Source organism: Gossypium hirsutum, chromosome A01, assembly GCF_007990345.1.
Source record: "Gossypium hirsutum isolate 1008001.06 chromosome A01, Gossypium_hirsutum_v2.1, whole genome shotgun sequence".
NCBI classification, from domain to species: Eukaryota; Viridiplantae; Streptophyta; class Magnoliopsida; order Malvales; family Malvaceae; genus Gossypium; species Gossypium hirsutum.
In genome coordinates this window covers 25972512-26116690 of record NC_053424.1, presented here as the reverse complement: position 1 = coordinate 26116690, position 144179 = coordinate 25972512, and the positions used below count along the sequence as shown (strand labels likewise).

Below are 144179 nucleotides of genomic sequence, written 5' to 3'. Positions count from 1 at the left end.
CTATTTTGGAATTGTGTCACATGGGCGAGGGACACGACCGTGTGCTAGGCCATGTGAGACACTGAGATGAGCGACACAGGTGTGTGTTAGGCCGTGTGGGTTACACGGGCCAACCATGTAGGCTGTGTCAATCCATATAGGTGTGTGGCCAAACATTTGAATTTCTTCTCTAAGGTCATAAATGTCGTTTGAAACGAGCGTAGGCCTTCTGTAGGGTCTGTATGGTCTGAATTAGGCTATAAAATTCATTAGCTATACATATGGTTGATATGGTATAACTTAAGTAAGTATGATCTGTTAGTGTATGATGTGCTTTTATTTGAGATGTGTTTAAGGTATGTGATTTATCCAGGTATAATCTGTGTTCTGTTAATTTTGATAGTACGTCTCTATGTACTTTGTTGAATGAGAACATGTGATATCTGAATATGTTGATTTGTTGATACTAATTTTGATATATAACCATGCATGTGGTTTCATGGAAAATCTGATATGGGTCATTGATATATAAGAAATCTATTATGCAAAGCATGGTTTACCATGCCTTTTATTTTTGTTATTGTACAACATGTCCTACATGCTCATCACTCTGGTTCTATATATGCATGTCATGATACATTGCATGTTTGTTTAGGATAATGTGAAATGAGGAAGTTTTTGGCAATTTAATGACCCGCATTATCTGGTGGTTTATCCACAATTCTGTTCTGGTAGCTTGGCTGCAACATAGTGGCTTGATCACATATATTTGATTTGACAGTTTAAATGCAAATTCTGGTGGCACTATCCACAATTATCTGTTGGTGTGATTTGGTTGGATGAGCTCTGGGGAACTCTATTTTGGTGTGTAGCAGAGTTGGGTAGGATGTTTTCTGAAAAATCTATATTATGATTTTCTGAAAATGCCGCATTGGTATAGTTATGTATTCACCGTTCTATTTATATGATCGTTATGAAATTCTTGGCGTTACTTTGATTAGTATAATGTGTTTTGTATGATTTATATTTGAAATTAGTTATACACTGAGCTTTATAGCTCACTTTGTAACACCCCCTACCTGTATCCTTCATCGGAATAAGGTACGAGGCATTACCGGAGCTTATCGAATCATTATTAATTAGGGGAAAAAGTAAAACAAAGTAAACATTTAATATTTAATAAATTCGTATAACATGGTAATTAACTTATCGCTTCTCTATATTAAACATAATTATACAAAGCATAATTATTCGAATTGATCATGAGCCCTAATACCTATTCTTATTACATTGTTAGTCATATAATTCATATAAATATCAAGAAACATGTATGGGCTCAACTTTCATTAAATTTCTCATATGCATATACTTTTACACATCATTTATTCACATAACTTATAACAATCATATCTATGTATTTTAAATACACTTTGATAACAATTTGTCTTGATTTCAGACTATCTTACATTGGAGCTTTACTCATCAAATCATTTGAAATACTATCTTTATACAAATAATACACTTGAGTTGCACAATTCTAAAATTATGAAAGAACACATTTATAAAATATATTCCATGTTCATATATCATAGTCTCATGTCTCCATATATCAAATATATAACCATCATTTTCTTGCGTTTCAGATAAATACATAAAACCATACATAAGCATGCCATGCACTATTTCTTCCTGTCTATCACAATTACAAATGATAGATTCATGTGAATGAGCTCAATAATAACCATGAAAATACTTACCACATTCTTTCACACATATTCCACTTATAACATTTTTTTTTATATTTGGCTTGACGTTTACTAAGCAATATCGGTATTCATTTATTAGGTAATATCAAATATTCAAATTATTCTTTAACATATATAACATTTAATTCAAACATGAATTTATAACATTTTGCATTTTAACAAAGTTTAACATTTACCAATTATAATCGAGCATGTGATCAGTTTATGCATAAGTCACTCACATATTTTTCTCCTCCTCCTCTCCATTCCACATCCTTAATGTATATAACACACTTGTAAGTAACATTATCTATAATTTTTGCTATTTACTTATATGAATATTCAAGCTGTCTATCTGTATCATAGTTACTAAATTATTTTTATCTTGAGCTACAGAACTCCGAATTAAGATCCTCTAATTTTCTCCGAAACTAGACTCACGTATATTCTTACCATAAAATTTTCAGAATTTTTGGTTTAACCAATAAGTACAGTTTATTCTTTATAGTCACCCCTGTTTGCTGTCTGACAGTTCTGACCCTTCTTCACTAAAAATTAATTATCTCCTCGTATAGGATTCTAATAATGTTCCCATTTGTTTCTCTTGAAAATAGACTCATTCAAGATTTTAAACATATAAATTTAAGCCCATAATTATTTTTATTAACTTTTTTTTTATGATTTTCCAAATTCAGAACAAGGGAACCTGAAATCATTCTAACATTGTCTCATAATATATCTCATGATTTACAATTCCATTGCTTACATAGTTTCTCTATAAGAAACTAGACTCAATAAGCTTTAATTTCATATTTTATTCATCCTCTAATTCGATTTCTACAATTTTTGGTGATTTTTCTAAGTTAGACCACTGCTGCTGTCCAAAACAGTTTTAATGCAAAATGTTAATTTCTATTTTACCCCAAATTTCACAGTTCATACAATTTAGTCCTTGCTTAATTAACCCTTAAATTGAGATAATTTTTATCAATTAATACTTTAGTCTATCATTTTAAACTACTTCATAACCCCTTAAAATCAGAACTTTAGCACTAGACCTTAATTCCAAACTCTTTCATAACTAGGTCCTAAAATCAATTTCCATCAATTTTACTTGATAAAATTATCATACATCAAAATTAAAGCTTCAATTCTATATTTATTCATCATATACTTCCAACACTCATCCATAGCAACTTTAAAAATTAGTCATGGAATCAAAAACTAATGACATAGTAAGTTGGACCCAATTGTAAAAGTCCAAAGTCTTTGAAATTTCAAAGAGAAAGAAAGAATTAAACTTACATAAAACTAGAGTATGAAAACCAGCTTGAACCCTCTTCCATGGCTATTTTTAAGCTGATTTTTATTTAGCTAATTTTGGCAATTTTCCAATTTTGCCCTTATTTCACCCATTTCCTAATTTTTCTCCACTATTGCCGCCCAAAATATCTTCTTTGGGCTTATTTTCACTTTAGATCCTTCCTCATTTGACAATTGAGCTATTTAATCCTTCTAACAATTTTTACTCATTTTTCAATTTAGTCCTTTTTATTTAATTAATCTCTCAAACATCAAAATTTTCTAACGAAATTTTAATACTATCTTATTGACACTCCATAAATATTTATAAAAATATTTATGGCTCAGTTTATAACACCGAGATCTTGATATTTTTTTCTTTTTTTTTAAGTTCTTGACCAAATAAATCTTTATAAAACACAATTTACTATTTCAAAAATCTTTTAAAAGCTACATTTGGCTCATAAATATTAAATAATATAATCTACGAGTTCATTTTTCAGATTTGGTGGTCTTAAACCACTATTTTCGACATCGCTGAAATTTGGGCTATTACACACTCATTCTTTTTGTTTTTAATTGTTCAGGTAACCCTTTGACTTAGGCTGGACGATGTGTGGGAGCGTGGGTTGTTTTCGCACTTAGTGTAAATATGGTGATTTTTTTTAATTATTTGTTTTGGACTTTTAGGTTTGTAATTTGTTTTTGAACTTGTTTTGTGTTTCATTAATTTTTTTTCGAAAATGATATTTTTAAAAATAAATTTGCAAGATCGCTTAAGTCAATAAAATGAATTTCGTTTTTCAAAACTAAAACTCTGAAAAGGTTTTCCGTTGCAAATTAAGTAATTTCTTAAGTGTTTACTGAACGTAAAAAAATAATGTTTAATGATTGTTTGATATACTCATATTTTCCAAATACCTATTGAACTCGGCTTTCAAACGAGTCAATGTAATTTCTCCAAATTCGGTCATAACTTCTAGGCCAGGTTTGGGGTGTTACATTTAGTGGTATAAGAGCGTGTAAAACTTGGGCTGTGATTTTTGGGTTAAAAAATCTCTTTGAAAAATGTTTTAAGTATACTGAATTTCTAATTGATTTTGATATTTGGGATTTATGAAAAGTGTGTGTTTAGATTTTGATTAATTTGACCCCTGTAACACAGAACCCCATCGCGTTTTAATCCAAAATCGAAAGTCTCACCATCCTCAACCTAATGAAAACGAGGAACCAGAGACTCATCACTCAACTATTTAGCTCGAATCTGATCAACCCAAGTCGACTTAACCTACAACTCGGCCAGCAGACTACTGTCATCACTCTATAACTAAGAGCATCAACCACAATGTTGGCCTTATCGAGATGGTACTCTATCGTGCAATCATAATCCTTAAGCAACTTCACCAATCTATGCTGCCTAAGGTTCAACTCCTTCTGAGTTAGTAGATATTTGAGACTCTTGTAATCGGTGTAAATGATACACCTCTCACCATACAAATAATGCCTTTAGATTTTTAGGGCGAAGACAACTGCAGCCAACTCGAGATCATGCGTGGGATAGTTACTTTAACACCCATAACTGCTTCTATCATCGGAATAGGGTTATGGAATACCACTATACATTTTAGAACATTCACTTACAATAACATTCAGTTCACTAGAATAATTAACAACATTTTAAAAAAATTAATTAATTCGGATCGAAGCAGACATACATTTTTGGACCATATATCATGCCTACGAGGCCTTAAAAGTAGTTTGGAAACAATCAAGGACCAATTTGAAACAAATCAGAAAATTCAAGGAAAATTTGTAAATTTTCAAAACAGGGGTCACACGATCGTGTGTCCAGGCTGTGTGGTGCAGAGGCACGGCTTTGTAGCTAACCGTGTGATAGGCTATGTACATTTCGAAATAATTTCACACAACCATGTCGCAGGCCGTGTGTCAGCCCGTGTGAAATATGCACATATACTATTTTGATACACGTTCGGGGCATACACCCATGTGGGTTGCCCTTGCACATCACACGGTTGTGTGATAGCTCGTGCCCCAGGCCGTGTATGCCCAAAAATGACTAATTTCAAGCTCAAATTTCATCCATTTGCTTAGGAACCTAAACACATTCAAATACACAACTTTATAATCCAAAAACTATCTTCAATAACACTAAAACATATCAAACAAATCAACCTATGTGCCTAACCAATGTACCATCGTTGACACCATAATTCATTTCTTAACAGTACACTTTCAAAGTTGCATATACATGATATAGTTTACACATTAAAACATCTATTTGCATTTCATACCATAGTTCATCATAATGTTAATATTTTCATTCTTGAACAACAAGCGTATCTTAGTAAAACATGTTTAATTCCATTTGTTGTCCAATCACACAACACAATTCCAAGTAAAACTTGCTCAAAAATTAAGAACCAATACCATACATACAAAAGGGTCCTAATACATGCCATATATACCAACTGAAATCAAAGTCTACCAAAGATTTCCCGGATAGTATGATTTCTTGTGTTGATCTGATCTTCCGAGCCTTCAAAATGTAATCCACAAAATGAAACAAATACAAGTAAGCTTGAATAAAGCTTAGTAAGTTCGTTTAATAAATCGGTAAGCTTTTCCAACCAACATAGTAATCAATTTAAATTTAAAAAATGAAATTCCCGTAAACCGCAACTTTCGTTTGAGAAGTAACAATATGTATAGTATTTCAATATATTTAATGCTCATTTGAGCTACTTTCAGTAGAATCAGTATGTATGGCTCAATAGAGCATACTTTCAGTAGAATCAATAGGTATAGCTCGATAGCGCATACATTTCAATAAATTCAGTAGGTATGGCTCCATAGCGCATACATTTCAGTATATTCAGTAGGTATGACTCGATAGTATTTCAACTAGTGATCGATGTCATTTCAATTCATTATTTCCATTTCCAATTACACACATCAATATAATTCAATATTATGCAATTAAGTTCATATAATACATATATAAACGTACTAAAATTAAACCAAACATCCTTACCTGACTAAATTGCAGCAATGACAAATGTATAGGGACTATTCTGTAATTTTCTCTTTTTCTCGATTTTCCACTCGTTCTTGATCTAAAATAATAATTCCATTCAATTCACCAATTCTAATATGAAAATTATTTAATTTAATGTAATTTAGTCCTTTTTGGCATTTTTACAAAATTGCCCCAATATTTCACTTTTATGTAATTTAGTCCTTAAGCTCAAACTTGCAATTTAACCAATATTAAATAAAACCAAGTTTAGCTGAACTGTATAAGGCCTCTCTACAGCCCATAATTTCTATTATTTCACAAAATTCCCTATAATTTTGTCACTTTAATGATTTAGTCCTTAAACATTAAAATTACTAAAAGTTACTTTACAAAATAGTCCTATCTAGCAGCCAAGCTCAATAATCTTTCATAAAATTTCAAAAATACACTAAACTCATTAATGACATAATCCAAAACATTTTATATTTTTACAAATTAGTCCCCGACTTAACTAGATTAAGCTAATAGGAGCTCAATAACATAAAAATTACTATAAACAAGCAAGATTTACCTACCAAACCTAAGAACCCTAGCTTGGCCGAAGCTTTTCTCTCCTTGCTATGGTGTTTTCGGTTTTTGATTTTCAATTGAAAGAACAAAGAAGATGAAGCTTTTTTCTTTTTATTTGTTAACTTTTATTTTATTTACTTAATTATCCATTTACTAAATTAACCCTTAATATAACCTATAAGACTACTAATTCACGTCCATACATATCCACAATATATATGGTTTAATTACCATCTAGGTCCATTGATTTACCTTTTTAACTAATAAATCCATCTTTTTTTATATTTATAATTTAGTCCTTTTACTTAATTTACCATCCAAACGTTAAAATTTCCTAACCAAATTTTAATACGACACTAATGATCTCAAAAATATTAAATAACTAATATTTATCACCTAACACATCAGAGTTGTGGCCTCGAAATCAACACTTCTGATCATACAAGAAACAAATTAATTAATAAATCCTTATTTAATTAGGATTTAGTTGCAATTTACCACAATCTAGAGAATTCCACATCATTTCTATTATTAAACCACTTAAAGAGGGTCCAATTACACAACTGGTCTTATAGTTATATTAAATTCCAACTAAATGAACTTAATTTTAATTTAACCCTAAACTAATTAGGACTAAAAGAGTAAATAGCCCAAAAGTTAGTGGATCAATCATATCCACCACTGCTTGGACTTTTTGACCATGGTTTAATTACCATTTTAAATCTATAGCAATTAAATTTTACCTCTTTTACAAATTAATCCTTTTACCGTAATTAAGCAATAAAACGTCAAAATTACTAGACCAAATTTCAATTCACATATAATATCAAATATTTACGACCTTAAAATATAGAAACAGGGTCTTAACACCTCGTTTTCAATAACCACTTGACTTTTGGACCGAACCATTTATACTAACTTTTAATTCAATAGGTTAAATTCATCAGATCAAAATTCAATATAAAAATTATTATTGACTCTTATAATTTAAATACTAATTATACGAACTTACTCGTCAAATTTGGGTCTTGAAACCACTATTTTCAACACCACTAAAAAATGGGTTTTTACAGCTACTCTTGTGTGACTTGGACTATCAAGACATGTAAGCCACAACCTTACCATCCTGTATCAGAACACAACCTAATCTGACATGCGAAGCATCGCTATATACAATAGATTCTCTATCAAAGTCAAGTTGTATCAGAACAGGTGCTGCTGCAGATTAAGTAATTTCTTAAGTGTTTACTGAAAACGAACAAATAGTGTTTAATGACTGTTTGCTATATTAGTATTTTCCAAATACCTCCTGAACTCGAATTCCAAACGAGTCAATGTAATTTCTCCAAATTCTGTTATAACTTCTAGGTCAAATTTAGGGTGATACAAGAGCTTTGATCCAAGAGTATTCAAGACTCAATCTTTGGATGGATATGCCACTTTAAGAGCCTTCTAGACTTGATCTTGAATAACAAGTTTAGCCTTCTTTTTGTTGATTGAACAATATCAAAGAGTAGCTTTCTTTAGAACTAATGTGATGTTCTTAAGAAATTTTTCTAGTTCTTCCATTTCTTTACAGACCTTTTAGGATTTTGAATAAAGCTTCTAATCCTTAAACTCTTCTCTTTAAGCTTTGATTTTTGAACTTCTAAACTTTTCCAAACATCTAAAATTGTGAAGTTGTATTGAATGGCTTGGAAGTGAACCTATTTTATAGTGCTAGTTATTCAAGTAAAAGAGATTTCTTGTAGAATATAAACTCTTCATTGTTTATTATTTATCTAATTTTAATTTAATTAATTATTGATAAAATGATATGGTATTATTTAGCACTTAATTTATTTATTTTAATGAGTGATAATATGATTTCTTACCACACTTCAAATATTAGTGTGAATAGTTCCAACAAATCAAAGTTGCCTACCACACTTCATTATGACAAGTTGTATTCTCAATAACATGTCATTAACCTTGAATAAGAATATAATAGTTCAAACTGCTTCTTGTATGCTAGTTTATCGATGCGCCCTCAGGGCTTTACATCTCAATTTCATATATCAAATAGTTTAGTTTGTTTCTGTAGTATCATAGGGCCACCGGGGTTCTTAATTTTTAATACGCATGGTCATTCACATGTTTTTCATATTTCTTATTCCCATTATCAAGTATATTGACATGCCTACATGGCTTTACATTTTGATTTCAAGTATCTAGCATCTTGATTCATTTCATAACATCATTCATGTATCAATTTCATACTCAAGCATATGCCATTTTTCATATTTCAATTTCATACAACATTGTAACCCAAAACCTGGCCTAGACATTAAAATCGAATTCGAAATATTACATTAGCCACTGAAATGGCCTAATAGAACTATCGGAGTTTTTATAAAACAATCATTTAAAACATTTCTTATTTTTGAAGAAACATTTAGCATGCTATCTTCTTTTCACTAAAAGATAAATTTTTCCATTAAAGTTTACTTAGCAAAAGTTGATTTCCAATTTATTCACTTTTCAAAATCTCATTTATATGATATCGATATTTAACAAAATTTTAATGAAAATCAGATTTCATGCAAAATTAAATCAAGTTCTATGTTTGAACAACCACAAATCAAATTAAATGTCATGCATGCCAAATAAACCCAAAGTCTAAGTCTCATGCAAAATTTCAAATAACAAAAATTATAAATATTACGTCTAAAATACTTTTATTAAGAAAATTTTCGAGACAAGCCCTCCGAATGTTGAGTCCACATTCTAACCTTGTGGGTTATCTGTAAATATGAAAATTAATGGGGGTGAACTTAAGACGCTCAATGTGTGTCCAATCACAAGAAAATCGGTGCAAAACAGTAGATAAGTGTACAAGCAACAATTCTCAAAACAATCACAATCGTATAGCAAAACAAAATTCCATAGCTCATTCGAGCATGTTTATGAAGGACAGTGCAATGCAAGAATAATAAGAAAGGTCCTACTCATACTCCGTTACACTCCATAGTAAGAGTTCCCCAGAACTTTTCCATCGGATTACACTCCATTTTGTGGATGAACCATTGGTAATTGCAGATGAACTGACACACCCCAATCTGGCGGATCCTAGAAGAAGGTATATAGTTGTGAAGTCATTTTTTTGGTGTATTTTAGTAGTGTAGTCTGCCAATTAACAGACTTTTGGTGAACTAATGTTTGGTGCATAGAGTATCCGTCCATAGGATCATGAAGGACATTTAAGAATTGTATTAAGGACCTTACACGAGCATCAGTCGTATCCCAAGTTTAGTAAGTATAAGTTCTAGTTTAAAAATTGCACTTACTAAGTCATGTGATTCCGGAAAAAGGTACTAAGGTGGATCCCGCCAAGGTAAATGTAACAACCCGTTTTTAGTTAAATCAAAATAGTGGTTTCGGGACCACAAATATGAAGTTAAAATATTTATTTTATTATTATTTTAGTGTTTAAAACATGTTGATAGAGACATATGAAAATTTTGTTAAGAAATTTTGAAGTCTGCATGCTTAATTCGATAAAAAGGACTAAATCGAGTAAAGTGCAAAAGTTGTGTTCTAATAGCTAAAGGTGTCTAATAGCTATGGAACATTAAATTGAATGTCCTTGTGGTAATTAGACCACTAGTATTATTATTGGACAAATATGGACACTTATTAATAGACTTTAAAGGTTTTATATTAAGGTTAATTAAGTAAATTAGTAATTAAAAGTAAAAATTAAATAAAAAAAATTAAGGTTATCATTCATTCATCTTCTCCAACTGAAAATTAGGGAAGGAATAGCCATTAAAGAGCTCCAAGCATTCAACCAACATATCGTAGTGCATGTAAGTGCATTTTTGTCCCGTTTTTAATGATTTCTATGTTTTTGGGGTCGTTGTAGCTTAATCTAGCTAGCCTAGGGACTAATTTGTGAAACTCTTAAAGTATTAGGGTTTTACCATTGATGAATGTGTATTTGTTTTGATGTTTTATGGTAGAAAATAAATGGTTGTTGTTAGATAAACAAGTGTTGTAAAGTAATTTTGGTTGAAAATGTCAAATAGGGATTAAATTGAGAAATGTGAAAATTATGTGGTAAATGTGTGAAATAATAAAAAATATGGGCTGCTATGGGTGTAAATAAGATTTGTCTATAATGAGATAAAATTTAATTGCATGAATTTGTATTTTTATGAGCTAGGGACTAAATTGTAAAATAGTTAAATGTTAAGGGGCAAAATGATAATTTTGTCATAATATGAAATTTGATTGAATTGAATAGAGTATATATTAAAGTGATTAAATTTGATTATATAGATCAAGCGTTCGAAATTAGATCGGGGGAAGAACAAAGTAGTGGATTGATTGGTAAATTTTCTCCATACTAATTTGAGGTAAGTTCGTATGTTTAATAAGCATTAAATTATATGTGTTTGAATGCTTAATGGATATATTTGTGATGATACGACACCACGAAAATTCACAATGAGTTATCGACAATTTATGGATCTCGGTTGAACCATAGGAATAGATGGGATACAAATGACATGTCATTACGGGTTACCGTGTTTTGGGTGTTGGTCCTGTACGTTCTACTGGTGGCTGAGTTTTTTGGCATGTGTTGCGGTTATTCGTCAACTTGTGTGAGCAGCACCATGTTGCTATGTCTTGATCGCTAGCTTGTGCGAGCAGACCTAGTGATAACTCGAGAGTAAGCATTTATACAAGATATGAGATAGAGATGGTTTCTGTAACAACCTATTTTTAGTCAAATCAAAACAGTAGTTTTGGGACCAAAAATTCGAGGTTAAAATATTTATTTTATTATTATTTTAATGTCTATGACATGATAGTATGATTGTGTTAAAATTTGTTAACAAATTTTATCGTATGAATGCTCAATTTGATAAAAAGGATTAAATCGCGTAAATTGCAAAACTTGAGTTATATTAGCTAAAAGTGTCTAATAGCTATAGAACTTTAAAGTGAAGGTCTTTATGTTGTAATTATCCCATTTATGAGTTAGTGGATGATAGTGGCTTGGTATTTGGTGTAATTAATAAGTGTTATAAAGGTTAATTTAGGAAATTAACAAATAATGCTTAATTAAATAAAACCAAAATCAAGTTTTCATCTTTATTTTCCTATCTCCATTGAAAATTCAAAGCATAAGAAGCCATGAGAGCTTTCTAGGATTCTGTCACTTTAAAGCTGGAATGGTAAGTGATTTTTGTCCCGTTTTTATTGATTTCTATGTTTTTGATATCATTGTAACTTAATCTAGCTAGACCAGGGACTAATTTGCAAAATTGTTAAAGGTTTAGGTTTTTACCATTGATGAATATAGGTGTATTTTGATGTTTGATGATAGAAAATAAATGGTTGTTGTTAGATAAACAACATTTGTTAAGAGGTTTTTGATAAAATTGCCAATTAGGGATTTATTTATGAAATGTGAAACTTTTGTGGTAGAAATGTGAAATAATGAAAAATATGGGCTGCTATGGTAATAAGAGAAATTCAGCTAGCATGGATAGGGGCCTAATTGCATGAATTTGTATTTTTATGAACTAAGGACTAAATTGTAAAAAATTTGAAATATTAGGGGTAAAAGTGTAAATTTGCCACAATGTGATTTTTGGGATAAATTGATAATTTAATAAGTTAAATTTGATATTATATAGATCAAGAAAAATGAAGTTCGGATTTAGATCGGGGGAAAAACAAAGTTTTCCACTAGTCGATCCATTTCGTCATTTTTGCGATCGAGGTAAGTTCGTATGTTAATTAGTATTATATGATTGTGTTTCAAATGCTTTATTATTGAATTAATTTTGAATACAACCTTATGTATATGTTCGACTAAGATTCGGCAATGTAAAATTCTAGTTGAACCTTAGGAATAGATTAGGATACAAATGACATGTCATTAGGGGTTATGTGTTTGGGTGCTGGTCCGTATGTCCTATCGGTGGCTGAGTTATCCGGCGTGTGTTGCGGATTCTCGTCAACTTGTGTGAGCAACATCGTGTAGCTACGTCTTGACCGTCAGCTTGTGTGAGCAGACCCATTGAAAGCTCGAGAATGAGCATTATACGAGATATGAGATTGAGATTGCTTCGGCCATGTGTTGGCACTTAGGGTGCGAGATTCCTGAGTATCCGATAGTATTCCAAATGGTTCAATGGGTATATCAAAAATATGAAACGGTGAGAAATAGGTACGTATCAATACAAGAATATACGAAAATTATATGAGCATTGAACCTGTGAAAGTTGTGAGTTCATGATTATATATGTGATTGAATATATGTTAACCTTATGATTTAACAATTTTGTAGTATATTATGTTCATACTACTTGATTGGTGAATGAATGGTGAGCTTTACTTATTAACTATATAGCTTACTAAGCTTTATAGCCTACTCTGTTTACTTTTTTGTGTTTTATAGTGTTTATCAAAGCTAGTTTGGATTGAGTGTCATCGAAGATCTCATCACACTATTAGGTTTTCACTTTGGTACTTTTGAACTTATGTATTTGGTTATATGGCATGTATAAGAGTTATGGTCATTTTGGTATATATACTAGTAATGGATTTAGCCACTTGATTTGGCTTGTAAATGATGAATGTTGGTTATGTGTATAGCCATTTGACTTGGCTTATTTGTTATAATTAGTGATGTATATATATGTGCAAATGGCCTTTTGTTATATGGTTGATAATTGCTATGTGATGCTTGTTGTGGATTGGTATTATGGATACGAAATGGTTGAAATTTGGAGATTTGGTATGCATGTGATTTTAGGTAAGAAAGTGCATATATGAGGTTAACTAGTTAAGTGATTTGTGAATGTGAATTTGGTATGATTTGAATTGGAAAAATATGATGTAATGAGTCATATAGTTCTTGGTATGGAAATATCATATGAATGCCTATTTATGTCATGTTATATGCCATTTGGTTGTGTAGGTGATTGAAAGTTTGGGTGAGAAAGATGGTTTGGTAAATAGCCTATTCATGGCCACACGGGTAGAAACACGGGCGTGTGTCTCAGCCATGTGTAACACACGGTCAGGTGACACGGCCATGTTTCCTATGGTGTTCAATTAGAAACCAAGTTAGTATGCTCCACACGGCCTAACACACGGGCGTGTGACTTGGCCGTGTGGCATAAGTTAGTATACCATACAAGCTTGACCTGGCACACGGGCGTGTGTGGCCATTTCGAAGGGCACACGGACTAGTCACATGAGCATGTATGTTGGCCGTGTGACCCAAGTTAGAGAGGTACATGAGGTCGAACATGGGTTTGGACATGGCTATGTGATCCCATTTTGAATGTCCACACGGCTTGCGACACGAACGTGTCTTTGGCCGTGTGAGACACACGGTTGGGCCACATAGGCGTGTGTCTCCTGGGTTTTAAATATTTTTTTTAAGTATTCCAAAAATTTCCTGAGTTATCGGTTTAGTCCCGAACCACTTCTAATGCATGATTTGAGCCTAATAGGCTCATATTAGGGACAATGTGATTGATTATGAATGATCTGTATTTGAATTTGATAATTGTATGAGAAATGTATGTTCGTTTAAGTAATAAGTCTGGTAATGCTCCGTAACCCTATTCTAACGATGGATACGGGTTAGGGGTATTACTTATATTGGTATCAGATTTACAGTTTAGTCTATTCTAGAACTAACATAGCATATGTGAGAGTCTAGCTATACATGCCATATATAACTTATGATAGTGCGATATCTTTTGACAGTTTAAATTGTGTTTTTATATAGTAATGGATCGCAATTGAGCAGTGGCTGATGATGTTGAGAGTAATGCGCCAGCCTCCATTCACGGAGTAGCGCAATCTGAGTCGAGACCTATATCGGGTAGTCAGGGAGGAGAGAGCAAAGTTTTGGCTTGAAAATACAATTCGAGTATTTGATTAACTATCTTGCACGCCAGATGAATGTGTAAAATGCACCGTATCACTTCTGAGAGTCATTGCATATTAGTGGTGGAATAGTTTGATATCTGTGGTGCCGAGAGAACGGGTCAGATGGGAATTATTTCAAACAAGCTTAGAAAGAAATATATAAGCTAGCGGTTTATCGACCAAAAGTATAAAGAATTTCTGGAACTAAAATAGGGTCAAATGTCTGTGACAGAATACGAGAGAGAATTTGTGAGGCTTAGTAAATATGCTCGAGAGTGTATTTCCACTGAGGCAATTATGTGTAAACGATTCAAAGATAGGTTAAACAAAGACATTAGACTTCTAGTCGGGATTCTAGAATTGAAAGAAATTATGTTATGTTACTCGACAGAGCTTGCAAAGCCGAGGAACTTGGAAAAGAAAAGAGAAAAGTTGATCTTGAGGCTATAGATTCGAGAAAGAGGTCAATGAGTAAACCCTATCACTTTTCGTCAAAGAAATCACAGGATTCGTATAATCATTCGACAGCTTCAGTGGGATATTCTAATAGAGATCGTGGGAAACAATACACGAGTCCTAAAGCTCAAGCCACTTTAGTATCAAGTGTTGGTAGTGTTAGAACCAACAAACCCGAGTGTCAATAGTGTGGAAGATGGAATTTTGGAGATTGCTGGATGAATAACAAAGCTTGTTTCAAATGTGGCTCGTTAGATCACTTTATTCGGGATTGTCTTGATTTAACCGAGAAAGATAAATTTCAGAATGCAAGATTGAGCAACACAGCTGCTAGAGGGAGACCACCTAGAAATACGGGAAATGTGACTAGTAGCAAAGGAACGACAAAGGACTCTGTTGTGAGATCCGAGGCTAGAGCACTAGCCAGAGCTTACGTTATTGTGCTCGCGAAGATGCGTCATCACCAGATGTTATCACCGATACATTTTCTCTCTATGATACTAATGTAATTGCCTTGATTGATCCTGGATCGACTCATTCATATGTCTGTATGAATTTAGTGTCTAGTAAGAGTTTGCCTATTGAGTCTACCGAATTTGTGATTAAAGTATCGAACCATTTAGGCAAGTATGTCCTAGTTGATAAAGTTTGCAAGAATTGTCCTTTGATGACTCGAGGTTACTGTTTTTCAAAAAATTTGATGCTTTTACTGTTTGATGAATTCGATATGATTTTGGGTATGGATTGGTTGACTCTGCATGATTCTATTGTAAATTGTAGATGAAAGATTATTGAATTAAAATGTCAGAATAGTTAAATTCTTTGAATTGAATCTGATAATTCGAATGGGTTTCCTATAGTGATATCGTCGATGTTAGCTCAGAAATATGTGAGAAAAGGTTGCGATGCTTATCTTGTGTATGTATTGGATACAAAAGTGTCTGAATCGAATATTGAATCAGTACCAGTGGTTTATGAGTATCCGGATGTGTTTCCAGAAGAGTTGTCTAGGTTGCCACCGATCAGAGAAGTCGAGTGTGCTATTGAATAAGTACCGAGAACATCACCGATATTGATAGCTCCGTACAGAATGACTCCAACAGAATTGAAAGAATTGAAAGCTCAGTTGCAAGAGTTAACTGATAGAGGTTTTGTGCGACTTAGTTTTTCACCTTAGGGTGCACCAGTGTTGTTTGTAAAGAAGAAAGATGGATCGATGAGACTGTGTATTGACTATCGTCAGCTTAACAAGGTTACAAGTATCCATTACTGAGAATTGATGATTTTTTCGATCAGCTGAAAGGAGCAACAATATTTTTGAAGATTGATCTGAGATCCGGCTATTATCAGTTGCGAGTTAAAGATTCGGATGTGCCGAAAACTAAGTTTAGAACAAGGTATGGGCATTATAAATTTCTTGTTATGCTATTCGGATTAAATAACACTCCTGCAGTTTTTATGGATTTGAAGAATCAAATCTTTAGACCATATTTAGACAGATTTGTTATTGTTTTCATTGATGACATTCTGATCTATTCCTGAGATGGGTCTGAGCATGTTGAACATTTGAAAATTGTATTACAAACATTGGGAGATAAGTAATTGTTTGCTAAATTCAGTAAATGTGAGTTTTGATATTGAGAGGTTGGATTTTTTGGACATATTGTTTCAATGGAAGGTATCCGAGTTAATACGAGTAAGACCTCAGCAGTATTGGATTGGAAACCACCGAGAAATGTGTCCAAATTTAGAAGTTTTCTGGGATTAGCCGTCTACTATCGGCGTTTTGTAAAAGGATTTTTGACGATTGCTACACCGATGGCTCAATTGTTATAGAAAGATGTAAAGTTTGATTAGTCCGAGAAATGCCAATAGAGTTTTGAACAGTTAAACACATTGTTAACTGAGGCACAAGTTTTAGTTTAGCCTGAGTCGGGTAAAGAGTTTGTGATTTTTAGAGATGCGTCATTAGATGGTTTGGGATGTGTTTTGATGCAAGAAGGCAAAGTGATAACTTATGCTTCCAGACAGTTAAAACTCGCATGAAAAGAATTATCCGACGCAGGACTTAGAGTTGGCCGCTATTGTTTTCGCATTGAAAATTTGGCGACATCATTTATTCGGTGAGAAGTGCCATATCTTTACAGACCATAAGAGGTTGAAGTATTTAATGTCTTAAAAAGATTTGAATTTGCGACAATGAAGATGGCTCGAATTGTTGAAAGACTATGAGTTAGTGATTAATTATCATCAGGGGAAAGCGAATGCAGCCGCGGATGCTCTGAGTAGAAAATCTTTATTTGCTTTTCGGGAAATGAAAAAAAATTAACCTTGTCTGATGAAGGTTCGATTTTAGCTGAGTTAAAAGTTCAATCGTTATTTCTTGAACAAATTTGTGAACCTCAAAAGTGTGATAATGAATTGCAATCTAAAATAGTGCAGTGCGAATCGACTACTGATTCAGAGTATCAGATCAGATCCGATGATTGTTTGATGTTCCGAAATAGAATTTGTGTACCGAGAAACTCTGAGCCTATTCAGAAAATTCTACACGAAGCACACAAAGGTTGTTTATCTGTTCATCTGGGGGTGCTAAAATGTACAATGATTTGAAACAGTTGTACTGGTGGTCAGGCATGAAACGAGACATTTCAGAGTTTGGTCGAAATGCTTGATTTGTCAACTAGTCAAAGCCGAACACCAAGTGCCTTTGGGATTACTACAGCCAGTGATGATACTAGAGTGGAAGTGGGATAGAGCTACAATGGATTTCGTATCGGGGTTACCCTTATCTCCGAAAAAGAAATATGCTATTTGGGTTGTTGTTGATCGACTGATGAAGTCTGCCCATTTCATTCCAGTACGTACAGACTTTTTGCTTGATAGATTAGCTGAATTGTATATCTATGAGATTGTTAAATTGCATGGTGTACCAATTTCTATTATTTCGGATAGAGATCTGAGGTTTACGTCGCGATTTTGGAAATAGTTGCAAGAAGCTTTAGGTACGCGATTGCATTTCAGTACTACATTTCATCCCCAAACTGACGGTCAGTCTAAGAGAGTAATTTAGATTCTCGAAGATATGCTTCGTTGTTGTGTTTTAGAGTTTGAAGGCAACTGGGAGAAATATTTACCGTTGGTTGAATTCACGTATAACAACAGTTTTCTATCAAGCATAAAGATGGCATTGTATAAAGCATTGTATGGTTGCAAATGTCGAACTCTGTTGTATTGGACCGAGCATAGTGAGAAAAAGATTCACGGGGTTGATTTGGTTAGACAGACAGAAAAGAAAATAAAAGTAATTCGTAACAGTTTGGAAGCAGCTTCAGATCGACAGAAATCGTATGCGGATTTGAAAAGTAAAGACATTGAATTTCAAATCGGCAACAGAGTATTCTTGAAAGTATCTTTGTGGAAGAAGATTCTTCATTTTGGTCGCAAAGGAAAATTAAGTCTGCGATTTATCGAGCGGTATGAGATTATTGCAAGAATAGGGCCAGTGGCATATCGAATAGCTTTAACGTCAAAATTAGAAAATATTAATAATGTGTTTCATGTGTCGATGTTACGCTGATATAGATCAGATCTGTCACACGTAATTTCTGTGATAGAGATTGAAATTCAGCCTGATAAGATGTATAACAAAGAACCGATTAGAATTCTAGCTCGAGAGATTAAAAAGTTGAGAAATAAAAGCATAGTGTTAGTGAAGGTTCTATGGAAAAGTCACGGTATCGAAGAAGCTACGTGGAAACCCAAGAAAGCTATGAGAAAATAGTACCTTAACCTATTTTCTGGTAAGATTTTTGGGGACAAAAATTCCTAATGGGGGAGAGTTGTAACATCCCGGTTTTAGTCAAATCAGAATAGTGGTTTTGGGACCACAAATCCCAGTTCAAAATATTTATTTTATTATTATTTTAGTGTCTACGGCATGATAGTATGATAGTGTAAAAATTTCGTTAAGAAATTTTATCGTTTGAATGCTCAATTTGATAAAAAGGACTAAAATCGCATAAATTGCAAAACTTGAGATATATTAGCTAAAGGTGTCTAATAGCTATAGAACTTTAAAGTGAAGGTCCTTATGTGGTAATTATCCCATTTATGAGTTATTGGATGATATGGCTTGATATTTGGTGTAATTAATAAGTGTTTTAAAGGTTAATTTAGGAAATTAACAAATAATGCTTAATTAAATAAAACCAAAATCAAGTTTTCATCTTTATTTTCCTATCTCCATTGAAAATTCAAAGCATAAGAAGCCATTAGAGCTTTCTAGGGTTCTGTCACTTTAAAGCTTGAATGGTAAGTGATTTTTGTCCCGTTTTTATTCATTTCTATGTTTTTGATATCATTGTAACTTAATCTAGTTAGACCAGGGACTAATTTGCAAAATTGTTAAAGGTTTAAGTTTTTACCATTGATGAATATAGGTGTATTTTGATGTTTGATGATAGAAAATAAATGGTTGTTGTTAGATAAACAACATTTGTTAAGAGGTTTTTGATAAAATTGTCAATTAGGGATTTATTTATGAAATGTGAAACTTTTGTGGTAGAAATGTGAAATAATGAAAAATATGGGCTGCTATGGTAAAAAGAGAAATTCAGCTAGCATGGATAGGGACCTAATTGCATGAATTTTTATTTTTATGAACTAAGGACTAAATTGTAAAATTTTGAAATATTAAGGGTAAAAGTATAAAGTTGCCACAATGTGATTTTTGGGATAAATTGAGTAAATTGATAACTGAATAAGTTAAATTTGATGTTATATAGATCAAGAAAAACGAAGTTAGGATTTAGATCGGGGGGAAACCAAAGTTTTGGACTAGTCAATCCATTTCGTTATTTTTGTGATCGAGGTAAGTTCGTATGTTAATAAGCATTATATAATTGTGTTTTAAGTGCTTTGTTATTGAATTAATTGTGAATATGACCTTACGGATATGTTTGACGAAGATTCGGCAATGTGAAATCCCGGTTGAACCTAAGGAATATATTAGGATACAAATGACATGTCATTAGGGGTTATGTCTTTGGGTGCTGGTCCATACATCCTATTGGTGGCTGAGTTATCCGGTATGTGTTGCAGATTCTCGTCAACTTGTGTGAGCAGCACTGTGTAGCTACATCTTGATCGTCAGCTTGAATGAGCAGGCCCGTTGATAGCTCGAGAGTGAGTATTATATGAGATATGAGATTGAGATAGCCTCGGCTATGTATTGCCACTTAGGGTGTGAGATTCCCGAGTATTCGATAGTATTCTAAAGGTTCAATGGGTATATCGAAGATATGAAATGGTGAGAAATAGATACGTATCAGTATTGGAATGTACGGAAACTATATGATCATTGAACCTATGAAAGTTGTGAGTTCATGATTACTTATGTGATTGAATATATGTTAACCTTATGATTTAATGATTTTGTAGTATATTATGTTCATACTACTTGATTGGTAAATGAATGGTGAGCTTTACTTATTAACTATACGAGCTTACTAAGCTTTATATCTTACTCTGTTTACTTTTCCATGTTTTATAATGTTTATCGAAGCTAGCTCAGATTGGGTGTCATCAGAGATCTCATCACACTATCAAGCTTTCACTTTGGTATTTTTGAACTTATGTTTTTGGTTATATGGCATGTATAGAAGTTATGGTCATTTTGGTATATATGTTAGTAATGGATTTAACCATTTGATTTGGCTTGTAAATGATGAATGTTGGTTATGTGTATAGCCATTTGACTTGGCTTATTTGGTATAATTAATGATGTATATATATATGCAAATGGTCTTTTGTTATGTGGTTGATAATTGCTATGTGATGCTTGTTGTGGATTGGCATTATGGATACGAAATGGTTGAAATTTGGAGATTTGGTATGCATGTGATTTTCGGTAAGAAAGTGCATATATGAGGTTAATTAGTTAAGTGATTTGTGAATGTGAATTTGATATGATTGAATTGGAAAAATATGATGTAATGAGTCATATAGTTCTTGGTATGAAAATAGCATGAATTAGGCTTGGTTGAGATTGGTTTGAATGCTTATTTATGCCATGTTATATGCCGTTTGGTTGTGTAGGTGATTGAAATTTTGGCTGAGAAAGATGGCTTGGTAAATAGCCTATTCTTATCCACACGGGTAGAGACACGGGCGTGTGTCTCTACTGTGTGTGACACACAGTTAGGTGACACGACTATGTGCGATACACGGTTAGATGACACGGCCGTGTGTCTCTTGGTGTTTAATTAGAATCCAAGTCAGTATGCTTCACATGGCCCCGGACACAGGCGTGTGACTTGGCCATGTGGCATAAGTTAGTATACCCTATAGGTTTGGCACGGCCTGACACACGGGCATGTGTGGCCATTTCGAAGGGCACACGGGCATATGTGTTGGTCGTGTGACCCAAGTCAAAGAGTTACACAGGGTTGGCCACAGGCTGGGACACGACCATGTGATCCCATTTCGAATGTCAATACGGTTTGTGACACGAACGTGTCGTTGGCCGTGTGAGCCGATGTGTTGATCCGATCCTCCGAACTAACGTTAATCTAAAAGGAACATTAAACACACAAGAGTAAGCTTATAGAAGCTTAATAAGTTTATAGGTTTTGAATGTAAATCTTACCGAACATGCTATAATAAATCATTACACAAGTATTTCACTAATATTCCCTGCCATTCACAATTTCAAATGATGAATTCACTTGATTGAACTTGAAATCAATCACTACTTAAATTCTATCACTTAATCCATATAACAATTACCAATCTTTTTCAAGTTAGAGAACGTCTTACGGATTTGAGTACATCATTTACTTGATGCCATAATCCAACTATGGTCTTACACGTGTATTGCCATGGCCCCGCCATGGTCTTACACTCGTAGTGCCATAATGTAACACCCCCTAACCCCAAACCGTCGCCGGAACAGGGCTACGAGGCATTACCGGATATATCAGACAACTTATGGATATTTTACAATTATTATAACATTCATAGTATAATTGAAGAATTATGTCCTTATAATGGACTTTTGAAGCCCAACACAAGTATTAAAGTGGAATGGAACGGGACTTGTTTGAGTATTCAGAGATTTTTTTTTTACAAAAATTTCGACAGCATTTCTTCTTAATTTTTACATAAAACCCCCTGCAAATTCAAACAAAAAACCAACTAATCCAAAACCAATGGCACAATCAAAAACAATTTAAACCTAAATATATATGTAAATCATAACCAATTCATTAACATAGTCATTTAATAACTAAACATTCATAATATTAATCCAAATTAACTAATAACTTCATTCATTTTCATTCCAACTTATACCAAATTATATAATATAATATTTACCATTTTATCAAACGAATAACAAAATATGGTATACCATTCTTATAACCAACTTTACAAGTATATCTATATAACTTATACAACAACTAGTACATGCCACTTTCAATTAAGAAAGAAAACATCACCCAAAATTTGCTGGAGTCGGGATTGTTCAGATGCTGGACCAGGGTACTAGACTCCTATTAACCTGCGCACGGAAACAACCGCACGCTGAGTATTCCGTACTCAGTGGTATTACCATAATTCAAATTATAATAGCAATAAAGAATTTTAATTACCAAACATGTAACTATCTAATTTCACAAATATCAATTCATTCTCAAACTTTCATTAATTAATAATAACGATACAATTTTATCTATTCTTCAGTTTCCATCACATATTACATGTAACAATTTCAATCACTACATGAACATTAAGTTCATGCCTTTCATTTTCAATCTCAATTTCAATCTACTATTCAACTTTTTCGTTTCTTTCAATATTTCAATAATATAATCAATCAATTTATTTTAAATTTCTCATCTTAGATATTCACCCTATTAACAAATCCGGACTTTGACGGATACACGGATTCCAACCCAACACACCAGTACGGCACATTGTGCCTAAAATGGTACATAGTACCTGATCAGTATACGACACATAAAGTGCCTAAAACGACACACGAGGTGCCTGATACGACACACGAGGTGCCTGAAATACGACGCAAAGTGCCTGATCAGTAAAGCTGGCAAATTCCCGTACACTTCCAGATCCTATGGCATGCCAATTATATCCGACTTAGCCCGACTAGTTAATAGGGTATTTCAATTCTCAATTCACTTTCATTTCCATTCCAAGATTACTTTTCAATTAAAATTTTCACATTCAAATCAATTTACAATTCAATTATACATACACATTCACCATTCAATTCAATTCTCATTCAACTCAAATATCAATACTTACCTTATAATTCACTTATTAAATATAGAATTGATATAAAACATTTAATAAAAAGTAATTTGAATTATAGTAATACAAACCGTGAATTTCTCGTTTTAATCCTCGATAGCTTTCTCCTTTCCTTTGTGCGCCGATATCTTGGGTTCTTTGTTAACTACGAAAATAATAATAATTTATAATCATCAATCTAACACAATTCAATTTAATCCATGAGCCTAAACATGCAAATTTAACCATTTTTATACACATAATTCCACTATTTACTTATATGTTCATTCAAAGCTGTCTACTTGAGTCATTGTTACTAAATCATTTATATCTTGAGCTAGGAAACTCCAAATTAAGATCCACTAATTTTCCCTGAAACTAGACTCACATATCTTCTTACCATAAAATTTTTAAAATTTTTGGTTAAGCCAATAAGTACAGTTTATTCTTTAAATTTTCCCCTGTTCTGCTGTCAAATAGTTCCGACCATGCTTCACTAAAAATTAATTATATCACAGTAAAGAACTCGGATAATATTCCCGTTGATTTCTCCTGAAAATAGACTAATTAAGGATTCTAAACATATAACTTTAAGCCTCTAATTAATTTTCTTCAACTTTTTTTGATTTTCCAAAGTCAGAACAGGGGAACCCGAATTTATTCTGACCTTATCTCACAAAATTCATTATATCTCTTAATTTACAATTCAATTGCTTATATTGTTTCTTCTATAAGAAACTAGACTCAATAAGATATAATTCCATATTTTATTCATCCTATAATTTAACTTCTACAATTTTTTGTTATTTTTCAAACTTAGACTACTGCTGCTGTCCAAAATAGTCTTAGTACAAAATGTTGATTTACTTTAATTTCAATTTAATCCTAACTAAATTCACTTACTTTTCTATCTTAATTCATACTTTATTTCTATTCAAATTTGGTCCAAACTCATACTTAACTATTAAATTTCCAGCATATTTTCATAATTTCGAATTTATTTCCATTTAATCCCTAAAACTCAAAACTTATAGCTTAGTTTACGATTCAATCCTTTATTCAATTCCAATCAAAATTTCTATCAAATAGACCCCCAATTCCATCATTTTATTCAACATGAACCAAACTTAGAAATCTAATGACTTTCAAAATTTTTACTTAAAACAAGTACTATTTATCTCTAGGATTCCAAAAACTCAAAAATCAAAAGAAAATGGGCTAAATTGACTTACCAAATTAACTTGGAACCTTTAAACCCTATTTTCCCTTTTCCTTTTCTTTCTTTCTTTCTTTCTCCCCTGTTTCTTCTCTGTTTCGTTTCCTGCTGTTCTGTTTCCTTCCTTCTTTTTATTCTTTTGTTTCTTTCCTTTATTTCCTTTTTTTTACTTTACTTTTAATAATAATAATTTAATATATATTTTAACCCATAAAAATCTCAGGTTTTTATGCTTATGCCGCCTCACTTAGGACAAATGGCATAATTTCCATTTTGGTCCTCTTCATTTTCTTTTAATCTACAATTTAACTTTCATCCTTTATTCAATTTAGTCATTTTTCCTAATTACTCTTAATTAAGCTAAATTCACCTAATTTAAACCTAATTAAACACATCGCTAAACTCATAAATATTTCTAGTAATTATTTCGAACTCGATTTACTAAGACGGAGGCCTGTTAATGTACTTTTCCGATGCCTGTGAATTTTGGGTCATTACACATAACCCAATTATGGTCTTATCATCAAGATGTCATAGCCCAGCTATGGTCTTACACTTGTACAAATACTGCCATGGTCCAACTATGGTCTTACGTTCACGATGCCATCACCTAGTTGTGGTCTTTTCACTGAAATGCCATAGCCCAACTATGGTCTTACATTTAACACTTTGCCATGGTCTTACCATGGTCTTATCCGTCAAATTATCTTGTAACATGGAACAATCGTACTCAATCCTGCGTTCAACTCAATTTGCACTTTCAATCCAATATCATATTTTCGTAATAATAATAACTTAATAGCAAACGTATGAAATAATACAGTGTATCATTTCTATTTTAACAAATAATCAAAAAAATTCAACCATATGAACTTACCTAGAATAGTTTGCAAAAGTTGTAGAAAAGGGACTAATCGGCTATTTTCTTTTTTTCCACGACTTTCTTTGAGCTCTTGGTCTATAATATAAAATTAATATAAAATTTCCATTCATTAGCATCTAATTCAATTCTAATTCACTTCACAATTTATACCCTTCAATTTTTGAAATTACACTTTTACCCTAAATTATACAATTTTTACAATTTAGTCCCTAATCAATTAACCCATCAATTGAGCTAATTTTTCTCAATTAACACTTTATCTAATCATTTTAGGCTACCGCATAGCCTTTGATATTCAAAATTTTAACACCAAACCCTAATTCTTAACTTTTTCACAATTAGGCCCTAAAAATTAAGTTCTATTGAAATCACTTAATAAAATCATCACATAAAAAACTAGAGCTTCAAATCTATATTAACTCATCATAAAATTCCAGAACTTATCCATGGAAACTTTCAAAATCACTCATAGAATAAAAAACTAATGAATTTAATAGTTGGACCTAGTTGTAAAAATCTTAAAAATACAAAAGTTTTAAGAAAAGAGCAAGAATTGAACTCACATGTAGTAATATATGAAACCAACTTCTTAAGGGTTCTTCAATGGTGTTTTTGGCTAAGAATTATGAAAAAATCTCTAGAATTCTCTTTTTATTTCATTTGTAAGTTAACTTTTTTAATTTTTCCAATTTTACCCTTATTTCACCTAATTTCTTTGATTTGTCTCAGCCCATGCTGCCCAAGCTATCATTTTTGGGCTAATTTGCCTTTTAAGTCCTCTTTCATTTAACACTTGAGCTATTTAATCATTTTCGCAAGTTTTGCACCTTTTTCAATTTAGTCTATTTAATTAATTAACTATCAAAACGTTAAAATTTTCTAACGGAACTTTATTACTAACTCACTAATACTCCGTAAATATTTATAAAAATATTTACGACTCAGTTTACGAAATTGAGGTCTCGGTACCTCGTTTACCTAATAAATCATTTTAATTCACAAAATTCACTAATTCAAAAATATTTCAAATATCACATTTGACTCATAAACATTAACTTATTAAAATTTCAAACTTACTCATCGGATTTAGTGATCTTGAATCACTGTTTCCAATACCACTAAAAATTAGGTTGTTAAAACTCTCACCCCTTTAGGAAATTTCGTCCTAGAAATTTGTTACCTGGAAATAAATTCGGATACTGTGATCTCATTGCCTCTTCTGTTTCCCAAGTTGCCTCCTCCGAGCCATGACGTTGCCACAACACTCTAACTAACGGTACTCGTTTATTTCATAATTTTTAACTTCTCGAACTAAAATCTTCACTGGTTCTTCTAAATAAGTCATATCTGGTTGTAGCTCAATTTCAGTATGAGGAATCACGTGTGAAGGATCTGATCTGTACTGTCTCAACGTGGATACATGGAACACATTATGAATCTTTTCAAGTTCTGGAGGCAAACCTAACTGATAAGCTAATGGGCCAATTCTTTCAATAACCTCATACGGTCTAATAAATCTTAGACTTAGTTTTCCTTCTCTGCCAAATCGTAACACTTTCTTCCACGGTGAAACTTTTAAGAACACTCGATTGCCAACCGCAAATTCTATATCTCTTCCTTTCAAATCTGCATATGATTACTGACGGTTTGACGCAGCTTTCAAACTATTCCAAATGATTTGAACTTTTCTTTAGTTTCTCAAATTAAGTCAACTCCTACTAACTTGGATTCACTCAATTCTGACCAATACAATGGAGTTTTACATTTTCTTCTATAAGAGCTTCAAATGGTGCCATTTTTATGTTAGACTGATAACTATTGTTATATGCAAATTTAGCCAAAGGTAAGTACCTTTCCTAACTATCTCTGAAATCGAATATACAACATCTCAGCATATCTTCTAAAATTTGAATCACTCGCTCTGATTGTCCATCAGTTTGGGGATGAAATGTTATACTGAAATTTAACTTTGTACCCAGGGCTTCTTGTAGTTTACTCCAAAACCTCAATGTAAACCTCGGATCTCGATCTGAAATAATAGATGTTGGAACCCCATGTAATCTTATAATCTCAAGCATATATAATTCTACTAACTTCTTAAGTGAAAAGTCTGTTCTAATCGGGATAAAATGTGCTGACTTAGTCAATCTATCCACAATGATTTAGATCGAATCTTTCTTTCTCGGACTCATAGGCAATCCGAACACAAAATCCATCCTAACATGCTCCCATTTCCATTTAGGAATCATTACAAGTTGTAGCAAACCCATTGGTACCTAATGCTTTTCCTTAACCTGTTGACAAATCAGATATTTTTCCAAAGATTCACAAATTTCCCGTTTCATACCCAGCCACCAATACGTTCTTTTCAAATCACAATACATTTTTGTACTACCCCGGATGAATAGAATACATGCTATTGTGAGCTTTAGAAAGAATATCATTTTTCAAATTTGAATTTTTCAGAACACAAATTTTGTTGCGATAGTATAACATACCGCTATCATCAATGGTATACTCTGAACTTTGATTGCCCCAAACCATCTGTCTTTTCAATACCAATTTTGAGTCTTCATATTAGAATTCCTAAATCCGCTGAAGAAACACAGGTTTTGCACTCAATTATGCTAATGTAGAACTGTCTTCATTAAGTGACAAATGAGTGTTCATCACCCGAAGTGCAAACAAAGATGACTTTCGGTTGAGGGCATTGCAACCACATTAGCTTTCCCCTGGTGATAGTCAATAATCAGATCATAATCCTTTAATAATTCTAGCCATAGTCTCTATCTCAAATTTAGCTCCTTCTAAGTCATTAAATACTTTCAACTCTTATGGTTTGTATACACATAACACTTTTCACCATATACGTAGTGTCTTCAAATTTTCAAAGCAAAAACAATTGCAGCCAATTCAAGATCATGTATAGGATAATTCCTCTCGTGTAGTTTTAACTGCTGAGAAGATAGCCAATTCTATACACAACCCAAACCATTCAGGGACGCATCACTGTACACAACATACGGAACTCTAAATTCTAGCTGAGTCAAAATTGGAGCCTCTGTCAACATCTTCTTCAACTGATCAAAGCTTTGCTAACATTAATCAAACAACACAAATTCAACATTCTTCTGTAGTAATCAAGTCATCAGGGAAGCAATCATCGAGAAATTCTTAACAAAACAGCAGTAATATCCTACTAATCCTAGAAAACTTCGCACTTGCAGATATTTTACTCAGATCCACACAAATCCTTTCAGCTGACAAAATATGGCCCAAAAACCCAACCTCATGAAGCCAGAATTCACATTTACTGAACTTTGCATACAACTGCTTTTCTCTCAAAGTCTGTAACAAAATTCTCAAATGTTGTACATGTTCAGATTCTATCTTGGAATAAATCAGTATATCATCAATAAACACAGCTACAAATCTATCCAAATATGGTTGGAAAATCCGATTCATTAAATCTATGAAAGCAACAGGTGCATTAGTCAAGCCGAATAGCATTACTAAAAACTCATAATGATCATACTGAGTTCTAAAAGTAGGCTTCGGCACATCACACTCTTTAACTTTCAACTAATAATACCCAGATCAGAGGTCTATCTTCGAAATACTACAACACCTTTCAGCTGATCAAAAAAATCACCAATACGTAGCAATGGATATTTGTTCTTAGTTATGACTTTGTTGAGCTATCTGTCATCAATGCACAGTCTCAAAGATCCATCTTTCTTTTTCACAAATAAGACAGGTGCACCCTAAGGTGACATACTTAGTTTGATGAACCCTTTGTCTAATAACTCTTGCAATTGTGTCTTCAACTCTTTTAATTCGGTCGGTGCCATTTTATATGGTGTTATTGATATCGGAGCTGCTCCCAGAATCACATCAATTACAAACTCAACTTCACAATCTTGTGATAAACCTGACAATTCCTTAAAAAACACATCAGAAAACTCATTAACAACTGGTAATTGTTCTAACTTCAATTTAGAACCCAAGTATCAAGAATATAGGCTAAAAATGCCTTATTTCCTTTCTGCATTAACCTCTGAGCTGAAAAAGCTAAAATAATTCTAACAGTTCCTTTCGAATTTTCGGACTCAATAATAATCATTTCACCTGTTTGACATTTCAGATCAATCCCTTTTTCTCTACAATTTACTACAGCATCATTCTTCATCAACTAATCCATTCCCAAAATAACATCAAATTCCTGAAAGGGTAGCAACATCAAATCAGCGAAAAATTCATAGCATTTTATTTTCAGTGGCTATCACACTTTGACCTAATGGATTAGTGACTTGAACATCGTAATCAGTAGGTTCAACAGACAATTTCTTTTCTGATGTTAATACAGTGAAAACATAAGAATGTGTAGACCTAGGGTCAATCAATGCATACACAGTAACATCGAATAGATAGAATGTAACAGCAATTACATCTGGAGCTATAGCTGCCTCTCTTGTTCGGATAGCATAAGTATGTGTAGGTGGTTTAACTTCTGACCGGGCAGCATAATCTTTCATATACAAACAAGCAGTCCTAGTTGCACTACTTTGGCCTGATTGTCTACTTCTTTGAGAAGTGGCTATTTGCTTTCCTTTCTGTTCTTCCTACTCTTTTAACAGTTGAGAACAATCTCGAACAAAATGATCAGTAGCCCCACACTTATAATAAGCTCCTGTCTTGCCTTTACATTCACCAGAATGAGGTTTACCGCAATATTTGCATCTAGGCCTGGGAGCATTCTGTACACTACCAACACTAGCTGTAGGTTTAATCGTTACCCCAAATTCTTGTTGAGTTGCTTTGTTCCTATTCGATCGTTCCGACACTAAAGTGGATTGGCTAGAATCATCTCTAAACTTTTTAGCCGGAAATGTTGAAATTGACTTAGAGGAACTTCTCTTATAAGATTCTTTATTTCTTCTTTCCCATTGTATTTTTCTATTGTACACCTCTTCCATCTTTTGAGCATGATCTAACAGAACAACGAATCCCCGTATCTTAGTTCCCCCAGTCATCATTCTGATCTCATCATTTAACCCATCTTCAAATCGTATATACATTTCCTCTTCAGATGGTACAATATCTCGAGCATCTTTGCTAAGGTATACAAACTCCCTCCCATATTCGAATACTGACAGATTTCCTTGTCGCAGATCGAGGAATTCTCTTTTCTTTTTATCCAGATACGTTTTACTAACATATTTCTTTTTAAACTCACTCTGGAAAAATTCCCAAGTGATTTTCTCTTCCGGTACCACAGCTTCTATGGGCTCCCACCAATTATATGCTTCTTCTTCTAATAAGGAAATAACACATTTCAAATAATCATCTGGAGAACAAGCCATTTCTTTAAAAAAATTTACCATGTTTTGTAGCCAATATTCATGTAATAGCACGGTTTTAGCTAAATCGAAACAGTAGTTTTGGAACCACAAATTCAATGTCATAAAATTATTTTAATATTATTTTTAGTGTTTACAGCATGTTATTTGATATGTGTGAAAATTTCTTGAGTAAATCTTATCGTTTGAATAGCCAATTTGAGAAAAAGACTAAATCGCGTAAAATGCAAAAGTTGCATTCTATTTGTTAAAGGTGTCTAAATGCTATGAATTATTAAATTAAAAGGTCCTTATGATGTTATTAGACCATTGATAGTGTAATTTGACATAAAAGGATATTAAATGGATGTTTTTAATGGTTTTTATTAAAGGTTATTTTGGTAAATAGTTAATAAATGATATATTAAATAAAAAAAACATAAAGACCGTCGCCGGAGTCGAGCACGAGGCATTACTAAACTTATTTGAGCACTTAAACAAATTCGGACAAGTTGTCCAACTGCATCATAGTTACTTAAAAATTTATATCTCGAGTTCCGAAACTCGAAATCCAATTCTGTAAATTTTTCCTTAAACTAGACTCATATATCTATCTACTAATTTTTTTCTAGAATTTTTGGCTAGGCCAATTAGTACATTTTATTAGTTAAAGTCTCCCCTATTTTAGGGTTTGACTGCTCTGACCTCTGTGTATTACAAATCATATATCTCCCTGTAAAGAGTTTCAATAACTATGCCGTTTATTTCTCCTGAAACTAGACTCAATAAGGATTCTAATAATATAAAATACACCACATAATTATTTTGGTACAATTTATGGTGAATTTCTAAAGTCAGAATAGGGGATCCAGAAATCACTCTGGCCCTGTTTCACAAAAATTCAAATATCTCATAAAATATAATTCATATACCTATTTTGTTCAATCCATATGAAAATAGATTCATTAAGATTAAATTTCATAACTTACTCATCATTTAATTCTATTTCTACCATTTTTAGTGATTTTTCAAATTTACATCACTGCTGCTGTTAGATTCTGTTTTATGGCAGATTTCACTTTACTAAGGATTTTCATGGACTAAATAGCATTTTAAATATACATAACATCAAATATGACTTAGATTGGCCATTCCAATGGCTAATCATTTACAAACCCTTTTCTTTCCAAACCATAGCCATATCATAAGATCATTTACACAAAGTGAGTATTTTGCCATACATGCCACATTCAAAACACACAAGCCATTTTACCAATTTAGGCCTTCGGATAGTGTGAACGAGTCTTCGACCTATCCCAATTCTCAAGCCGGCTTGTTAAAACTACAATGAACAAAAAGGAGGGAGTAAGCATAAATGCTTAGTAAGTTCATATGCAAATAACAAGTAACATAACCATACAATTATACCAAACAACTTTAGCATGGTATCACTAAAACATATATCACATTTTTAAACATCATTCATCATCTTACCACCTTATCGTTGTTGTATCTATTTTCAACCCGAGGGTTAAGTACATACCTGTCCAAAGTGTCCATTTCACAACACTTACCAAAACGTCACTTGCATCTTAAGTATTCTTCCATTTCACTAGAAATAATACACTTAATTTGCATTTTATTCGAAAATAACCACAAAGCATATATTTCATGATAAAAATCAGCATATCATATATTTAACATCAATAACTTAAAAATAACAATTATGCTACCTTATTTACACATGAACTTACCTCGGTACAAAATTTTTAACAATCGAGCCTATTCCTCGTAAACTTTGTTTTTCCCTCGATCACAACTTGAATCTCGTTTCTCTTGATCTATAATACCAAATTAATCTTATTTAATACATACATTCATTAAAACAGTCCTTAATACGAACTTTGGCAAAATTACTATTTTGCCCCTAAACTTTTTCATAATTACACTTTTGCCCCTAGGCTCGGGAATTAAACTTCATCCCTTATTATTATGTTTTATGACATGCTGATCATTTTTCCCTTCTATGGCAACATCAAATTCTCACTCTAACATGTATTTATGACTACTAAATATTTTTTACCGATTAAGCCTTTTTACTCGTTTTCACTCAAAACCGAGTAGCACAAGTTGTCTAACAAAATTTAAAACCTCATATTCTATCATAAAACACCAAAATACACAAATTTCACCTATGGGTATTTTTCCAAATATGAACCATAGGTTGAATTATTGTTAACATAAGCTAAATCGAGCTACCGGGATTTCAAAAACATAAAAATTATTAAAAACGGGGCTTGAAATCACTTACTATGAAGTTTGAAAGTTGAAGAAACTCCAGCTATGGAGGAGAGAAAAAATCGGCAGAACAATATGGAGAAGATGATCATTTTGGGTTATTTTTCCTATTTTTATTTCATTTAATATCCAAATGACCAAAATGCCCTTACTACTAAACTTTCCAAAAATTCCTTCCATGTCCTAATTTTGTCCATGAACTTAAAATTGGTCAAATTACCATTTAAGACCTCCTAATTAATATTTCAAAGCAATTTCATACTAAAAACTTCTAGAATGCAAGTTTTGCAACTTATTCGATTTAGTCCCTAATCTCAACTTAAGCACTTTATGCATAGAATTTCATCACGAAATTTTCACACAATCATGCAATCATATCATAAACCTCAAAATAATTTTAAAATAATTATTTTTTTATCTTGGATTTGTTGTCACGAAACCACTATTCCAATTAGGCTTTAATTCGGGATATTACAACTCTCCCCCCTTTAAGGATTTTCGTCCTCGAAAATCTTACCGGTAAACAGGTATGGGTATTGGTTTCTCATAGTTTCCTCAGGTTCCCATGTAGTCTCTTCTACCCCGTGCTTTTACCACAATACTTTCACAAGAGCGACACTTTTATTTCTTAGTTGCTTAACCTCTCGAGCTAAAATCTTAATCGGTTCTTCTTCGTAAGTCTTATCCGGTTGTAGCTCAATTTCTGTCGGTGAAATTATATGTGAAGGATCTGAACGATACCGACGTAACATAGATACGTGGAACACATCATGCATCTTTTGTAATTCAGGTGGTAATGCTAACCGATAAGCTACTGGTCAAACTTTTTCAATTATTTCATATGGTCCAATAAAACGCGGAGTTAACTTGCCTTTCCGTCCAAATCTAAGAACTTTCTTCCATGGAGACACTTTCAAAAGTACCTTATCACCAACTTGAAACTCGATTTCCTTTCATTTCAAATCCACATAAGATTTCTGTCTATCTGAAGCAGCTTTCAAACAATCTCGAATCATTTTCACCTTTTCTTCGGTTTCTTTTATTAGATCAACTCCATAAATCTGATTTTCCCTGAGTTCACTCCAATACAATGGCGTCCGACTTTTACGACCATACAATGCTTCATAAGGTGCCATCTTCAAACTCGTCTGATAACTATTATTATAAGCAAATTCTACCAACGGTAAGTACCTTTCCCAACTACCTTGAAATTCCAATGCGCAACATCTGACCATGTCTTCAAGAATCTGAATTACTCTCTCTGATTGTCCATCAATTTGTGAATGAAAGGCACTGCTGAAATTTAACTTTGTACCTAATGCCTCTTGCAACCTTTGCCAAAACCGTGAAGTAAATCTCGGATCTCTATCCGAAATGATTGACAAAGGTATTCCATGAAGTCTAACAATCTCACTGATATACAATTCAGCCAACTTATTAAGAGAATAATCTGTACGTACCGGAATAAAATGAGCCGATTTAGTCAGTCTGTCAACTATTACCCAGATGGCATTTTTCTTCCCCGGAGTTAACGGCAACCTTGATAGAAAATCCATAGTAATCCGATCCGATTTCCATTCAGGAACCATGATAGGCTGGAGTAATCCCGAAGGTACTTGGTGTTCAGCTTTCACTTGTTGACAAATTAAGCACTTTGATACAAACTCGGAAATATCTCTTTTCATCCCACTCCACCAGTACATTTTCTTCAAGTTATTATACATTTTCGTACTGCCCGGGTGAACTACCAAACAACCATTATGTGCTACATGCAAAATCTTTTGAATCAACTCATCATTTTTCGGTACACAAATCCGATTTTTAAATATCAAACAACCATCAGAACTGATTCTGAAATCTGATCACGTATCAGCTTCACACTGTTTTCTCTTAGCTAGCAAATCTTTATCATTTTTCTGAGCTTCAGAAATCTCTTGTAAAAACATTGGTCTTGATCTTATCTCTGCTAGAATCGAACCATCACCTGATATCTTTAACTGAGTATTCACAGCTCTCAAAACAAATAACAACTTTTTGCTTAAAGCATCGGCAACCACATTCGCTTTTCCTGGATGGTAGTCAATAACAAGCTCGTAATCTTTCAACAACTCCAACCATCTTCGTTGTCTCAAATTCAAGTCTTTTTGTGACATCAAGTACTTAAGACTTTTGTGGTCGGTATATACCCGACACTTTTCACCATACAAATAATGTCGCCAGATCTTCAAAGTAAACACCACCGCAGCCAATTCCAAATCGTGAGTAGGATAATTCCTCTCATGAGGTTTTAACTGGCTCGAAGCATAAGCCACCACTTTTCCTTCTTGCATGAGTACACACCCCAAACCATTTAAAGAAGCATCACTATACACCACAAATTCTTTACCTGATTCGGGTTGTACTAACACTGGTGCCTCAGTTAATAACTTTTTCAATTCTTCAAAACTCTGTTGACATTCTTTCGTTCATTCAAATTTAACATTCTTTCGGAGTAGTCTAGTCATAGGAGCAGCAATTATAGAAAATCCATTCACAAACAGCCGATAATACCTAGCTAACCCCAAGAAACTTCTAACTTCAGTTACATTTTTCGGTGGTTTCCAATCAACAATGGCTGAAATTTTACTAGGATCAACCCGTATACCATCACCTGAAACAATCTGACCCAAAAATCCAACTTCTCGAAGCCAAAATTCACTTTTACTGAACTTAGCATACAACTGCTTATCTCTCAAAGTTTGCAAAACTATCTTCAAGTGCTCAGCATGTTCTGTCTCATCTTTTGAATAAATTAAAATATCATCAATAAACAACACAACAAATTTTTCCAAGTATGGCCGAAATATGCGATTCATCAAATTCATAAACACAGCAGGAGCGTTTGTTAACCCGAATGGCATAACTAAAAATTCATAATGACCGTACCTTGTTCTAAAAGTAGTTTTAGGCACATCCGGCTCTTTTACTCGCAGCTAATAGTATCCAGATCTCAAGTCAACCTTTGAAAACCATGTTGCTCCTTTCAGCTGATCAAACAAATCATCAATTCTCGGCAACGGATACTTGTTCTTGATTGTCACCTTGTTTAATTGCTGATAGTTAACACACAATCTCACAGAACCATCCTTCTTTTTCACAAATAACACGGGAGCACCCCAAGGTGAAAAACTTGGTCTCACAAAACCTTTATCAGTCAACTCTTGCAACTACGACTTTAATTCTTTCAACTCTGCTGGTGCCATTCTATATGGAGCAATCGAGATCGGAGCTGTTCCCGGTATCAAATCAATACCAAATTCTACTTCCCTAACTGGAGGCAAACCCGGCAATTCTTCTGGAAATATGTCCGCAAATTCACACACAACCGGCACTGATTCAACTTTCTTTTCAACTTCTTTTGTATTAATTACATACGCCAAATAAGCTTCATAACTCTTCCTCAAATATCTCTGAGCCGACATCGAAGAAATTACACTAAATAATGCCTCTGACTTTTCTGATTCAACCCGCAGAATTTTACCACTTTCACACTTTAATTCTATAACCTTTTCTTTGCAATTTACAATAGCATCATGCAACGTCAACCAATCCATACCCAAAATAATATCAAATTCATCAAACGGCAACAATATCAAATCAGCCAGAAAGTAATGACCCGGAATCATTAAAGGGCATTTCTTGCATACTTTATCAACTATCACACATTTGCCTAGTGGATTCGACACTCTAATCATAAATTCTGTGTTCTCAACAAGTATATTCATACTAGACACCAGTTTCATGCATACATATGAATGAGTAGAACCGGGATCAATCAAAGCATTAACATTAACATCATAAAGAGAAAATATACCAGTAATCACATCGGGTGATGAAGCATCTTCACGTGCCTTTATGGCATAAGTTCTAGCTGGAGCCCTTACTTCAGATTTAGCTGTTGAATCTCTGGCTACATTCTTGCTGCTTGCTTCATTTCCAGCTTTTCTCGAATATCTTCCTCTCGAGTCTGCACCACTAGCTTTTACACTCAGAAATTTTTCTTTCTCAACTCTCTCTGGGCAGTCTCTAATAAAATGATCCAGAGAACCACACTGAAAACATTCATTTGCTCTGCATGGGCCAAAATGGTTTCTACCACACCGCTGGCACTCAGGCTTAACAAATCTCGAATTCCCCACACTAGCTGCAGAAGTAGTCTGAGATTTAAGACCCACATTTTGCTTCTTAAAATTTCCATATGATTGTCCGGCCGAAATCTGAGGACGAGAATACATATTTCTAGATTTCCTAGATTGCTGTGAGAATGAACTACTCGTCGGTCTTTTCTTCCAATTTCTAGTCTCAGCCTCTACTTTTTTCTTCTCTTTAAGTAGTTCTTCAGCCTTGCAAGCTTGATCAACAAGTACTACCATTTCTTTTAATTCAAGAATCGCAACAAATACTTTAATGTCTTCATTGAGTCCGTCTTCAAATCGCCTACACATTTTAGCCTCTGTAGGAATGTATTCTCTAGCATACTTACTCAACCTGACGAACTCCTTTTCGTATTCAGTAACTGTCATGTTCCCCTGCTTCAATTCAAGAAACTCTTTACGCTTCTGATCAACAAATCTTTCACTGATGTATTTCTTCTGAAATTCTTCTTGAAAGAACTCCCAAGTTACTTTCTCTTTCGGTACTACTGAAGTCAATGTCTTCCACCAATGATAAGCTGAATTCCTCAACAATGATATAGCACATTTCAAGCATTCCTCAGGTGTACAAGACAATTCATCAAATACTCGAATAGAATTCTCGAGCCAAAACTCTGCTTTCTCGGCATCATCATCAATATTTGCCCTGAATTCTTCGGCCCCTTGTTTACGGATTCTGTCAACTGGAGTTCTATGAAATTTCATTAGATCTACACCCTGAGGCATCGGCGGTACAGGTTGAGGAATCGGGGGAGGTGGGGGAGGTTGTGCATTCGGGTTCGTACGAACGAACTCAGTATACCAAGCATTCATCATTTGGAGAAAGGCTTCCCGAGTCCCTTCTCCTCCTCCTTGACCAACAGTAGGAGGTGGATTTTCAGTTGGCACCACCCCTTCAGTCGGAGCTGGTGCATTACTCTCTACATCATCAGCCGTAGTTGGATCGGGATCCATTTACTATAAAAAATCATTTAAAAGGTCAGAAGTTGTCACACTATCCCAATATATATATGGCATGTATAGCAAAACCCGTATATACAACACATTAGTCTGAGAACTGACTAAACCTGCTCTGATACCACCAAATGTAACACCACCACGCCCGAGACCGTCACCGGAGTCGAGCACGAGGCATTACTAAACTTATTTGAGCACTTAAACAAATTCAGACAAGTTGGCCAACTGCGTCACAGTTACTTAAAAATTCATATCTCGAGTTCCGAAACTCAAAATCCAATTCCGTAAATTTTTCCTTAAACTAGACTCATATATCTATCTACTAATTTTTTTCTAGAATTTTTGGTCGGGCCAATTAGTACAGTTTATTAGTTAAAGTCTCCCCTATTTCAGGGTTCGATTGCTCTGACCTCTGTGTATTACATATCATATATCTCCCTGTACAGAGTTTCAATAACTATTCTGTTTGTTTCTCCTGAAACTAGACTCAATAAGGATTCTAATAATATAAAATACACCACCTAATTATTTTGGTACAATTTATGGTGAATTTATAAAGTCAGAACAGGGGATCTAGAAATCACTCTGGCCCTGTTTCACAAAAATTCAAATATCTCATAAAATATAATTCATATACCTATTTTGTTCAATCCATATGAAAATAGATTCATTAAGATTAAATTTCATAACTTACTCATCATTTAATTCCATTTCTACCATTTTTGGTGATTTTTCAAATTTACATCACTACTGCTGTTAGATTCTGTTTTATGGAAGATTTCACTTTACTAAGGATTTTCATGGACTAAATAGCATTTTAAACATACATAACATCAAATATGACTTAGATTGGCCATTCCAATGGCTAATCATTTACAAACCCTTTTCTTTCCAAACCATATCCATATCATAAGATCATTTACACAAAGTGAGTATTTTGCCATACATGCCACATTTAAAACACACAAGCCATTTTACCAATTTAGGCCTTCGGATAGTGTGAACGAGTCTTCGACCTATCCCAATTCTCAAGCCGACTTGTTAAAACTACAATGAACGAAAAGGAGGGAGTAAGCATAAATGCTTAGTAAGTTCATATGCAAATAACAAGTAACATAACCATACAATTATACCAAACAACTTTAGCATGGTATCACCAAAACATATATCACATTTTTAAACATCATTCATCATCTTACCACCTTATCGTTGTTGTATCTATTTTCAACCCGAAGGTTAAGTACATACTTGTCCAAAGTGTCCATTTCACAACACTTACCAAAACGTCACTTGCATCTTAAGTATTCTTCCATTTCACTAGAAATTTTACCCGTTGAACACATCGGAATATAACTCGGATACATGGATAATTTGCACATAAGTGCCACATTTGTAGCCAAGCTACCATGTAACCCGCCCATAAGTGAACTCGGACTCAACTCAACGAGCTTGGGCGTTCGCATCCATAAGTGAACTCGGACTCAACTCAACGAGTTCGGATGCCTAGTTACATCTCACGAACTCGGACTCAACTCAACGAGTTCGGACATTTCACATCCATAAGTGAACTTGGACTCAACTCAACGAGTTCGGATGTTCAACCATCCTAGTGACATGTCACTTGTATCCTAATCTATTACTAAGGTTCAAATGGGATTTTCCTCGAACACATCTCCTTGCCATCTTCCGTAAAATACCGAAACCAATACTCGGTAGCACTTTATATTTAACAAATAATACACTTAATTTGCATTTTATTCGAAAATAACCACAAAGCATATATTTCATGATAAAAATCAGCATATCATATATTTAACATCAATAACTTAAAAATAACAATTATGCTACCTTATTTACACATGAACTTACCTCGGTACAAAATTTTTAACAATCGAGCCTATTCCTCGTAAACTTTGTTTTTCCCTCGATCACGACTTGAATCTCGTTTCTCTTGATCTATAATACCAAATTAATCTTATTTAATACATACATTCATTAAAACAGTCCTTAATACGAACTTTGGCAAAATTACTATTTTGCCCCTAAACTTTTGCATAATTACACTTTTGCCCCTAGGCTCGGGAATTAAACTTCATCCCTTATTATTATGTTTTATGACATGCTGATCATTTTTCCCTTCTATGGCAACATCAAATTCTCACTCTAACATGTATTTATGACAAGTTGTCTAACAAAATTGAAAACCTCATATTCTGTCATAAAACACCAAAATACACAAATTTCACCTATGGGTATTTTTCCAAATATGAACCATAGGTTGAATTATTGTTAACATAAGCTAAATCGAGCTACCGGGATTTCAAAAACATAAAAATTATTAAAAACGGGGCTTGAAATCACTTACTATGAAGTTTGAAAGTTGAAGAAACCCCAGCTATGGAGGAGAGCAAAAATCGGCAGAACAATATGGAGAAGATGATCATTTTGGGTTATTTTTCCTATTTTTATTTCATTTAATATCCAAATGACCAAAATGTCCTTACTACTAAACTTTCCAAAAATTCCTTCCATGTCCTAATTTTGTCCATGAACTTAAAATTGGTCAAATTACCATTTAAGACCTCCTAATTAATATTTAAAGCAATTTCATACTAAAAACTTCTAGAATGCAAGTTTTGCAACTTATTTGATTTAGTCCCTAATCTCAACTTAAGCACTTTATGCATAGAATTTCATCACGAAATTTTCACGCAATCATGCAGTCATATCATAAACCTCAAAATAATTTTAAAATAATTATTTTTATCTTGGATTTGTGGTCACAAAACCACTATTCTGATTAGGCCTTAATTCGGGATATTACAGTTTTAGCTCGATTTTTTTTATTATTTTTACGTTTTTAATATCATTGCTTTGCATTCTAGCTGGACCATGCCTTAATTTTTCAATTTGTTAATGATTTTGTGAAGTTCCATTGATTAATCCTTGAGCTTTTGAATGTTTGATGATGAAAAATGAATATTTGTTGATAGTTACACAAGTTTTGTTAAGTGATTTTAGCGAAAAATGCATTTTAGGGATTTAACTGTTGGGTGGATAAAATATGAAATAAATGAAAGTTTTGGGCTGCTAAGGACTTATACGAAATTCGGCCAAGCATGAGTCTTGTTGAATTGTGTGAATTTTTTGTATTTGTTAAATAGGGACTAAATTGTAAAAATATGGAACTTTAGGGGCTAAAGTGTAAAAATGCCTAAATATGTGTTTGTGGACTGAATTGAATGATTTGATGAATAAATGAGTTAATTTTGAATGTATATAGATCAAGAATGAAAGAAATCGATTTAGATCGGGGAAAATCAAAGGTTATCGAATAGTCGATCCAGTTCATTTATCTCGAATACAAGGTAAGTTCATATGCAAATAAATGACTTTAAATTGAATTATATATGTTTAATTGTCATTGAACTTCTATGAATGTTGAATGATTAAATACGAGCAAGAATCGACAAGGTTACAATATCTGAAAGTCCCGTACGAACCTTAGGAATAGTGTAGGATACGAATGTCATGACATTAGGATTAACGAGATGTGATTATGTGTAAGACCATGCCTAGGACATTGGCATCATTATGTGGTCACGTGTAAGACTATGTCTGGCACATTGGCATCGTTATTTGATTTTGTGTAAGACCATAGCTGGGCTATCGGCACCGATATGTGATAACATGTAAGACCATATCTAGGATATGGCATTGTAGAGCTATATGTGATTTTCGAGTATCCTTAACAATTCCAAAAGGTTCAACGGGCAAATTCAAGTCGAGAGAGAATGTGTGAATGAGTTAAGTGACTCAAGTACGTACGATATTCATACAAGTATTGAAAAAAGAAGTATTTGTTGAATTCACTCATGACATTGAATATGTATACATTAGGAAAGGTTTGTGAGCTTATATGTGCTTACTTATAGTTTGCCTATTGAGGAAAATGATGTTGATCCATGTGGTAATTTTATTTGTATATGGCTTACTAAACTTTTAAAGCTTACTTTATGTGTTCTTTCTCTGTTTTATAGATAATCGAAGCTAGCTCAGATTCAGAGATCATCAGGAACATTGTCACACTATCAATCAACTTGTTGGTACTTTTGATGTCTTGTAAATATGGTATATGGCATGTATAGGCTAGTGTTATGATGATGTGTTTTGAGATATGATATTAGCCATGAGATTTGGCTTATAAATGATGTAAATGTTGGTGTGTATTTGGCCATTTGGGTTGGCTTATTATATGAGTTTGGCAAGTGAAACATAATGTATATAAATGGCCTTGTGTTTTGGCATATTTGTCATGGATGTTGTGATGATTAATTGGTATGATTTGATCTTTAAAATAGATGATAAGATGATGAGAAAAATGTATAGAGAAGATAAGTGAAATTGTTGGTAATGGCATATTGTTTTAGTATATTTTGGATTATGATTTAAGTAGTGAAATGGATGAATTTTAAATGGCATGATTTATATAAGAAATAACATGTTTTGGTTGCCTATAAATGTATTGAAATGGTATGAAATGATGTGGTTTTGGTTTGCTTGAAGAGGGTGAGAAATGTGGCTTAAACGAAGCCTATTTACGCCCCATATCGTTGAGCACACGGGCGTGTGACTCACCGTGTGTCTACTGTAACTTAATTAAATAAGTCAGTGGCTTACATGGCTTGGACACACAGGCATGTCTAGTGATTCTGTGTGACACACAGGTTGGCACATGGGCGTGTGACCGGCCGTGTGACCTAAGTCAGTATGTATGCCCTGTTTCCATACGGCTTGTGACAAAGGCGTGTCTGGAGGCCGTGTGAGGCACACGGCTTGTTCACACGGGTGTGTGATCCCTATACGCATGAAAATTTTATAAGTTTTCCAAAATTTTCAAATGTTATCGGTTTCGTCCCAAACCTCTTCCAGGCATGTTTTAAGGTCTCGTAGAGCCTTATAAGGGACAATATAACTATGTTGGATTAACGTTTCTGTAATGGATTCTTGGATGAGAAATCTATGTTGTATGTTGTGATTTGATAGGAAATGCCTCGTAACCCTATTCCGGCAACGGATACGGGTTAGGGGTGTTACAATTCAGCTTTGACTGGATCATCATCTGATCTTCCCGAAATTCCTCAGCCCCAAATTTTTTGAGCTTTTTTATCGGAGAACACTTACTAGATTCAGTTACCGAATGAGGTGGAGGAGCAACCAGGGATGCTACCGATGGTGCAGTAGAGGGAGGAGGTTGTTGAGCTTGATTTCTTTCTTGCATCATCTCATTAAACCATTTATTCATAAACCCATAAAACATATTTCTGAGTTCCTGTTCTTGCATTAGAGAAATTGGGACACTACTACTTATCCCGTGCTCAGATGTTTGTATTCTGCTATTAGCTTCATTACATTTAGCATGTCTTTTCAATCTATAAGAAAAATAAAGATTACATCGGATCATACACATCACACTATCACAAATTTTTATGGCATGTATTTCTAGACACTTTACATGTTACACTCGTTCCGAGAATCTGCTAAACCGAAGCTCTAATACCAATAAATGTAATACCTCTGACCTATTTTCGTTGCCGGAACATGATTACGAAGCATTACCGGAGTTTAAAGAACAATTACACATAATTCATGTCATTTATTATTCATAATTGAAACTAATCATGTCGTCCCTTGAATGGACCTTCGAGGCCCAATTTAAGCATTAGAAACAAGTCAGGACTAAATTGGGAACTTAGAGAAATTTTTGCAAAATTTCATTGGTGTTGGGCATACACGCCCGTGTGACCCTTTTAACATACCCGTGTTTCAGGCCGTGTCCTACCCCGTGTAACTCCTTGACTTAGGTCACACGGGCAATGCACACACTCGTGTGCTAGGCCCTGTGGTCAATTTATTTTTCGAAAATTAAGTGCAGGTTTCACACGGACATGTAACAACCCAATTTCAGTGAAATCGGAACAGTGGCTTCGAGACCACAAATTCGATTCGAAAATAATGTTTATTTTTATTTTATTATTTGGCCCGTATTATGATTGACATGTCGTGTGAAAATTTTGATACAAAAATTTTATCGATTAAGTGTTTAAGTACGAGAAGGACTAAATCGCATAAAATGCGAAAGTAGAATCTAGTAGCTATATCAATTAAATAGCTATGGAATTCAAAACTAGAGGTCCTTATATGGTAATTAGACCATTAAAGAAAAGTATATAGATTTTAGGTGACTTATCTATGGAAAAATTAGAAATGAGTAGGGTCTAAATTGGAAATCACAAAAAATTAAAATATGATAATTAATTAAAAAGAAATTATCATCTTATTTTCATGTCTTCTTCTCCAAAATTTCTATGGAAACCATATGAGAGAGGGAGAAAACTTTCCAAGCTTAAAAAGGTATGAAATCAAGTCTCGTTTTTAGTAATTTTTATATTTTTGGAATCGGGATAGTCTAATCTATCTATTTAGGGGATTAATTTGAAAATTTATCAAGGTATGAAATTTGGGTCATGGATGAATATGCTAAAAATTAGGAATTTATGGTAGAAAATGAAAGGTTGTTGATAGATAAACAACTTTTACAAAATGATTTTTGATGAAAACATGATTTAGAGACTAAATTTTAAAGTTGTGAAATTTGATGAAAAATTCTGAATTTTTATGAATACATGTGCTGTAAATTTTGTAATGAGATTTTGCTTAGGCTTGGAATAGGGAGTAAATTGCAGAAGTTTCATTTTTCGAGCCTAGGAATGAAATTGGAATTTATGGAAAAATTAGGGGCAAAATGATAATTTTTCCTAGGACGTAAATTGAGTCCAAATGAGTATGAAATATGAGAATTGATGACTAAAGCTATTTATATAGATCCAGACAACTCACATTCGAGGTTAGATCGAGGAAAAGAAAAGGTTTCCGATTAGTAGATTTTATACGCGAACAAGTGTCTAGGTAAGTTCGTAACTTAATCGAGCATGTAATTACGTTAATTGAATTTTGTGTTGTATGTAATGTGACTTATATTGAAATGTATTTCTTGAATGCTATAATGGAAAATTTTAATACATGCTTGAAATGGTGAAAAAGGGGTTAAGTCCCGATTGAATATTAAATTTCGATGAATATATGAGCTTTCCTGAAATGCATGAGGTCCTGCATTTGTTGCTGATAGATTTAGCTCGGACGAGTAATCCTATTGACTCATTATAGAAAGGATTTAGCCCAGATGGGTAATCCTAATATAATACCTCTCAAGTATACGTTATGATTAGGGTTTAGCTTGGACTGGTAATCCTAATTGAGCTCTTCTGAGCGTACGTTATATAAAGGATATAGCCTGGACAGGTAATCCTGTTATACGATATGTGGCTTGAGAGTGTATCCTTTGATTAAGTGCCCTAATGGGTGCTTTTGAATAAGAATTGACGGATTATTGAACCGTACACCTCAAGTGTACTACTTGAGCATCCATCGGAATTTCAATAATTTAACAAACACAACTCTTGACATGGTATGAGAATTTTGAGATGAAATGATAATGACTTAAAAGAATATTGCATGATGAGCTCATCTATGTTTACTTGATTGATATGAAGATTTTGGTGACTAACCTGTTTGATTGAATGAATGTGTTTAGGCAGTTTTGCTAATGGATGGAAAACATGATATTGTATGATTAGATTTAATAAACGGGATTGGTAAGTTTCCGTTATACGAACCTACTAAGCATGTAATGCTTACTCCATTTAATTTTCCCTGTTTTATAGTGCTCGGAAGCTCGTGAAGGTTGGAGATCATTGGAGCATCGTCACACTATCAAGTAGCTTATTTTGGGTATACTTAGTAAAATCATTTTGGTATAATGGCATGTATAGGACAACTTGACCATTAATGGCTTGATAATGATGTTTGTAACCTAGCCATTGGAATGGCTAGTAATGGTTGTTTTGACATACTTGTAATGTCATGCTATGGTAACTAAATATATGTTAAGTAGTTGATCAAATTATGTCTAATATATGGATTGAACCAAGGTAAGATTGTAAGCATGTACGCATGTAATGGTATGTTATGATGAATGATGGAATTTGTTTAATTTGAATGCTTGGAATGGTTGGTATTGGATGTGTGTTTCAAGTGTAGGTCATGGGTGTGATTTTGGGTGAGAAATGAAGCTAGAAATGGTTTTATTTTATCCACACGGGCAGACACACGGGCGTGTGTCTAGGCTGTGTGTAACACACAGCCGAGTACATGGGTGTGTAGTTAGGCTGTGTGCCCTCTACACCTTAATTTTGAGAAACAGAATGCTCAGAATTGAGCACACGGGCAGAGACATGGGCGCGTGTCTCAATCGTGTATGCTACACGAGCATGTGTCTTTGCCGTGTGAAACCTGCACCTAATTTCAAAATGAATTAATTAACCACATGGCCTAGCACACGGACGTGTGGCATGGCCTTGTGCACAAGTCAGAGAGTTACACGGGGTTGAACACAACCTCTATCATGGGCGTGTCCCTTGGACCACATGGGCGTGTGAGCCCTGCACCTTGGAAAATTTTTGTAACTTCGCAAAAAATTCTTAGAGTTCCTGTAACCTCCCAAACCCGGCCTAGACATTATGGCTAGATTGAGAAGGCTACATTAGCCACTGAAATGGCTAAGCTAACTTACGTTACTTTTTAAGACTTAAAAAAAAACTCATTCTAGAGAAAATCGTAGTTGTAATTTGAGTTAGTTTAAAAGCATTCATTCATTAGGTCGTGTATGTTTAGGATTCATTTTATTGTTGACAATGTTGTTTTAGAAAAACCATTTTCTTGTCGCTCTTCTTTAAAAAAAACTCGAAGTTAAACTAATGCAGCGAAAAAACCATTTTTCAAGTCATTTTGGAAAATTAGTTGCCTTATCGATTTGTTTTTCAAAAACAGTTCCTTTGCAATGTTGTGGAAACTAGGGAACATTATCAAATTTTACTTAAGCCTGATATCATGCATTATCCAGTTATTATGCTTGAGTAATTCATGCATGCAAAAATCCCCAAAAGAAAAGTTACCAAGCCACAGATCAGAAATAATTAAAAATTTACAAGCCAAACCCAATAAAGACTTAATAATACTTATTAAGAATAGTCTGAGGTCCAAGGTGATTCTCCGAATGCTGAGCTCGGTCCTAATTTTGAGGTTTACCTGAAAAGTTAAACACAATTGGGGGGTGAGCTTATGAAAAGCTCAAAGTCGAATAATTATTTAAACAGGCAAAAACATCAAATACAGTGAAACATATTAGGATTAACAGAAGAAAACAGAATCATAATAGGAATTTCATGTCATTACATAGCCATTATCAAATTGATGTCAAATGGTGTATAACCATAGGTCATCATTCATTCAAGTAACAATCATTAATTTTGATACCATTCAATACAACAAAATATAATGCGTAGCATAAATCAATAACACTCGAAAATGTCGTGCACATGATGCAATGCAAAAAGGTTGCTACCCATACCATGCGCTACAAACCACGAGTTCCCCAAAACCCGTCTGCTAAACTCCAAAACATTATGAGCATAACTCAATGTGGTAAAACCACCGAATAATCAATAATGCAGAAAATATGTCGAATATTAAATTGTGCGATACAATCGCCAATAGCATATAATATGCGATAAAATCGCCAATCCCCTCAGTACTCCAGGTGCAGTGCACTGACTACAAATAATGCGAACTTAATATGCTGCCGGTACTCCATGGAACTCCTCCGCCAACCACAAAATCCCAACCCAATGCGTATGTAATATGTCACACAATCTCATGCATAATCATATATCAATACTTTTCACATTCATTTGATATGCTCAGCATGTCCTTAATAATCACATACTTTCAGTAAATGGAAACATTGTTCCAATCTTTCAAATTACCATTGTATTGGTATCAATCAATATTGTCCAATTTCACATACTTTACGGGTTTTCATTGTGCATAAATAACACCCTTTTCAGTACACAATATAACAAATATCTCATGCATTTAAATCATACATAAGCTTAATATCTCAACACATTGTATCATTCAGTCAAACATTCTCATATCTCTTACCTTAAATATGCAGTTACAAACTCAATCAAACATCCATACTATCAAACTAGCAATTTTGCCAACATGTCAGTCTTTTAAGGCTCGAAACATACCTGGTTCGGCCACTCACAAAATCAATGACTTGACTATTAAGCCAATCCAACCAGTAAGCTAATTTATCAAATATAACATGATATTTAACATTTTCAAACAATTTTATGAGTTTAGGACCCACACCTTATTTTTCGCTTCCCCTCAGCACACTAGCGAATCTTCCAATTTTCCTTAATAAATCCTTAAACAAACCTAAACCAAAATTTAGAAGAATTCAATAAATTTACCATTAAACCAGCCCCCAAACACCCACTTATGAGTTCAAACCAATTATTGAAATTATAACTATTTTATGAATCCAAACTAGTTAGATTCCTTACACTATATCAATGCAAACCGTACGTACAATCGTTCTTCACCTTTATGGATGATTTTAGGCATTTGGGTCTGCACCTAATTCAATAGTATACTGTAAAATTAGTAGCTAATTAATGATTAAATTCTTTCATTTAATCAAATCATAACCTTTACCCAACAACTATGTCGAAATAACAAACTAGTTACCCTTAATTGCACTTACGTTTCAGGATTTGTGGGATCCGAATGGCTAATCGATCAAGAACGTTTTTCCCTAATTGAAATGGGTTTAAAATCTGATTAGGAGAGTTAAATAACTCAAATTAATCCTGTAAAAATATAGGTAAGAACCAAGAAACAAAACAGCCCCTTTTCTTGCCCATAGGTGCACGCACCACCACTCGCGGTGGCCAAAATTGGGGCTGAATTTTAAAATGTTTTGAGATCCCATTATATTCTGGAAAAATACCTTTAAAATCATTTAAAATCCCCAAAATTCCAGATCTGGAAATTTAGGTTTTGAATGGAAAATATTAATTAAGAAATTGAAGAGAGTAAAGACCTGACCCAAGCTAGTCGAGAGAAACGACAATGGTACTTTCTTAGCAATGTTCGGAATTGATCTTGGAATTCAAGATTTCAGATTTGGGGCTAATTTTAATGAGGAAAGATGACAGAAATATGGTGGAGAATATTTTAACAAATCTTGTGGCAAAAACAAAAAGAAAAAGAAAAGAAATAGATGGTAAAACTAGGTGTAGGCGACGACAACAATGGGAGAAAGAAAGAAAATTGAAGAGAAAATAGGAGAGGAAGAGGGCGAACGGCCTAGGCAGGTAAAATTTGAATTAAAGGCTGAAAACTACAATAAAAAGTTATATTTATATGTAGGGTTCAAGGGATTTTGCAAAATTTAATTATTTTGCAAGGGAAGGGATTCGAACTTGGGACCTCATTTAATTTTCATGCTTTCTCATATTTCTTTTAACCATTAGGCTTTTTCCTCATTCTTGAAATAATTTTGCAATATTTATTTTAAAAACAAGGTATGTCGCATACTAGGGTTTAAGGCAAAATTTGCAAAATAATAAAAATGGTGAGAGAAAAGGGATTTGAACTTGGGTTTCAAGCAATGTTTCACTAACTCTTAACCAACAAATCAATGTCTCATTTTTTTTCCTAAAAATGCATAGATAATTTAAAAAAATTAAGGCATGACCACTCTTTCTCGATTCATAAACTCAATTCTACTAACCCCCGATTTTTGGGATGTTACAGTTCCCGATTAAGTCTCGACTCGATTCTAATGCCCGTATTGGTCCTCTAGGGTCCAATTAAGGGATGTTTTGAATTATCTCGATTAATGAATAGTAATTTACAAAAATTATTTATAAAATGTTTTGAAAGTTTTGGCAATACTCCAAAACCCTGTTCTGACAACGGATACGGGTTAGGGGTGTTACAGGACAGGTCACACGCTCTTGTGTTAGACCGTATACCTTACAGAGCTAAGACACACACCCGTGTCTCTACCTGTGTGCTCAATTCTGAGCATTCTGTTTCTCAATTTTAAGATACAGGGGACGCACAACAAGACTACACGCCCATGTACATAATTGTGTGTCACACACGACTAAGACACACGCCTATGTCTCCGTCCGTGTGGACGAAAATAGGCCATTTTAAGGCCACATTTTTCACCCTTTACGCAAACAACCTGCACACAACACTCTCATATACCAATATATCCCAAACAGGCAACCAATGCAAGTCAAAAATCATAATTTAAACTAAATATGTCATCATAAAACTCATTTACCCAAAACTTACCAAAGTAACCTCATTCATTATTATGCCAAAATCAATTACTACGTATATGCATACAAATATACATATATGTATAATTCACAACCATATTTTAAGTTTAACTCTTATCTATACTAATCCTATACATGCCATATAAACCATAGGTTGTATTACAAAATCTACCGGAGAAATCTGGTTAGTGTGAGCCGATGTATTGATTCGATCCTCTGAACTAATGTCAATCTACAAGAAACATTAAACATACAAGAGTAAACTTATAGAAGCTTAGTAAGTTCATAGGTTTTGAATGTAAATCTTACCGAACATGCTATAATAAATCATTAAACAAGTATTTCACTAATATTCCCTGCCATTCACAATTTCAAATAATGAATTCACTTGATTGAGCTTGAAATCAATGACTACTTGAATTCTATCACTTAATCCATATAATTACCTATCTTTGTCAAGTTAGAGAACGTCTTACGGATTTGATTACATCGTTTACTTGATGCCATAATCCAACTATGGTCTTACATGTGTATTGCTATGGCCCTGTCATGGTCTTACACTCGTAGTGCCATAACCCAATTATGGTCTTATCATCAAGATGTCATAGCCCAGCTATGGTATTACACTTGTACAAATACTGCCATGGTCCAACCATGGTCTTACGTTCACGATGCCATCACCTAGTTATGGTCTTACCATGGTTTTATTCATCAATTTATCTTGTAACATGGAACAATCGTACTCAATCCTACGTTCTACTCAATTTCAACTTTCAATCCAATATTATATTTTTGTAATAATCATAATTTAATAACAATCATATGAAAATTCAGATACTAATCAGCTATTTTCTTTTTTCCACGACTTTCTTTGAGCTCTTGGACTATAATACAAAATTAATATAAAATTTCCATTCATTAGCATCTAATTCACTTCACAATTTATACCCTTCAATTTTTAAAATTATACTTTTACCCAAAATTTTACAATTTTTACAATTTAGTCCCTAATCAATTAACCCATCAGTTGAGCTAATTTTTCTCAATTAAAACTTTATCTAATCATTTTAGGCTGCACACAGCCTTTGATATTCAAAATTTTAACACCAAGCCCTAATTCTTATGTTTTTCATAATTAGGTCCTAAAAATCATTTTCTATTGAAATCACTTAATAAAATCATCACATAACAAAATTAGAGCTTCAAATCCATATTAATTCATCATAAACTTCCAGCACTTATCCATGGCAACTTTAAAAATCACTTATAGAATAAAAAAAACTAATGAATTCAATAGTTGGACCTAGTTGTAAAAGTCTTAAAAATACAAAAATCTCAAGAAAAGAGCAAGAAGTGAACTTACATGTAGAAAAATATGAAAACTAGCTTCTTAAGGGTTCTTCAATGGTGTTTTTGGTTGAGAATCATGAAAACTTCTCTAGAATTCTCTTTTTATTTCATTTGTAAGTTAACTTTTTTAATTTTTCCAATTTTACCCTTATTCCACCTGATTTCTTTGATTTTTCTCAGCCCATGCCGGCCAAGCTATCATTTTTGGGCTAATTTGCCTTTTAAGTTCTCTTTCATTTAAAACTTGAGCTATTTAATCATTTTAGTAAGTTTTGCACCTTTTTCAATTTATTCCTTTTTAATTAATTAATTATCAAAACTTTAAAATTTTCTAACGGAACTTTAATACTAACTCACTAATACTCTGTAAATATTTATAAAAATATTTACTACTTGGTTTATGAAATCGAGGTCTTGGTACCTCCTTTTTGACCCAATTTACCTAATAAGTTCTTTTAATTCACAAAATTCACTAATTCAAAAATATTTCTAAAATCACATTTGACTCATAAAAATTAATTTATTAAAATTTCAAACTTACTAGTCGGATTTAGTGATCTCAAATCACTGTTTCTAATACCACTGAAAATTAGGTTGTTACATTATATGACTAAATTTGAATAACTTTTGTTTGGATATAAGAAATGAATAAGAAATGTATGATTGTTTAAGTGATAAGTCTGGTAATGCTTCGTAGCCCTGTTCCGACGATGGATACGAGTTAGGGGTGTTACAGTAAAGGCAATTCTTGAATGGAACTCACCCATGAATGTTACGGAGGTTCGTAGCTTCCTAGGATTGGTTGGGTGCTACAGGAGATTTGTGAAGGAATTCTCTGTTATAGCTTCACCTCTCACCAAACTATTTAAGAAAAAGGAGAAATTTACTTAGAGTGATAAGTGTCATCAAAGCTTTGAAAAGTTAAAGGCTATTCTAACTGACACTTTAGTGTTAGCTCAACCCGAGCCTAGCGTTGAGTATACAGTATACACAGATGCATCCTTGAATAGGATAGGATTTATCCTTATGCAAAATGGAAGGCTTATAGCATACGCTTCCTGCCAATGAAAATCGCATGAAAAGAACTACCCCACACATGATTTGGAATTGGCAGCTGTAGTTTTTGTACTAAAGCCTTGGAGTCATTATCTCTATGGAGAAAGGTGCCACATCTTTTCTGATCACAAAAGTCTCAAGTACCTAATGACCTAGAAGGAATTGCATTTAAGCCAAATGATATAGTCGGAACTGTTAAAAGATTATGACCTAATCGTTGAGTATTATCTAAGAAAAACGAACGTGGTGGCAGATGCTTTGACCAAGAAAACTATGGCGGCCTTATTGTACCTACGAGCTAAAGTGAGAATGGCTGATAATGGAGCATTAATGGCAGAGTTGGTGGTAAAGCAACCCATCTTTTGCAAATTCTGGAGGAACAAAGAAAAGATGTCCAGTATGAAAGATACAAGCAAAAGATGTCATTAGGAAAAGCAACACACTTCAATGTGGGTAAGAGTGGTGAACTCAGATTTAGAAACCGAGTATTTATGCTGACGAGGAATGATTTGAAAAAGGAATTATTGACACATCGGCAACACCGGTGTTAATTTTTTTTAAAAAAAGGTGGTTGACAATAGAAAAGCTAAAAAGAGAAAAAAAAGCTAAAGAAAATGTTGGGGGTGAACCCGTGGCCAATTGGTCATGTCGAGTAGTAGGGTGTTAGCCAGCGGATTTTGTCACCTGTAAAGTTTTCAAGTGCCGAGAATATAGTTGTACAAAGCTCGCTCTTCATGCATTAACCACTATCGCCTTTTTAACCTCCTCGTAGTGTCTCACCTCCATCTACTTTGCTTGTTTCTTACCCATTCTTAGCATCAAGGTTGTCAACATGTAGAACTTAGTTGATAAAATAACTGAAATACGAAGATGCCGTGTACGCTTCAAGACAACAGTAAGACCCGTCATCGAAATATTAAGCCCATTGGTATGGTCTATACTACTAAATAGTTCATGTATATCACAATTTGTTTAAGCCTAAAGCCTTGCCATCCTTTGTTTGAATTGGTTTTGTTCTAGCTCGTACCATGTGTCCATATTCCTATAATACATGTTATCAGTCATTTAAGTTTCTAAACGTATTCAAAAGATAAAAAAAAATGTCTGTTGAATTACCTATATTCACAACTTGTTTATGCCAATTTGCATTCTTGAAGTCCCTATGAAAATTAACCACAATGTAGCGGATGCAGTACATGGATATCCATGCAACACTAATACACCTTATCACTACAATTAGCCCCTTCGGTCGATCAAAAATTATGCAAATGTTGTCTTCTTTAACAATATTCCTTCGCAAGTCGTCAAGAAAAACTGCCATGATTTCATGTTCTCAGCCTCCACAATGGCAAATGCTTTCAGTAGTACTTTCCGTTTATCGTGTTTTGCAATTGCAATTAGGAGGATTTGCATATATTTCCCATACAATCAAGTTCCATCAACCTGCACAAGCGGCTTATAGTGAGGAAAGGCCCTAATGCATGTATCAAATGTCCAGAACAAAAGGTGGAAAATTCTTTTCCCCGGATCTAGTTAGTCATCTAGTCCGTAAGCAAGCAGTGTTTGCAAATCAACCACAGCCCCTGACATGTAATCCTGTATCGTGACTAACCATTCCTATTGTAACAACCTAGATTCTAATGGTGTCAAAAAATGTGGTTTCAGGATCTCGTTTTCATAAATCAAGTCTGTAAATATTAAATAAGGATAATTATAGAGTTCTGTATAGATGAATTGGACTATGGACAACTAATTTAGTCAAAATTGTGGTTAATTAACACCCAAAGACTAAATCGTAAAGTCTAATTGCTGTAAATTTTTAATTAGTAAATGAATTGGGGACCCAAAACAACAATTATATCATGTTAAATTACATATTAGTGGGTGGTATGATTATATGATCAATAGCTTCATTAAAATAAGGTTTATTAAATTAAAGTAAGGTTAATTATTTTAATTAACCATTTAATCATGATATTTAAATGAATTTTTGGTGGGAAAAAAGAGAATTGCATATTCTCCACCCAATTTTAGAGAAAGAATAAGAGAAAAACACTGTAGCAAAGGGTTTTCAAGCTTTTGGCTTTATTTCAAGTATGTCCCTAGCCATTTTTCTTTGCTTTTTATAGAAATTAAATTATGGGAGCTTGATCTAGCTAACGCATGTACTAATTTGCAAAATTTTTAAAGTTTTAGAAAGTTTTCATGATAGAGATTTGAAAAATTTTGGTGTTAAAGTGTTAGAAATTAAGTTTAGTGTATGAAAAGGATTAAATTATAAAGCTTAATTGTTAGTTTTGTACATTAGAGACCAAATTGAATAAAATGAAAAATTCTCATGAATTATTGGTAGGAACAGAAAATAGAGCGTCCCTAATTACTTTTTGGGAAATCAAATTTTAATTTGAGGCTTTAAATTGGAAGTTATGATTGTCCCGATTTTAAGGACTAAATTGAATAAATTGAAATTTTTACATAAATTGATAATTGCTTGTGAATTGGCTGAAATTTAATAGTATTTTATATTTTATGACTATTCGTAGCTAACATCGACGCGGAACCGTTAAGAGGGAAAGAAAAAACAAAAGTGGTCGATAAGTAGTTAGAAATTCTGGTTTGTACATTTATAACTGAAAGTAATATAAATTACTTGCATTTTCATGTTGCATGTATACGGGAGTACCAAGGTAAGTATAATGATAAAACTTATTGGATCGAGCTCGAATCTGATTTCTTATTATAGAGGACCAAATTGAAGAAAGTGGAAAATAGCATGAATTGTTTGAATTATGAATTATGAATTATGTTGTGGAATTGAGTGAAAATATATATTGAATGATATGAAATACGTATGTTATGTTAATTAATTGAATTATTATAGTGTATAGGATTGAAAATTTTATGTGTATTATATTCTAAACAGAATTAAAATTTGATACCATATTAACTAGTCAGGTTCAGTTGGATATAGTTGGCATGCCATAGGATTGGATTGAGTACGGGATTATGCGCTTATACACCAGGATGCATTTCATGTGCTAGATATACACTTATGCGCCAAGATGCACCTTGTGCGCCAAGTATGCATCTTGTACGTCAGGATGCACTTCGATGCTAGTTTGGTGTGTTGATTGAAAAATTGATATGTGTATTATATTCTAAATGGAATTGAAATTTGATACCCTACTAACTAGTGGGGTTGATTTGGATATAGTTGGCATGCCATAGGATTGGATTGAGTACGAGATACGCCAAGATGCATTTCATGTGCTAGATATACATTAGGCGCCAAGATGCACCTTGTGTGCCAGGTATGCATCTTGTATGTCAAGATGCACTCCGATGCCAGTTTGGTGTGTTAGTTGGACGATCCAAGTATACGTCCTAGTCTGAGTTGTAAGACCCCTTACTCGAGTTTGGTGTCAGAACAGGATACGGGATGTTACCGAGCTTAAACACATACACACAATCATTTTCGGGTCATAAATTTCGCTTGATTTTTGAGACTTTCAAACTTGCTCTTAACGACCTTAATATAGACCTACAAGTTCCAAAACACGCTTTGGAAATGGTTCGAGAATAAACCAAACACTTTAGAAAACTTTGTAAAATTTCAAAATAAATAGGGGCACACGTCCATGTGTCTTCTTAACATGGCCAGGTTGAAGGCCCGTGCGGCTCACACGGACTGAACATATCGGGACAAGCCTATGTCCCTAGCCCGTGCGAATTTATTTCTCGATTCAAACCTACAAGGGTTTTCACACGGCTTGGCACACGTCCATGTCCCCCACACTGCCATTACACACCCGTGTCTCAGCCCGTGTACAAAAACCTTGACATTCTATTTCTGACATCAGTACCCCTTTAAGGGCACACGGCCATGGTACACATTCGTGGACTAGGCTGTATCCTCCACACGGTTGAGACACATGGCCGTGTCTCTGCCCGTGTAGTTGCTACTGGGCATTCTGTTTTGCCAAATTTAGGTGCAGAGGATACACGACCTGACTACATGCCCATGGGGCAAACCTTGTGTAACACAAGGTCTAAACACATGCTCGTCTGTCTACCCGTGTGGACAAAAACAAGGCTATCTTCCAAGCCTTTTTTCCACCCTCATTGCACCAACCTACATAACATCAAACATAACCAATCCAAGCATACACACATAATCAAAACAGCCACAACCATGAGAATTTCATCAAATGTATTTAATAATAATCAATATTAGCCAACATTAATGGCTTATACAAAATAAATATCACATCCATATGAGCCAACACTTGTAGCTAAACTAACATGACACTAAACAAAAAGACCAAGTCTCTATACATGCCACACTCAAAACATTTAAACTAACTATACCAAAAGCTTCAGGTGATAGTGTGATCGATGCCTCCGACGTCCCTTGATTCCAATGCTAGCTTGGCTGTACTATATGAAAATAGAAAAGAGAGGGAGTAAGCATAAAGCTTAGTAAGTTGCATATAAATAAGTAACAACATCAACCATGCATATTTAAACACATAGCATAATATAAATCAACACAATATTCTTAAGTAAACAAAGGTAAATGTCACTACATGCTTATATATCACAAGTATAAGCCAAAGATTACAAAATCGTCCCAAAATCATTTTCATAGCTTGAACTTACTCATGTCATTCTTACCATTAAGGCATCCTAACTAGACTCTTATCTCATGAGTTTCGAATAAGAACCTGTACCATTCACAACATGATTATATCATTCCATATCTTTATCATAAGCTTTAAAATAACCCGTGAAACCATTTGTAATACTAAAGGATATCTAATAAGCCTCACACAAGAGGGCAAATTGCCGATGCCATGCTCCAAACATAGTTTTACACTAGCTCACATGTCGAGGCCACACTAGCTCATATGTCGAGGCCGATGCCATGTCCCAGACATGGTCTTACACTAGCTCTCGTCTCAATACCGATGCCATGTCTCAGACATGCTCTTACTCAGGCTCTCGTAACATTACTGATGCCATGTTCCAAAAATGGTCTTACATTGGGTCTCATAACATTGTCGATGCCATGTTCCAAACATGGTCTTACACTGGCTCTCATAATATTGCCAATGCCATGTTCCAAACATGGTCTTGCACTAGCTTTCATAATGTGTCGATTCCATGTCCCAAACATGGCCTTACAGTAGCACACATATCACCCAAATGTAATGGCATGGATATCCAATCTATTCCTAGGTTCAACCGGGAATTTACCAAATTGAATTTCATCATACATTAATCATAAGCATATTCAACATTATTTTGCAAAATCAATCATTCCACACATAATAACGATAAAGTTTCCTTACTTACATACAACTTACCTTGGTATACAGAAGGCGAGCGACTAGTCGATTTTTAATTCGCTAGCTTGGTTTTCTCCCGATCTAGGTCTGAATTTCGTATTTCTTGATCTATAATGATAAAATTTACTAGTTTAATCATCACATTAATCAATGAAATTTTATAATTCATATTTTAGAAAAATGACTATTTTGCCCCTAAACTTTCACAAAATTACTATTTTACTCATAGGCTCGTAAATCGATTTTTATCAAATTTTCTCACTAACCAAGCCTAGTCGAATTCTTTTTATACTAAAAGCAGCCCAAAATTCCAATTATTACTCATACTTATCACTCATTTTGTCATCTTTACAAAATGGTCCATTTTAGGTGTTTTCATGAAAATCCTTTCACAAAATTTGTTTGTTTAACAACCATGAATCATTTTCTTCCATAAAATTTTAGAAATCCACACGATTACTATCATGGAAAAACCCTAGACTCTCAACCATTTTGCAAAATAGCCCTCCTATTAGTTAGCTTAAGCTACAAGGGCCCTAAAAGTATAAAAATCATCAAGAAAGACCATCAAAATCACTTACTTGCAAGAGTCTAAATTTGCTTAAAAATTCAAGCTCCGATGGCCTTTTTTCTTGAAGAAAATCGGTAGAGAAGATAAGAAATGAAAAAACAAAAGATGATAGCTTTTCCTTATTTTATTATATTCTAGTTAAATTAGTCACCAAATTTCATCTAATTTGAATTTACTATTCCTTTGTCCCTATGTTTAGCCACTAACAACTTTATGGTCTATTTACTCAATAAAGACCTCTAATTTAATGTTCCATAGCTAATTGACACCTTTAACTAATAAAATAAAACTTTTGTCCCTTATGCGATTTAGTCCTTTTTTGAAATTAAGTAAGTAATTACTAAAATTATTTCACCAAAATTTTCATACACTCATATAATCATGTTATAACATATAAAATAATATTAAAAAAATAATTTATCCGACCTCAGATTAGTGGTTCCAAAACTACTGTTCCGACTAGGCCCAAAATCGGGCTGTTACAATTCTTCCCCTTAGGGATTTTTGTCCCCGAAAATCATACTGTTAAAAAGGTTTGGGTATTGGTCTCTCAAGGGCTCCTCGGTGGCCTCTTCTATCCCATGTTTATGCCATAATACCTTTACAAGTGATATACTCTTATTCCTCAATTGTTTAACCTCCCGAGCCAAAATCTTAACCTGTTCTTTGTCATAAGTCATATCTGACCGAATCTCAATCTCTATTGGTGAAAGAACATGCGAAGGGTCAGAATGGTAACGGCATAACATCGACACATGAAAAACATTGTGGATCTTCTCTAACTCAGATGGCAAGACTAGTCGATAAGCTACTGGTCTAATTCTCTCAGTCACCTTATAAGGTCCAATAAAACGTGGGCTTAATTTTCCTTTCTTACCGAATCTGAGGACTTTCTTCCACGGGGATACTTTTAAAAACACCTTATCACCGACTTGAAACTCAATTTCCTTTCGTTTCAAATTCGCATAAGATTCTGTCTATCCGAAACGGCCTTCAAATAGTCACGAATTATCTTTACTTTCTCTTTGATCTCTTTGACTAAGTCAACCACGTGAATCTAACTTTCTCTGAGTTCGGTTCAATACAAGGGTGTTCGGCACTTACGCCTATACAAATCCTCATAATGCACCATTTTCAAACTTGAATGATAGCTATTGTTGTATGCAAATTCTACAAGTGGTAAATACTTTTCCTAATTGCTTTGGAATTCAAGGACACAACACCGCAACATGTCCTCAAGAATCTGAATTACTCTCTCCGATTGACTGTCGGTTTGCGGATGGAAAGCTATGCTAAAATTCAACTTTGTCCCCAAAGCTTCTTGTAACTTTTTCCAAAACCGCGAAGTAAACCTCGGATCTCTATTCTAAATAATCGACAAGGGCACTCCATGGAGCTTTACAATTTCAGAAACATACAAATCGGCTAATCTTTCAAGCGGATAATCCATACGCACTGGTATAAAATGAGCTGACTTTGTTAGCCGATCAACCACAACCCATACGGCATCTTTCTTCATTGGCGTCCAAGGTAACCCGAACACAAAATCTATAGTAGTACAGTCTCATTTCCATTTGAGAACCATCACAGGCTGAAGTAAACCCGAAGGTACATGGTGTTCAACTTTCACTTGCTGACAAATTAGGCACTTAGAGACAAACTCTGAAACGTCTCTCTTTATTCCCGACCACCAATACATTTTCTTCAAGTTATTGTACATTTTCACACTACCCGGGTGGATAGACATACAACTGCCATGTGCCTCATGCAAAATTTTTCGAATAACCTCATCGTCTTTAGGTACACAAATTCTGTCTCGAAACATTAAATAGCCATCTGAACCAATCTGAAAGTCTAATTCTATACCCGTCTCGAACTAAGTTATCTTAACTTGTAATTCTTTATCACTTTTCTGAGCTTCGTAGATCTCTTGCAAAAATATTGGTTTCGTTCTCAACTCGACTAAAATCAAACCATCATCGGTTACTAACAATTGAGTGTTCATAGCCCTCAAGGCAAACAATGATTTCTTACTCAAAGTATTGGCAACCACGTTCGCCTTCCCCAGGTGATAGTCTATCACCATTTTGTAATCTTTTATGAGCTCTGGTCATCTCCATTGCTGCAAATTTAAATCTTTTTGAGTCATTAAGTATTTAAGACTCTTATGGTCAGTGAATACTCGGCATCTCTCGCCATACAAGTGGTGTCTACAAATCTTTAATGTGAACAATATGGCTGCTAACTCTAAGTCGTGTGTCAGATAACTCTTCTCATGCGGCTTCAGTTGTCTCGAGGCATATGCTATCACATTTCTTTCTTGCATGAGCACGCATCCTAATCCATTCAAGAATTCATCGCTATACACTATGAGTTCTTTTCCTGATTCTAGCTATACTAAAATTGGGGCTTCATCAACAACGCCTTAAGTTCCTAAAAACTCTGTTGGCATTTTTTCGTCCAATCGAACTTGACATCTTTCTATAGCAACCTCATCATCAGAGTAGCAATCATAGAAAATCCTTTAACGAATTGTTTGTAGTAACCCACTAAGCCTAGAAAGCTTCTAATCTTCGACACATTCCTCGATGGTTTCCACTCAACAATAGCCGAGATCTTACTCGGGTCAACTCTAATTCCATCACTCGTCAAGATGTGTCCTAAGAATTCGACCTCTCGGAGCCAAAACTCACTTTTACTAAACTTGGCATACAACTGCTTATCTCTTAAAGTCTGAAAAATAGTTCTCAAATACCCATATGTTCACTCTCATCACGAGAATAAATTAATATATCATCAATAAAAACCACAACAAATTTATCCAAGTACGGTTTGAAAATACGGTTTCCATAAACACTGCGGAAGCATTTGTTAAGCCAAAGGGCATGACAAGGAACTCATAATGACCATACCTCGTCCGAAATGCCATTTTCGGCACATCTTACTCCTTAACTCTTAGCTGGTAATAACCAAATCTTAAGTCTATCTTAGAAAACACTGTGGCTCTTTTCAATTGGTCAAACAGATCATCAATCATTGGCAAAGGATACTTGTTCTTCACAGTCACCTTGTTGAGCTGTCTATAGTCTATACATAATGTCATCGACCCATCTTTCTTTTTCACAAAAAGTACCAGAGCACCCCACGGAGAATAGCTCGGTCTTGCAAAACCCTTTTTCGTTAACTCTTGTAGCTGAGCCTTCAACTCTTTTAACTTCAACGGTGCCATCCTATACGGGGCAATCGACATAGGAACAGTACCAAGGACTAATTCAATACCAAACTTGAATTCCCTAGATGAAGGCAGTCCGGGCAACTCTTTTGGAAACATATCTGAAAACTCACATACCACTGGAACTGACTTAATCTTTACCTCCGACACTTGGGTATTCAACACAAATGTGAGAAAAGACTCATACCCTTTTCTCAAGTATTTCACAGTAGTCATAGAAAAATCAGTATAGGTAAGCTATCCGGTTCACCTGATTCAACCCGAATAATATCCCCATTTTCACATTTTAGCTCAATAAACTTACTACCACAGTTTACTAATACGTTATGAACAGTCAATTAATCTATGCCAAGAATTAGGTCAAATTCAGCAAACAGTAATAGCATAAGGTTAGCCAGAAAACAATGACCTCTAATCATCAAATGACAGTTTCTACACACTTTGCCAACTAACACATGCTTCGTAATGGGTTTGACACTTTTATCACAAATTCTGTAGACTCAACAGGCATATTCATGCTAGACACGAATTTTACACAAGCATACGAATGGGTAGACCCCAGATCAATCAAAGCTACAAAAGAAATATCGTGAAGAGAAAAAGTACCCGTAATCACATCTGGTGACGATGCCTCTTCGCGAGCGCGAATGGCATAAGTCCTTGTAGGCCCTCTAGCCTCGGACCTTACGGTGGAATCTCTAGGCGCACCTCTATTATTAGCCCCTGTTCTCGGGTTCTTCTGTAGTCTACCTCTCGAAGGAGCATTACTCGCTCTCGTATCTTGCTTTTCGCCTTTCTCCTCCATTTCAGGACAGTTCCGGATAAAATGATCTAACGACCCATATTTGAAATAGCCTCTTTCATTTCTTCGGCACTCACCAAAATGGCGTCTACCGCACTGTGAACATTTTGGTATGTTCAGTCGAGCACTACCAACACTCGTGATAGAAGTGGTTTGAGCCTTAGACATTGTGTACTGCTTATTCTTATTTCCACTCAAGAATCCTATTGAAGCATTCAATTGAATAGTAAACTCTCTCGATCTCTTGGACGAGGTCTGAAATGATTTTCCCATTTGTCTTTTCTTTGAGTCGCGAGACTCGTTATTAGCTTTTATCTTCTCCTTGACCAATTCTTCTACCTTGCAAGCTCTCTCAACAAGCACCACAAACTCTCTTAACTCTAAGATGCCTACTAATAATCGAATGTCTTCATTCAATCCGTCCTCAAATCTCTTACACATGATGGCTTCGGTAGATACTCACTCCCTAGCGTATTTGTTGAACCTTACAAACTCACGCTCATACTCTATTACTGTCATTCGGTCTTGCTTCAATTCTAGAAATTCCTTCCTCTTCTAATCTATAAACCTCTGACTAATATACTTTTTTCGGAATTCTTTTTGGAAAAACTCCCATGTAATCCTTTCCTTTAGTACAACTGACACGAGGGTGTTCAACCATTGGCAAGCCGAGTCTCACAAGAGTGACACAACACACTTCATGCACTTCTCAGGTGTGCAAGACAGCTTATCAAATACCCTAGTGGTATTTTCTAGCCAGAACTCTGCCCTCTCTGGGTCATCATCTATATTCGCTCTAAATTCCTCGGCCCCTTGCTTCCTAATTTTGTCAATCGGAAGTTTCTCCCTTCTTAACATCTATACTCCTTGGGGCGCTATGGGGTTAGGTTGAGGGATTTGAGGGGTGGGGGAGGTAGAGTGTTCTGATTTGCACGAACAAACTCCGAATACCAGGCATCCATCATATGGAGGTAGGCTTCTCTAGCCCCTCCGCCCTGACTCATTGTCACGGGCCCGCTCTCTACTGGCGTGGTCCGTTCAGCGGCGGCCGACACATTATCGGGATCCATTTGCTATATGAAAACACAATTTAGATTCGTCAGCAGTCATCACACTATCACAATGTATTATGGCATGTATAGCTAGCCTCAATACTCATGCTAGGTTAGTCCGAGAATAGACTAAAAAATAGCTCTAATACCACTAAATGTAACACCCCTTACCCAAGATCGATGCCGGAATAGGAGACGAGATGTTACTGGGCTTAAACATATACACACAATTATTTTGGGGTCATAAATTTCGCTCGATTTTTGAGACTTTCAAACTTACTCTTAACGACCCTAATATAGGCCTACGAGGTCCAAAACACGATTTGGAAATAGTTCAAGAATAAACCAAACACTTTAGAAAACTTTGTAAAATTTCAAAGTAAATAGGGGTACATGCTCGTGTGAAAGGGCGATGCGCCCGTATGTCTTCTTAACATGGCCATGTTGAAAGCCCGTGTGGCTCACACGGCCTGAACATATCGGGACATGCCTATGTCCCCAGCCCGTGTGAATTTATTTCTCAATTCGAACCTACAGAGGTCTTCACACGGCTTGGCACACACCTGTGTCCATTACCTGTGTCCCCCACACGACCATGACACGCCCATGTCTCAGCCCGTGTACAAAAACCTTAACATTCTGTTTCTGACGTTAGCAACCCTTTAAGGGCACACTACCATGGTACGAGCCTGTGTGCTAGGCCATGTCCTCCACACGGTTGAGACAAACAGCTGTGTCTCCGCCCGTGTGGTTGCTACTGGGTATTCTATTTTGCCAAATTTAGGTGCAAGGGACACACAGCCTGACTACACGTCTATGGGGCAAACCATGTGTCACACACAGTCTACACATACGCCCGTATGTCTGCCCTTATGGGCAAAAACAAGTTTATCTACCAAGCCTTTTTACCACCCTCATTGCACCAACCTACACATAACCAATCCAAGCATACACATATAATCAAAACAACCACAACCATGAGAATTTTCATCAAATTTATTTAATAATAATCAATATTAGACAACATTAATTGTCTATACAAAATGAATATCATATCTATATGAGCCAACACTTGTAGCTAAACTAACATGACACTAAACAAAAAGACCAAGTCCCTATACATGCCACACTCAAAACATTTAAACTAACTATACCAAAAGCTTCAGATGATAGTGTGATCGATGCCTCTGACATCCCTTGATTCCCGATTCTAGCTTGGCGGCACTATATGAAAATGGAAAAGAGAGGGAGTAAGCATAAAGCTTAGTAAGTTGCATATAAATAAGTAACAACATCAACCATGCATATTTAAACACATATTATAAATCAACACAACATTCTTGAGTAACCAAATGTAAATATCACTACATGCTTATATATCACAAGTATAAGCCAAAGATTACAAAATCATCCCAAAATCATTTTTATAGCTAAAACTTATGTCATTCTTACCATTAAGGCATCTAACTAGACTCATATCTCATGAGTTTCGAATAAGAACCTCTACCACTCACAACATGATTATATCATTCCATATCTTTATCATAAGCTTCAAAATAACCCGTGAAACCATTTGGAATACTAAAGGATATCCGATAAGCCTCACACAAGAGGGTAAATTACCGATACCATGTCCCAGACATGGTCTTACACTGGCTCACATGTCGAGGCTGATATCATGTCCAAGACATGGTCTTACACTAGCTCTCGTCTCAATGCCGATGCCATGTCCCAAACTTGGTCTTAATCTAGCTCTTGTAACATTGCCGATGCCATGTAACACCCCTAACCCGTATTCGTCACTGAAATAGGGTTACGAGGCATTACCAGACTTATACACTAACATTTATACAAAATCGAATCATAAATTTTGCATTCTAGATCAATTATTTTCAAATTTCATCATAATGTCCCTAATATGGGCCTACGGAGCCCTATACATGCTTTGGAAGTGGTTCGGGACTAAACGAGTAACTTTGAAAACTTTTCCTTGAAGATAGGGTTTGGATTATGATTGTAATAGTGAAATAAATAATTTGATAATTGATAATGATACATGATAAATGTTTAAATTTAAATATTGGATAATATTTAGAATGTGTTTGAATTGGTTTTGTATTTGTTATGGATTAAAATTTGCAGGGTTGACTAGTAAAGTGTGACAGACTCATTATTGAGTCCACACGGCCTGGCACAAGAGCGTGTGACCAGACCATATGAGACACACGGCTTACACGCGAGGATGTTGTTAGGTCGTGTGTCCCTTGCACCTAAAATGCTACAAAACAGATTACCATATGGGCTGAGCACACGGCGTGTGTCTTGGCCATGTGAAATTAATTTATTCATAGGAAAAAGTCAAAGAGCTCCACGGGTAGAGGACACGGGCCTGTCCAGGTCATGTGACCCATACAGTGTGGCCACACGGGCGTGTCACATATGCCACACGGGTGTATGGTACTGTTCATAAAAAGAAAATTTAAGAATTTTATGAAAAAATTTATAAGCTTCCGATTGAGTCCCGTTTGGTTTTAACATACATTTTAAGTCTCGAGGGCCCATTAAAGAAAAATTAAGATATATTTTATGAACTGAATTGTATTTCTTTCTCTATTAATTGTAATCGAACTGTAGTGACCGGTAATACTCCGTAATCCTGTTCCGACTACGAGATAGGGTTAAGGGGTGTTACATGCCATGTTCCAAACATGGTCTTACACTGGCTCTCATAATATTGCCAATGCCATGTTCCAAACATGGTCTTACACTGGCTCTCATAATGTGGCCGATATCACCCAAATATAGTCTTACACTAGCACACATATCACCCAAATGTAATGGCATGGATATTCAATCTATTCTTAGGTTCAACCGGGAATTTACCACATTAAATTGCATCATACATTAATCATAAGCATATTCAACATTATTTTTCAAAATCAATCATTCCGCACATAATAACAATAAAGTTGCCTTACTTACGTACAACTTACCTCGGTATACAGAAGGCGAGCGACTAGTCGATTTTTAATCTACTAGCTTGGTTTTCCCCTAGTCTAGGTCCAGATTTCATATTTCTTAATCTATAATGATAAAATTTACTAGTTTAATCATCGCATTAATCAATGAAATTTCATAATTCATCTTTTAGAAAAATAACCATTTTACCCCTAGACTTTCACAAAATTACTATTTTACCCCTAGGCTCGTAAATCAATTTTTATCAAATTTTTTCATTAACCAAGCCTAGTCGAATTCTTTTTATACTAGAAGCAGCCAAAAATTCCAATTATTACTCATACTTATCACTCATTTTGTCATCTCTATAAAATGGTCCATTTTAGGTGTTTTCATGAAAATCCTTTCACAAAAGTTGTTTATTTAACAACCATGATTCATTTTCTTCCATAAACTTTTAGAAATCAACATGATTACTATCATGGCAAAACATAGACTCTCAACCGTTTTGCAAAATAGCCCTCCTATTAGTTAGTTAAGCTACAAGGGCCCCAAAAGTACAAAAATCATCAAGAAAGACCATCAAAATCACTTACTTGCAAGAGTCTAAAGTTACTAAAAATTTCAAGCTCCCATAGCCTTCTTTCTTGAAGAAAATCGGTGGAGAAGAGAAGAAATAGAAAAAAAAAGATGATAGTTTTTCCTTATTTTATTATATTCTAGTCAAATTAGTCACCAAATTTCACCTAATTTTGACTTACTATTCCTTTGTCCCTATGTTCAACCACTAATAAATTTATGGTCTATTTAATCAATAAAGACCTCTAATTTAATGTTCCATAGCTAATTGACACATTTAGCTAATGAAATAAAACTTTTGTCCCTTATGCGATTTAGTCCCTTATGCGATTTAGTCCTTTTTCGAACTTAAGTAAGCAATCGCTAAAATTATTTCACCAAAATTTTCATGCACTCATATAATCATGCTTTAAAACATAAAATAATATAAAAATAATTTCTCTAGCCTCGGATTAGTGGTTCCAAAACTACTGTTCCGACTAGGCCCAAAATCGGGTTGTTACACAAGTTAGATTAATAGGGGTGATAAATGTAACTTGGTGAATGACACAAATATGTATAAATGATATTATTTTAATGATTTGTACTTAATGTGAAAGAAATGTTGAAATCACACAGTTAAGTATACAATCAAATGAAATCAAACCCTGGGGGCCGAAACGAATTCAAACGAGTTGGTAGACTCTAAAAGCAAGTAAAAAATGTAATATTATAATTGATATATATGTAATGGTCTTGTAATTGAATGATTGATATTGGTATGTTTGAAATATTTTTAATTATAAGTAAAGTTAATGTTTTGATATGTTATAAGTGAATTGGGATGAGTTGGTATTGTTGTAAACATATTCATGCATTTAGATTGATGATGAAAGTTTGGCAACTAAAAATATAATCAAGTTGAATGTTACATGCATATAGATATACTTATATAGACTTGAATGAATTTTTTTATGTTTATTCGTCTTGAATTATAAATTTACCACTACGCCTTATTGCTCAACATACAATTTATTTTTTCCGTGCGCAGGTTTAGGTGATTCTTGAAGCCCCAGAACTTGAAACTAGCATCTAGACTATCATTTTTTACCTTACAAAGTTTGTATATAGTAACTCATTTTAGTCTTTTGGGCATGTACCTAGGAAACTATTGCTAAAAGTCTCAAATGTTAAGTTATATGTATGGTTTAATTATTGTTAATATTTTGGTTTTGTGTTGAAATGGGTTTTAATTGATGTGGGATACGTGAAATGGTTGCATAAGAAGTTTATATGAAATTTTAGGTCACTTTTTACTTGTAAACAGGTGGGTTTTGGAAGAAACAGGTTGTCACGTCGCAACGATAAACCTTTGATGTCGCAATAAGAAACAGAACAAAGTCCATGTGGCGACATCATTACTCAAGGCCAGGACGAACACCAAAAAAAGAGTTGTGTCACGACGAGGAACCCCCGGTGTCGTGATGTCAACTCGAAACTTTGTAATTCTTACAATCTAGTCTTTTTTCGACTTCATGTTAGTAATAGAGCTTTTGTAAGTTCGTATAAGAGCTAAAAATAACTATGTATCATTTTATACATTCGCTTTAGTTATATTTGAATGTTTAACGGTTGTAATTGAATGTAATTCGACCGTAGGTGCTCCGGCAATGAATGCAACACCTTGTAACTTGGACCCAGTGATCGGGTCGAGTAATGGGGTGTTACACATGTAGTTCACTGTATGGCGCATCACAATCTTTGAACAACTGTTCCATCGCCATTTGTTTAGCACACTATGCTTTCTTATATGACACTCTGTATTGAAACTAAGATTGCATGCCAGCAATCAGGATTGATACAAGAATAGTGGGCATGTCTTTCGCATCAAGATTCCGATGGTATTACGTCATTCGTGTAGTAGTGCATGTATTAGGCCTAACATATTTTTGAATATCCAATAATTGTGACCTTTGTATCAATGCAACTCGTACCCACTATGTGCAACCTGTTGCAGACCTCCAACACTCCCCAATATATAATGTTGGTTTAGTTACAATGACTTTGTAGTCTACCGACACTTTCATGCTATACTTCTTGATGGAAAATACACATTTCTCCTTGTTTAATAATTATTAACCTATAACCAACTCTTCTAATTTAGAATCAAATGCCAACATATGAGAATGTATTATATCTGGGTATTCAGGAAACTCATATGTATGCGTAGCATCGGGATCTACGTTCAATATATGGGTTGAAAGATCCGAGTCATTATTTAGACATTATTGAGATCCAAGTCAATAAACTTTTCACCTTCGTAATTAGAACCACCATCATTATCAGGTCCTTCCTCACCATATACATTGATACCAATCACGAATAGATATATCTGTAAACGGGGAGTGTCATTAGGGTTGTTATACACAATCGAAGCATTGCGTGGATTATCACCCCATGTCGATGTCTCCCCATAATCGTACATTTCTACCCACCTAACATTTAAATCAAAGTCAAACTCGTGTACAGAAGATCGCCTATCGATAAAAGCTCTCCGACCTTTGTATATAGGTCTTCAATTCCATGTTGTTGATTTAATGAAGTGACATTTTAAACAGACTCAACATCAACTAACTCAACAAACAACTGAAGTTTTTAGGCGAGCAATATAGTGCAATTATAATCTCCACATCAACATCCTCTACAAGTTCCATCTCCCTATATTTGCACAAGATTTGACGAAACTGGAAATTTGTATAATAGTCTAGACATCCTCCTCCCCTAATGTCAAGCAATTTTTGCACTAATCTTTTGTTTTATTTCATCAAGTTTTACACTCTTGTTAAGTGTTATTCCTATTTGATGGTGCAATTCAAATATACAACCAACTGCTATTTGTAAAATTACCCCCATTGAAATGAACATATACGAAGATTTAGTTATTCATCTTTGATACTAAATCTATAAAATAAATTAAAAAAAGTTCATATTAAAACAATTCATATTATTTTAAAAGCAACAAAAAAAATGTTTTTAGCAAATAATATAACTTGCATCTCATACTATTAATTATCAATATAAAATAAAATTACATAGAAATAATTATAAACTAATGTTATCAACTAAAACTTGATTTTTAAAGTCTAAAATGAGAAGCAAATATATTGATCTTCAATTTTGATTTCTAACAATTTTTTTCTCTCCTGTTTTGTCAAACAAACTCTTTTTTTTTTAACTCTGGCTTTGTTAAACAAGCTATTTTTTTTCCTTTTTGTTTTTTTTTCCGGATCTTTTTGGCCTTGTGTGTATTAACAAATACGAGTTTTTTTTTAAAAAAATTTATACCAGAGTCGCCAATGTGTCAGACAACATCACTTAAACAGTCATTTTTTCCCACAACATTATTAGGTGATAATTGGTGGTAGAATGTTGATGGTACCGCTTAACAGTGCGACGACCCCATGATCACTATATATTTCAATCCATTTTCGTAATTATTATATTTCTCATACTATTTTTATACTTAATTTTTTTGTATTATTTTTATAAAAAAAGAAAAAGAAAAACAAAAGATAGATTATAAATGTAATATCAATGTAGAAACGGACCGCAAGCTTCTCACGTAGATGTGGCTGGTGCAAAAAAACGAAAGGCGAATTGTAACGGTGGACTAGTGGTAGAACGGCCCATCAATTAAGAACACGTGTCGAAAGTGTCATCGACTGGAGGACTGTGTAATTATTTATCTAGACTAAACCTAGAATGCAGTCCCACTATTATTGGAATCAAATCGAACGGTCAACACCATCGGCGTTCCATCAAACGGCCGCTGTTCGCTGCATATTTTATCATATACTAATAAATAATAATTTTCTTTCAAAAAAATAAAAAAATTATATATTATATATTATTCCTTTTTCAATTTTGTTTGCGCATTTGATTGATTTTCCCAGTAATAAACCTGGCCTTCACGAGAGACGTGGTGGCCAAAGATCAAGTTTGCAGAAGAATCCATGGCGGTTTTCCCACATCTAACCAATCCTTTCCATATATAAAAATCATTTAATATTTAGGAAATCATTAGGTTTGTAGAACCAACATGGGATCCGAACTCAAGGATCTTAATTCTAAACCCGCCAAGACCCAACAGCCTGACCCCAACGACGACGATGCCTCCGCCAAAGACCACCGCCCCCTCCTTGAATCCACCGCATCATCCGCCGCAGAAGATATCCAGGAGCTCGAGAAGAAATTCGCCGCCTTTGTCCGCAATGACGTGTACGGTTCCCTGGGATGCGGAAAGCTCCCATTGAAAGAGAAACTCCTGCTGGGCATCGCCCTCGTCACGCTTCTCCCTCTACGTCTCCTTTTGGTAATGTCTATTTTGGTCCTGTATTACTTGATTTGTAAAATTTTTACGCTATGCTCGGCCCCGAATCTGGAGGAAGATCAGGAAGATTACGCACACTTGGGTGGATGTAGGCGAGCTGTGATTCTCCAGTCGGGCCGGTATCTCTCTAGGTTGCTGCTTTTTATGGTAGGATTTTATTGGATTAACGAGACTCATAAGGATTCAGCAAATACACAAGACAACTCAAAAACTGAGGTACCCTTGTCACTTATTTAGCATTGTTTACATGCTAGTCCAATTTGCCAGCTTTAGTTAATGCACGTTAACATAGAAAGTAATTGCATGATCAGCATTGTCCTGAGTTTTCAATTTCTTGGTTTTAATTTTTCTACAGAGTACCAAACAATCAGAAGAGCGAGTAAGGCCTGGGGCAATCGTATCTAATCACTTGTCATATTTAGATGTCTTATATCACATGTCCTCTTCCTTCCCAAGTTTTGTTGCCAAGGTCTCTCAACTTTAGCCGCTTTTCTAGTTTTGATTATTGATTATGTATAAATGGTATGTTTTTGCTGGTTTAACTGACATATTTCTTGTATGATTTTTTTTCGATTGAAACGCTTGGATTTTATTGCTGAAGAAATCAGTGAGTAAACTTCCCTTGGTTGGTCTCATCGGGTGAGTTCATTTTATCCTCCTAAATTTCTCCTGCGATTTGGTGCAAAACAATGTGCCATTATTGATTCTTTTGTTTCTTGTCAAATTGTTATGTTCTTTTCTTTTTGCCCGTCCAAAGCTTGATATACTTGTGGTAATTGTTTTGCAATTTATTTCACTGTAAGCTCTTAATCTATGAGCTTCGTATGGTATACTGTAGTAATGTCTAGCGAGCAAACTGTTTATATCAGAATAGAAATATTCAGTTTTGGTAAGAGTATTTGTGGATCCATTATTACTGTTATTTTTACTTGATGGCTATATGTTTCTTTTGTTTTCTGTCCTACCATAACTATATTTCCTCTATGTTGCATGTTGCGTTCCTTGTACAAATAGATTGGTTTGAGTTGGAGCGGTGAATGACATTTGGCTTATTTCTTACAGCAAATGTCTTGGTTGTGTCTTTGTTCAGCGAGAGTCAAAATCATCAGACTTCAAGGGTGTTGCAGGTAGAAAAACTTGCAACGTCAAGCCTGTTCTTCGCCACTTTACTATTGATCAAAGGTACAATGCCTAACTGGTCTCTCTTTCAGGCATCGTGACTGACAGAGTTCGTAATGCACATCAAAATGAATTGGCTCCAATGATACTGCTCTTTCCAGGTTAATTAATCATCTTCCCGACCACTATATAAATTTATGACATGGTTTAATTTATGGTGCATGAACGACTGTATGGGTGTATATGTACGTCTGTAGCTGATATTTCCTAGCATCCTAAGCACCTGCCTATCCGTAACTAGTAAAATTTGATTTATATTCTTCATGAAAACAGAAGGAACAACAACAAACGGGGATTTCCTCCTCCCATTCAAGACTGGTGCTTTTTTGGCCGGAGCACCTGTAATGCCTGTTATTTTAAGGTATTCATACCGAAGATTTAGTCCAGCTTGGGAGTCAATATCTGGGGTGCGTATCTCTTAAGCAAATTTACATTGGCTTCGTAATTTTTTGGTAATAAATCATTTTTTTCAATTCTTAATTCCTGTAACTGATTGCTGGATATCAATATGTTAATGCATATGAGAAATTTTGGTTTACTTCTCTTAGTTATTTGGTGGTCTTACGTGCGTTATAGTTGCAGTGATGCTGAGTTTTGTCTGTTACACGAATATTCTGATGATGATTTGTTATTTGTTTAGTGCATTTGTATAAAATCTGATAAAACTACTGTAACCAATGCTTGTTCCTGTAGCCTTTCCTGGTTTATGGAACAAGTTTCCGAAGAAACTACTCAAATGTGAACATAATATGTACTTATCATATAAATCAAAAGTGAAGGAAAGTTGTTAAGAATATGGATAATTATCTGGAAAATATATATATATTATTACGTTTTTCCCTGCAAGAAAACATTGAACTTAATTCGACGTAATTTTATGAGAACTATATTTATATTATGACATTCTTTTCCTGCTGCTCTTTGTAGGTGCGTCATGTGGTTTTTCTTCTGTGTCAATTTGTAAATAACCTAGAGGTAACACGGTTACCTATCTACCACCCATCGCAGCAAGAGAAGGATAATCCGAAACTATATGCTAATAATGTCCGAAAATTGATGGCTGCTGAGGTATGTATATACCATCAACTTTCTCTTAAAATTTTGGCTCTTAGGTACGGTCTCTTACATCACTCTCCATGGTTAACATAGAAGCTAAACTAGGGCCTTTCAAGGCAGTAATCTATGTTAACCAGTTAAGATGAAATACAACTCTATTGACCATTTTCAGAGGCTATATTATGGTCGTAATAGAATTCTGAAACACTGGTTTAAATCACCATCATATGACATTGTTACTTGAGTTGTCTTTCATGCTATGTTTACTTGAGTTCGCTTGCATGTGTTTCCCGTACCCATTTCGTTATGCATGTCAAGATTTGATAGTTCAAAGAAAAAAAAAAGGTAATGATGTTAATGGGAGTATGACTTTGTTTTGGGTGCAGGGAGATTTGATAGTTTCGGATATCGGGTTGGCTGAGAAGCGGATATATCTTGCTGCTCTGAATGGTAATAATAGACTGCCTAGTGTTTTGCATCAGAAAAACGATTGATAATTTCTTGGCCTTGCTCCCACATGTTATCTATTCACAGTTGAGTTTCTTAGTTTGCACTCACAACGCCATTGCAATTCTATTCTGAACTTCTTAATTCATGAAAAGTATGGCCATCCCTAGGGGCTATTTTTATTTATTGGTTTTGTGGTATAACTATCTATTTGTAGTCCAAGTTGACTACTGCTTTTGTAAATCTGAACCGTCTCTTTTTTGTTCCTGCAGGTCTACTTGGTCAAAGCTAATTTGGATTCTCCATCTGTATAGTCAATTTTTTTATTCTATTTATTTTTTATATATTAAAAAAAAACAAATTCAGGTTAAGCGTATAAAAAGACAAATTTTTATTTTATTATCATCGGCTGGGAATGGAGTGGTACGCAATTGCCCCTGAAATGCTAATTCCATTTTTTAGTAGTATTAATGTAATTTTCAGGATTTAAAAAAAAAATCTTTAATTTTTCCTCATTTAAATTTATTAAGCTTTCATCATTACAATAAATATTACTAAATACCCTTCTTTTTTGTTTGTTTGTTTGAAATTCTAGTGGCAACTAGAACTCAAATATCGTATAATAAATTTAATACATAAAATATATAAAGAAAAGATTCTTTTTCCTTATATTGTGATTGTTGTTGATGAAGTTTCTTTCTTTCAAAAAAATAAAAAAAAAGTTCCATAATATAATGTTGATTTAGTAATTTACAATAGACATCATGATTCGCTGATGTGCGTTACCATCTAATAGTTAAAAGAATTTATGAATAGATATAATTTTTTCTGAAAAAAATCAACACAAATTTAAGTAAAACTATAATATTCGTATACTTTATTTATTATTACTTTTTTTTTTTTGTAAATACACATACATTCTAGTATCATTATCTTTTTTATCTCATAAATTTCAGTATTCAATATCTCTAGAAAAACTTAACTAAACAATATTAGTTTGAGTTAAGGAATAAAATATAAAATAAATTACATTAATTTAGAAACTTGCATTTATTAGGCTTTTTCAGAAAGGAATAAATCAACATCTCCAAATAACGATCTAAAAAGCACATTGGTGTTGTGTTACAAACAAGACAACATCCTAAAGGAACAAGAACACAACACCAAAAGAAATCTTCAAACATTTATGCCTGTTTTTTTATGGAGGTTGCTTGGGATGCACTCAAAATGCCAAAGGAAAAAAAAAATCCCCAACCAGTTAGTTTTCTTACCTTTCCTTTTAATGTAAAACGTTGTTTGAATTATTCGAATTCGACGATGGTGGCAAGCAGCCTCTTGAAGGTGATTTATGTGAAGTCTTCTGCTGCTTCGACACTGAAGCTAGGCAACTAAAGGGAGATCTCAATCTCTTCTTCTCACTATCTTGCGGTTCATAATTTGGATCATGCCGAACAACTGAAGTTTTAAGGCCTTCTGGAAGAATGCAGTTGCACATTGAACCTGACACACAAAAGCACAAGTTTCAGGTTGTTTGAGATCCATACCAAAATGCAATATGAGAATAAACATCTCATGTATCTTGCAAGTCGGGAATGTAATTGTGTACCTATTCTTGCCAGTCGATTTACCCATCTAGGAATGCATTTCCCCGTCAGCTTCTGACAAATATCATCACAGAAGTGGTTGCAGTTCTTGACTATCAAGTGATACGTATCACCATTGTACCTTTCCGAGTAGTGCTCCACAAAATCCCTTACTTGGTGTGGGTCCAATGATGTGGTTCCAATGAATATTGATTTCTTAAACTTGAATCCCGGGCACTGTCGTGGTTCAACCTCAAAAACACCACTTGTTGGGTAGTCATGAGCTCCAAATGCATATTCCACACCATGAACTATACAGCACGTAGTTGGGTTATCAGAAAAGCTAAGACTTAAAGACTCAATACCAGTTAGCAAAAACAAAATTCTCAAGTCCATATCTTGCATATTTAGTTTCATTGCTCTGTATTATGAATTATGTAGCCTTCATTCCAACTCGACAACTGTTATGGTAAAATGCTATAATGAAAGACACCAAACAAGCAAAGGAGCAAAATCACAGAGTAAAAAATGATATAAACCAACCTTCGACGCCGGAATGAAAGATACCAAGGCCCGCCCAGTAAATATAGCCATTCACGGGTGTTAGGTCATATACATTGAGATATACCGGAGTACAACTTGGACTGAAAGTCGCTGGCTTCACTTTCGGGAAAAAACAACGAGAAGCTGATTTGTTTTTGAAAAGACGTGGCAACACTGATTTCCATTTCTTCTTCGATTCAAATTCCATTTTTTCTTAAATGATAAGAACAGACCTTGATCAATGCCTATACAACCTGTGGTAAAAAAATAGCAAACATTAGCTATTTGTCTTAAAGGAAGAAATAAGCTAAAAAACAAGAGAAAGATGTATACTGTAAACAAATCTTTAATAGAAAATGACTGCTCATATATTCAAAGATTGCACTAAAATCTGGTAAAAATATCATGGAAGCCCTTGTACTCAGAGTCAGATCACATTTTGCCCCCTTTTACTAAAAAAATGCACAAATTAATCCCTATACATTTGATTAAAGAAGTTGATCCTTTCTCTTAAAAACTGGCTTGTTGACAGAATAACCAGTCCCTTGTGACATTTGTAACAGAAGGACGAGTTTGCTATTTGATCTAATATATAGACACTAATTTGCCCATTTTTTAGTGCCTAGTTCAGAGGCCTCCATAATACTTTTACCCTAAAAACTATCTTTTATCAATTGATTTTTGTTAATTTTATACCAATGCTAGCTAATTAACCCTGCATTGTATATGAAACTTCATATCTCCCAAAGATATCAACAAATCAACTCCCATAGTCATGAAGAGGGGGGAAAACCCAATACAGAATGACACAAACTTAACATAAAAGCGAACTTTAACAAGGAGGGGAAAACCCAGTGATTTTTAGCAGCAAATTGAACCATCAAGCGATGCATTTTCGACATCCATTACCAGATGGATATAGATTTCCATTATTACTCAGAACATTTAAAAATTCTTTAATAAATGTTGGAAAAGGAGCAATCTTGATTGGCAGTCCAGGAAAAGAAAAAATAATAAATACCATAAGAAGAAAAGAATCACTTCAGATCTACTGAAAACTGTTAATACCCAGAAGGGGAAAAGAAACAATAAATGAAACAAAGTAAGATATCAGAGAGAGACAAGATTTACAACGTTAAATAGAAGAAAATGAGGGAAAACGAGAAGGTACAGGTTGAGAGAAGAAGGCCATTCAGCGTGAAACGTAAGGCAAGCCGCCACTCCAGAATCGAAGCTCAGTTGGCATTGAAGGGAAAAAGGCTTCGTGATTCTGTATTGCGACGAACGGAGAAAAAACCAGACGAACGAAGAAGAATAAGATGAAACCTTTAATGAAAAGCCAAAAGGCAAAAGGCAAAAGGCAAAAGCCCCCACTCCCCCGTCTTCGAAACTGGAAAGCCCGATGCCTTAACGAAGAAGATGGGGAAAGAGAATTTCAAAAGCCATAAGCTTTCTTTTGTTTCTCTCTTCGTTTCTCTCTCCCCTCCCCCCCCCCCTCTCTCTCTCTTTCTCTCTCTCCCGTTCTCTTAATCTCCTTTATTATTCTGTTTTACATTTTTCACTCCGCTCCTCATTCGCTTCCACGCTTTCTTTCGCATTTATTACTGTTTTCTTTTTATTTTTCCAAATATTCTTTTTATTTACCCCATACAGTATTGGGATGCATGTTGTTAAATTAGACGTTCAACTGACTCGTATAATGATTCAATTATCAAAAAAATGTCGATTTTTTTTTAAATTAGGGTAATTTTTGGAATATTTATGGGCACACACTCATTCAGGAAAAATATTTCTAGCTCGAAACGTTTTTTTTTCTTTGTTATTTTTTAGAGTTTAAGGTCAGGGTTTTAAAATTTAAATTAATTAAAATTTTAACATAATAATTGTAATTATTAAATTTGATATTTAAAATATTTGTATTTACACTAATCGTATGTGGTCGCCTATATCGAGCGCTCTGTTTAAGTTGTTACCCGATAGGTTATTCCGTCACAAACTAAAAGGTCGCCTAATGTCGAATCGAATACTTGATAACATGAATATTCGGGACAAGTCAAACCAACAGAGGAAGATATAAACTAGAAAACAAATACAAATTCTATTGTAATATGTAAACGCGCGGTTCTGTAAAATGATAACAAATATTAGCTTTCATTTTATGAAATAGTAACTAATTACAACTTCAATTTTGTGAAATGATTACAAATATCAACTTTAATGTGGTTAAATGATGACGAAATTACTCTAAAATCATAATAATAAAAATCATCGAAAAAATATAAACGTTCGATACAACAATAAAATTAATCAATCCAGATGCCAGTCAAAATCTGTGCCACATCCAGGTGGTTGACGATTGCGCACTGGATTCCTCCTTGGTTCAGTCTTTACACGGGATTGTGGCAGTTGGGGTTGTGGTCTCAATAGCTCATCTTCTTCGCCTTCAGTCGATTGCAATCTTTACATTCTCGGTTGTCATCGTGCATCCTCCGATCTAGGAATAGATGGTTGGAAAGATGACCCGACTTGGTAGAACAAAGAGCTCGAAGGTATTTGCGTTACAAACAGCTAATGAGCATAACTATGTTGAGTCCCATACATCGATAGGATAACAAGTGGAATCTCCGTAACTATGCAATACAACTTTAGATTTACATGGTAAATTTTGGGTAAGTTTTTCTATTTAATTATGAATACATGTATATGCATGAATTGCTTTGGTGTTTTTTATCCATGCCAAAATTATGAATACATATGCTTGCTAATTATTTGGCTTTGAACCAAATAGTCAAAAATTAAGGTTTTGATTTTTTATTGCATTATTAAGGCAACCTTATTTTGGGTTATTTTGGAGTTTAATTAAAAAAATAATTTTGACATTTGACTGTTGGGTAAATTTTAAATTTAAATATTGGTATGTTTATATATATATTAAAACAACTTAATTAAAGCAATAAGTCACCAAAGTGTTTTTTTTTTGTATAAGTTATTTTGTTTTAAAATATAAAAGGTTGTGTGCATGTAACTTAAGTTATGTTTAATATTGATCTGCCCAAATGAAGGTTAATAATATTACATGTGCAACTATAATAATAAGCATGTGACAATTATTCGATTTTACATGTAAGCAATAAATTGGCCCAAAAGAAGATTTATGGTTCGACACATTCTTATTGTCAATGTTTGATTATTACACTAATATATCACTTACAAGTTAATATTTTGTCCAAAGATAAAATATTAAAGAAGTGTACTTTATTCAAATTATTTTGGTTTAAATTTGAAGTCTTATGTGAGGTTATTTATGATTTATGATTTATTCAACTATTACTATATTTGCCAACATCATTATATGTTGTTTTGGGATAAATATATATACATATATATATACTATTATCGAAATACTTTGAAACAAATAAATTCAAATTTTGACTTTAGGTTTTAATTAAGGATGTCTAATATTTTAAATAGATTAATTGAAACAAAATGCCGCCAAAGTGACTTCTTTTGTGTAGATTAGTTTATTTAAAATAGCAAGATGATTATATGTTTTTGTGATTCATGCGTTTATTAATTGACCCAAATGTAAGTTAATATTTGACAGAATTTTAACGACATCTGTGATGACAAATGTGTGACAATTATAAGGTATTTTATATGAGCAATATGTTAGTCCAAAGATTAATTCATTGTTTGACATAATTTATTGTCAATGTTTGATTGCTCCAACAAGAGTACCGCTTACTGTTAATATTACTGTCCAAAGACTTAATATTAATGTTGTCTTTGGTATCTTGAGATGGGATTAGCCATTATCCTGAATTTATTGTTTACTTATTAATATTGATGTGAGCTTACTTTTTGTTCTATATTCAGCTAATTCATCTTCTACTGCCACAATATCTGCTAATACAAATTCTATATCCATGCTTAATGGGACTAATTTCAATGAATGGAAAAGGTACTTACTTATAGTGTTTAGTTGTATGAACATAAACATTGCACTAAGGGGAGAACAACCCCCACCTCTCACTGTGGAAAACACCCCTTATGTTAAAAGGGATTTTGAGAGGTGAGATCGTTCAAATTGCATAAGTCTAATGATAATGAAGTACAACATTTCAAAAGCCTTTAGGGGAAAAGAATCTAAAAAGATTACTCAGGCTAAAATTTCCTTGACGAAATTGAGAAACGTTTTGCTAAAAACGATAAGGTTGAAATGACATCACTTCTGACTTCTTTGATGCTTGTAAAGTTAAGGGTTAACAAAATTCTGAGCAATCTAGCGGCTATGATTTTTATAATCCCACAATTAGGAATATTTTTTAGACGAGAATTGCAACATTCTTTTAGGATGTCGAGTTTGGAGGGAGAAATAAGGTCAGAGACATTGCTTTTAAGGAGGAATTGAATTACAACTCAATTCCTACTATCACTTTTGACGATGTTTAGGTTCTCATACCTATCATTGATTAAGAAGTGAATCCAAAATCTAAATAAGACAATGTTGAACAACTCTCTATTCAAATAAAGTATGGGTCAAATATGTGGAGATACTCTAGTAATTGAGTTCTAATCAAATTCTAATTAATGATCGGCTAATTAGGAATTAGCACTAATATGCAAAGGTTATAAATATTAGGGTTATGGTTCCCAAATTATACACAAGATACCTTTTCTAATATCCCATCATTAGGAAAGAGAGAGCAGATATTCTCTGAATTTCTTATGTGCTAATTTGGAAGATCAAATCCCCAAGATTCAGTAAAACTTCAAGGACTTCATGGATTCAGGTACGCTTCCATATCTACTTTTGTTCTTGATTTATTCTTGATGATTTGACATGATAGATCCTAGTTTATTAAGTTTTATTTCATATTTATTTTACAAATTCTAATAAATCTCACGTGACTCGGCCCATGATTCCACTTATTTAAATAACTTTTTAGCATAATAATATTTATTTAAATCAATTTTATTATTAAAATATCTATTAAATTTTACTTTGTTACAAGTAGGAATGTATATGGGTAGTTCGATCGAAGATGTAAAAATAGAAATCAGTTCTACACCCATGATTGCAGTAATAAAATGCAACCACTAATTTTGATTTTCCCTGGTTGCGTTGCCCGACACATCTCCTGGTACAATGTCGCCAACACGACGGACCCCCAACTGAGTTCGCTTGCTCCTCTAAAATCGACGAGTTTCAATAACTACCTTAGATGGACGAGTGTTCTAACATGTCTGGCATCAGGATACCCCCGACGATTTAAAGGATGTACGCCCCAGTGTGTCGTTCTCTTTTGACTTCATTTCGAATCCTTATCCAGCATCATGAAAGTTTTTCATAACCAAGCCATTTCAATCCGACCTCTGTAAATTGTCTTCGAAACTGAACCTAAAAGTTCACTACATACGCCTCGCCAATCACTGGTCTGAACAGACCCAGTTATTATCAACCCATCCATGAATAACTCCAACTATAAATGCACGTCCTCTAGAGTGATAGTACAATCGCCGCATGAAAGATGGAATATGTGTGTCTCCACCTCTCCACCAACGCGCTTACGAGTTTTGGGTCCAACTTACAACCCCAACCTACAAGGGTCACGTGCCAAAAATCGACTTCCTTCAAATATGGTTCAATCAACGGTGATGAAGGATAGGATAGATTACAAATATGGCATTGTAAAATTCGATCTTCTGCCTATTTATGTAAAAAAAATACAAAATATTTAGTTAATATATAACGATGAAATAAAAAATAAAAAAAATTATTCTTACCATTTGCAATTGAATGATGAAAATGTACTTATCTTCATGACAGATTAGAGAATCGACCATTGCTAACTATATATAACACATTAGTTTTTAAAAAAAATATTTTTAGAAAATGTTAATAAAAATCTAATAGAAAATATAATTTAGATTTTTGAGAGAATTTTGTGGGAAATGAGTAAAGGTGGGGGTTATAGTTTTTTATTTAAAATAGTCGTTGGAAAAGTATCCATTAGGGGGAAAACGCTTCTAACGCGCTTCCAGCTAGAAGCATTTTCTTTATATTGGTCTATACCCATAAATATTCTAAAAATTGACCTATTTTGTTAATTTTGAAAAAAAATTAACATTTTTTTTGGTAATTGAATCTCATATAATCGATATAGTTAAAATAATTTAAAATAACAACAATATAAATAAAATCAGTTAAAATTTGAAATTTTGATAAAATTGGATATTTATTTATTTATTTATTTTAACAAAAACGAATATTTCAATTATGCTTTAGTTATTTTCCTTGTAAATATAAAATTTCTAATCTGCAATATAATTTTAATTTTTTTATGACTTTTTAAATTTTATTAATTTATTCGTTTTAATGTTTAAAAGTGAGTTAAACCAAAAGGTTAACAAAAAAAAATCTAATCAATTCATCCTTCCACCGATCTGATTAATTTTTCTTTAAAAAGTCACAGATTTTATATTGAACTGATTCCACCCAATTCTTTCAATTTCATTGAAACCTTCGTCCTTCTCTCTCTCCATTGTTGCAAGTGGGAGAAGGAAGGTAGTGAAGGATTTTAATTTATTTTTATATAATTATATATTTTAAATATATTTATTTAATTTTAAATTTTATCATTATATATATTTAAAAATATTTATATGTTTTTATGTTTTTTTTGAATTTTTTAAAACTAGAATTAAATTGAGAAAATTTGTAAATTTTGAGGGTTACTTTTTTAAAATTATGATTAAATCGATAATCGATATAATATGTAAAAGTTGAGAGTTAAATTTATTATTATTTTATTTTTTTAACTGTCACATCAACTCATTGTTTGTGATTTTAATATAAGTGACTAAAATGATTGAATTATATAATGTGAATGCTTAAATTGTAAACTTTTTATTATGGATGCCTAAAGTGAAATTTTTTATTGTTGGATGACTATGTATATAGTTTACCTAGAAAAAGCATCTCAAATATTTTTAGATTGCCAAAATTACCCTTATACGAAATTCTAATAGCATTGCTTACTTGGTAGAAAATTAGCCAACCTTAAACCTTTTTTTAGTGCAATAATCGATACTTCTATTCAAATGAAAAGAAACCCACCCAATCAAACTGAGAAAACAACTTAGAAAAAGGCAAAAATAATAGGTAATTTCTAAAGAAAACCAACTATGGACAAAAGTTATTTTAAAAAAAAAAAAGGCGTTAAAGCACCAAGAATAATAGTTAGGGTGTGTTCTCCATTGCTTTTGAGATGAACTTTTTTTAAAAAAAGTACTTTTCTCTTAAAAGCAATGAAGAACACATATCATTGGGGCAACTTTTTTAACTTTTGGGATGAGTTTTTTTAGAGATGAAAAAGCAGTAAAGTTTAGCTTTTTCAGCCAAAAAGCACTTTTGGCTGTTATTTTACCTTTTTAACCTTACTTTTTGACTTAAAATGTGTTTGATGCTATTATTTTGTATTCTCTTTCTTGGTTATTTAATATGATTTTTACAAATGTACTAAAAGCATTAATTAAAAATAAAAAATATTTTTTAAAATAATATAATTGTGTCAATATCTAATTACAAATATTTAATTATTATATTTAGATATTTAAATATAGTTTATATATTCTAATTAAATTTAATAAATAATTAATATTAATTACTTAGAAATATTTAAAATTAATATTATATATTAAAATATTAACAATAAGTTATAATAAATTATTTTTTTAAAATTTTAGTAAAATATTACAATATTAACTAATTTGAACATTATTTAAATACATATTTGTTATTTTATAATATCATGTCTAAAATGAACATTTTACTTTTCAAAAGTACTTTTTGACAATAATATCAAACACTTAAATTTTCTCAAAAGTACTTCTCAAAAGTACTTCTCAAAAGTACTTTTACACCGCACTTTTCAAAAGAATAAAGAACTTAGCCTAAATAGCAAAAGCCGTTCAATCCCACCAAAAGACAGCCATCGGAGTAGCGTTCGCACGAGGATGACCTAACCAGGGTCTATCCGACGCCGATCTTCCTCTACCACTGATCGCACACTGTCATGAATATCTTCCACCCAGTAAGTTTCTTCATTCATCTGTAATCCTTCTCGATCCAGGTGGTGAGCAACGTTGTTCGCCATTTTTGGAATATATTTGAACTTAATAGATATAAAAACCTGAACCAAATTTTTGATATCTTTGATGTAGGCCTCGATTCTAGACTCATCTTCTTTCTCTTGGTTGATCTTGGTAATCGTGGATCGAGAGTCTCTTTCCACCATCACAAAGTTAAATCCCATTTCTTTCGCAAAAGATAAGCCCTGTTGGCATGACAGGGCTTCTGCCGAGAAAATGTCAGATACATTTTTATTCTGAATGACGCCACTACCCATAATCTGTCCATTTGAGTGAATAACAAACCCTGAGTAATACCTTTTAGTATTCCCTTTTTAAGTGGCGTTAAAATTAAGCTTAACATGGGGTTCTGATGGAGAACCACCGATCTTGATATCCCCTCCAAAATCCATGTAACATTCTGTCAAGAGGGTTCAATTCCCTAACTAACCTACTGATTTTTGTGTAGATATCTTGTGAAGAGAGGTGTTTCCCTTCCATCACCAGTTTGTTACGGTTGAACCATATTCCCATACAGTGATCAGGATAAGACGACAGGTAAACAGTTACTCGCCATTTAGTTTTTTTTGTGAACCAATCCCAAAGATTATCTGTTACACCATCAATAGTATCAGTAAATCCCAAACTTACCCAGATATTCTTTGTAGGGTGGTAGCCCATCATAGCATGAACATTAGTTTCCACTTTAATGTTGCACATCAAGCAAACAAGAGTTTGGGCCACTGTTTTTGTAAATAGATTAGTATTAGTAAGGATATAATTGTTAAGGATGCACCAGGTTGTAATTTTAATTTTAGCTGGCACTTGTATTTTTCAGAATCGCTTGTAAAAATCCATGTATTCCATAGGATAGGGCTTAGTTTGTTGGGAGTGAAGAAGGAGCCGATAGCCACTGGGAACGGAATAGTCACCAATGTTCTCCTCCAACCAAACAAGCTTATCTTCTCCAGCATCACGAGACAGAGGAATACAAAGTATGGTAGAAACTTCCTGTGGACAGAAAATACTGGTAATTAACTTTTCATTCCACTTTCTAGTATCTATATTGATGAGATGGGACACAGTATTAACTAAATCATTAACAACTAAGTCTCGTATATGACAACCCTGTGAATAAGGAAACCAACAATCATTCTAAATAGATATAGAACTGCCGATACCAACCCACCAACCAATTCCTTTCTCTAAAAGTCCTATTGTCGCCCAAATACTCCTCCACAGATGGGAAGAAGACAAGCCTAAATTAGCATTCAAAAAGTCCAAATGTGGGTAATATTTGGCTCTCAATTTAAGCGCAACAAGAGAATCTGGCTTGGTTATAAGTCTCCATCCTTGTTTTGCCAACAACACGATATTGAACTTGGAGAAGTCACGAGAACCCAAACCACCCTCCTCCTTTAAGGCACAGAGATCTTTCCTTTTGCACCACGAAAATTACTTTTCGGCTATATTCCTTCTGCCACCAAAACTTGCTTATAATCCTCTCAAGTTCATTACAAAGGGACATAAGGAGAAGGAAATAAGACATCGAGTATGTTGAAAGTTCCTGCAAAACCGATTTAATAAAAGTCTTCTTGCTTCCCCGTGATAACATTCGAACACTCCAATTACTTATCTTCTCTTTTAATCTATCTTTCAAATGTTGGAAGGTAACATTCTTCCTTCTTTTAACCATAGTAGAAAGTTCCAAGTAATTTTTCGGATTGAAAACTCGTTTAACCCCCATTCGGCTTGTAATCTGACAACAAGTATTATTCAAGACATTAGAATTGAAAAATATCTGCAATTTAGAACATCTCTCATATCTTTGAAGAAGAGATTGGACAATCTGACATCTTTCATCAGAAACTTCGCCATATATCATATTGTCATCAACAAATAATAAGTGAGTGATTGAGGGACCACCCATGCAAATTTTCACCCCCATCAACCTATCATCCTCTTTTTCTTTGTGTAATAAAGTAGCAAAACCTTCAGTATAAAGTAAGAAAAGGTAAAGGGATCAAAGGATCACCTTGGTGGATGCCCCTATTAGGGATAAACAGATCACTCACATCCTCGTTAAACACCACTGAATAAGAAACAAAGGTAACATAATACATAATTAATGAAACCCATTCAATATTGAAACCCATGTTCAATATCATACCTTCAAGGAAATTCCATTCAACTCTATTATATACTTTGCTCATGTTGAGATTTAGTGCGAAACTCCCATTGTTCCCCTATCGACATCTTTTTAAGGTATATAATATCTCATAAACTGCTAATATATTATCTGAAATCAATCTCACCAAAATAAAATCCCCCTGGGCCTCATCAATACAATGATCAAGAACTCTTTTTAGTCTATTAGTAAGCACTTTGGATATAATCTTGTAAAGAGAAAAAATAAACTGATGGGACAGAACATAGGCATTGCATTTGGTACAGAAACCTTAGGAATAAGAACGATGTGGGTGTGATTTACCTTATTTAATGGGATTTCACGATGAAACACCTTCAAGTAGTAGTTTATAACATCACTCCCTACCACTAGCCAGAAACGTTGAAAGAATAGAGCTGGGAAACCTTCTCTACCTGTGCTTTAGTTGGGCCTATTTCTTTCAAAGCTGCTTGCACATCTTCTCCCCTAAAGTCAACTATGAGCATCTCATTCATTCTTTCAGTAATGCATTGACGAACACCCAAATGCACTCTATTAGAATCTTTTCCGCCGTTACTAGTGAAGATATTAGCAAAATAATCAGTAGTTATAGTCATCATTTTATTATTATTAGACGTCACTATTCCATCTCTATTTACAAGTCCACTAATTCGGTTAGTACGATGACGAAAAGAGGCAAAATTGTAAAAAAACTTCATGTTGCGATCTCCATAATTAAGCCAGTTTGATCAAGCTCTTTGCCCCTAATACATTTCCTTTTTATCCATCTAAAGATTGAGATTCAATTTGGTTTCAATGATTTCGAAAATGATATCATCTATTGTAGTCTTGTCTCTTAATACCTTAAGATGATTGAGTAGTCTATTTTCCACCTTCCTTTTGTCCTTTTTTTATCGTTTTAGCCTAACGACTCAAACCATCTCCAACATTCTCTAGACGTTTCGAAACTTGGAGATCCGCATAATCACTCTAAAGTTTCCTCACCTTAGCATCGCAAGAGTCATCCAAAATTCACTTCGCTTCGAGTTTAAAACTATGAGGCCTTCTTCAAGCAGTATTTGCCACAACATTCGTCTCTAACATTATGAGACAATGATCAGAAAATGAATGTTCCAAATGTGAAAGTCGATGATTTGGAAATAAGTCACACCATATGTTTTTAGCCACTCCTCTATCCTATTATTCCCTTATATTATTTGAAGCAAAATTACCCTTCTCTCAGGTGAACCATCTACCAAAATATCTCAAATTCCTCAACTGACACTCATCCAACGTTTGGAAAAAATCCCCCATTTGGTGATCATCCCTTAAGCGACCTCATTACTTCTCGTAACTGAATAAGATTTTGTTAGAGTCTTCTTAAACCACCTAAGGAAGATTGTTACTTTGGCTCAACAATTTCAAAAGTTCCTAGGACTCCCTCCTCTTTCGACCATTCGAAGATCCATAGAACCCTATCAGACGTCAAGAAACTCTTGTATCACGTTCAGTAATTTTAACATCGATATGGGAAGAGGACATACTTTGCAAAGAAACATCACAATCATACTTCTAACCCAACGAAAGCCTACCATGAGAACTAGATGCTTGAACGTCAATACTATAAAGAAATCTCGCACTTATTCTAATACTCTCCATCCTACTACTGTCTACTTTAGTCTCTATTAAAAACATAAATTGGAGTTGTAAATCCTCCAACATATGCCAAATCTATCGAATTGACAGTGGTTTTCCTAACCCATAGACATCCCACGGACATTCCAGCTTAAGATTTTCATTGATCCTGGTTGACTTGCCTTGCAGGTTCAACCGATTGATTGCTATGGTGAACATTAGACTACTGCCCTGAAGTTTTGCTTAAATCTTATTAGTAAGAAACTTGCGAAACATAACTAGTTCTGGGTCGCTTTTTTCCATCAGTAGACAAGATGTGCCTTTCCTCTTTTAAAGAATCCATATTCACCATATTAGCCAGATTTCCCTCCAAATCATAGTTTGATTTGCTGACTAGATTAATGCCCAGATTTGCACCCATCACTCTCATTAAATTTGGGATAGAATTATCCCTTAATATCCGTCCATTCCCTTTTACATTGTTTCCAAAATTGACTCCCCAATTCCTGCTCGAATCACGCAGCCAGATATTGCCACTTGTTGCAGCCCTATGCAGTGTAACTTTTAGGGATATATTCCAGCCTAATGGCAACTCCTTCTCATGGATAATCTGGATAGGACAAAAGCTTTCCCCATGACCAAGCTTCCCATATAAAAAGCAAAATGTCGTGAGTTTCTCATACTTAAAAGAGACAAAGTGCTCCTTACCATTGCCAATAATAAGTTTCTTCCGTCGTTTTATCAATTTCCTGATATCCATTTCCACACGAATTCGTATATAATTTCTCAAACCCGCGGCCATAGCTTTTTCGTCATAGTCCAAGAAGGTCCCAATAAAATTTCCAAATTACTTGGCCATTGATTCAAAATAATACCTTAGGGAGATCATATATTTGAACCCAACAAATCGCATGAAATAATGGGACACTTAACGGTTCATCCTCCTCTTTTAAATTTGTAAAATCAACAAATGATTGTTAAAAGTCCAAACTAATCACCCATTCAATGTCAACTTCATAGTAGAAATGAAAGAGAAATCTCTTTTCCCCTAAATCAATAATTGTAACCTCTCCGAAGGGGTGCCAAAGATTAGCCAAATTTGATATCATGGATTGAAATTTGATAGCACTTGTCATAAGAAAACAACCGATAAGAGTAAGATAGTAGACAATCTCCTCTTCAACTGTCTCCTAGTCCACCTGCCAGCCTTCATTCTCACTTGCCTCCTCATCCTCTAAATGCAGATCTGCCAAAACATCCTCTATGAACGCTTAAACAAAAACTCAATGAAAAAAGAAACAAAATGCTACAAGAGCAAATGAACTCATGCCACTAGAGCAGAATAGCTTTAATCCATTAGTTTTGTTTATTTTTAATCCACTAGAGTCGAAACTCATTTTTCACGCGTAAGGGATACACACCTACTTCAATTTTGATACAAGAACACACCCGAGATCACCAGAACCTAAAATCAACAAACCAAACTCCAAATTCAGTCTTAATTCGAGATTAATCTGAAACCATAAAACCAACAAAATTTCTATTACTCCAAACAATTCTGGCTATGATTTCGCAAGAGGATAGCCCTGTTATTCACGATTCTCTGCTGTTAACACTCACAATTAACTAACGGGAGAGAGAAAAGAATCGATTTGAACAACTTAAGGAATGATTTTCCTTAATCTACACGAAAATACCCCATGCACTTACCAAACGTACAAAAACACTAAAGAATTGAAAACTGAAATTGATTAACAAGATTTCGACAGAATTTCGAACACAAGATAACAAAAGATTTTACCAGACAATAGGGAAAAAAGTCAAATGTTTGGAAAATTTGGGAAGAGAAAGAAAAATTAAAATTAGAAAAGAAAAATAAAATTATAATAAAAAAATAAGAAATCCCATAAATCCCTCAATTTTCTCCTACTTACCCACTACTCATAACTCCCTCAGAATTTGAGCTCAATCGAAACTCTATTTAACACGCAAGGATTCGAACACAGAACCCCCAACACACCAACCCTTTACCATCCGAACCAGCGGGCTCATTCTAATATGAATTAACAAACAGTTTAATATATAAACCCATCCAACAAGGGTAAGGTTAGGATCAGAAAAATAACAAAATTTTCTAAAGGTAGAACTTGAACCCAAGACCTTTCAAACACACCCAGAACACTTAACCACTGAAGTAGATACACACTTGTGTCAAAATTTACAGATACAGAAATAAATTTATCAGGGCATTACAAGATGAAGCTTCTCCCTACAATTAAGGGATTTATAAGATTTACATAATCAAATCAAATCTTATCAGATATGATTCCCTTCAATCTTCCAAGATTAGTTTCCCTATTTAATAAGGTAGCCTAACTTTTCATATCTACTTTATTGGGCTACCTAAGCTTCAAACAGACAGGCTTCTCCATTAGTTTTTAAATTGGGCTAGTTCTCGTGAGTCAAATGATCCCTATCTAATTGATAGATCTCTATGGATGCATTTTATATGATGGTCACTGGCTTTGCACCTTGGCCCGTGACAATTGCATCATCTTGGTACAACATTCACACAAACAACAAATAATCATAATAAATACAAGTATATTTATCTAAGATGATAATTATATTAATTAAATACAAATATAATAGTAACTTATTCCAATGCATGTTGATTGATTTCCTATTGAATCTAGGTAATCCTTCATATAATTAGTATGATTCAAGTGATGGTTAAATCTATTTAAACATTAAGTGTAAGTAACTGTAACACCCCTAACCCTTATCCGTCGTCGGAATAGGGTTACGAAGCATTACCAGACATTTCAAAATAAATATGAATAATCACATAATAATTTAACATACACATCATAATTTAATCATAATGTTCCTTTATTGAGCCCTCGAGGCCCAAATCACATATTAGAAACAAATTGATACTTAATCGGAAGTCTAGAAAATTTTTCATGAAATTTTAAATTTTTTTCTAAGTACAGGGCTCACACGCCCATGTGATTTAGGGACACGCCCATGTGACCTTAAACATACCTGTGCCTCAGGCCGTGTCTAACCCTGTGTAACTCTCTGACTTAGGCCACACAGCTAGCCACACGCCCGTGTGTTAGTATTGTGCCTCACAAGGCTGATACACACGCCCGCATCTCTACCCGTGTGGTAATACCTGAGTATTCTGTTTTGAAAAACTTAAGTTTCAGGGGACACACGGCCAACCCACACGCCTATTTGCGAGCCGTGTGTCTCACATGGTCTGGTCACACGCCCGTGTGCCAGGCCGTGTAGACTCAAAATGAGCCTTATACATCAAGTTTACCAACCCAGCAAACCTTGAACAACAAGCAACTCAAAATTCAAATTTTCCAACCAATCCAAAACACATTCAAATACCTTTAATACATGCCAAAATCATCAATCTAAGGATCTAATTAATGTACCCTCATAGGTATTTTACATATATTGTTTGACAATCCACCATTTAAGCTAACCCAAATTTTCATACAATTTTAACCTTAGATTTGCATATTTCATATCCATTTGAGTATTAACTTGAACATACCATATTATTACTTGAACATAACATACATATGTTCATATATATATAAGTAACTAGTATCATCTTATAACATCATATACAATCATTTCACAAAATGACATACATATGATGTCCTAGGTACATGCCATTACAAAAAAGAAATATACTTCACCACTTTGAGTTCAGGAGCGGCTTTAGATGCTGATTCGACAATTTGATTTCAGCCTAGCTTGCGCATGGAAAACAAACTGTACGCTGAGTATAAACTCAGTGGTATTTCTATAATCCGAATGTTTTAAAGAAAATAATATATTTAAACATTACACATTTAATCATACAAGAACATTAATCAATCAATATAACAATTTATACATTTAACTTTCATATCTCATTAATAGCTATTTCAAACAATTTTCTCCACTTTGATTCATACATCACTTCACTATTTCAATAACTATTTCATGGACCCATGGTTCATATATTTCATTTTCATATGTCAATTCAATATCCCAATCCAATTCATATTCAAAATCATCCAATATCATTCATATTGCCAATTCATTTATTTACCCCTATTAACACGACTCGGACTTTGGCAGATATACGGATCCAACCAAAACACACCAGTATGACACCCAGTGCCTCATCGGATAATTCGAAGTAATAGATTGACACCTAATGTCTCATCGGCCATGCTAAAGTAAGTTGGTACCCAGTACGTCATCGAATTTATCCGAAGTAATAGTTTGACACCCAATGTCTCATCAACTTCTTGGTCGAAGAATCCTTGAACTCTTCCAATATATGACATGCCAACTATATCCGACTCGACCCGATACAGTTAATAGGGCTTTCAAATAACTTTTCAATTTCCAATCAATATGTATTCCAAATAATCAAATATACTCATAATTTAATTCAATTCAATTCAATTCAATACTTACCTTAATTAATAATTAGCTTCGGATTGTAAAAATACAAACCATAATTTCTCGAGTTACTCCTCATCAACTTTTTCCTTTCCCTTCTTAGCCGAAGTTTTCGGCACGACGTTAGCTACGGAAATTAAAACAATTTAAAATCATCAATACACACAATTTCACATTGAATATTTCAATTTTTATTCAAATTTTGCTCACATTTCAATTTAGTCCCTAATCAAAACTAACTATATGTTATTTAAAACTAATTTCATATTTTCATTCAATTCTCACTTTAGACTAATTTCAACTTTTAAATTTCACCATAAACTCTAATTTCGAAATTCTCTAAATTTAGTCCTTATTATTTCAAAACTTATAACTTATTTTACAATTCAATCATTTTCTCTATTCTAACTTGAAATTATGTCAATTTAACCCCTAACACTTAAATTTATTCAACATGAACAACTTATAAAAATCCACTAACTTCTAAAATTTCAACATAAATCAAGTAGTATTTTGTTCTAGGATTCTAAAAACATCAAAATTACAAAAAAAGAAGAAGAGGGGATTAAATTGACTTACCAATTGAACTTAGAACCTTAAAACCCTAATGTCCCTTTTTCTTTTTCTTTCTATTTTCTTTCTTTCTTTTTCGTTTCAACTTTATGTTCTTGTTCTTCTTTTTCTTTATTTATGTATTTCATGTTTTATTTTAATTATAATGATATATTATAATAATATTATAATATTTACTTAAATTATAAGTAAGTTTAATTTATATTTAAATATATGTATATTATTTATACACATGGAAATTATTTTTACCACACACATGTCAATGTATGGTTTAATTACTTATTTAGTCCCTTGACTTTTCTCCATTCTATAATTCAACTTTTACTCTATATTCAATCTAGTCCTTATTCCTAATTATCCATAATTCAAACTAATTCACCTAGCCAAAACTAACTTCGTAAATATATTTAATAAATATTTACGAATCTGTTTTGCGAAAATGGAGACCCGAAAATACACTTTTTGATAACATAAATTTTGAGTCGTTATAGTAACATTATAAATATTTATTTAGTATGTTTTATAAGATAATATGTTAAATATGATTATATTTTCACCTTTGTGTAAAAAGGAAATAGTAGTATAGATATGGATGTTGAACATGACAATTGCATCTATGCCCACCCTTGCAGAATTAGACAATAATAATTTATTTCATCGATCTCAATCTACATCACCTTGCAAAGCATTTTGTAGAGGAATGTGAAAACCACTAACCTTTAGTTGTATGTTCCAACCCCATCTAATTTGGTGAGAAGTGGGAAATACATGCATTGCACCATTTTGCCATTTGTTTGTCATCAACGTTCCTTCGATTGTGTAGAGCATGTAAGCGATCGGTCTCATTGAGATTTTCATTAAATAAAGGCTGAAATAATGTAAATTTCACATGAAGAATATCAAAATCAGTTTTCTTCTCAGACAATATACCCAACAATGAGTAGAGTATTGACAACATCTTGAATACTATTTCTCTTGTTACTGCATTACCATTGATTGGAAGGCTCATTAGTAGGGCTACATCTTTTAGTATTATCATTGCTTTGTTGCGTGGAAAATAAAAAATATGAGTCTCGGATCTCCATCTTTTAATAAACAAGAAACTCTAGCACGTAATGGAAGTGACTCATTTGAGATATTTTATATAAATGAGCCTTTGTAAGTGTGATTCGTGTTTTTTTTAGGCTTTAAATTTTAGATTATACATACTTGAACAAGTCAATATCCAACCTATTGAGGATTACAAAAAAAAAAAAAAAGAAAAGAAAAGAAAAAAAGATTTACTTTATTACAATTTAAACAAAATTTAATAATAACTGTAACGAGTTAGAAGTTAGCGGTGTCGAAAAATATGGTTTTAGAACCCCAATTTCGTAAACTGGACACGTAAATATTTTTATTAAATATTCACAGAGTTTTATTAGAAGTGAATTGAATTTCGGTTAGGTAATTTCGTTGAATTAATGCTTAATTGAAGTGCAAGGACTAAATCGCATAATTGGTCAAAATGCAATTTACTAAGGAATTATAATTAGAACTTAAATAAAAGGGTTAAAATAATAAATATTCCTAAAATTGTTAATGCATGGCCGGTTAATGAAATATGTATGTTATATTATTTATAATAGTTAAATTAAATTATAAAATGAAAAAGTATAATAAAATAAAGAAATGATATAATATTGGTGGATGGTAAGAGAAAACATTTTTCTCTTTTTCATCTTCATCAATTAGAAACCAAGGAGAAAGGGGAAAGGCACGCACGATTTTAGGGTTTATTTTTTAAGCTTAATTTTGGTTAGTTCAATTTAGTCTTTTTCTCGTAATTTTGATGTTTTTGGAATCTCGATACTATAAGCTAATCGACTCGTGTTGAATTTTTTAGTATTGTTAAAGAATTAAGAAGTTTCCATTGTTAGATGGTTGAAGCTTTTGGTATTTTGATAGATTTTAAACTTAGAATTGATAAATGACTGAATTGTAAAGTTAATTGATGATTTTGTGTAATAGGGACTAAATTATACAAAGTTCAAAATTTTGGGATAGAAATGAGAATTAGGGAGTTAAATTAGACTTAGAGTGAAATTGGTATAAAAATTGGAGGTTAAATTTAAAAGTTATGTTAGTCCTAGTTTTAGGGACTAAATTGAATAAATTGCAAAAATTGTAAACATTAGAAATTTGAATGTGAAAATGGCTGTAAATTGATAACTTGATGTGTTGTTTTTAATCCTAGCTAATATCGACTCGGATTCCTCGAAAAGGAAAGGAAAAGGAAAGGAAAGGACAAAGTTGTTGAAGAATAGCTCGAAGTTTACGATTTGTGTTTCTATAATTTGAACTAACTTGTAATTGCTACATTTTGATTTGTTTGTGCACAGTAAGAATGTAAGGTAAGGTTCATTGATTGATTGAGATGATTTGAAATGATTAGTGATTATAAGGGTTAAATTGATTATATGTGAAAAACATGTGTATATTTATATAAATAAGGAAATTGAATACAAAATGAGATATTTGATGCTGACATATGTTTGAATGAATGAGTTCATGATAAAATTGATATGAATCGAGTTATTGAATGGTATTGAAAAATGAATTGAATACCCTATTAATTGTTCAAGCAGAGTCAGATGTAATTGGCATGCCATAGGATAGGAAGAGTTTAAGGTTACTTCGACTACAAGTCAATGAGGCATTGGGTGCCAATTTGCTTCTGTTTAACCAAAGAGACACTGGGCGTCAAACTTATTTATAGTGTTGGGCGCAACTACTTGCTTCGGATTTACCTGATGAAGCACTAGATGCCAAACTGGTGTGTTGGTTGGATCCGTGTATCCGTCCAAGTCTGAGTCTGAGTCGAGTTAATAGGGAAATAAATGGTGAAATCAAGATAATGATTTTGAAATGGCAATGCTATTGAAATAGAAAATGTTATGGAATGAAATGAAATGTGAAATAGAATATGAAATAATGGATTGAACTATGAATATTGATTGTATTTGTTCAATCAACACTTGAAATAAGAAATTGAGATGAAATATGTCATTACATTAGTTGAATTTGCAAATGACTTATGAAATGTGAATGCTATGTATTTGTAAAATGAGCATATTGGGGTTAATGACTGTGAATTAGCCTATTGGATTTCCATATTGCATATTATCTTAATTAAGTTTATGCATCATTATGACTTATTCACTCAGCGTATAGTTTTGGTTTTCTCGTGTGCAGGTTAGGTACTTATCGATTCGATCATCAACTCAACATCCAGCGACAATCCCGAACTCAAGTGTTGGTGATGTGTTTCATTTTGGGTCTTGGCATGTACCTAATAAATCTAAGGGTTATATGATGTCTATTTTGGGTTGCATTGGCATTTTGTGGATCATATGTAAATATTGTGCGCGTGATGACAAAGATCATGATAATGATAACTTGTTAAATAGTTGATGGGCATATTATTTGATTAATAGGTATTTAAGTGATATACTAAAATATAGGTATGGAAAGATAATGCTTATGCTATGCCATGTTTGAAATGATTTACTAATCCTTGCACTTCAGTTATAAAACCTAATATGGAATCAATTGAAAGATGGTTTGAATGGTTGGATGATCACATGTTAGGTTGAATGTTTTGAGGTGCCATTGAAGACATTTTGAAATAGTTGAATGTGGTCTTTTGTTTGGTTTGATTTGTTAATTGAGGTGTCAGTTGTAACATATTGGTTAAACAATTAAGTTGATTGTTTAAAGTGATGTTTTTGACATATTGGAAATGAATAGGAAGGTACTTAGTTGATGATTTTTATGTTACAATTATGTTTATAAGGTACCATTTTAGTTTTGGTGTTTTTTACCATTTCTAGACTTAGCATTGATATTTTAGCATTTGGTATCAATACTTGACCATATGAACAGTTTTAAAACAAACAGAATGTTAATATGGTATCAATATTTATAGAAGTTGATACTTTTTCATAAACTATTGATACCAGTTGATAAATATCAATACCTTTGATTTGCAAAGAAAACATAATCGTAAGTTGGTATCGATTTTTAAAAAGGTATCGATACCAACTATGAACTTTTGATATTAATTTTAAACTTTAAAATTTTACAATCAAATCTCATTTCATGTCTAGATTTTCATAATTAGGTCCTTACTGATCTGAGATTATTATGTATGTATTGTATGTGATTTATAATAATTATAATTTTTATATAAATTTGAAAGTTTTTTATATAAATTATTTTTTATTAAATGTAATATTCTGTTATTTGGACCCAACAATCTGGTCGAGTGAGGGGTGTTACAATAACAAAATTTAATAATAAAGAAATTAATTTTACTGTGTTTGTGGCAATGGAAGCTATTTGTTCATCTTGCAATCTAAATAAAACCATTTACTGTTGATAAAAATTTAATTAAAGTAAAGAAATTTGATAAAAAAAGTTCTGAGATTTGATACTTAGGAAATGAGAGACTTTATGGTTGATTTTTTGCCCCAAAAATAAAATAAAGGGGAGGAAGTATTTATAGGGTTTGACCTCCATGTCTCTAAAATAAAATTCATTTTGTTGGACCTACGAATAAAACATGAATATTAGGTTGTTGAAAAGACTGCAAGAAGCTACGATTTCGTCAAAATAACAGTCAAAAATACATTTAGGTAAATAATTATTTTGATTAATAAATAAAAAATTTGATACAAAATAAATAAAACAACTCTTCCCCCCCCCCCCCCGCCCCCAAAAAAAAAAAAAGAAAGAAGAGAAAATATAAGGGAAACGATAAGTGTGTCATAGTCAAAACGGCATGAAAGTTGAGGAGGGTGAGGATCTTTTTCTTCACCTATCAGCATTGTTTGCAGGCTCTTCTCACATGATGCCTATATCCCACCTTATCTGATGCACCTTTCTTTCTATTTTCCCTGATTTTAATTTACTCAATCAATCAATTTTCCCTTTTTTTATTTACTAAAGATTGAGTTTGAATACTTCTTTAAACCCCATTTCATGGTGTCAGTTTTTTCCCCTTCATTTCTTTTACGTGGTTTGAAGAATTGGTGTTAGATATATTCCATAATGAGCATGCAACATGATATTCATATTCAGAAATGAAAAGAACTGTAGGACACAGTTTGGCCAATACAAATAATAAAGCAGTTTTTGTATAACCTTGTTCAATTTTTGTAAAAAATCTCTGAAGATGAAATAATCCTGTGCATTCTCCTTCAAATCTCTGCATTTTTGTTTTCCTTTTTGTTGTGAATAGATGAAATATGGCGATCGAACAAATAGTAAATCAGATCGAACCGAGCGCGTTGAACTGATCCCATGCATCCTGAAATGGCAAGAGGTGAATCAGACATTGTATTGTCTGAACTGAAACCAAATTTGCCTTGCAACTCATAGTGATAGATTATTTTTTTAAAACATAGTAACATGGAAAATAGTATGATATAAGACAGCTCACGTTTTAACCACGTGTTTGTTATTCATATTCGCATGCGGGTGTTGGATATGAGGAAATATATGTGAAGGACTTTCGAAAGTGTCCTATATATGTATCACACAAGGATACTTAAAGGTTTGGACCAGCACAGTGATAAGTTGCAGTTAGGGTTTCTGTCCTATAAGTCGAAATGTGGGCAAACAACCAGTCATCCCATATGTAGAAAATTTCTGCCTGTGACAGTTCATGCATGGTCTGTCTGGGAGCGTTTGTCCATTTGTTTAAACTTGGAGGATTGTTTGAAGTACAATAATTGATCATATGTATCAAACAGATTTGGTAGGCCAACACCAACTCCAGGGACAAATTTCTTAGCTTTTACTTCTATTATCACACAGAATTACCCATATGAAAGACAACTTGGTAATAAGAATCTATGTTTCTGGGACTGGAGTAGGTGTTTTAGATGCGGTATATTCATTTTCTGCAACCCAAAGGAGAAGAAAATATAAATTACCTGCAGAATATCGAAGACTTTCTCTGCAGTGTACTTTTTATAAGGGGCAGCACCCTTCTGTTGTAGTTTATCTGGATGAAGACAGAGTAGAGCTTTTTGGTATGATTTCTTAACTGTTCTTCCTTCAATTATATCAGAAAGAGGCACTGGTTTCCAACCACTATCAGCCCAAAGTACCTGGTTTACACACAAAAAGCCAAACTTGTTTACATTACCCTCAACCCATATTTCTTCCCATTTATCCATGGTGGTCACACCCTCTTAAGATGTGGGAAAATACTGGTGATTGAAGTTGAATATATTACTACTTACGTATTGTAAGGTTGACAGCAGTGAACGGATATTTCCTTGTTTCCCATTTGACCATTGCCGTATTTTAGCATCAATGGCCTGCATTACAATGAAGTAATGTGAAGCAACATGGGTGTTTGTCAATATGTATAAAGCTACTTTTGGTGTAGTATTTGTTACCTGTATTTCTTCATAATCAATGCCATGTTGTGGCAAAACTTTCTCTTCTTCTGGTGTCAGGTCTTCTATCTGTTCATCACCCAAAGTAGAGCAGTTCATTAGAGATTCAGCCAATACCATATAACTTCAAATTTCAACTGTTATATACTCGGATAGATATGAAGTGAAATCATGTATGACATACATACCGAAAAGTTGATCTCAGATGACTCTGTTGGATCTTCAGCAATTGTCTTGGAGCCATCAGAAACTGATGCCAACATAGAGTAAGTGGAAAATTAGTATTGAACATTTGAAAATTCATGGTGTACTAATTGAAAGAAAGGTCAAATGATGTAAACATAGTGAGAAAAAAGGATACTTTTTAGCAGTTCACGTTATGTAATGAGCCTTACTCCTTTGTATTTAGTTAAGAAAAACCAAATAAACTAACCGGTAGCTTTTGATGAGCCATTGGTATTAATTTGATTGCCAACAGGAACATCTGGAGATTTTTTCTTGTGTTGCAAGTTAGGCATGTAAAATTTTTCATCCTTTTCACTCGTACTAATATTTGGTTCCGTCTCTGGCTTTACATTATGTCTTTGCTTCGGTCTAGAGCTATGATTATCGGCTCTTGGTTTCGGGGAAGTTTCCTGGTTGAAAATTTTAATGAATTCTTTGACATTTCCTCTAATTCTGCCTTTTCCATTATCCCAAGAGTTCCTAGGAGAACTTTTAACATTCATTGTACTGGTTCCCACATTGTTGGAAGTAGCCGTTTTGTTCTTATCCTGTTTCTTAACGCTTTTACCATCAAGATTTTCAGACAACTTCTTCTCTTTCTTTTCAGATGTTTCAGCATTTTTTATTATCTCATCATGGCCTGCATATGTCGAAGAAAATCAGCATAAGAACAAGCACAGCAGCACCAAAACATACCATCTTCACTATGACATACCTTGTTCATTGACATCTTCATTGTCGAAAAACAAATTCTGCGGCTTCCGTGGAGGCTTATATGTTTCTTCCTCGATAATTTGAACAGGTTCATCGTCTTTGTTCCTCATATCATTAGGAGATCCATGTTCATTCATGTCATGTGATGACAATTTATCAGTTGAGTTGAAATTATTATGCAAGTTTGCTTTTGGTTCCATTGCTATACTTTCACAAGCTATCCAACCGTTAGCACTTGAGCATCTCTGCAGTTTATCCTTTTCTTTTAGTCTATAATTTCCTCTTAGAGGAATGGGAAATGGTAAGCCTCCTTTGTTTGCCCATTTGTATATCGAGAAGTGAAACTGGTTGTCATTTCCCGGAATTCCCGAACTGATTGAATCTTCCTTCGAATTTCCTTGAAAATTACTTCTCATTTCCTGATCTTTATCTCGATTTGCTTGGCCTGAGAATCTTGACATAGGAGAATATGCATAGTTACTTGAACCATTCAAAGACCATTCCTTGCTTTTAGATACGGGATCGCCGAGGTCCGTTCCTTTGTTCAATTTAGCAGGAAGGCTGGGAAGTTAAAAGGTGGGAAAAGTAAGTTATTCGCTCAATAAAAATGTTCCATGTTACTTGGACTCAGGTATGAGTATCTGAAAATATGTGTCAAACAGTACTTCAAGAGCATAAAGAGTCTGAGCAACATAGAAAATGTATACAAATAAACTTAACAATCTTTATAAACTCAGAGATTTCAGTGGTTTTATCAATAAATAACACATGATGAGTAACTAAAGGACATTAAGTACAACAGTTTAGCAACAACATGAAACACCAAATTTGCACCACTTAAACACTGTTAGAAGACAAGTTTACTGTTTTTTTTTTCTTTCTTAAAACATGGAACAAGTGTTGGAATTTGTAGATGCAACAGAAAACATGAAATACTGGATATATAGCTAAGAAACTAAGAAAAAAAAAAGGCTTGAATACAACAACATGAAGGCCAAAAAAGTGAAATCAGAACCTGAATTGAGAAGGAGCTGAAGTGGCAAAAGGTTCAGCCTTTGGTGGCAAAGGCCTACAAGGACTCAATAACTGTGAAACAGGTGCAAAAGGGTCCTTCATCTCATACTTTCTTGGAGAAGAAGTCAAAGATTGACTCCCTCCAAAAATATCACCAAAGAAGTCGTTTTTGGAGTATCTTCTTCGATTCACCATCATCCCTTCTTCACCAAACACCGGCTTTTCGCTTAAACCAGACCATGAATCCCTTGGTGCCACCACTGTTTCATCACTTGTCCTAAAACCAGATGATGATTCCATGTTTTCACAAAAACTGTATCGTGTCTCTTGAACTGATGACCTCCTTGGTGGACCACCGAAGACATCATCGAAATCTGAGTTGGAGTCCATGAATGTCTCTTGAGGACTATAGCTTAAAACAACACTTTGCTTTCAGTGAAAATCTCTGCATCACCTTCATGGTTGTTGAACTGTGAAAAGGGTAACCGCAAATCAAAGTGCAGAGCATGTTTTGTGTTGGTGAAGCTTAGGAAGTTTCATGAGAAAGGAAAGACAACAGACTGGTTTTTTGGAATTTTGATAGAGAAAGTTCAAGGAAAGGAAAGAAAGACAGGCTGGAATTACAAGTTTGAGAGGCTTATCAAAAGATTTAAGGTAAGCCACAAAAAAAAAAAAAAAACTAAAGTGATTTGTGTATTTATCTATGGATAAGGGTGGAAAAATGCCAAAAGAACAAAGGGTTGGCCTCTTTCAAGTCTATCTATTTTTTTCATTCAATGAACAAATTTCGAATTATTTGTGATATATGTTGATTCTGAGTTCGTTTTCCCCAAAAACTCTACTTGGATCCACAGCTGTGATGATTATTTTTCTGTTTTAGCGCTGAGATATGGCAGATTCTCTCTTTTTTCCCCCTTCAGGAAAATAATGACTGATACTCGGATGTCGAAGAGAAATGAGAAATCCAAAGAACGAAAAACACCCAGGCCTTATTAATTTTCTGGTTTTGAATGAAAAAAAAAAAAACCTGCAAGTCCAGATTTACTGGTGAAGAATTTAATTACAGTAATTGGAGTGAAAAGAAAAGGTTGTGAGGAGTCGCTCTCACTTGAGAAATTTATAGACGTGATAACAACATACAAAAGGAGCTCAGAATTTTGTTAAAAAAAAAGAAAACCAGGAACATGTCTGTCACATGTCTATTGTGTTGCTACCATGTTCCATTGTTGCAAAAACTCCCTCGAGCTTGGGAACTTGAATCCAGAGACAAACATATAATTTGCAGAACTCAACAAGGTGGTCTCATCTATAACTAGATACTTATATCAAGTCCGTTTAATGCTAGAAAATCAAGCCTCCAACATCCCTTCTCATTTTGAATTGGCAACTGCCACTCTTAACTTCCTACTCAACACTAGCAGCTAAATGGTTCTTCGCTAGCATTCCATTGACTTGTTTTCTGCAGTATCGGATCTAACTGGATCCACCCAAATTTCAGAGAATGACTTAGTTTCGTTACGATTTTATTTTCCTTTTATTTTTAATTTCCTGTTTCAGAATAAAAAATCTAAAGATTTTACTTGCAGGTCATATTCAAGTCTTCGTATAAATCATGTGAGTTATTTTGAACAATACTTCAATTATGCTTCTTGTAATTTTAGGACATAAGATTTTAATTTAATATAATAAACATTTTACCGACTGAATCAATTTTTTCACCGGTTAAATCAACTTCCAGTTCCAATTCTATGAATTCTACTAACAGGGCAAGGCCTTATATTTGATTTTTATTTTCCAGCAACAACATTTAATTTCATAAAGAAATAGTCTACCAGCAATATATATTTACAAATGTTGTGGTTTGAATATGGATCCAGAGGAAAGGAACTTGACGGAAGCATATGGTAAAAGAATAATTCATCAAAAAGAAGAGGGGGAAAGTTGGTTGATTGCTAACTATAGTACAAAACAAAGATCCAATCATCCATTCCATCGCCCAATGCCAACTGATCAACTGATAAACGAAATTTGGATCACAGGCCATACCAGCTTCACTAACTTCACCTAGACTTGTTCTCCTGCATTAACTAAGAATTAAAACACATTAGCAGCCTTACAAAAGTAAACATGAAATTATTAGCATGGATCAAAGACAAGTACCAATGTTCTTTAACACATCTCTTTTTAACAGTTACGATTACGTTTATGTTGGAAATCAAAAGGCTTCACTAAAACCAACAAAATGGAATTGTCCCCGATGTTTTATTTTATGACGTAGGTCAAATGGGAAGGTGACAGCCCAACTCTAGGCTAGGTAGGAAGAGTAGTGTGTGTTCAGGAAGAAAAGCATACAATCCAGGTAAAAGAGAAAACAGGTTTAAGCAATGAGCTCTGGAAGGCAACATGAATGAACTATCCTCTTTTGATTCCGTAAAAGAAAGAAAGAAAGAAAGAAAGGATTAAGAGCAAATGCAAGAGAGAAAGAAACAAAGAAACATACTTCTTCGGAGCTGGTAATGTATGACACAACAACAGTAATGTCATCAAGCTTTCCACCATAATAACGGAATCCAGCATCTTGAGCAGCAGTGGAGAAAGGTGTTTGTCGGTCTCTATCCTGTGCTCGTTGCCTTGCCAATGCTGCTATCTTCTGAGCAGTCACTTGAGGCCCCAAACCAGCTCTCACCGCATGAACCACCACTGCAGTAATTTCGTTATTGTACAAGTTATCGAACAGTCCATCTGTGCCAGCAATGATAACATCTCCAGGAGCAACAGGAACTGCAAAGACCTGATCAGGCCGGAAGATTCAGGTCATTCAGATATTTCATAACAATCAAGTAAAATAAAAGCCTAACATAAATAACCAAGCTTGAAACTATTGTTTAATATGGTAACACAGAAAACCAATGCTTAATTAATAATTTGGTTGACCTATCAGTTTGAGAAATACAAAAGGATATCCTTTCCTATTTAAATATTTTGAAGTCATTATCAGCAGGAAATGTCAGCAAAATCAATCATCTAACATCCCAGGGCCACCAGAGCAAATATCCATTGAAACAGAATTTTTTTTTTCAATAAGATAACAAAATAAAAAATTTCATTATAACTCAAAATAAAGGACCTTTTCCAGTAATAGCACAAGGGGAACATATGTACCTGACCAGAGCTAGGTAAATCACCATTACTTCCACTCTCAAGTTGATATGTGAAGTTAAAATCATGCTGCTGAACAGGGGATCTAAATATAGTGCATCCATCTCGAACAACCATAAAACCACTGTCCCCCAAATTTATAGCATGAAGACCCTGCAGTAAGGACCAAAATCTATTATACTATCGAGCAAGTAACTTCATTCAGTAATCCAAGAAGAAGGTAATTGGTGTAATTTCTAATTTTAAAAGTCAAAGAGGAATGCATATTACTACATAAAGCCTAAATTTAATTTATGACATCATTTCAAGTTTTACCAAGGTACCACGAGTCACCGGTACCAGGATTTTAGCCCTCATTAAGGTCAGATACAAGGATAACTTCTGGCTAAGGCCCATTTCAGGTTTCTCTACATAAAAGATGAAATCCCTTGCAAATTCATTTGGATAAAGACACCTAATTTCAAGTTATTAGATCCTCAGTTCATTTTAAGCACAGCAACCCACATTGGAATTAGAAACCGGACATGATAGGCAAAAGCCCAGAACATAAAAGGCTTACCTGGTCTGTGAGTGCTATGATGCACGCTGTTGAGGAACCTTTAGCTTTTGTGCTAGAGTGAGCTTTCTCTAAGACTCTTGCAGGGTCAATTGAACCTTTGGGCTCCTCTCGGATAGCAGATACGGAGTTAGACATGAGTTCCCGAGAATACAGACCTGCATCGACACCTAGATCTGCCCAGCCACCAACTCCGTCTGCTACACCTACTGCTTGTTCATCTGCACATATGAAATGTGCGTCCTCTCCTCCAGTATCTTCTTTGTCAGGATGGGGAAGATAACATGATCCCGAAAGCAGCTTCAGAGTTTTGCCAGCAGAAATCTTCCTGTCATGATTGTCAAACATGGCATAAATACAAAATGCTAAGATATTGTAATAATTTAGTAAAAGGAAATTGAAAAGTGCACAGAAAACATACTCTTCTGATGACACGGAGGAATTGTTACCCTGTTCCTCACTTCTGGAATTATCAAAGGAAACATCAGGCAAAGTCCCCGCTGATAAACAATGCAATGAGCTATGGAAAGCACTGGAACCTGAACCTAACAGACTATCAAAATTGCACCACCTTTTTCCAACACTATACATGAAATATCCATATATTGGTGAATTGTTAGGTTTCTCAGGGTTTTTCAAACTCATTCTAGCTTGTATGCAGCTATTCAAACTTTTATTGCTGTAAAAGATGTTGGTACTACTTTTTGATGATGAAAGGTGCTCATGCTTTAGCTTTGATGTATCAACAAGATATCCACCGATTACAACTCTAGAACCAGAAGCAGCCATAGGTTTACTCTGTAATTTGCTCACTGACGATATTTGACTGGAGTCAGCAAGTACACTATCAATATGATACCCACAAACCTGGAAAGCAGGGCCTGAAACAGATGGAACAGATATGGTTCGAGAAACTGCTCCCACAACAGAAATGTTCCTTCTTCGGTTAGCCACGTGAGAATCAGATCTTGCAGCCAAAACAGTCCCGGGTTGCAAAAGTCCTCGCAAATCCACAAGCCTCGAAAATCTTAAAGAGTGAAAAAACCTGTAATTCCCAAACCCAAGCTTCCCTGTACCTATCAGAACTTCTATTGAATCCTGACTCCCGCACTCTGTTCTCTGAATTCCATTCTGAACTGCACTCCTCAGTCTCCAAAAATAAGTAGATGGCATCTTATCCTCTTAAGCAAAGCAATTTTGCTTCGAACAGTCTATTACAGAGAACACAAAAGTCACTACTATATGCAGAAGAATATCTCATAACTTTTTAACACATCTAAACCTTAGAGTACTAAAAACATAGATAATTCCTGCTCTCCCTTCAAAAAACAGCAGGAATTTAGAAACCTGGAAAGAAAGGCAAACGTTTGCAGACACCAAGTTAATAAACCAACTAAATAAATAAAGAAACAAATGGACCAAAATAAAGAAAAAGATTGCAAACGATAATCCGATACATATAAATAACGTTAAATGAAACAAAATAGAGAAAAGTAAAAATAAAAAAAGTTCACCTGAGCTTGATTTCAATTAAAAAAATCAATATAATAATCTAAATCCGCCATAGAAAGGAATCGAAATCAACCCAGATATGATATAATTATTCCAAAATCAGCTAATTAACAAGACGATCTAACAGAAAAGAAAAATGGAAAGAAATCCTAAATTTCTTGAAACCAAAAATTGCAGAACAAAACGTCAAAACTTCAAAGAAAGAAGGCACATACTAAAAGGCAGGAAAACTCACATTTACAGAGCCATCAAAGCAAAAACCCTAATCCCCCCAAAGTTCTGGGGACCTAGAAATGAATCGATCGGTTTAGAAAGAACCACAAGAAACCGGTTCTTCTTTCTGCTTGCCTTGAGATGAAACCTTAAAAGAAACAAAAGACTCCAAACATCGAGATGCAGAATGTTCTGGCAAAAAGTGGAAGTAAAGAAAGTTCTGGGGGGCGACGATACTCAGCAAACCGAAATCAATGAAACCCTAAAAACAGGTGAGTAAGGGAGGGAGGCCAGCCGTAATAAAGCTAAAGCCTAAAACTTTCCTATTTTTACTCGAGAATTGTCACGGATAATCTTTTGACCTAAACCTGGCAAATTTAAATTTGGAATGACAGATTTCACTATTCGGTGACCTAAAATTTACTCAATGGCTTTGGTTGTTTTGGAGATTTCGATGAGGGTAGAATTGTCTTTAAGACACTTAACGGTACTCCGTATGTTATTACGTATATTATTGTTGGAATTGGAATATTTAATGATCACCCAAATTAGTTGGACGCCGAAGATCGGAAGTGGAAAGTAGAAATCTTTGCTTTTGCTAAAAAAATTAAATTGGAATAGAGTTAATATTTATTATTTAGTAAAATTAATATTTTTTTTGTATTAATCTTATTATATGTTTTTATTATATGTGTTCTTTTTAATATAATGGATAGAACTAGCCATAACTCTTTCCAACCCTTAAATAGGAGGACAATGCGCTTCAGTACACTCAAATTTATGTCCTCCTATATTAGCAATAATACTGATACCAATTCAGTTAAGACTCAATCAATAGTAGAGTTAATATTTTTAAGGGTAAATTACACTAACAGTCACCCAACTTTGGGGTTGCTGACAAAATAGTCACCTAGGTTTCATTTTAGTCACTCAACTTTCAAAAAGTTACAAAACAGTCACCAACGTTATAAAAAAGTGACAAAATAGTCACTGATTAACGATTATCGTTAGGGTGTTAACGGGATTCCTGACGTGGCAAGTTAACTTGCCACGTTGGCGATGGCTGATGGGTGCTTGGTTTGGGGCGGGTTTAGGGAAAAAATTTGAAGGGTTATGAGTTAATGTTTTAGGGTTAAAAGCAGATTAGGTTTAAAAGGATTTGGGGGGGAAAGGAAAATCGATTTGGGAAATTTCGATCGTGATTTGGGGGGTTTTAGGGTTTAAACTGAATTGGGAATTGATTAAGAAGGGTTTAAGGTTAGAAATCAATTCAATAATCGATTAACAGGGTATAAGGTTTAGGGTATGATTGTCTATTTTGTTTGGGGAGAAAAGAAGACGAACCAGAAACCATTCAGTGTTTTTTACTGTCAGCGACAATAGGCAATAGAAGAGAAGCCACCAGTGTTGTTACATCCACTTTAACGGGTAAGTTGTTGCATTTAGTTTTAAATTTTTTGGATTTCAATGTTGTTATTTCGATTTAGAGTTAATTAGCGTATCTGCCATTGTACGAATTCCATTATCAAACTGATGTTTATTGTGTATATCTGCCATTGTATGAATGCCATTATCAAACTGATGTTTATTGTGTATATCTGCCATTATTTGTATCTGCCATTGTATGAATGCCATTATCAAACTAATGTTTATTGTGTATATCTATTATTGTTTGTATCCAAGATCCTATTGTATGTGACAAAATCAAAATTTGTTATTTACCTTCTTTATTGTACTGGTTATTGCCTATTATTGTTTGCCATGTGCATGAGAAAAATAATTGTGTTTGATTAAATTAATTTTTGTATTGGTTGTTGTCTGCCATGTGCATGACAGAAGTGTTTGTATTAAATTATTGGGTATTTTGTATTTGTTATTGTCTGACAGAAATGGTTAAAGTGTTTGCCTATATTGTTTGCCTTTATTGATGAGTACTTTGTTTGGCAGGTTTAATTGATGATAATTTTAATGAGAATAAAGAAAACATGTCTGGTAGCGATGTGTCTGGTAGTGATAGTGATGCATCTGAAAGAGTTATTTTAGATGGTTTAAACATGGATAGTATAGAAGTAGATGAACTGTGTGATAGTGATGATTCTGGGAGGTTAGATAGTACATATGGGTCTGACTCAGATGGCCAAAATTGGCCTGAGTTCAACCTAGAGAATGACATAAGTAATCCTAGACTGAAGGTTGGAATGTTTTTTAAGTCTAAAGACAGTCTAAAAGAAGCTGCCAAGCAGTATGGTAGGTTGAATAGTTATTTTATTAAGTTTCCCAAAAATGATTTAAAAAGGTTAAAGGCAGTCTGCAGTGGAAAATATTCTTGGTTCATATTGGCTTCTAGGCTAAACCCTAATGACCCTACTGACCAGACTTGGCAAATTAAGAGTTTATACCCTAGCCATACTTGTTCTAAAGTCTATAAAAATACGAATGTAACCTCAGCTTGGATGGTGAACATTATAAAGAAAAATTCATTATTGATCCTGATTATTCACTAAAATCATTACAACATAATGTGAAAAGAGATTTTTGTTGTTTAGTCTCACTAACCAAATGTAGGAGAGCTAAACTTAGGGTATTTGAATTAATTAAAGGAGCTCATAAAGCTCAATATGAGAAGATTTATCAGTTTATGTTGGAGGTTAGGACCCAAAATGAGGGAACAACAACAATCTGTTATTTGGATAACAGGTTGTTTCAAAGGATGTATGTCTGTCTGCAGGTATGCAAAGATGGCTATAAGGCTGGTTGTAGGAGGATAGTAGGTTTAGATGGATGTTTCTTGAAGGGATACTATGGTGGCTACTTGCATGCAGCTGTTGGGATAGATGCAAATAATGGCATCTATCCTCTTGCATATGCTGCTGTCGAAAGTGAAAACCAAGCATCATGGCTTTGGTTCTTAGAGTTGCTTGCAATAGACTTGGAAATTGTGAGATATCTTTCATGTCTGACAAACAAAAGGTAAAACTTTATTTATTTATTCTTTTATGTTGTTTCTATTAGGGTTTGTCAAAGAATTAAACTATTTTTTTTCTAATTGTAGGGACTTGTAGAAGCAATATGTATATTGTTTCCTAATGCAAAAACAAGATACTGTGTTAGGCACCTATATGCCAATTTCAAGAAGGCTGGTTTTCGAACAAAGGAATTGAAAGATTTGCTTTGGAAAGCTGCCAGAGCAAGCACTACAAGGGAGTTTGAGGATGCCATGGATGAACTGAGGAAAAACCAATCAGCATACTTATGATTGGTTGAAGGAAAAGAACCTTACTCACTGGTCAATGTCTCACTTCTCAATTAGGGGTCATTCTGACATGTTGGTGAGTAATCTTTTTGAATCATTTAACAAGGTAAACCCCTATGTTTTATGTTTCTTACTAATAATTAGCAATTCATTAATCATTTATGTTGTTTACTGACAGATGATACTGGAAGCAAGAGGGAAACCTATCCTAACCATGATGGAAACAATAAGGATTAAGATTATGTTGCTTATTGTCAAGAAGAAAGAAGAAGCTGACAAATGGAATGGAATGTTGTGTCCAAAGATCAAGAAAAAGGTGGATGTAAATATAAAAGACTCATTAAAGTAAATATTCTTTCTGATGCCTATATTCTAACTTCATGTTGCTGATCACATGCTATTTTAGTGAATGTTTTTAATATGCATGCACTGATTGTTGGTGTGTTGAATATTTTTTAATATGCATACAGTGATTGTTGGTGTGTTGAATATTTTTTAATATGCATGCAGTGAGTATTTTTTTTATAATATGCATGTTGGTGGGGCTGTTTTTTTAGGGGTGTGTGTATCATTTTTTTAGTGATTATGTTTTAAACAAGCATGATGACTGTTTTTTAGGTGTGTTCCATCACATGCTGGTGGGGACAAGTATCAGGTTGAATGTGGTCTAGATAGCCAGCATGTGGTGGACTTAGTTGAGAATTCCTGCTCCTACAAGAATTGGGATCTCACTGGCATCCCTTGCATGCATGCATTAGCTGTCATTCATTTAAAAGAAGAGTTCCCAGAGACCTATGTACAAATTTGGTATACCAAGCAAACCCAACTTCAAATTTACTCCAACTTTGTAAGTTTAGTAAGGGGTCCTAAACAATGGGCCTCTTTGTCAAACATGCCACCAATATTGCCTCCTCCACTAAGAAGGCCATCTGGCAGACCTACTAAGGTGAGAAGGGAAGAACCTGATGAACCACAAACAACAGAAAGGTTGAGTAAGAGAGGGGTGGAGATAAGGTGCGGTAAATGCAAAAGAGTAGGCCACAATAAGAGGAGTTGCAAAGGGGAAGTTGGCCAAAACATTTTAGTAAGTCATTTGTCTTAAGTTAAGTTACAATATACTTCTATGTATGAATTTGTTTGTTTTTCAGATTTCTCTTGTTCTTGTAGGTTAAAAGACATAAAGTTGGTGTCCTAACTCAGCAACAGGCTACCCCAAATCAGCAAGAGGGTACCCCAACTCAACAGGCTGCCCTAACTCAGTTACCTACTGCCCCAACTCATCAACAAGCTGCCCTAAGACAAAAGCTTCCATTCAAGAGAAAACCAACCACTGTTAGATGAATACTTTCTACTCAAGAGTCATCCATGACAGACCATTGATGATGATGTGAATAGACTGCATTTTGTTAACTTTTTGAAAATATGTAAATTTGCCTGCTACTGATTTATTAACTTGGCAGATAATTTTTTTTGTAAATTTTCCTATGATTGCTACTGTTGATAAACTTAGGCATAGTCACTGAATTTTTTTGTAAATTTCCCTACAATTCACATTTGTTCAATTGTGGTGAATTGTAGGAAAATTTGGCCATATTTTGCCCTTCATTCCTTTTGTAAACAGTTTGGTGTTTTCACCTTAATATATGATCATTGATCCATGCTATTTGTTATCTCTTCTCTTCTTGCATATGTTTCTTTTTTCCATCTGTTATATTTTCTAACAACTGTGTGACTATTGAGAAATCTGTGAGAATGTAATACCCCGAAAATCTTTACAGTAATATATTATCCTTAATATAATAAAATAAGGAAATAAAGTGATAAAAAGGGAAGTCTTGAGTTATGGCAACATTGGGAAGTAAATTATGATATCTTGATTCAGGAAAGGACTAAATTGTAAAAGTCAGAAAAGTTTTGTTGCCTAAGAGTAAATACTCAAAACTTAAGGGGTTAAAGTGTAAATATGAAAAGTTGAAGGACCAATAGTGTAAATATTTTAAGGGTAGAATGATCTAGAAACTACGGAAAATGGATAAATTAGGATCAAATTGAATAAGTGAAGAACTATGAGGGACTAAATTACAATTTTACCAAATTAAATGATGACTCAAGGATGGAATTCTAAAAGATCATGAAGGGCAAAATGGTCAATTAGTAAGAGAGAGAATTCTAGAATGTAATGATTATGTTGATGATATTTTTAATTAATTAATTAGATAAATATTATTTTATTAATATTTTATGAGATATTTAATATTATTTTATTATTATTTATTTAGTATATAAGGAAAGAGAGATGAAGAATTTTCATCATCTTTCCTTTCCATGCAAACCAACGTGAGAAAGAGTAAGAAGAAAAGAAATTTTCTTTCTTTACAATTTAGTCCTTTCACCAAAAATTCATTATTCTCACCTAAAAATTGAAAGAATTTCCATAGCCATCAAGAGAGAAAGATAGCAAGGAGATGATGGGGAGCAAGAATATCAAGTTGGATTCAAGAAATAGAAGCTGGAGGAGAGAGAAAAATCAAGTTAAAGATTGAAGTTAATAAGAAAAGGTAAGAACATTAAGATTTCAATATATTTTTAAGTCTAATATTGTTGAAAAAGCATGGAATTGATGTTAATGTAGAGTTTTATTTTATATGGTTCCATGTTTTTGATATATTAGTGAAGGGAAATGAGAGAAAATAATGGGAAATATGGTAGAAAATGGAAATAGGAGTGTTATAAACTTGGTAATCAATATGTTGCACTAAAGTAGTTTTAGACAGTAGTAATAGGCTAACTTTGAAAAATCACCAAAAATGATAGAAATTTAATTAGAAGCTAAGGGTGATATGGAATTAAAGCTTATTGAGTCTATTTTTATATAAAATAAATAGAGAAAGTAAAGTAATTCTGTATTCTGAGATATTTATATTTTTGTGAGACTGGTTCAGAATGATTTCAAGAACCCTTGTTCTGACTTGGAAAAATCACTAAAAATTATAAAAAAATAATTTTGTTACATACTTTATATGGTTAAATTCCTTAATGAGTCTATTTTTATAAGAAACAAATTATAACATCATTTGAATTCTGTTTAAAGAGATAATTAAATTTTAGTGAAGAGTGGTCAGAACTGTCAAATAGCAAAACAGGGGAGACTTTAATGAATAAACTGTACTAATTGGCTAAACCAAAAATTCTGAAAATTTTATGGTAAGAAGAAATGTGAGTCTAGTTTCATGAAAAATTAACGGATCTTAATTTCGAGTTCTGTAGCTTAATATATAAATAATTTAGTGACTATGATGCAAATGGACAGTTTTGAATGTACATATAAGTAAATAGTGAAATTATTGATAATGTTACTTGTTGCATGTTATATAAATTAAGGATGTGGAATGGAGAGGAGGAGGAGGAAAATATGTATGAATATTCATCTAGCATGGCTAATTTGCATGTTTTAGGCTTAGGGACTAAATTGAATAAAAGTAAAAATTTATGGGCAATTTTGTAAAAATGTCAGAAATGACTAAATTGCATGAAATAGATTATTTTATTATTTAAATTACAAAATTTAACGAAATTATCAATTCAGTTCAAGATCGGGGGAAAACATGTTTTAGGGATTAAATTGAAAAGTGTTGAAATTGTGAAAAATTTTGATATTTTATAGAATTCATGGACTGTTATCGATATGTATGATAATAATAGCTGGAAATAAGGATTAAATTGCAAGAATTTTATTTTCTTGACCCTAAGGATGAAATCGTCATTAATTAAAAGTTTAGGGGCAAAATGGTAATTTTTGCCTGGAGCATTAATTAAATGCATTAGAATATGAAATGAATGAAAATGATGATCAAATTTATTTATAAAGATCCGGACGACACAAATACGAGACTTGATCATGGAAAAGAAAATATATCAGAATAATGAAATCATAAACACGAACAATCAATGAGGAAAGTTTGTGTAACTTGAATTGTATTTTTAAACACTTGAAATATGTGGTTATGTAATAAAAATATGATTTGAATATTCAATTTATGATAATTGATGAAACATTGGTAAATACTCGATATAACTTGAAAATAAATCCCTGTTGAATGGAAGGAAAATTCGATGGATCTCTGAAAAGGAATTGACGGTAAAAAGGATCTAGCCCGGACGGGTGATCCTATCCTGATATAGCCCTCCCGAAGAATATGTGTAAAATGGATTTAGCCCGGACGGGTAATCCGAATTAGGGTCTGAATTTAGCCTGGACTGGTAATTCAGATCCAAGCTCATTAGAGTAATTGTCGTTGCAGGGGATTTAGCCTGGACTGGTAATCCAGACAATACTCTATGAGTTTATATTACAGGGGATTTAGCCTGGATTGGTAATCCCACTGTAAGAATGAGGTTCGCGGGAGTGTGCTCTCTGATAGAAAATGTGTAAGACCATGGTTGAAAGATACCATGGCAACCTGATATGAAATGTGTAAGACCATGGTTGAAAGATACCATGGCAACCTGATATGAAACGTGTAAGACTTGACATGAAATGTGTAAGACCATGGTTGAAAGATACCATGGCAACGTGACATGAAATGTGTAAGACCATGGTTGAAAGATACCATGGCAACGTAACGGGAAATGAATAAGACCATGGTTGAATGATACCATGGCAACATGACAGAAAATGAGTAAGACCATAGTTGAAAGACACTATGGCATCATGTCGAAGATAAATAAGATCGTGGAAGAGAAACGCCAAGATATCTGTTGAACAACTAATATTCAGGTAATATAACAAATGGTTAAATGAATTGGTTATACAAAATGGTAATGTGAAATATTTACAGGAATTGGTCATATGGAAATAAATGTACAAAATAGTTGTATGAAATAATTTATAAGATAGATAAATGAAATAAGTATAGGTACATGGAATTTAAATTATGTTAAGTTTAATACGAACCATTACCGAAATAAATATACCTAAGATATAAGGAAATGATGGTGCATGAAATGTTGATATAATGAAATGAATGATATATGTTATTAAAGAAACGGTAAGAGAATGATATGTATCATGACATGTACATATGAGATTATCTTTTATATGTTAACATAAGGAAAATATGTAAGTTAAGACGAGTATTAAATTCAAATATGACATATTGAGCAAATAAGAATTTATATGAAATATGTGTAAGTACACTAACAAGTGTTGTTGTTGATGCTTAGGCAAGTGCCAAGCCATTGATTGAATGGTAATATATTTATTGATGCATTGAATTGATAAGTATTTAAGTGAATTTTTTTTAGTGATTTGCAAGTGGTAGTAATGCTCCAAAACCCTATTCTGGCAGCGGATACTGGTTAGGGGCGTTATAGAGAATTGAGAAATACATATGTTTTTTTCCATTTGTTATCTATTCTAACGTGTGAAAAATTGACAAATGCATAGGTTTTTTTCCATCTATTGTCTTTTTCTGATATATGAGTATTGAGAAATACAAATGAAATCAGCTAGTTAGCCATGTATACCAGCAGCATGTATAATACTTGTTCTAGCAATTTGTAAACAAGAACATGAGCTGGTTAGCCATGTATACTAGCAGTCATGTATAACATATGTTAAACAACAAAAATATTCCAAAACAATTTGTAATCAACAAAAATATCCGATTTCAAGTCTTTCAAGTGTTTGTAAACAACAACATGAGCTGGTTAGCCATGTATACCAGCAGCCATGTATCACATATGTTAAGCAACAATATACCAGCAGCCATGTATACCAACATAAGCAACAATTTATCAGCAACAAAATTACAAAACATAAGCTGGTTTTCAATGAACATAAGATGATTTTAAGCTTTTAAAAACAACAAAACTGTTACAATTACAAGCACCAATAACTAGGTTCTTCTCCCCTTCTTCCTTGCATCATCCAATGTCCTCACTTTTTTCAAAAGACCCAACAACACAATTCTTGAATGGGGCCTTAATGGTGGATCAAACCAGCTGAAAAACCGACATGGTTTTCGAAATCGACTGCCGAATTTCTTACACCCAAAAAACCTCCTACCTGGTTTGTCATTGGACCAAGACGTGTTTAATTTGGCTGGGTTTCCACAATGGCACACTGGAATCACTTCAGGCATCTCCATTTTTTCTCTTCTCCTTCTTCTTCTCCTCCTCCTCCTCCTCCTCCTCCGCCTCTTTCTCTTCTTCTACTATTTTTTTCTAACCCTAAATTGGTGCTTCAACAGGATGATAAAGTTAGACTAACCGGCCAGCTAGACTGCCATTGGACGTTGTTACTTACCATGTCACTTTGCTGTGACGTCTGTGACGGAAAACAGCAAAAGGGACTATTTTGTAACTTTTTAAAAGTTGAGTGACTGAAATGAAACCTAGGTGACTATTTTGTCAGCTACCCCAAAGTTGGGTGACTGTTGGTGTAATTTACCCTATTTTTAAAGTTAGTATCATTCTGTAAATGAATTTTTTTATTTAAAATTGATTAAAAAATAAATTTTAAGACATTTTTTATTCGGGAAAAGTTAACTTTATTACAATTTAGACTCATTTGATTCTTTTTTAATAGTATAGAGACTAAATTGATCTATTTAAATAAATGGGCTAATTTGGTCCAATCATTATAATAAAGGAATCTTTCAAATACTTTAACCTTGTATTATATCTTAGATTGCATTTTAATCTTTCAACTGAAAAAATGAAATAGGAAATTTCTAAGAAATCCCTTTAACTGCTATTTAAATGTCAAAACACCTCAGAAATTAACACCATTTGGATGGAGCACTAAAGTGATGGAAGAAAAGAAAGTATAGGTATCAAAATGAACAAATTAAAAATATATAAATTACATTGACAATTTCATTAAAATATAGGGATAAAACTTGCAATTATCCTTTTTACTTTTAATGTGTGTTATTTTCCTAATTACTATTACAATTATAACATCTTAAAAGTATCCAATTTACATCAATAATTTTTTTTTATAATTATTTAGGTAATTTGCAACTATAAAGTAATTAATTACCTATGTTGATTGAACGTGATACAATAAAGAATGCCTTCTCTTGGAAAGACAAGCTTGTAGGAGGGCTTAATCCCTAAGAAGGTTCATTTTTGGGATAAATATGGAAATGGAGATAGTGAAATGTTGATAGATCCGAGTGCTGAACAGACAACCTCTTGGAAAGACAAGGTTGTAGGCCAATCTTCCAAATCTGATGGTAATGGTGTAGAGGAGGAGGAGGATTGTGATTTACTGGAAGGAGATATCCAAAAATCTGTTGTGAACGGTATTCCTTCTATTGAGTTTTTAGATCGAGTCCATCAAATCCTCATCGGGGATATGGAAAATACAGTGATATTGAAACTTTTGGGTCGCAATATTGGGTACTCGATTTTGCAAAATAAAGTCTATAGTCTGTGGAAGCCCTCTTCATCTTTTCATTTGATGGACATAGAAAATGGTTACTTTATGGCCAAATTTCAGAACAAGCTTGATTATGAGAAGTCCTTTCTGGGGGTCCATGGATTATATTTGGTCAATACTTGATAGTTCAACCTTGGACACTGGCCATCCAGCACAAGCTTTTTCGAAGGTGGTTATGTCGTGGATTCGGCTTCCGGATTTGCCAGGATACTTGTACAAATGGAAGATTTTGGTAGAAATAGGGGGAATGATTGGGAAAGTCGCCAAATTGGATATGAACACCGACAACAAAGCAAGAGGCCGTTTTGCTCGAATGGCAGTCTATGTCAATTTGGATAGGCCACTGGTTTTTCAAATTTTAATTAATGGCAGAATACAAAAGGTTGAATATGAGTTTTTACCGATGGTTTGCTTTCAGTGTGGAAGATATGGACATGCTAAAGAAGCTTGTACCTTTAGGGCATCCGAATCCATCACTGGAAAGGAACCACCACCGTTTGAAATTTCACCAGAAAATCATAACAAGGCCGTCGATGGCACAGGTGAGAAAGGCGATTCATACGGGCTGTGGATGTTAGTAGAAAGGAAATCTAGGCGAAAGTTTAGGGATTCCTCGCAGATACATGCTGAAAAAATGGCGAAGGACAAAGGGGGGGTCTCGGTTTAGAGCCTTGAAGGAGATGAAATTAAATGATGGATTCTCTGTTGGTGATAAGAATGATGGACAACTGACGCAATAAAGGCAAGGGAACTGATAATGGGGACCATCAAAGAGGGGATTCTTTTAGGCAAAGCAACGGTCAAACGGTGAGTAGAATTGTGGACAAAAGCTCACTTGATGAATTGGGCTTTAAGAACCTTGCGGGTCTAGTGCGTTTTAAGGAAGTTGCTAGTGGGTCACCCGTTGGGCATGGTTCGTCAAGCAGGCTAGCTGATGATGTCCACCTCATGGTTAGTTAATCCATTAAGAGCCCAAGGAAGAAAAGCATGCTATTGGACCTTAGTGGGTCACTCGGAGGCAAGGCCCTTTCAAATATGAATAGGGATATGGATGGCCTGGAGAAGCAGTAGGCTATTGCTTCTACCTTCGACAACCAACGATTGGAGATCTTAGAAGGGTCTGATGGTTCGGGTTTCATGTCAATTTATGAAAATGATGGGGCTATTCAGGAATCTTGTTATGCTCCACAACCAGAGAAGGAAGGTTCGGTGGGTGATGTTACAGCGGTGATGGTCGGCAGCCTTGATCCCAACAAAAACGTGGCTGTAACTTTGAAGAAGGGCGTGGTTCGCGCACTTGGTAGGGGAAATGGTGATAAATTCAGAGGTGGAAAAATAATAAAAAAGCTTAATAAAATTAATCATGGCCGAAACAGCCGATTAAAAAATGTTGATAACTCAAGAGTCCCGTTGTGTGAGTCCATGAACCATTTAGACGAGATTATTTCGACTAATAGCATGGGTGAATTGACACAGGTGTCTCCTTCGGATTAATAGAACAACAGGCTAGAGTTGATTCTCCTGCACAGTAAGGCTGTATTTTTTCTTTTTACTATTTTTTTTCCTTTTAAATTGTTTATGGATTTAAAATAATTTTTTTCTCCGTCAAACTGTTAAGGGTGTACTAGTAGTAAATTTATCCAAACTTTTTGTGAATATAACGTGGAATTTAGCCCGGATATAGTGTGTTTGCTAGAATCGAGAATAAACGGTCAAAAAGCAAATTGTATTGAAAAATTGAAATTTAATTTTTCCCACCGTGTTGAAGCTGTTGGCTTTTTAGGAGGCATACAGATTATTCAAAATCATATTCAGTTTATTCTCCTTCGTGTTGACTAAATTATTTCTGCTATTTTCATTTCTATGTCGTTTGTTTATGGTAATCCTGACAGGAAGAAACAGAGGCTTCTTTGAGATGGCTTGAAATCTGTTTCATCATGTATTTCCTCTCCTTGGCTAATAATGGGTGACTTCAATGCTATTCTTGTTTGGAAATGTGCCCATACTGTAGTAAACATGTATCTGTTTTCTATTTATTTGAATGACGAATAAATAAATAAAGTTAATTTCACATTTCACTATCATGTCTTTTGTATTTTTGTCTTTTATATTTTGCATGCATAGAGAAATTATGGTAAGCAAATATTAGCTCATTGATTGTCTAAAATTCAAACTAAAGATAAGTGACATTGTAAAGAAAATTTACATTACAAGGAAAGCTACATGGATAACTTTAAGCCTCGAAGTAAAGTGGTACTCGAAGAACTTTTGGGAGTGGTTAAACAATCACCTAGTTCAATTCTTGAGAAAGTTGTAGAAAAACCTTCAAACGATCAACAACATAGGAGAATCTGTCGTAGTGGGAGAATTTCTAAGAAACTAGACTTCTTCATCTATGATGCTAGTGTTTATAATACGGAAGCCAATCATAAGGATGATGATCCACTCACTTACGAGGAGGCTATGTAGGATGTTAATTCCAAGCTCTAAAAAAGGTCATGGATGCCGAGATGGATTCTATGAAATCCAATACGGTATGGGAACTTGTAGACTTACTGATTGGGGTTAAACCCATAAGGTGTAAGTGGATCTACAAGAAAAATAGAAATGGGAAGGGAAAGTGGAAACACACAAGGCTAAACTTGTAGGGAAAGGCTACACACAGAAAGAAGGCATCGATTACGATGAGACCTTCTATTCGGTAACCATGATCAAGTTTATCCACATACTCTTATCTATTGCTACTGATCTCGATTATGAGATTTGACAAATGGATGTTAAGATAACATTCTTGAATGGCTATCTTAATGAGACCATTTACATGGCTCAACCCACTAGCTATGTTGTCAAAGTAAAGGAGCAGAAAGTTTGCAAATTGCTAAGATCCATTTATGGACTTAAGCAGGTGTTCTACTCATGGAATAAAAGATTTGATCAAATGATCAAGACTTTTGGATTTGAGCAAAACATTAATGAACCTTGTGTTTATAAGCGTATAAAGGACAAAAAGGTGGTCTTCCTCGTTTTGCATATCGATGATATTGTACTTATCGGAAACGATGTAGGGTAATTGTCATCAGTTAAACTGTGGTTAGCTCAACAGTTTAGCATGAAGGACTTGGGTGAAGCTAGTTATATTTTTGGAATTTGAATCCTTAAGGATTGAAAGAATAAAACGATAGCACTATCTCAAGCTTTATACATCGATAATGTACTGAAACATTTTGCAATAACTGATGCGAAGCCAGACATTCAGTCGACTGTATCAGGCTTTCATCTTTCTTTTTATGATCCTAAAACAGCGGAAGAAAGACAACATATGAGTAAGGTTCCACATGCTTCGACAAAAAAAAAAAATTGGAAGCCTTATGTTTGTGATGCTTTGTACACGTCCATATATCTATTTTGTAGTAGGAATTGTTAGTCGATATCAGGTGAATTTAGGTCTCAAGCATTGACAAACTGTAAATCATATATTAAGGTATCTTAAAAGAACCAGGGATTATATACTTATGTATTCTGGGGAGGACCTTACTCCTGTTGGATATACAGACTCAGACTTCCAAACCTGTAAAGATTCGAGGAAATCGATGTCAAGAAATGTATTTGTTCTAGGCCGTTGAGCCATAGTATGGAGAAGTGCAAAATAAACTTACACTATTGACTCTACTATGAAGGTCAAGTATATGGTTGCTTAGGCAACGAAATAAGCAATATGGCTTTAAAAGTTCTTAATTAAACTTGAAGTTATTCCTTGTATGGAAAAAGCTATAACACTGTATTGTGATAATAGTGCTGCAATAGCTAATACTAAGGAAATAAGAAGTCACAAGAGGACAAAATACATTGATCAGAAATATCATTTGATACGAAAGGCAGTGGCCGAATGTGTGATGAAAGTAGCTTCTGAAGATAACTTGCGAATCCGTTTGCGGATCCGTTTACTAAGACTTTTGTAACTAGGAGTTTTAACAAACATGTCAAGGATATGTGAATGCGAAGCATGACACATTTACTTTATTAGGGCAAGTGGGAGATTGTTGGGAAATGTGCCCATATTGTGGAGTCTTTTCTATTTATTTGAACGATGAATAAATAAATAAAGTTAATTTCATATTTCACTATTATGTCTTTTGTATTTTGCATGCATAGCGAAATTGTGACAAACAAATATTAGCTGATTGATTGTCTAAAGTTCAAACTAAAGATAAGTGGCATTGTAAAGAAGATTTACATTGCAAGAAAGACGACTTACTTCAGTAGATAATCTAAATGAGTCTGTAATCCCGTAAAAGAATCAAAGTGAACATTTGATTCAAATACTAAGAAGGATTATTATGTCGTCCACAATTTCAATTGGAGAGATGGCTAGTCTTGGCTATTGAACATAGATGTATTCATGGTAGAATGATACATTAAACTGGACCCAAGATGAATTAATTATGAATCTGTTAGTGAATTAGTTCACTTGTGATGTTCATGGTGTGATTTACCTAAATCCTGAGTTAGTCACTGATTATGCGTATGCAACTCATGTATTTTGATATAAGTGCAGGTTTATGCTCTAAAGATGATCGAGCTAATAGCTGGTATATTCGATACATGACTTATGTATGTCATGACTTTACTAGCAATAGTGGGATTCATAGCTCAATTAAAGAGTTAATGATATCCTCTCATTGACATTATGTGGATTGATAAATATGGAATGTGGTCACAGGTTGCTTGTTCTCGAATGAGCAATTTATCACAATCATTTGTTGACAGTGATCGTATTAATCATTAAGAAGACACGATGCTGACAATGAGATAAAATATGATTGTATTGAGTGAATGAGTTTAACTCAAAGGAATCAAAGATATCATATAAGAGTAACACACACATGACGAGGTCATTAGTTAAAGCAGTTGGATGAATTGCTTTCCTAAAGAGTATACAATAAGGAGTTTTCAATCATGGTACTTCTTGTGAACTGACTCCATGATTAAATAATTGTAAATTATCGAAACGATACTTCTAGACATAATTGCCATCACTAAAGCTTAATTGTATATGTCGGATTGGTCCCTCCGCTAGCTCAACAAAAGCTCGATTGAACTATATTTGAATTAGAAGAAAATTCTACGACTTCGGGAATAATTTAATTGAGTTGATTTATTCGATATGGAATTAAATTAGGTAGTCGTAAGAATTGTTCAAATAAAGAATTTGATTAAAGAATTTTATTGAAAAATTAATTTTAAATCTAAGTGATTTTTGGAAAAAGTAATTTTGATAAAGTAAAATTAAATTAATAAAATCAATTAAAATTAATATGATATTTTTGGAAGTTAATTTTCAAGTTATACAATTGGCCCAATGGCTAATTGAACTTGAAAATTGGACTTGAGATTGTAAATTGGGCTCGTGAGCCCAAAACTGATATCAAGACCCAAAAACTGGTCGAACCGAGCTTGACATGTGAAACCAAACCGGTGGTCCAATCGGTGGCTAAATCGGATAAGGCAGGTCATCATTGACCTAGACAGAACCAACAGCAGTTGAACCGGCTCGTGGTGCCATAAGGGTGTCGCACTTGCATCACTGGACACGACAGTTGTAACAGCTTGTTTTTAGTGAAATCAGAACAGTAATTTCAGGACCACAAATTCAACATCAAAATATTTATTTTATTATTATTTTAATTCCTACGTCATGATAGTAGTACCGTATAAAAATTTCGTGAAGAAATTTTACCGTTTACATGCTCAATTTGATAAAAAGGATCAAATCGCGTAAAGTGAAAAATTGGAGTTCTAGTTGCTAAAAGTACTAAATAGCTATAGAACCTTAAAGTAAGAGTCCTTAAATGGTAATTAGACCATAAATAGTGAAAGTTTTTTAAGGTTAATTAAGTAATTAGTAAATAAAGTTAATATTAAATAAAACAAAATGACAAAGCTTTCATCTTTTACCATTTTCAACTGAATATGAAAATAAAATAGTAGTTATGGAAGCTTGAAGTTTTGGTAACCCTAAATACCTTGCACTGGTTTGTATTTTTGTCCCATTTTTAATGATTTCTGTGTTTTCGGGATCGTTATAGTTTAATCTAGCTAGCCCCGGGACTAATTTGTGAAATTGTTAAACTATTAGGGGTTTTCCATTTTTGAATATGCATAAGTTTTGGTTATTTATGGAATAAAATGGATAGTTTTTGTTAGATAAATAACCTTTATTAAGATATTTTTGATGAAAATGTCAAATATAAATTTAATTGAAAAATAGAAAATTATACGTGGTGAAATTTTGAAATAAATGAAATATAGGGCTTGCTAGGGACCTAATTGATATTCGTCTATAGTGGGTTGTGGTAGAATTTCTTGAATTTCCATTTTTATGAGCTAGGGGCTAATTGCAAAGGAATTAAAAGCAAAATATGATTTTGGGTTAAATTGAATGAAATATATATTGAATTGAGTTAAATTTATCTGTATAGATCAAGATAGACCTCGTACGAATTTAGATAGGGGCAAAGAGAAAGCCTTACATTAATCGCCTTCTTATCTACATATACTCGTTGAGGTAAGTTCGTGTAATTAAATTGTGTATATATGCTTTTGATTGAAATATACTTGTGTTGTCAATTGCTATATGTATATACCGGTTGCAAATCCAACTACGTACTACTATTACCGAGTCCCGTTTGAACTTTAGAAATTTGTAGGATACAAATGACATGTCATTAAGGTTTTACATGATTTGGGTGCTGGTCCTGAATGTCCTACCGATAGCTGAGGTCTGGCATGTGTTGCAGATACTTCACAGCTTGTGTGAGCAGCATCATGTAGCTACGTTCCGACCCATAGCTCATGTGAGCAAGCCCATTTTCATAGCTCGTGTGAGCATATCGATTCATAGTTCGTGTGAGCATACATGTACAAGATTTGACGGATTGTAGTTATATGATTTAGCACACTATGTATGAGCTATCCCCGGTATCCAACGATATTCTAATGGTTCAACAGGCATGGTTCTGATACGAAATGGTAAGGGTTCATTACGAACTATTACAGGGATACATATGAATTATATGGAAATGTTGTTACATGGTATGTGGAAACCTGAATTGGATGATACATGTATATGAAACTTAATCAATTGTTGTGCTCATCCATGATTATTGGTTTGTATATGTATTTACATGGCTAACATGGTTGGTGTATATGTGTTTAGGCATTTGGACAAATTATGTTGGGATATGCTATGTTTATCTTACCTATTTTGTTATTAAATGGTAAGTTATGTTTTAAGTTATACGAACTTACTAAGCTTAAATGTTTACTTTGTGTTATTTTTCGTGTTTTATAGTGAGTCGAAAGCTCGTTTGGGTTGGAAGCTTGTCGGAGCTATATCAGACTATCCATCGGCTATTTTTGGTACTTTTGGTTGTTTAATTTTAGTTATAATGGCATGTATAGGAATTTTGGCTAATGTTGGTCTATGTGTTTTGGTTGTTGATATGGCCATTTGACTTGGCTTGTATTTTGGCATTTTGTTGGTGTAATGGCATGGTTTGGCATGTATATAAGTAGTCTTGAAATGGTTGATGTTTGGTTTGATATATTTGAATAATGGATGATGAAATGATAGTAGTGGAAATGTATATTATATATGCCATGTGACTTGTTGGGAATGTGGTGAATTGGTACTTGGTTATGAATGACATATATGAATATTGATGCTTGTAGTTGAATGGTATATTTAGTACCATTTGGTATGTTTTGGTAAGTGAATTCAGTGGTATGAATTGATGCAAATCTAATTGCAAGTTGTTAATCATTTTGACCAAAATGAGTACATAGTTAGGCATGTTTACATATTGTCATTTGAGGTGCCTAAGGGCATATTGGTTGTATGATGTTATACCATATGTATATTACTTGTTTATGCATGATTTTGATGCCTTGTTATGGCTTGTGTATATATACAATTTTGGTTGTAGGTATATGCCAAGTTGGGTCAAAAAAATGGCTTGTAAATGGCCTATTTTCGTCCACACGGATAGAGACACGGGCGTGTGTCTCAGCCGTGTATGGCACACGGTCAGGTGACACGACAGTGTGTCCCTTGTAGCTTTCAAAGGGTTGCAAGTTAGGCTGTTACACGGCCTAGCACATGGCCTGGCACACCGGCGTGTGAGGTTATTTTGAAGGGTACACGGCCTGGCCCACGAGCGTGTGGCTTGGCTGTGTGACCTAAGTCAATGAGTTACACAAGCTGGGACACGGTTGTGTGTCCCTATTTCGAATGCCCATACGGCCTGAGACATAGGCGTGTCTCTTGGCTGTATAACCCTTATAGTGTTGAAAATTTTCAATGTTTTCTGAAAAATTCACTTAGTTTTCGATTTAGTCCCGACTTGTTTCTAACGCATATTTAAGGCCTCGAGGGATCGTATAAGGGACAATATGTATGATTTGGATTTGTTTTAATATGATTAATGACATGATTTGAAATGTTTAAAAATTGTATTCGTTTGGTGTGAAATTTTCGATAATGCTCCATAACCCTATTTTGGAGACGAATACGTGTTAGGGGTGTTACAGCGGTGACAGTGGCTGCGACGGCGGTGTCTTGGTGGCCGTTAGTGGTTGATCATCGCTGGTTGAGCAGTGGAAGAGTTACACTCCTACTGGGACTCTACCAGAAAATTCAATTTCAAATTAATTATTCCAAAAATAATAATAGTTTAATATTAAATTTAATTTAATACTTATTTTAATAGCATTTTATTAATTTAATATTAAAGTGATTATCTTAATATTAAATATAATTTAATATTTATCTACAAGATAAACATTTTATTATTTTAATAAGATTTAATATTAAATTTAATATCATATTTATCAAGATAAATATTATATCAATTTAATATGAAAGTGTTTAAGTTTAATAATAGTTGAACTCTCTAAATTCTCCCTATATAAAGAGAGCCTTGGGTCATTATTTAAACATGCTTGAATTCAAGAGAAAGTTGTAGAGAAAAAAAAATTTCTAAAGAGATTATTCTAGAAAATTTCTAGAGATATTTTTCTGATTTACAACTTGATCTAAAAGTTTAGAGAAATTGCAAAATTACTCCACTAGTAATTTTTGTGAATTTTTTATTTGAAGCGAGCCCACACGAGTCAAACGTAGGCTTGAGGATAGCGGAGAAGACTACTCGGTCCAAGCGCTCATCCTAGACAAATCGAAAATGTACAATTTTGATTAAGTGTTTATTACTTTAGATATTACAACCAACATCTTGTTTTGGAAAAAAAACAAATTAAAACTTTGGTTTTTCCCTAAATTTATTTTTCATTGCGTTTTCTAAACTTGTTTTTCTAACAATTCTTTCACTGGATGATAAAAAAAGTTTCTCTATTATGAGTAAGAGATGTAATTTTTTTTTGGTGATTTTATTGATTCTTGTGAATTGCAGGATCTATGATACATTGGTTCATACTTTACTTGGCAAAGAGAGGGTACATTTGAAAGGCTTGATCGAGCGATAGTTAATGATGCATGGGTGACAGCTTTCCTACAGTGTTTAGTTTCTCACTTACCATGCATAAATCTGAGCATAGACCTATTCTTCTGGATACAAGACTAGATCTCAATTTGGCTAGAGGAAGACCTTTTAGGTTTCTAGCTAGATGGACGAAACATGCTAATTTCTCGTTTTTTGTTAAAGATAAGTGGAACTATGCGGGTAATATGACTAACTCTTTTATTACTTTTACCTCTTATATAAAAGACTGGAATAGAAATGTTTATGGATTCTTAGGTTCACGTAAGATGTATTTTATGAGAAAGCTTCCCAAGTTGCAAGCGGATTTAGAACACTCTGATTCTAATAATTTATTACAACAAGAAATAGAGATTCATGACGAGTTGGAAAATGTACTTAATCACGAGGAGCTTCTGTGGAGACAAAAGGCGAGGTGTGACTAGCTAGAATAGAGAGAAAGAAATACAAAATTCTTTCATAGCCGTTCAATACAGAGAAGGAAGTTTAATTGTATCATGACCTTGCGTCTTGATAGTGGAGAGTGGTGTGTTGATCAAAGTAGACTTCAAAAAGAGGCAATTGGTTTTTTTGAGAGATTGTATGGTGAAACTCTAGAACTCATTATGGACCTTCCAACTGATATTTTCCTATGTCTTAATTCTTCGAATATTGCTTTCTTGGAGGAGTCGATAACAAACAAAGAAATTAAGAGGGCTTTATTTGACATGGCTTAGCTGAAAGCCCCAGGAAGTGATAGTTACCATGCACTTTTTTCCAGAGCCAGTGGGATATTGTTGGCAGTGTTTTTTGTGAGTGGGTACAATGTATTTTTGCAAACAATTCCATTGAATTAGATCTGAATAATACCTTGATTGTTCTCCCTAAAAATGAACATCCTGAGAGTTTTAGCCAATTTCACCTCATCAGTCTTTGCTTTGTCTTGTATAAATTGGTGATGAAAGTGATTGCAAATTGATTTAAATTGGGTTTTTCCAACTTTATTTCTCAGGAACAAGCCAGATTCATTACTAGACGCAATATATCTAACAATATTATTATAGTGTAAGAAGTCATTCACACCATGAGAAGGAAATGAAATGGGAAAAATTGGATGGCAATTAAACTAGATTTGGAAAAGGCGTATGATAGAGTGAGTTGGGATTTTATTGGTGCCTCTTTACAAGTTGTTGGGATACCCGACTTCCATTGAAAAGTGATCATGTAGGCCATTTTTTTCTTCTTTCATGCAAATGTTTTGGAATAGAGTTTCTAGTCAGAAGTTTAAGCCGGTAATGGGGATATTTCAAGGATGTCCACTTTCCCCGTATCTGTTCGTTTTGTGTATGGAATGGCTAGGTTATATTGTTCGAATGAAAATTAATATGGGTAGGTGGAGGCCAATTCAGCTATCAATAATGGGGCCTGCTCTTTCCTATTTGTTTTGCTAACAACTTGGTCATCTTTTTTTAAAGCAGAATTTGGTCAAGCCCATTTATTGGAGAGAGTTCTGAATTATTTCTGTGAGTTTTCTAGTCACAAGATCAGTACCTAGAAAGGCAATATTTTCTTTTCCAAGGGGATTGAAAGGAATGTAAGTAATTGAATTAGTTTTATGATTGGTTTTCAGGAAGTTTAGAACCTTGGTATATACTTTGGGGCACCTATTCTTCATGATAACATTACTAATAGTACCCTAAACTTTGTGGTTGACATGGTGAGGAGTAAGCTACAAAATTGGGACGCAAGTAAGTTATTCATAGCTAGAAGAATAACCTTGACCCAGTCTGTTCTGTTATTCATTTCGAATTACTTAATGCAATCTATGTTCGTACCTAAAGGAATTTGTGAAGAGATTGAGCGTTTAGGAAGGAAATTTATTTAAGGGTGCTTGGTGGTTATCTGGAAATGTCCTTAATAGGGTGGAATTCCATTTGTTGGCATAAGTCAAGGTGGTTTTGGCTTTCGTCACTTACATAATCAAAATATGTCATTTCTTATTAAAATTGAGTTTAACTTAGTCTCCAAAGATAATGCTTTGTGGGTCTGTGTCCTTTGCTCGAAATATGGCTAGAAGGAGCAAATACCAGAATCTATAGTTAGGAATTAATGTTGACATTTATGACAATCCCTTTCTAAGGTATGGTCTCTTTTTTGTGAAAACCTAGCTTAGTCCATTGGAGATGGTACAAATATTCGTTGCTAGAAAAACTCCTGGGTTCAGGTATGGGCCACTTAAGCACACATATTCCCTCCTATGTTAATCTTGACATGGAATGCACTTTAAAGGATTTGGTCATGTCTGATGGTACTTGGAATTTGGACTTGTTTTGTACATGGCTGTTTGATGAAGTGATTAATCATATTTTTAGTATCCCTCTTTCTCATCTTGATTCAGGTTCAGATGGGGTAATTTGGGCTTGTTTGGCCTCAGGCTCTTTTTCTATTCGCAGGGCCTACTGGCCTTTAGAAGAAGGAACTTGGTGTAATGCTCCAAAATCCCATATATTTATTTTCATATGTGTGACACAATTGTGTATTTATTTTAGTGGTTAAGTGTTTTGGATGTGTGTGGGAGGTCCTAAGTTCAAGCCTTGTCTTGGGAAATTTTTGTATTTTTTTGAGTAAAGCCTTAACCTGGCTCAGTAGGCTTAAGTTTAATTGTTAGTAAGAATATATCAGAATGGGCCTGCTGGTCTAGTGGTTAAGACGTGTGTTGGTGTGATTGAGGTCTGGTGCTCGTGTCTTTGTGTAAACGATGGAATTTATTTTTGCCTCGGTTGACTAGAAGTGTTTGAGTGAAGTTGAAATTCTGTTTAGTGGAGTTTGGTGGACGGTTGTTGGGGAATTTGAGAGGTAGTAGGAGTGATTTAGGGGATTTGGGTAGTTTTGACAGTCTATCTGAATTCTATTTTCAAAAAATTTTTCTCTTCCTTTGCAAGTTCCAGACGCCAAGTTCTTTTATTCCCTTTTCATTTTTTTCGTTTCTCATTTGGTGCCTTTATGTTGGTTGACTCGATCGATCAATTTTGTGGTTGTGGTTAATTTCATTTGGTAAGTAATCTTTTCATTCTTCTTCGGTTGAAATTGAGGCCTAGTGATGTTGGTTTATGGTAGTTGACAATGTATGTTGTGTTTAGGAGAAGAGCGGGTGCTGGAGTCGTTTTATCAGCGTTGTAACGATCGAATCTTTGCAACTTGTCTTAAGGTAAAGGTTTTAGTTGTTTCAAGAGGGTTGTCTATCACTTTTGATTCAGATTAATGTCATTCTAAGCGCTTACCTTGGGGTTCGTTTGGTCGATTATAGGTTCTGGAATGCTCGGGAGTGATTACGCGTTGAAATCGAACCAGGTGTGTGCCCGAAAGTGCAGAAAACGAGGTTTCAGTGAAAGCTGAAAATCATTCTGTCGATGTTACACACAGGAGTGTGGTCGACGAGCCAGCTCGTGCACGCATGGCACGGCCGTGTGATGGCCAAGTGGGCCGTGTGTGACACACGGGCTCGACCAATTTGGGCCGTGTGGGCCACACGGGCATCTGGGCCTACACGGGGTGCACCAAATGGGCATGTGGGATTCTGGGCCAGGCCGTGTGATCCACACGGTCAAGGCCAAGTTAGGCCGTGTAGGCCACACGGGCGTGTGGGCCCAAATGGGCAGATCACTAGGGCATGTGAGCCTAATTTACTAATTTGTTTGCTAAGATTGCACGGGTCGCCTGAGACAACTGTGAACCTTCTGTGGGGTCAGTAAGCAATGCTTTGATCCCTAATTGACTGAATGATGTATGTATAACTGTTTACTGAGCATGATTATAATACCCTACTGATTATATGCATGACACTATGTGATAGCATGCCATGACTATATGTTGCATTGCATGGGGATGGGATGATATATGTGGAGGAAGTACATTGAAAGGCTTTAAGCCTAATATACTGGCAGCACAATTATGACTTATTGATGGCTTCGAGCCTAATACTGGCAGCTCAGCTACAAACCACTGTTAGTACCGCATTCGGTACTTTTTAGAGTGTAGGGTTGGGCAGGTTGATTATATCCCCACATGGAGTGTAGGATTGGACGGAGATGGAGTGTAGAGGCTGGCTGGGTAGGATCTGATATTGCATATCTGTGGCTGTACTGATTATTGATACTATAATGGGCCAAGGCCCTATTGCATGACTAATTCTGTACTGAAAGGGGCTTAAGCCTAGACTGTGTTTGTCTATTTGTATGCTGGGGATCACACTGAGTTTTTGTAAACTCACCCTTCTGTTTTATTTGTATAGGTGATCCTCAGACATAGGTGGATTGGTGCAGTGGAGGACTCGATAGTGGCTACATGACCTATTTGGCTTTGTCTCGTACTTATCTATGGCTTTAAATTTTATTTTGGGTAATTTTTATGTAATATGGATTTTGGATTAAATTTGAGTTTTATACTGTTTATGATTATGGCTGCTAGTAGTAGGTAAAAGTTCGGGTTTTCAAAAGAAATGCATGTTTTAACAAAATACCCAAGAGGAAGCGAACTGTTTTTAAAAGCTTCCGCAACGTATAATGTTTTGCAAACTAACGACTGAAAAAAATCACAATTTTTAGAATTTATGGAAGATAATGGCGAACTCTAAACGGAAAAAATGATTTTTAGCAAACAAGACTAAGTTCGTACACACTTCTATGTGACATCGCCAGATTCGGCCATAACGTCCAGGCCAGGTTTGGGGTGTTACACTTGGAACCCTAGAGAGAAATTTTGCAATAATACTTGGAAGTATCAGAGACCACAAAGAGTGAGATTTTTCCTTTTCTTGGCTTCTAAGCAAGACTTTTTACTAATTCGGAGTGTACCCGGTGAGGGATTAGCTATATCAGTTCTTATGCTATATATGGGCATAGATTGGAAGATATTATTCATGTGCTTCGAGATTTTCCGGCAACTAAGGAAGTGTGGTTGCATGTTATTCCAACATAGCTTCAACAAAGGTTATTTTCTAATAATTTTTAGGTTTGGTTATCTTTTAACTTGTGTTGTAATTTGAGATTGCAGGATTGTGGAGTTACTTGGTCATCCCTTTTTGTACTAATAGCTTGGCGCATCTGGAAAAATAAAAATCTTTTTATCTTTCAAAATGTTACATGGTTAGTAACAGAAGTTGTTAAAGTCTCCATTAGTTAGGCTCAGCAACTCCAATTTCATCATAATGGATACAAGAGCAATACTCTAAGTTTAAGTCATAATTTTCATGCCAATAGTACGTGGGTTCATGTAACACCCCTAACCTGTATCTGTCACCGGAATAGGGTTATGGAGTATTACTAAAATTTTCAAAACAATTTCGGTTAACTTATGTCATTTACTATTCATATTCAAAATCGAACATATACTATAATATGATCTTTTATACGTAAACATTGAAACATGTTTATCACTAGCCATTCCAATGGCTAGTTATAACCAAACCTTTACATGCCATTATTGACCAAATTAATCTATACATGCCATTTTAACTATAATTAATTTACCATATATATATCGAAATGAGCCAATGGATAGTGTGAGTGATCTCCTCCAAGCTTCCAATCCAACGAACTTCCGATTTATATTCATTCATTTCAATATAAACATGAATGACATATTTAATCCTTTTGATCACAAGCCCTAACACATATCCTTACCATATCTTGTATTCCTATAATGTTTTCAAAACATATCTCTGTATTTCAATTACATTTTCATATTAATTCATCTCAAGTTCAATCTATTTCATGTCAGAACTTTACTCATTAATCAATTGAGATAACAATAACTATACGGATAGTACACTCAAGGTGTACAAATCAATTCTCATAGATGAACATATTCATCAAACCATTTCATGTTCATATATAAACATTTCATACTTTCATATTTCATGTAACATTATTTTTATATATTTCAGGCAGATACATGTAAAAATAATTTCTTTTCAAGTCATATTTCTATATCTCATATTTCATTCCATGGCAACTTATCTTTAGTTCATATTTAACCCTGTCAGAACTTTGCTCATTGAATTTATTTGAAATATTGGTGGATACCCATATAGTACACTTAAAGTGTACAAGTCTGTAATCCATCAGTTTGCATCCAGTGGTACCCCTTTATGGCACATAATCGGAAAGCACACTCTTGAGCCACATATCAGGATGCTCATCCGGGCTAAATCTCAGGAAGTTCACAAAGAACTTTTAAATCAGGAAACTCATAATTGCTCACAAGGAGCCATGTAACAGGAGCACTGGATAGCCATGTCTCAGAGAGTTCAAGCGAGCCATGTCAGGACGCTCACAAAGAGCTACATTTGTGTTTGCAACGTATGCAGGATCACAACTAATCGAATCATATAACAGGATGCTCACAAAGAGCTATAGTATTGAGCAACACATGCAAATTCACTACCAATCAGGATGCTTGCAAGAACTATGTTGCAAGATTACCAGTTCAGGCTAAATCCTGTCTTTAATATATGCTCGAGAAGGCTTATATTAAGATTACCCGTCTGGGCTAAATCCTTTCTGTAATGAGGTCAAGGATTACTCGTTCGAGCTAAATCCCATCAACAACACATGCAGAACCTCATTCCATATGGGAAATCACCTTTGTCCATCGATATTCAATATTTAACTGGAACTTGTAACTTATCGGACATTATCATTTATTGGGCTTTGTTGGATATATGCGAATAATTTAAGTATATTCATAGTATTTATATAATTTATATGCACACATCCAATACAAGCATAGAAATATACAAAATTTACTTACAAGAACTTACTTGGCTAAATTGCAGAAATACCAAGATTTAGGGGCATTTTGGTAATTTTCCATTTTCCCCGATTTTTACCCAATCTTAAATTAATAATTTCATTCAATTTATTAATTAAAACAATAAAACAATTCATTTCCTTCAATTTGGTCATTTTTGACATTTTTACAAAATTGCCCTTAAAGTTTTACTTTTATTCAATTTAATCCCTGAGCTTAAAACATGTAAATTATCCATTTTTAATGTAAACCCTTGATAACTAAATATTCATATATTTATTTTCCTCCTCCTCTCTATTCCACATCCTTAATATATACATAATTCCACTATTTACTTATATGTTCATGTCAAGCTATCCACTTGAGTTATAGTCACTAAATTATTTATATCTTGAGCTACAGAATTCCAAATTAAGATTCGCTTGATGTTTTTTGAAACTAGACTCAAATATATTTCTACCATAAAAATTTCAAAATTTATAATTTATCCAATAAGTACAGTAAAATCTTTAAATTTATCCCTATTTTGCTATTTGACAATTTTGACCTTTCTTTACTAAAAATTAATTATTTCTTAGTACGGGACTTGGATGATGTTTCCATTTAAACCCAAAAATATTTTTATACAATTTTTAATGATTTTTCAAAGTCAGAATAGGGGAATTCAAAATCACTTTGACATTGTCTCACAAAATTTATTATATCTCATAATTTACAATTCCATTGCTTACACCATTTTTTCTATGAGAAACTAGACTCAATAAAATTTAATTTCATATTTTATTCAACCTCAAATTTGATTTCCATAATTTTTGGTGATTTTTCAAAGTTAGACCACTGTTGCTACCCAAAACTGTTTTAGTGCAAAATATTAATTACCAAGTTTATAACACCCTCATTCCATTTCTCTATAATATTTCCAATCACTTTCTCTTATTTCCCTTCACTAACATATCAAGAACATAAAGCTTTATATAAGAAAACTCTACTATAACATCATTTCCATGCTTTTTCAATAATATCAAACTTTAAAATATATTGAAATCTTGATGTTCTTACCTTGTTCTATTGATTTCAATCTTTAACTTGATTTTCTCTCTCCTCCAGCTTCTATTTCTTGAATCTAACTTGATATTCTAGCTCCCCACAGTCTCCTTGTTATCTTTCTCTCTTGATGGCTATGGAAATTCTTTTGATTTCTATGTGAAAATGGTGGATTTTTTGTGAAAGGACCAAATTGTAAAGAAAGCAAAACTTTCTTTCTTTCTCTCTTCTTCTCACGTTGATACATGGGAAAGATGAAGAGAATTCTTCATCTTTCTTTCGTTATATATTACATGAAATAATAATAAAATAATAAAATATAATTTAAAAAAATTAAATTAAAATATTAATAAACTAATATTTATTTATTTAATTAATCTAAAATATCTCCACATCATCATTGCCTTCTAGATTTCTCTCTCCTTCTAACTGACCATTTTGCCCTTCATGATCTTTTAAAATTCCATCATTGAGTCATCATTTAATTTGGTATAATCGTAATTTAGTCCCTCACAATTCTTCACCTATTCAATTTGGTCCTAATTCATCCATTTTTCTTAGTTTCTAGATCATTCCACCCTTAAAATATTTACACTATTGGTCCTTCAAATTTTTCATATTTTCACTTTAACCCCTTAAATTTTAAGTATTTACTCTTGTGCAACAAAACTTTCTCACTTTTATGATTTAGTCCTTTCTTGAATTAATATATCATAATATACTTCTCAATGTTGACATAACTCAAAATTTCCCTTTTTGTCACTTTGTTTCCTTATTTTACTATATCAAGGATAATATCTTACTATAAAATTTTTTGGGGTATTACAGTTCACTTATTCACTGATGGCGTAGTTGCAAGAGATATGGGGAACGCTTCTGCTGGAGGTATACTACGGGATCAACTTGGAAACTGGATTCCGAGATTTAATCGGTACTTAGGCAAATGTTCACCTTTTGAGGCTGAATAATGGGGCATCTTGGATGGGCTCCTTGTTATGATATTAAAGGATATAGATGAGCAACAATTCAGATAGATAATCTTGATGTGGTCCAGGCTTTAACCAATATTGGGTTGGAAGATTTAGGTATCACCTTGATTACGAGGCTTCATCGAATTATGAGATTCCAAGGATAATGGCAAATCAGATATGTGCCTAGAGAATACAACATAGTTGCAAATCGGTTGGCCAAACTTAGCCTAACGTGGAAGTCGAGCTTACAAGTTTTTAATGTTGCCCCAAATTAAATCCTTGAGGTCTTACAACATGATAAAGTGTGTGGTACTTTTAAGCAATTGAGTTGATGTTATTTATCTTTTCTTTTTCACCAAAAGAAATGTTAATTAACTATTCAATTACTCAATAAATTGCATGTTCAACATTTCTTCATGAGAAATAATTATTTTTTTATTTATAAAAAAATAATTTTAATATTTTCTCTTTTATGAGAAATAATAATTTTTTGGGTGAAATAGATTTTCTAATAAATTTTAAATTTAAAAAGGAATCCTCATAAATAATTTCCATTTAAATAGGGTTTTTTTATAACTTTATTACTAAAATATATTTTGAAATAAAAATATAATTGTATCCATTCGTTGGATTAAATCAATTCAGTTTCAATATAGAAAGATTAAAATATTATCTTTGATTTTTTTTTGGGTAAAAAGTAATAGAAATTTGTGATTACATTAAACAACACTTAAACCAATGAAGAGCTATTACAATCAAATTACTACATCCGACTTGTTGGGGATCGACTCGATTAAGTAACGAATAAGTAAAAATAGCAGAAGAAATTGAGAAATTGAGCACACAAGATTAACGTGGAAAACCCCTTCCAAAGAGGATAAAAAAACATGGGTAAAGATAATTTTACTATGATGACAAAAGAACGAAGAGTACAAAAGATGGAGATAAAAACTAACCCCTAAAACCCGAAAACAAAGAACCCTCAAAACGTAAACACAAAATTCTCCAAAAGTGTTATGATTTCTAAGCTTTAATGAGTGTTTATTCTAAGGTTGTAAAAGAGCCTATTTATAGACTAAATTTGTAGTTCAAATAAATTATGTTAATAAATACTAAATATATTATACTAATAAATACTAAATCTTCTAGAAAGAAAATATATTTTGTTTAACTTGACTTGCAAGCAATTTCTCAGAATTTGGGTCACACAACTCTAAATATCTCCACATTGACACAAATTCTCACAACGCCATCTTTGCCAAAGCTCGCCACGGGCCTATCTTGAATTATGCAAGGAATTAACTGAGTCAAATCTATGCTTAGGAGCTGGAAGACTTCTAGCCTTCGACTTGTGCATTGCCAAATCAAAACTAACCCGAGTCTAATTTTCATGAACATAGTGCCCTAACTTTTCAAAACCTGCATCCAAAAGAGAACCTCTCTTCAACGAAATAGTCATACCTTTTTCCCTCCTATGATTAAGTTGCCTCGACTCCAAACGAGTTGACTTTGACTCCATAATGGATGAGGGACGTCTGGTTTCACTGGTCACTGTAGAACCTTCCAGAATATAAAGACTACCGGTCCTTCTACCTTTTAACAAAACTAGAGCCCGATGCGACACCTTAATGTTGCACTACTCCATATTGATTCTGCAACCTTTCGAGTCTAAAATACTTAAGGAGATGAGATTCTTTCGTATATCAGGTACATACCTGACATCTGAGAGTGTCTTAATCATCCCATCATGCATCCTAATTTTAACAGTACCAATTTCGATTACTTTACTAGATGAATCGTTTCCCATGCGTACAACTCCACCTTCAATCGAACTGTATTTGAAGAACCATTCTCTATTGGGACATATGTGGAAAGATCATCCCGACTCTAGGATCCACTCGGATGTAAGCTAGGAGCTATCACTTGTTGACACTAACAAGAAATCATCATTGCTTTCGTCGATTAAATTAGCACAAACTACATAATCCTCGTTACTTTCAGCAGCCCTTTTATTTCTCAGTTTATAACAATTTGCTTTGACATGACCAAGCTTCTTACAATAATGACATTTTTTTTCTCGCTTCTTTAATGCTACTAAAATGGAAGCTTGCCTATTTGCTTTGCTATCCGAACCAAACTCATTGTCGAGTTTGTCTTTACTCAACAAATGATCATTCACATCCTCGAACGAGAGTTTGTCACTGCCATAAATTAGGGTCTCTTTTGTCTAGAAGACGGATGAGGTTTTCTCCATCAACACCTTCTACAATACCTATTTGCAAGGCACAACTGGATTGCAAACAGGGCCTTTTCATCAAGCTCTTCCTATTCTGTCTGATCTAGATTCTCAGGCTTTTTCTCTGTAATGACCTTTTTCTGGCTGATCTGAACTAAAATTGCCATCATCCAAACTTGCCATAGATTAAAATTTGTGACACCATTGAACTTCCTAATGTCAAACCTTGTTGCCACCATCTCTGAACGGGCTGATCTACGAAAATTGAACTAGCTTTGATACCACTTGTTGGGGATCGACCCGATTAATCAACGAACAAGTAAAAATAGCAGAAGAAATTGAGAAATTGAACATACAAATTTAATGTGGAAAAACCCCTTCAAAGAGGATAAAAACCACAGGTAAAAATAATTTTACTATAATGACAAAAGAATGAAGAGTACAAAAGATGGAGATAAAAACTAAACCCCGAAACCAAAAAACAAAGAACCTGCAAAACGTAAACACAAAATTCTCCAAAAGTGTTATGACTTCTAATATTTAATGAGTGTTTTTCTAAGGTTATAAAAGAGCCTATTTATAGGCTAAATTCGTAGGTCAAATAAATTGTGTTAATAAATGCTAAATATATTAATCTAATAAATACTAAATCTTCTAGAAAAAAATATATTTTGTTTAACTTGACTTGTAAGCAATCTCTCATTTTATTTAATAAGAATTTAGGTCACACAATTTTAATAGTTTCAATATAAGAAGATTAAAATATTATCTTTAATTTTTTTGGTAAAGTGTAACAATAAATTGTGATTACATCAAACAACATTTAAACCCGTGAACAGTGGCTACAGTCAAATTACTACATCCGTCTTTTCAATTTGTATAAATTTATGCGGTTAATATTTTCTTAAATTACTACACTAATTTATCATTATGTTATCCTATACTATAAAACTTTAAACTTTTAGCCTACGTATGACAATTTGTATAAATTTAGGTCCTTAATATTACCCTACGTATTACAATTATTGCTCTTCAACATTTCATACCACAAAAACTTTGGTACTCAATCTCTGCACTAGCATTTCTGATTCATCCCTAAATCTTCTTTTCTTTTCAGATGCTCATATATATAACTTATTTTCATTCTTTCTTCTATATGTTGAGGCCTTTAAACAAGTGCATTCACCATTTTCATGAAACCACACATTTTTCCAACGACAAAGAATTAAACATTTCTATGCATTTTTTTCCCCTTTAAATTAAGGTATACCATTTCTTAGAAGCAAATTGTGGTCACTGTTTTAAGAAATAACCAATCTTCAGATATTATTATTACAACCTAGATTTAATTTATTTCATTACATTTGTTTTCTGTATCATCCTTTTTAACTTTTTATATTTCATAATTTATACAATTTAATCATTTTACACATATTTTACTTCAAAAATTCAGACAATTTTGGACTTTTTATTTTATTTTATTATCGCTTCTTCCAATTAAGCAGGTTTATTATTATTATTATTAATTTCACCTTATTAAGCACTACAGGCTTCTCCTTACACATTAACATTTTTTTTACAATATATTTATTCTTCTTCTTCAATGCTAATTGTATTTACAACTACTAATTAATTATTGTTTCTTATTTAGGTTATAATGGATAAATATCATCTTTTACCAATACTTTTTTCCGGAAAATTAAAGTGCACCTAACAAGATTGTCGGATGCCATCAAGGGGAACGGATCCATTGGCCTTGATCTAATTTTATTGGATGAGATTACTATTGAACTAAATACATCATTAATCTGATATAAATGGTTTTTGCAACATTAATTTGTAATTTTCTTATTAAAAGTGTAATTAAATATTTGCAAATTTTTTTAATAAACATAATCACATGGGCATATATGAAAATATTGAGTTCTGAATTACTTCTTTGAGTTCCAAAATATTTCCTTAATTATGGGCTCATTATTATTTCAATTTAATTACATTATGTAATATTTTAATTTAACTTAATCAAATTATATAATAATCAATTTAATTTAACTAACATATAATAATTTAATTTACCTCACATCAATCACATCATGTAATAATTTAATTTTAATTGATTTAGAAATCAAATATAAATATACCATTTATTTCTTATCGAATTCATTGAGTAAAGAAATGAAAAAAAAAACGTAATCTTATTTTATTTTTTGTTTATTATATATATATTTTAAAAAATATAATATACTAAATGCACTTAAAATAAAAGTTTTTTAAAACATTAAAAATACTTTAAAAAGTATTTATATTTTTTATGGAAACAGATGAAATTATTATTAATTGTGCAGAAAAATAAGCAAGTCAAAATAAAAAACAAACTGGAAACTGGAAAACAAAATGCCTATAAAACTAGATTACTCTTACCTAAAAACACAAACGTTACCCCCTGCCTAATAAATGAGCTTTCTCAACACTGAAAAGAGAAAACAATGCATGCGCAGGAGCCCCTTCCCAAAGAAACAAATGCACTTCATCTGGGAATAAAACTGATTACCAGTGAACCAAAAGCCCTGTAAGAAAAACTATCATTTCACTCTCTTCTGGTCCATCTACCATCCTCCATCTTCCTTAATGAAACAACAACAAGCCTGTTGAACCAAGCTTTACTTAGAAAATTATTTTGATATAACAAATATTATGTTTTGAATAAAAATTATTTTAAACAAAACTTAGCAAAAATTTCATTTCAAATGATATCTAAAAAAGAAATATTTTTGAACTCATACTTAGAAAATATTTTAAGGCCAAGTTACTTAAAAAAACTTTCAAACATTTTTCAAACATGTTAAAAGTGCTTCAGGCAAAAAATGTATCGATCTTATATCGATACTTTTTGTAAAGTATCGATAGATTCAAATTTATCAATAAATTTTTCAGTATTGATACGAAAATAACATTCTGTTTTCCAAAGTATTTACTAAGTATCAACACGGCATCGATACTTTTTGCTTAGTATTGATAAATTTCTTCAAGTATCGATAGTGGTATACTTTTATCGATTTTTCAGTATCGATACAAAATTAGCATTCTAACTTCCAAAGGATTTATCAAGTATCGATTCGGTGTTGATACCTTATATTTGGTATTGATAAAATTACCTTGGTATCAGTATTGATGGCTCCAACGGTCACTAAATTAGGCATTAAATGTTTACAGTATCAATACTCTTAGAAAAAAGTATCAATACTTGTTGTTGCAGGTAACATTGATGCACTAATATTTTCATTTCTAACGGCTCTATTCAACATTCTAACAACCACAACAGTTGGAAATCAATTAAAGGGTATAAATACCAACCTCCAAAGGGTCTACAACAAGAAGAGAGATTATTGAAGCAAAAATTTCAATCAATCAACCTTTGTGCTTAAAGTTTTCATACTTTTATTGTATACACTTGTGAGTTATCATTGTTGTTTATTCAACTCAAGTGTTTTATTATTTCATTTGTGTTAAATTTGCAAACAATCCAATCTTGCAAGGAGTAATTCTTTGTTTGCTTATTTGTATTACTCTTTGAAAGGATTTTATCTTAAGATTTGGGTAGAAGCCTTAAGAGAGTTGTAAGGTTAAACCTTGTCTTCAAAGGTTAGACAAATTAGTAAATTTGGGAAAATCCTCAGTCATGGAAAACTAAGGCAGTATAGTAGACAATTGGGGTCGAACCACTCTAAATTATTGTGTTCATTTGTTTAATCTTTTCTTTCTAGCTTTTACAAATTTTTAAAAGCGGTTTTGTCCCCTCTTGACAATTTCGAATTGATTTATCGAGCTGACAATTGATTTTAGAGCTAGTCTCTAAAGACAGTCTAACAACCAAGAGAATATCCTCGAGGTAGCTCAACATTCGTCAATTCAATCTACATAAGATGACATCCACTTCCAGGTTAGTTTTCTATGGTGAATCTCATTCTATCTCTAAAGCTTCATGCTACAATGGAGCCAATTACTCTTATTGGAAGACAAGGATGATGTTGTTCATTCAAGCTAATGATCTCCCAAATTGGGAAATCATCATGGATGGTCCCTCCATCCTTCAAAAACAAGAAGGATAAATTTCGGTGCCAAAAAGCAATGAGTGGAATGAAGAGGATAAAAGAAGCATTCAACTAAATGCCAAGAAATGTCAAGGCAATGCACACTTTATTTTGTGTACTTGGTCCAGAAGAGTATAATAAGGTATCATCATGTTCTAATGCCAAGGAAATATAGGACAAACTAGAAGTCATTCATGAAGGTACTAGCCTAGTCAAGAAGTCAATGGTGGAATTCTTACACTCAATTACAAAACATTCAAGAAGAAGCCCGAGGAAGACATCAAGACTATATTAGATCAATTTACAATTATTATTAATGGGCTCAATTCATATGGGAAGACTTATTCCAATGAAGACATGGTGAAAAAAATGCTTTGAAGCTTGCCAAAGTCATGAGAAGCTAAAGTGACAGCCATAGAAGAAGCAAAGAACTTGGAAACACTTTCACTTGATGATTTGATTGGTTCTTTTCTCACTCATGAGATGAGAATTAAAGAAGGGGTTGAAGAAGAAAAGGCTGAGAAAAAGAATATCGGTGTAGCTCTCAAATCCACAACTATTGAAGAAAATGAATCAAGTGATGATGTGGATAAAAATAAGGAGATGGCCATGTTTGCTAAAAAATTCAAGAGATTTATGAGGTCTAACAAAGGGAGAAGATCCCAAAAGAAAGAAGGATTGAAGCTTGAATCTACCAAAGAAAAGGATCCCATCATTTGCTATGAGTACAAAAAGTCAGGATACATCAAATTCGATTGTCCCTAATGGAAGAAGAAGGGTCTAGCAAATAAAAACACAAGAAAAATGTTGCTACATGGAGTGACGAAGATTCCTCGAATGATGAAGAGCATGAAGTAGGAAATCTTTGCCTTATGCCTATTGAAGGATCAAAGGTAACTTCTAAGTCATCTTATTCAATTCCTTATTCTTTTGATGAGTTACAAGATGCCTATGATGAGCTAGGCTTGGAGTTTGAATTAATGGTTTCAAAATATAAGAAAAATATTTCAAAATTAAAAGATGAAAATGATTCACTCTTTAAAGCCAAGCATGAACTTGAAAGTAAAATTAATGGTATGCAATAAATCATTAATGACTTTGAGAAAAAGAATTTAGACTTGCATAATTTACTTTTAAAAGTTCATAAAAATCATGAAAAGCAACTTGAGTTGCTTAAGAGTGAAAAAGCTCAAAAAAGCTCACTCTAACAATGTTTTAGAAAAGAGATTTGAAAAAATAGAAAATTCAAAACAAAACTTTGTTAAAACTAGTTTTAATTTCTATA

At 33.8% G+C, this 144179-nt stretch overlaps 5 protein-coding genes and 1 long non-coding RNA gene across 13 annotated transcripts; 3 read left to right on the top strand and 3 right to left on the bottom strand.

The window, feature by feature from the left end:
* Positions 1–71393: 71393 nt before the first annotated feature.
* Positions 71394–75069, top strand: LOC107916641 (lysophospholipid acyltransferase LPEAT1). Of its 3 annotated transcripts, none has more exons than XM_016845956.1 (9): positions 71403–72088; positions 72228–72341; positions 72474–72511; positions 72935–72999; positions 73084–73152; positions 73325–73458; positions 73979–74119; positions 74494–74640; positions 74827–74997. In XM_016845956.1, the coding sequence occupies exons 1-8, from the start codon at positions 71582–71584 to the stop codon at positions 74599–74601; spliced, it is 1176 nt and encodes a 391-aa protein (XP_016701445.1). In that variant the 5' UTR covers positions 71403–71581; the 3' UTR covers positions 74602–74640; positions 74827–74997. The 3 variants fall into 3 exon arrangements, with proteins under 3 accessions (XP_016701447.1, XP_016701445.1, XP_016701446.1); XM_016845957.1 differs by having other exon boundaries at positions 71404–72088; positions 74494–74557; positions 74827–75069; XM_016845958.2 differs by lacking the exons at positions 74494–74640; positions 74827–74997 and having other exon boundaries at positions 71394–72088; positions 73325–73503; positions 73979–74120.
* A 520-nt stretch (positions 75070–75589) lies between these two features.
* LOC107918039 (deSI-like protein At4g17486) lies at positions 75590–78247 on the bottom strand. Its single transcript, XM_016847536.2, has 4 exons — positions 77852–78247; positions 76681–76934; positions 76161–76448; positions 75590–76054 (listed from the first exon to the last, which is right to left on the bottom strand). The coding sequence occupies exons 2-4, from the start codon at positions 76886–76888 to the stop codon at positions 75834–75836; spliced, it is 717 nt and encodes a 238-aa protein (XP_016703025.1). The 5' UTR covers positions 76889–76934; positions 77852–78247; the 3' UTR covers positions 75590–75833.
* Positions 78248–84621: 6374 nt separating this feature from the next.
* LOC107918040 (uncharacterized) lies at positions 84622–97184 on the top strand. Of its 3 annotated transcripts, none has more exons than XR_005918884.1 (4): positions 84622–84776; positions 85283–85371; positions 85482–85843; positions 96902–97184. It is a non-coding gene; the product is annotated as an uncharacterized lncRNA (long non-coding RNA). The 3 variants fall into 3 exon arrangements; XR_005918934.1 differs by having other exon boundaries at positions 84623–84776; positions 85683–85843; XR_005918832.1 differs by having other exon boundaries at positions 84623–84776; positions 85652–85843.
* Positions 97185–98759: 1575 nt separating this feature from the next.
* On the bottom strand, positions 98760–103357 carry LOC107916783 (J domain-containing protein required for chloroplast accumulation response 1). The gene is made up of 8 exons (XM_016846153.2): positions 102071–103357; positions 101057–101616; positions 100550–100981; positions 100305–100366; positions 100117–100185; positions 99958–100035; positions 99646–99822; positions 98760–99017 (listed from the first exon to the last, which is right to left on the bottom strand). The coding sequence occupies exons 1-8, from the start codon at positions 102457–102459 to the stop codon at positions 98979–98981; spliced, it is 1806 nt and encodes a 601-aa protein (XP_016701642.1). The 5' UTR covers positions 102460–103357; the 3' UTR covers positions 98760–98978.
* Positions 103358–103880: 523 nt separating this feature from the next.
* On the bottom strand, positions 103881–107919 carry LOC107918041 (probable protein phosphatase 2C 55). Of its 4 annotated transcripts, none has more exons than XM_041101806.1 (6): positions 107532–107919; positions 106206–107131; positions 105788–106112; positions 105232–105381; positions 104570–104860; positions 103881–104156 (listed from the first exon to the last, which is right to left on the bottom strand). In XM_041101806.1, exons 2-6 carry the CDS (start codon positions 106955–106957, stop codon positions 104130–104132), a joined length of 1545 nt encoding a protein of 514 aa, XP_040957740.1. In that variant the 5' UTR covers positions 106958–107131; positions 107532–107919; the 3' UTR covers positions 103881–104129. The 4 variants fall into 4 exon arrangements, with proteins under 4 accessions (XP_040957740.1, XP_040957789.1, XP_016703027.1 ...); XM_041101855.1 differs by having other exon boundaries at positions 103881–104147; XM_016847538.2 differs by having other exon boundaries at positions 106206–106995; positions 107532–107894.
* Positions 107920–110799: 2880 nt separating this feature from the next.
* LOC107917391 (uncharacterized) lies at positions 110800–112103 on the top strand. Its single transcript, XM_016846748.1, has 4 exons — positions 110800–110838; positions 110941–111107; positions 111381–111846; positions 111930–112103. Exons 1-4 carry the CDS (start codon positions 110800–110802, stop codon positions 112101–112103), a joined length of 846 nt encoding a protein of 281 aa, XP_016702237.1.
* Positions 112104–144179: the final 32076 nt, after the last annotated feature.

What these genes read in the sequence shown, in the direction of transcription:
- LOC107916641 (XM_016845956.1), top strand. Translation starts at nt 71,582, where the DNA reads ATGGGATCCGAACTCAAGGATCTTAATTCTAAACCCGCCAAGACCCAA. An exon ending in AAGACAACTCAAAAACTGAG is followed by an intron (nt 72,089 to 72,227) that starts GTACCCTTGTCA and finishes ATTTTTCTACAG; the next exon opens with AGTACCAAACAATCAGAAGA. An exon ending in TCCCAAGTTTTGTTGCCAAG is followed by an intron (nt 72,342 to 72,473) that starts GTCTCTCAACTT and finishes TTATTGCTGAAG; the next exon opens with AAATCAGTGAGTAAACTTCC.
- LOC107918039 (XM_016847536.2), bottom strand. Translation starts at nt 76,888, where the DNA reads ATGGAATTTGAATCGAAGAAGAAATGGAAATCAGTGTTGCCACGTCTT. An exon ending in CTTTCATTCCGGCGTCGAAG is followed by an intron (nt 76,449 to 76,680) that starts GTTGGTTTATAT and finishes CGTGCTGTATAG; the next exon opens with TTCATGGTGTGGAATATGCA. An exon ending in AAATCGACTGGCAAGAATAG is followed by an intron (nt 76,055 to 76,160) that starts GTACACAATTAC and finishes TTTGTGTGTCAG; the next exon opens with GTTCAATGTGCAACTGCATT.
- LOC107916783 (XM_016846153.2), bottom strand. Translation starts at nt 102,459, where the DNA reads ATGGACTCCAACTCAGATTTCGATGATGTCTTCGGTGGTCCACCAAGG. An exon ending in TGCTGTCAACCTTACAATAC is followed by an intron (nt 99,823 to 99,957) that starts GTAAGTAGTAAT and finishes TGTGTAAACCAG; the next exon opens with GTACTTTGGGCTGATAGTGG. An exon ending in AAGTCTTCGATATTCTGCAG is followed by an intron (nt 99,018 to 99,645) that starts GTAATTTATATT and finishes TTGCCATTTCAG; the next exon opens with GATGCATGGGATCAGTTCAA.
- LOC107918041 (XM_041101806.1), bottom strand. Translation starts at nt 106,957, where the DNA reads ATGCCATCTACTTATTTTTGGAGACTGAGGAGTGCAGTTCAGAATGGA. An exon ending in TCATAGCACTCACAGACCAG is followed by an intron (nt 105,382 to 105,787) that starts GTAAGCCTTTTA and finishes TCCTTACTGCAG; the next exon opens with GGTCTTCATGCTATAAATTT. An exon ending in ATTTACCTAGCTCTGGTCAG is followed by an intron (nt 104,861 to 105,231) that starts GTACATATGTTC and finishes CGGCCTGATCAG; the next exon opens with GTCTTTGCAGTTCCTGTTGC.
- LOC107917391 (XM_016846748.1), top strand. Translation starts at nt 110,800, where the DNA reads ATGTCTCACTTCTCAATTAGGGGTCATTCTGACATGTTG. An exon ending in AATATAAAAGACTCATTAAA is followed by an intron (nt 111,108 to 111,380) that starts GTAAATATTCTT and finishes ACTGTTTTTTAG; the next exon opens with GTGTGTTCCATCACATGCTG. An exon ending in AAGTTGGCCAAAACATTTTA is followed by an intron (nt 111,847 to 111,929) that starts GTAAGTCATTTG and finishes TTGTTCTTGTAG; the next exon opens with GTTAAAAGACATAAAGTTGG.